The 121896-nt window shown below is 38.4% G+C and overlaps 5 protein-coding genes across 8 annotated transcripts; all 5 read right to left on the bottom strand.

Moving 5' to 3' along the window:
• Positions 1-474: 474 nt before the first annotated feature.
• mpz (myelin protein zero) lies at positions 475-11149 on the bottom strand. Of its 3 annotated transcripts, none has more exons than XM_026925570.3 (6): positions 10959-11149; positions 8533-8696; positions 7651-7864; positions 7209-7338; positions 6863-6911; positions 475-4257 (listed from the first exon to the last, which is right to left on the bottom strand). In XM_026925570.3, exons 1-6 carry the CDS (start codon positions 11002-11004, stop codon positions 4174-4176), a joined length of 687 nt encoding a protein of 228 aa, XP_026781371.1. In that variant the 5' UTR covers positions 11005-11149; the 3' UTR covers positions 475-4173. The 3 variants fall into 3 exon arrangements, with proteins under 3 accessions (XP_026781371.1, XP_026781373.1, XP_026781372.1); XM_026925572.3 differs by having other exon boundaries at positions 475-2601; XM_026925571.3 differs by lacking the exon at positions 475-4257 and adding an exon at positions 4264-4542.
• An 8858-nt stretch (positions 11150-20007) lies between these two features.
• On the bottom strand, positions 20008-50415 carry lig1 (ligase I, DNA, ATP-dependent). The gene is made up of 27 exons (XM_026925529.3): positions 50263-50415; positions 47334-47393; positions 46887-47061; positions 46634-46784; positions 46313-46447; positions 45601-45909; positions 45396-45510; positions 44975-45070; positions 44793-44849; positions 44336-44394; positions 38952-39065; positions 38623-38789; positions 38359-38435; positions 37801-37892; positions 35862-35961; positions 35498-35583; positions 33330-33445; positions 31323-31418; positions 30779-30889; positions 28091-28162; positions 27537-27681; positions 26376-26458; positions 25803-25955; positions 21806-21859; positions 21452-21595; positions 20840-20932; positions 20008-20278 (listed from the first exon to the last, which is right to left on the bottom strand). Exons 1-27 carry the CDS (start codon positions 50277-50279, stop codon positions 20204-20206), a joined length of 2952 nt encoding a protein of 983 aa, XP_026781330.1. The 5' UTR covers positions 50280-50415; the 3' UTR covers positions 20008-20203.
• Positions 50416-60784: 10369 nt separating this feature from the next.
• On the bottom strand, positions 60785-73931 carry LOC113533165 (ETS domain-containing transcription factor ERF-like). 2 transcript variants are annotated; one of them, XM_053227740.1, is made up of 5 exons: positions 72264-73931; positions 67510-67741; positions 67288-67402; positions 67126-67204; positions 60785-62905 (listed from the first exon to the last, which is right to left on the bottom strand). In XM_053227740.1, exons 1-5 carry the CDS (start codon positions 72319-72321, stop codon positions 62844-62846), a joined length of 546 nt encoding a protein of 181 aa, XP_053083715.1. In that variant the 5' UTR covers positions 72322-73931; the 3' UTR covers positions 60785-62843. The 2 variants fall into 2 exon arrangements, with proteins under 2 accessions (XP_053083715.1, XP_053083714.1); XM_053227739.1 differs by lacking the exon at positions 60785-62905 and adding an exon at positions 66262-66942.
• A 2741-nt stretch (positions 73932-76672) lies between these two features.
• Positions 76673-95455, bottom strand: pip4p1a (phosphatidylinositol-4,5-bisphosphate 4-phosphatase 1a). Its single transcript, XM_026925733.3, has 7 exons — positions 95119-95455; positions 86421-86614; positions 85851-85957; positions 84970-85075; positions 82959-83011; positions 79444-79534; positions 76673-79348 (listed from the first exon to the last, which is right to left on the bottom strand). Exons 1-7 carry the CDS (start codon positions 95234-95236, stop codon positions 79205-79207), a joined length of 813 nt encoding a protein of 270 aa, XP_026781534.1. The 5' UTR covers positions 95237-95455; the 3' UTR covers positions 76673-79204.
• A 6868-nt stretch (positions 95456-102323) lies between these two features.
• Positions 102324-111796, bottom strand: dnaaf6 (dynein axonemal assembly factor 6). Its single transcript, XM_026925101.3, has 6 exons — positions 110229-111796; positions 105673-105751; positions 105269-105371; positions 104709-104805; positions 104408-104493; positions 102324-102666 (listed from the first exon to the last, which is right to left on the bottom strand). Exons 1-6 carry the CDS (start codon positions 110319-110321, stop codon positions 102537-102539), a joined length of 588 nt encoding a protein of 195 aa, XP_026780902.1. The 5' UTR covers positions 110322-111796; the 3' UTR covers positions 102324-102536.
• Positions 111797-121896: the final 10100 nt, after the last annotated feature.

Raw genomic sequence — 121896 nt, 5'->3', positions numbered from 1 at the left:
TGAGCTATCAAGCACAATGGCTTTGATTGAGAATGGCAGTATTGCAGGAAAGTTGAAGATTTAGAACTTTATCTGTTTGAACCAGATCATAAAGATGAGGAGGTGAGAGAGTTGGAAAGACTACAGAATAAAGTGCTGCTTTATCTTTACATAGAGATGAAGCAAGGTAATACCTGTTGGCACTTTATCACTGGTAATGATCAGAGGTACCACAGGCAATGATTAACTAAAGTGAAAATAGACCAATGTGTCAAAGAAGAACATTTAAACCAAAAGCATCAACCTATAATTTCATTATAAAATTAATCTTGTTCACCATTGATTGTCACAGACTAATTATAAATATTAATATGAAAGATGTTCAGGGTGAATTTTTCCTTAAATCATATGCAGTGTTTTTGCAGCTATGCACACACATCCCCACTCTCTCTTTCTCTTCCTCCCTCCTTCACACACAGACACACACACATCAGCTACATATGACCTCTGAATTTATTTGTTTCTTAAATGATTGATTTTAACTCAAGCTTTATTTCCTTTTTACAATACATTTCACATAACAATAAACTCTAATAGCCTAGTGAGGTTAACACCAAATTAAACATATAAAGGATTAGAAACTGTAAAATGCATTTGAGGAAAGGGAGAGTTATCAGAAGTCCTCACTAATACATATACAAGTACATGATACATACAACATGGAAATGATTCCATATTTTAATGTAGGTTTAATGGAGGGAAGCAGGTGGCTGTTCCATATCTATTCAGAAATGCATAAAAAGCATCTGACTTTCACTCAAGTGTGCAGCAACCCTACACGTCCTAGTTGCACCTTACAGTTGTCTTACACACTTAACCCCTACTATGTTCCGAATCCAAGCCCATCCATAGCTCACAGTGTGTTTGAGGGACGAAGACTTGGTGGGAGAATCATATCTTGCGATTGTGATGTTCAATGGACTTTGGCTTGACGTTCCACTCCAATGTGAATTCCCCTCAAGTCCTTGTTCCAGATTATAAATATTTTATGCAGGTTATAACATTTTATGCAATCACTAACTTAATGACTTCTTGCCTTGCTGGTTTCCACACCATTACTTCCTATAGCCTAGGATACTAAGACTGTGATAAAAAAAAAAAAAGCCATATGAATCCTACCATGTCAGTCAAAAATGCATATATAAATATCATTAAATACAAATTACATCTCTGTTTCCCACACAGGTCCAGTAAACTATTGCACGGCATGTCATAACTAGCATTAGGTACGTACAAAGACAGAATCCATTTTTGCTTCAATGTTTTGTTCTCTTAACATTTTGACAGGTTATAGACATGTTGCACTAAACATATGCACACAAACATGGGAAAAGAAATTCATCGTTCGCAGTCAGCAGAGAGCTAGGCAACTATATTAGCATTTTGGCTTTGGCATCATCAGAAGGCCAAAGGAGAGTTTTCTTGTTGTGGGCAGGAGGTGGCAGGAATGAACAGAGTATTGTTCAAATCAAGAAGAGCGAGAGATGGATGAAAGACGGTAAAGGAGTGGAAGAATGGAGGTTTTATGAAAGGAACAGTAATGGAAATACAACATGGTAGCTTGAAATGGTGTGCAATGTGTTGAGAGGAAGGGGAAAAAAATAAACACTCACCTCAGGTCAAAGAAGACTGAGTCAGTGAAAAAGAAAATGAAAATGAAATAGAGGAAAGAGGGAGAGAGAGAGTGGGGAGGCAAAAGATTAGGCTGATTCTGTTTGAATTAACATAGTTTTGTCTTTTGTGTTTTATTATACAGTGACTCTGTTGCAGTCCCCACTCTCTCGTGTGTGTGTGTGTGTGTGTGTGTGCGCGTGTGTGCGTGCGCAAGCACGTGCATATTTGTGTGTGTGCACAAACTCTGCTAGCAGTATCAACTTCATTCTGAGGGTTTCAGTCACTACAGTCAGAGCAGCACACACATGCAAACACACACTCCTTCCTAAGTCATGGGTGTAGCAGCTGTACACTGCATGGATTTAAAGTTTGTCCTGCAGATGGATGTTGTACTAGAGCAGTGTTCTTCACTAAATTTCAGAGAAGGGGCAAACCAACCCAAAAAAAAAGAGTCAGGGGGCAACAGTTCAGTTTAAAAGGTGGATAGGTAGAAGTAATCTTGGTCCAGTTTCACTTTATGCATTTTATGTGAGCATGTTACTGAAACACAGCTGACCTCTAGTCTAAAATTGAAGTAGTTCCACCAAGTGGTGAAGTTATATGAAACACAACATGTTGATCATTAAAACACATTTTTATGATATTTTAGAGACTTGTGTCTATGTTGGGGATTTCACTCAGTCTCCGCTAGGTTGCCCTCCAGGGGCCGCTACTAGCCTCGTGCGTACATGGTGAGGAACAGTGCTCTGGAGTATAAATTGTTCTAAAATATCATGACGGGTATGTGAAAGTTTTTGATGGCAGTACTTTTTCTCTGATTCTGATTTCTAGAATTGGATCATGCATCTACGTGTACATTTTCTGCGTGGGTTTGGCCTACGTTCTTTTGTTTAGTCCTTAAGCAATGAATATAAAAAAGGGTAGGCATGGCTACTTTGAAGGACCAGCCTACAGTGAAACAGGAAATGATGCCGTAGCACCAGTGGATCAAGTGTTTATGACATTACGCAATTGATGAGAGAAATCAGAAATAAGTGTTTGAAATGAAGGAAAGAGAAACAGATGAAGAGGACAGGAAAGAGCATAAAAAGAGAGAGGGAGGGGAGAAGAGAAAAAAAGAAGGAACAGTTAAAGCATAGATTCCAGGCAGTCAATAAAGGACAGAAACAGACCTTTTCCCTCAACAAGGTGCTGGTGCTACAAATAATTTAAGGTGATTCAGTGCAAAGAGTGCTGCTTCTCCACCAGTAAAATAGATCTGATTCCAGCACCATAATGAGCAACCTGTTTAAAAAAAATACATGAATGGTGCAGGAAGTTCAAAAGATCATTGGTAAATAACTAGCAAAATCAAATATCCTGACCATGACTCAATCAGTCCATGGAGGAAGCATTGTTTTACTGGCAACTGCAACAAATTAAACTGGAGCTACATTCCTAATGTTAATACTAACAAAAGTTCCTAGCACCATTAAACACATAGAATAAATAGCTAAAATAATTAAAACCTAATCTAATCTAAACCTAATCCAAATCTATCTCTCTATGTAAATATTTGTGCTTTGTAAATATTCTGGATGTGGCTTGGTAAAAGGCATTCTCAAAGCCAATTTTACAAAGTGTAAAATCTTCCACAATCGTAACTAATTTTACACCATTTACTGGGAAACTTCTAAATCTGATTACATTATGGCTTGACTCCAGTGCTAAGTGGCCCATTACATAATAGGTTTTGCTGTTTTTTACAATAGCTCTGACATCAGCACAGTGTCAGTGGAAAAGGGATAAAACAGGAAAAAATCTTTTCCGAGATCAGCAGAAAAAATCGGTCAAAACGGATTTTAAAGGATTTTTTGTGTATGTTTGCATGTATGTGCTTATGTGGGCACACAACGTGGTGTGAGATGGTCATCACACTGCACATTATCCACAGAGAGAGTATGGCCGTGTTAGATAGAGAGATAGCAGAATAATGTTATGTGTCACTGTTCTGCCACACCAGTGAACCAGCGTGTGTGTGTGTGTTTCATAGAAAGAAAGAGTTGTGAGAGCATTTAGCTCTTGCCCTAAATATTTAAAGCAGCACCCTGTAATGTTTATGGTTTTTGATGCCAAATGGGTTTTACTCAATGGGTCATAAAAAATCAGTGGCACAGGGTATGTTCAATGGCTCCTGTGAGTCCTATAATACACTGTGAAACTACACCACAGGTCTGCACTTAAAACTGAATTTACAGATGTGGGACTACTCATCCTCCCAATTCCTCCTCTTTAAGGCCTTTTCTCCTCTACACGCTTCTTGCATCCTTCACTCGCTCAGCCAAGAGTGATTTTGTGTGAGAGCTTGGACAGGGTGGAGAGAAGAGCAGCAGGGCTATGTTTGGGCTTCTCTTCTCCTCCTCCTGTATGCTCTTGTTTAATGAGCTCTAGCTCAATGGTCATAAGAACCCTGTCCTTCCTGTCTTTCCTGCCTTCTCCAGGTGCTTGTTCCTGGAACTCTAGCTCTCTGCTCGCGAAGCCCTATTTCTTTTCTCTGCGCGCCTCTTGCTTCTTCTTCTCAGATGCTGGCGCCTTCTGCTTTGCAGGATCCACCACGACAGAAGCCTGGGGAGAGAGAGGGACCGTGGGGAGGGGAGGATAGAGTCACTATGGCAGGAGTAAGGGAGAAAGAGAGTGAGAAAAAGGAAAGAGCAAGAGAGAGAGCCATAGCGAGAGAGAGAGAGTACAGAAGAGGTGTTTTGTTATATGATGCAAGGTGTGAAGATTAACAGAAGTAGAGAAGGAGAACAAGAAAGCGGCAGAGAGAAAGAGAAGAAGAAAGAGATGGAAAAGGGGAAAACCGAGAACGAGCCATTAGAAGGAGAGGTAAACGGGGGGAACCTTTGGTTTCTGGAAGGGAGGACAAAACAGGAAGCCGTCAGTCAGTCCGACAGAGAGTGGCAGCATGACATCACAGCACCTACACACACACACACCTGAGCCTGACCCTTATGAATGAATAACAAGGCTCAATTTATGTAATAAAGAATTGATATTACATTGATATTAGCATTTATTACATTGATTTTAGCATTTAACATTGATCTTTACACTGTAATGTATAATAACAAAACTGATTATGGCCCTTAGTAAATGAGATTAATTTCATAATACGTCCATAATAGCATTTTTGACTAATACGAAGTTCTAAAGATTTCAAGATTTCTGTTCATAGTCATGCATCTGATTCATAGATGAAAATGAATCATGATTATTATTCTGCAGGTCTTTAAGGGCCATTCTGTTTTAATGCAGACATTATCCTTTACATCTGTAATTTATCCTTTACATTACTTTGATCATATATTGTATATTCTCCCATTCTCCCAAGTCTCTCCCATTCAGTCTCTGAGATTAGTGCATAACTGGTAAGGTGCTTTTTTGGTTTTCACTAGTTCCTTGCAGTAAGTGCTTTAAAGATTTTAAATCTTAAACAAAAATATCATTTCCTGTCTGCAGAACAGAAACCTGTGAGGTTATACTACTCAGTCACCTGACTTTGCAATTGAACTTGAAGAAAGGGCGGATATTGGACTTTAGCAGACAGAGGGAGAGAGAAAAAGAAAGAAGGGAACAAGAAAGAAACAAAGATTGAAGCTGACAGGAGGCAACGCACAAATATATGAGGTGAATGATGACAATAGATAGATAGATAGATAGATAGATAGATAGATAGACATACTGTAAAGACCTGGACTTCTCTTTCAGTCTATTTACTTTGGTTGTCCACAACTACTTCAAATGAGAGGTAGCATGTTGACTGTATATGATTCCTCTGCTTTTAAATCAAGTCATAAAAGACAATAATCTGCATCTTAATGCGCACCTGCAGAGAGGAGAATTACAAAAGGGCAGGAAGAGGAAAGTGGGATGAAAGTGAAAGAATAAATAAAGGGATGAAAGAATGTGTGGAGTGAAAACATGGAGAAGCAGAAATGAGGTGTGCGTGTATGAATATCATGGCATGTTGGACTCCAATTGAATGCCAGCTTGAGACAGTATAAAGTAATTGGAAAATGGTAATAACTGGAAAATTATACTACAGAAGATCTCAGCTATTTAACTGATCTGTCTACAAATATTTAATTTGGCAAAAGTGTTTTAATAGTTAAATCAGCTAAGTTGCATGTAAATCAAAGCCCTCCAATAATGTGACACTAAAGGAATACTCCAGTGTTTTGGAACTGAAAATGAAACTACTTTATCAGAGAAAATAATTTTTGTTTATCTATTACCAATGTAGACAGAGATATTACAAAACAAAAACACAGAATTTGCATTATATGTATAGTCAGGTGGTGAAAAGTCCAACAATAACCTTTAGACCTATAGACTATTATTAGTGAGTTTCAAGTAAGTGTGTATTTTGTTCTTTTCTCAGTACACAAAAAAAATCTTTAAATTCTTGTCTGTGATAATTACACAAATGCTAAAGATGCTAGAGCTTGCAATTAAAAATGACAAACATTCAAATATATTAAAGATAACACTAACAGGGAACTAGTTTTTTTAAAAAAAAACATTGGATCGCAGCTATAAATAAAGATTTGTTTTTGGCATGGTGGTTTTTCTATAGCTGGCATTACATAGAGGAGAACAAACATAGAGGTAGATATTGAACTTTGACCTTGTCCTCTGCCTGCTGTCTCAGCCTTGGGTAGCAGGTAGAGAGCTGAATTTGTTATAGGTAGCAATATAGAATTGTGCCTACTTTCTGCTGTTTCTAGCTTGCCAGTAGCATGCATCATAGTGAAAGACTCTATAGATCCCCTGTTATTATTAAGATACATGCTATTGAATCAATTACTGATAATGATAATGATTGATCAAAACTAGCATTGTTCAATAATTCAATATTTCCCAATTCAGTAATAATATAGACAACTTAAGTAACTTATTAGCCATGACTTCATCTAATTTTTCGTCACCTGACCTGTGTAATATATTCTTATTTGGAGTGTGTACTTAAGAATTTAGGCTTATAGTAAAGTGTGAACTTTCCAATCACAGGTGGAGCAAGTGAGGAGAAGACCAGAAGAGGAGTTCTTTACAGGAGCCAAAGCAGCCAGGGTTATTGGTATCAGAACTGGTGTGTGTAGGCTAGTCTTTTCATGTGTGCTCATGTGTTCGTGTGTGTGTGTGGTGCAGGTAGCAGCAGGTGAACACTTGCCTGTTTTTGCTGGGCTCCCTCTTTCCCTTTGCCTTTCTTGCCATGTTTGCTGAGAAGAAAACATAAACATAGTGTGAGCATTGAACCGTATGTTAAGCTCTTCATTTTAACCACACTAGAAAATGGGGCAGGGGTTCAGGCCTTGGCAAATATTGTGCCATGACTAGGGAAATGATGGGCTTTAGCCTTGTTGAAGGTATGCACCTGAATGTGCGTACTTTTTTTTGAAACCTGTGGGGACTTGGGCATGATCTTAGTGAGGGTTTGTGTGTGTATGTGTGTATGTGTGTCAATGCCAGGCAGAGGTTCAGGATGCGCTTGACGCAGCAGGCACTCCCAGACTGACCTCACACTCAAGCTGAAGACACGTCGGGCCACCAAGAAGCGCATCAGATAGTAGATGGCCACCACCAGGATCAGCAAACCCAAAACCACCCCGATAATCGCACCTGTGATCACGCCGGCCTGAATTGGGACTGAACAGAATGAGGGGAAAAGTGAGAGTGATGTGAAGAAGAGATAGAGGAGAGGATGGAAGAACATTTTTAATGTCAAATGTCATCTGCCATCTATCATTTATATCCTTTATATTATTTTTTTTAATACTATTTCTACTTGTATGTAAGTAAATTCTGGTTTATGTAAATTCTGTTTTTATTCATTTCACTGCATGTCATACTATGTAGAGTTGTGTGTGACCAATAAAATTTGAATTTGAATTTGAATAGTCTGGCTAAATTAACATGATGTTGAGAACAACAGAAAGGGCAATCATAGTGATTTCATACTTTTCTCAAATACCAGAAGTCGTACGCTGGAGGGTCGGCCCACTATGTCTGGAGGGTTCTTGGCATCACAGGTGAAGGTTCCATTGTCAGCAAAGTCCAGATTTCGGATAAGGATAGAGCCATCGCGACGAGCTGGGTTGCCCACAAACTCCAGGCGGTCCCGGAATGGCCCTTTATTGTCCACATAGGGAACTCCATTTGTGTAGTGGAAAATCTGACCAATCATAAAACCAGACATAATCGAGACATAAATAAACATCAGAATTATACTTAATTAATGGGCAGAACCAAGGAGAAATTCACAAGTGACTGATCTATCAACTTAGAACATTAGCATTGTGACTTTTGTGCCATTATTCATCATTATCAGTGCCATCAACAAGCACAAAAATGAACAAGATATCAACAACCATATTTGCCATAATATAGTTATTTGCTAGGCTAATATACTCAGGATCATCATAAGTGCAAAGAAAACCATGCCTAATCTGCACTATCAGTATCAGTACCAATAGTAAATAAACATGCACATGAAATTGTGAGCAGAGTTCCCTCATAAAACGGTGTGGGACTATTACAATAAAGTATAAAGAGGAAAAAAACAGGGGAAAAAAACAGTTTATAACATTTCTAACAATGTTACTAAAAGAACAAGCTATTTTTACCTTCCAAATAATTTTTTATCTCTATTTAAAATTCAGCAAATATACTTGGGTGTAACTCTGTAGTACTTAATATAGAGTTTGTCTGTAATGTGCTTCCATGTAATTAAACTATATGAACTGAAAATCCTTCTGGTTTAAAAAAGCAATTGTGTAAATAACTCATGGAGAAAGTGAGACGAGCACATGTGTATGTGTATACATGTATGTGTGTACGTACAGAGATGCTGTCTTTCGCCCCATCTGGCCTGTAGCTCCATGAGAAGGTGACATCATCAGAAGTCCATCGCCATGAGAAGAAAGAGCAGGAAAGCCGGATATCCGAGCCTACCAAAGCATGCCTCTCCCAGCCAGTATACACCACTATAGCCTCTGACTGGGGAGCTAACACACACACAGAGTATCAACTTAATCACCGCTATAGCACAAATTACATATTGATGTTGAAATGTTCTTTATGGACCACACAGACTAAATATATTTGAAACAAAACAGCCAACTAAAGGATTAAAATTATTCAAGAAATTAATCACTTGTGCACAGACTCAGGTGTGTATAAATCTAGATATGTTCTCTATTATGTCCTGTATTGTGCATTCCAATGTATACAAATTAATTCTTCTATGACTTGTAAGGTTGTTTATAGTTTAATGGAAAGCTTCATGACTAATGTGTGTAACAGTCCTGAGCATTAGGACTTACTCCAGCCTTCATGTGTAGTGGCTGTTTATGTGATTCTGTGTGAATATATATATGTGTGTGTAAAGAGCACTCCTATTCTAATTTAACAATATATCTTTGCCAAATCCTTCTGTTTAATTTTTTTGCTCTCTGTTCCTTCTACCTTGTGCTGTTATCTGGTCAATTTGTGGAAACTTGCAGCACTACACAGTATGACTGTCAGTTTCTTTAACAGCTCTATGAATAGACAGTTCTATAAACATTCTGCCTCTGTAATTTTGGATAAAAGCCTAATAAATAAATGTAAATTTTAAAAAAAAATTTTTTTTTCTGATTTTGATGAAATAGGACAAAGATTAAACAGACCACTAAGCTGAAATTCACCGGAGAAGTCACACAGGCAGAAGAGGTGGAGTATCAATATCGACCCAAAGTCTAGGTAGCTCCTTTGTGCTCTTACACACTAAAAATTCTCAAATGTAATGCAATTATTTAATTGTTTCTGTCATTCTTCCCTTTTAAGATGAACCTGAACAAAGAAAGACTTTAAAAGACATATTTAAAAAATAAAAAGACATATTTTAAAAAAAAGGTAATTTGATCATAATCATCAAAGAAGTTCTGATTTATATATATATATATATATATATATATATATATATATATATATATATATATATATATATATATATATATATATATATATCTTGCTTGGATTACTATGCCCAACTGCACAACTAGTGCCTCAACTATCAACATTGCTATGCACAAGTCCCAGCTAGCCCCTCAACTCCCTCATCCAAAGGATCAATACCCAGAAATGATTTAGTAAATAATGTCACTGTTGGGTTAAAAAACAGTTCACCAAAAGTATCTAGCCAATGACAGTGCTCTGGTCAAAATCTGACCACTGACAAAGGGCTAGAGGACAAGTAACAAAAACTGAACCTGATGAGATATGGTCTGTAACTGTACACCTACAAGGTGTCCCAGCAAGGTTGGTGTGGTGTAAGAACATGGCTAGTAAGGGTACACACCATTTAAAATCCCATTAACACTTTTCCGCCTGAGCACAGCGCATGCCATAGTGGTCCCCTTTCCACTGAGTAGAGGCAACCGAGAAATAAATGGGTCACAGTCATTAGCGGTATATACCTACAAAGTGACCTACATACTAGGTGGACCTGATGAAAGGACCACTTAGTGTAGAGACAAGGTAGATGTAATTCCTATAAACCAGATAGAAAGAATTAAAAAAATAAAATAGAATAATACCTCATGCTATTTATGAGGTATAATTTATTTAATTTCATTTATTTTGTTATTAAAATCTACCTCTTTTCAAAATAGCAGAATATTCCATTTGTAAATGCAAAATATAGACAAATAAAATTAAGTTACATAAAAAAGGCAATTTAATGAAGTAGTTAGTACTGGCCCTTATTTACCAACCAGCAACCACAAAGGTGCCAAGCAGGATTAATGAATACAGTTCAGGCAAAAACCAGTGAGGTGAATTTGTAAATTCAATTAAGAGTGAAATAGGTATACCATAGTTATAACAATGTAATATTTTGCGTGTCTGATAAAATGTTACAAAGAATAAATAAGTATATTAATAATGTACAAATATAATAAAAAATTATTTTTACTGCTTTAGTATAACAGTTAATATCACCCTCATTGAAAATGTGTAAGTGTAATGCGTTCATACAAAAATTGTGATATTAGGTTTTATAGTGATCACACTGAATTATTTAGTGTTCCACCCTGGTTAAAAGTATAAAAAACCTTACTACGCAGTTATATGAAAAATATAACATTACCATAAATATAATTTTTTTTTAAATCATTGCAAAATCATTACATTGGCAGAGATATTGCAAAAACAGGCCATTGCAAAGTAATAATGGAAACTTGCTGCTTAGAAATCCTACCTGTATGGCAATGTAAAGTTTTGTTTACCTGCACTGAACAGCACCACAGATGTGAGCACCAGTAGAGTTAGCATGCTTTCTGTCTGATGTTTCTGCTGGACAGCTTGTGGAAGACCAGAAAGCAGAGGATCAAAGATGAGGAAAGTGGAGGAAAAATGTAGGGATGGAGGGAGTGAGGTTGAGGGGCACCCGGGCAAGTGTGTGCAGACTCAGAGTTTATATCCAACCACACCCCTAAGTCAGGTCCTACCCTAGGACTGCCTTCTTTTTTCAGTTCTGCCTGTCCTCTATCCATCACTTGCTCCCTCTTTCTCCAGCCCTAAGCCACGCCCTAAACTAGTAATACTTTATCTCTGTAATTCTTTATTTTCCATTTCTCTCTCTCTCTCTCTCTCTCTCTCTCTCTCTCTCTCTCTCCAGCTCTCCATTTACTCAAAATGATAATTCAGTAATGTTGCAGAGATATTAAAAAGAAGAACTAAAACTCTTCGCTCGCTTCATTTTCCATTTTCAAAGCTGAAGCTTTAAAAGGCAACTTTAAAGGTTTAATGACTGAGATGGTTTAACATCAGCTCTGTGTGTGTGTGTGAGAGAGAGAGAGAGAGAGAGAGAGAGAGAGAGAGATTATGGTGTAACTGACACATCATTATATCTCTTCTCTTGATGTCATCACCAGCAGACCATGACTCATCTTTAATCCATGGCACTTCTTGCTGCAGATGCTATTATACACCAAAGACTTTTAAATAATGCAATCATGGGGATTCACATATGAAAGATATTAGGTTCTTTTTGGTGTATTGCAAATCCAATACATACAAACACAGGTACAAATATAAAATCTTAGACTTTATAAAGTCTGTCATTATTGCACTGTGACTAAAGTGGTGATCAATAGCAGTAACAGGTTTTCTAAAGTATAAAAAAAAAAAAAAGAATTCTGATGTGATTCAAGGTGTCACAGAGACACAGAAAAACAGAGGGAGAGAGAGAGAGAGAGAGAGAGAGAGAGAGTGGTGCCCTTTCACTAGGACACAAACAAATAATATTAGACAAAGCCTTCTCTTTCATCCCTCCATTTCTTCTCTCTCTCTAGATTCCTCTCCTCTGCTGACGTCTGCCAGTCAAAACAATGCAAGGAGTTAGAGAGAGAGTCCTACTGCCAGTTCTGTCTCTCCAGACAAAGCTTTGCATTCTTTCTTCACTCCTCCTCTTCCAGTAATATGGACAAAACAAAAGGACAGAGAGAGCAGCTAGAAATAGATGGGTTGAGATAAGGACACAAAGACACTGGATTGACGAAAATTATTAGAGAGAATGTGTAACAACAGTGATCTTAACATATTTCAGGACCTTTTAGAAGCACCTTGTGAGGCCCATAACTCATAACCACTTAACTATTTACTTAAAATGTATCCTGCCTTAGGACAAAAAGTGTTGTTTGTTTGTATGTTTGTTACAGGGAGAGGTGCTGGGGTGTGGTCCTGCAAATTAATAAATGTCTGAAAATGCTGTTTTTGTGTTAGAGTGTGAAAAGAAAAAAATAGACTTTTAAAGTGATGGCACATGCTTGGTATGTGATCTCCACAATTCCAAAATGGTGGAACTCATTGAAATGCATAAAGTTTTAAATGATCATAACTGTTCATGTTGTCAAAACATATGAATATGTCTACGTAAAGATCAGTGGTCTGATATTCAATCCACATATCCAGCATGCCAATTTTCTGTCACTTTCATGTTTCATTGTGGACAGGAAACTCTGGGAGATTAACTGAAAATGTTCGTGTTGCCAAAACATACAATGTTTTAATTTATGTGTAATTTATAATCATTACAGTCTATAGTTCAATCAATGATAATTACATTAGAAATGAATCACTATACTAAGGACAACTGTAGACTGTAATGATTTATACCCACTATCCTTTGTCACCCAGAGGAGGATAGATTCTCTTTCAAGTCTGGTCTGCTTCAGGTTTTCCTTGCCACTGTCACCACTGGCTTGCTCATTAGGGCTCTAAATCTACATTGGATTTCTGTAAAGCTGTTTTGTGACAATATCTATTGTTAAAAGCACTAGATGTAAATGTAACCTTCTTCACAAGCATCACAGCAAAAATCCCAGTCACACGTTTAAAAATAATTGTAAAAGGACAATTTAACTGAATTTGAATTTAATCAAATTTAATTGAATTGTCCTTTTACAATAATTGTAAAAGGACAATTTAATTGAATTCCATATTAATTAGTTTGTAAGAAGAGCTATGACTGCTACCTTTAACCATTTATAACTTGCTAATTATTGTTGTTACTGTTTTTAATGTTGTTATTGTTGTTTAATATGATTACAGTTGTTACTGACTCTTGTTCCTTTATACTTGCAGTTCAGGTTGTACTCTAGTTCTGTTCATTTTGTTGTTCAGCCAAGCCAAAATGACAACAATGATATTAAAACAGTTAAACCTAAAAACCAGGGCCAATGCTAAAAATCCTGAGCCTCTGAGAAAAACTGGACCATACTACAACCCACCGGTCTCTGCATTAAGACACAGACGGCCCTGTTTGTCCCTGCCCCAATGAATTACTCAGGACTTCCTCACTTACAGCACACCTGTTAAAACTCCTTACTCATATTTTACTTGATAGAAAGAAAAAAGATCAAAATAAACAAGCAAAAAGGATTCCTTACACAACATTGGTTAGAAGATCAATGAATTCACATCATTCATTTAAAAAAATATATTATGCAACAAAAAAAACTAAAAAAAAAAAAAAAAAAAAAAAAAAAAAAAATTAAAAAATGCAAATCCTCAAAAACATAAAATAATCTATGAAAGCCTAGTAGTGCCTAGGCTATCCATTTTTGTTCTTCCAAGTTGCTCTCTCAGATATTCACACTGATGGTGTGTTAGACTCTGTAGCGCACAGAGCTTTGAGCACTACAGAGTCTAACACACCATCAGTGTGAATATCTGAGAGAAAAACTTGTAACTGAACGAAATCAACATATGCATTCTGAAGTACGAGGCAACTGAATCATACTCCAGCAGCAAATAATCATATAGAGATATAATCTCTCTCTCTCTCTCTCTCTCTCTCTCTCACACACACACACACACTCGTACATTTGTCATGGATGACTTTTTCAGTGAAAATACTGCATTTTGGGGAAGCACTGCTGACCAATTAAAACCCACACCAAACTTGACTAAAGAGCAATGAATGTGCACACATCACACATACAAGCAATACAAGCTCACTTCAAATAAATAAATAGACATCCAAAAACACAATATGACAATACTATCTTGATGCTCACTTCACAACTTTCATACAGTAAATATAAAGAAATACATACAGTAATTGCTAAAACACACAGACACATTTTATAATGTGAGCTTACATTATATATGTATGTATATTTTAATAATATGAGCATGCATATGTGTGTACATTTTACTTAGGAGAATGCATTATTGATTAAGTTGTGATAAGAGAATATACTGTATGTATATTGTATTGTATACATATTTCAAAATGAGCATTTACAGATTTTAAAAACACACAGTACACACTCACACCATCACACCATACACACCACAGCAAGAGATTGTTCCATGAGAGTTATTAGTGTAGTTGAGAATGGCTGACATCATCAAACTGCAAAAAGTCAAATGCCTGTAGTGTGTGTGTGTATAGCGGTGACATTTAACAGGGTCATTTCAGGACAAAGGGGCGATCTGTCTTTCTCTCTCCTCATCCCTCTCATGGCAGGGATGTCACAGGGAGCACGGGATGAGGGATGGAGAGAGGGAGCCAGACGAAGGGATGGGGAGCGAAGGCAAAAGAGGAGAAAAGCTATTGTTCTCGTTTGAAAGGCAACTTATTGTTTTCAGAAAGCCCTGCAGTGGTGTAGGAGTGATAGGAGTGAGGAAAAGAAGAGAGACACAGAGACAGACAGAGACAGGCAACAAACACACTTCAGAAAGAATGTGGAAGTCATTTTTCTTTCTTTCATTTTTGCCTTATGTTTCCTCACACAATATCTGAAATGCTGTAGAAGGGGCATTTTCTCTCTTGAGAGTGTTTGAGTGCTAGATCAGTATTCTGTGGAAATATCATCTCAGACAAAAACACATACTTCAGCTTTCAACCAGTCTGTCATTAAATTCTCAAGAGGAAAAATATTCTTTTGAGCATCCATACACACAATCATGTAAGAAAGAAATGTGTAACACTTCTTTTTCATAAAAGACATGGAGAACTCACATATAATTAAGATCATGTAGACATATATATTAGGCATATGCTGATATTCAATTATACAATATATCAACATTCTACATTTGTGACATTTGGCTGCCTAGTTAGTCAGCATTTTTTGGGTTGAGTCCTATTTTACAGGATATCTGTCCTCTAGGGCAGGGGTTCTCAAACATTTGCAGTCAGAGGCCCCACTGTGAAAATAAATAAATAAATAAATAAATAAATAAATTCAGACCCCTTCGGTGCAGATCTTATTTTATAAACATAATTCAACTGTTCAAAGGCTCATTGATAGAATGTGTACAGAAATATTTTGGCTATTTATTATTGGATCCATTGCAGGTTTTTTTTGGTTGTTGTTGTTAATTTCTGAACTTTACTCTCCCAAATCATTTTAATTTAAGTAGCCATTTGATTTAATTTGACAGTTCTTATATGCATAATAACTTTGATAATGTTGAAAATAAATGGAAACACGTCATTCCATGGAAAACTTAATTACATGCAAATTGCTCTCATTCCTTGCCTTTGGCCTTTCCTTTTTTTTATGTATATACTATATATGTATATATAGCTCTGAACACAAAAGATAAACAAAAAAGTATAGTGCCTACATGCAAAGTGATGATTTATTGTGTTCATTGATTATTTGGGGCTGTTTTGCAGCTAGACTTACAAAATCTGGTTGTCTCTACCAGCTCAATATCATAGAAATGGTTGAAGGAAAACAAAATAAATTGGGGTTTATTTGACCTTCTCTCTGTCTACGGGTTTGAACAGCATCAAGGATTTACAATTTAAATTTAGCCCTAATGAGCAAGCCCAAGGCAACAATGGCAAGGAAAATCTCCCTGAGACAACAAGAACAAGTAGTAACCTTTATTTAACCAGGATAAAAACTCATTGAGATAAAATCTCTTTTACAAGAGTGACCTGGTCAAGAAGGCAGCGAAAGACATAAAAACAATTAACACTAGATGGGAAGAATTATTGGAAAAATAAAAATCAATCAAAAGAAATAGAAAAATCATAGTTGAACAGTCAAGTATCACAAAAGCAATTTCCAGTATGACTGTACTCAAAATTATTTATAGTGCCAGAAAATTCGACCAGCGAAGGGAGCACAGTAGCACAGCTTTAAGTGTTCCTGTAAGTTGTTCCACATTGTAGGGGCATTAAATTTAAAACCTTTTTTCCCCAGCTCAGTTCTAACAGAAACCTTGAGAGGAACCAGACTCAAAAGGGAACCCATCCTCATCTGGATGACACCGGATAGTGGAATTATATAACTGTATACTATAACTGTATACTATAAAGCAGTGCTAAGTGTGTTAAAAGGAGCTTGAGTATGAGCATCATTAGAGTTTTAAGTCTCTTGGGGTGGATGTGGGTATATGCGACAGCATCCAAATCTCCCAGTTAACCAAAACACTCTATGGCCATGAACCTTCCAGATCTGCACCTTTCCCTAAGGTTAAAAAATATATGTTAACAAAAGGTTTGACTAAACAACTTGGTTTTCAGCCTAAACTTAAAGACTAAAACCCAGTGTGGGGGTGTGTGTGTGTTGGGGGGGGGGGTCGTCTTTGCAGTGGTGCAACAAAGAGCCAGAAGCAGGTGTCGCAGATCATAAAAGACCAAATGTACGCTCAGGTACTGTGGCACGTGGCCATTCAGCACTTTATAAGTCGAAAGTAGTATTTTATAATCAACGCAAAACTTTACTGGGAGCCAATGTAATATGGATAAGATAGGGGTCATGTGGTCATATTTTCTGGTTCTGCTGCATTCTGGATTAACTGGAGCTTGTTTATGCACCTACTGGAACATCCAGACAGCAAAGCATTACATTTATCTAGCCTAGAGGTAAATAACTTTTTTCTTTCGAGTAGTTACTGATTTCGGTGCTCATGAGATACAGACAGATGAATGTAAAAAATTTTTTTGAAGATGTGGCTCATGCAGCTTTGCAGAGGGAAGGTGTGTTTAACACCACTCTATGCTGAGAGTGAGGAGTCGATCGTCAGTCGGTTTCATTTGCCCAGTGCAGTTTTAGTTGATCACTCTTCTAGGGCTTTTAGCTACAGGTACATTTCAAAGAGAAATTGGCGATGGTACTGGCATTTTACCAACAAACTACGAGTCAAATAATGACACGCCTTACCTTCATTCATATCGCGCACACTGCAATACACCATATATGGCAATTTGAGGGCATAAGTGTGGCTATGCATAAGCACATCAGTTTAGAATGTGTGGGATTTATTAATGGCCACTGTGTACAGCTGTGTACACACTATATTTACCAATATTCTTGTGCGTCTTGTGCATCTTACATGCGCATTTAGTATTTGTTTTACGTACATTTTGATAAATGAAACCCCAAGTGTCTCTCATCTGGCTTTGCTGAAACATATAACTGTGTGTCATCAGCATAACAGAGGAAGCCAATACCATGTTTATGAATAACTGTACCCATATTAGCATATATGGAGGAGACCAGAGCCTTGAGGGACATCAAACTTTACTATAGTATACATAGAGAAGTCACCAAAAGCTGCACCAAGGTCAAGCAACACAAGCAAGGACACCCTGATCGGAGGCAAGTAGTAAGTCATTTACCACTTTAACCAGTGCTGTGATGAGGCCTAAATCCTGACTGATGGATTTCATAAATGTTATTCCTGTGTATCAGCCATAACATTATGACCACTGACAGGTGAAGTGAATAATATTGATTATCTCGTTACAATAGCACCTGTCAAGGGTTGAGATATATTAGGCAGCAAGTGAACAGTCGCTTCTCGAAGTTGATGTGTTGGAAACAGGAAAAATGGGCAAGTGTAAGGATTAGAGAGACTTTGACAAGGGCCAAATTGTGATGGCTCTTTTCTAGGATCTTAGTGATAAAGGGAAGGTTTAATATTGGCCCATAGTTGAAGATCTGACAGGGGTTGAGGTATGTCTTTTTTTTTAATAACTTGGTTTGATAACTCCAAGTTTAAAAAATTCAGGTACATAGCCAGTGCTATGGGGAGAATTGATTATTTTTAATAGGGGTTCAATAGCTTGTGGTAGTATCCGTTTGAAGAAATGTGTAGGGATCTAGTACACAAGTTGATTTTTCACGAGGAAATAAGTGAAATTAGTTCAGTCTCTTGAAGGGGAGTAAAGCATTATAATTGCTGATCTGATGCCGTTATATTGTAATCTACATGGTCAGTTATAAACTTGCCTAGTTTTAAATTAAGAGTCTGAATTTTGTGCCTACTTTCAATTTTGTCATTGAAAAAAATTCATAAATTCATCACTAATACATACTGATATACTGATAGTGTGTATGATTCTGTGGTTGTCTTGTTTCTAGTTAATTTTGCTACAGTATTTAATAAGAATCTAGGATTGTTTTTGTTATCTTCTATTAGGGTAAAGAGATATGCCGATTTAGCAGTGCTACAACTGAGAAGGCTCTCCTTCTATGTAATTTGGAATACTACCAATTTAGTTTGACACCATTTAAGTTCTAATTTCCGAATGGTCTTTTTAATTTTTTTTTTTCTAATTATTTTTCTTTTTAAGCAGGGTTACTTTATCTAGACTGTAGCAGAACATTGACTCGAAACATTCAATTTCTTGGTCAAGATCTGAGGGGTTGAATGGTGATCCAATGGTGATCCAAGATTACATATAAAACTATGTACAGTGGTGAATGTACATTTGATGCAGTAGCATGGCAAAGCGCATATATTATGACTAAATCAGACTGGGGTAGTGTGACAGTATTTTCTACATTTAATCCAAATTTTATTATAAAATCAAGAGTGTCCACCATTATGAGTGGGTCCTCTTATGTTCTGATTAATCCCTACTGAATCTACATGAAATCTGCAAATTCATTAAGAAACAACTAGGTAGACTTATTTCCATGGCCTTCTGGGTCCTTTGTGTTACTGAGCTCACTAATGCATTCTTTGTTTTTAAGAATGTACCAAATAGTTGATTTTTGCTTTTTCACTGATGGGTTTGTTTTGATTTTTCAGCCTAATGATGCTTCAGTGGCAATAACAGCTCTGTGGACTTTATATTGTTGAAGGCTAACAGCAACAGATTCCAAATGCAAACACCACACTTGAAATCAAATTTAGACCTTTTATCTGTTTACTTGTAAGAGAAATAATGAGGGAATAACACGCCTGTCCAGGGAACAGCTGAGCAACCAATTGTCCAATTAATTTTGGTCGCTTAAAAAGGAGCAACAACATGAAAAGTGCTGTAATTCTAACACCGTTCACCTGATTTGGATGTAAATACCCTCATATTAAAGCAGAAGGTCTGCACCTTGGGCTCATATTTAATTTCAACTCCAATATAATGTGGTATACAGCTAAAATAACCATAACTTTGTTAATGTCCAAATATTTATGGACCTGATTGTAGATGCCCTGTCAAAGCTCTTAACTATGTAAACTCACTTTGCATCCACGCCTTCAGCATGCTAGAAAAATATCCATCTACTGAGAAAACTGCGGGTTTCGGTACACACTGCAGTAGATATTTAGTCTATAAATAAAATGCACCATTTATTCTACTTGTACTTTTCATTTTACCCATCTTATTCTTCACATCTGTCGTAAACATTTCCATATCTTAATAAGATTTAGCTTATTTTATCTTATTAAACCAATTTTTTTTTTTTTTGGTAAAAGAAGAACATTTGCCATGTAGAAACTGCAAAATTTCCCAATAAATCCAAAGCTTTGCCATTTCACAGCTTATGTACATTCTCAAAAGACAACAGAATAAGGGGGAGCAGTTTATAAAAGGTTTATTTCTTTATTTTAAAGACTATGTCCTATGTACAATTCTGATTTGTACTTTCATTTAAAATAATTACAGAAACAAAAAAGTAATCATTAAATGATACAGCCTGCATGAATAGTCTGCCTAAACTTTATACAGCTGCGAATAAATCTGAGACTGCAGGAGCCAATCAGAAGGCAGAGATCAGTAGTAATCCTCTAGATCATCCTTTTCTCCTTGATTCTGAATCTGCTGCTGCTTTCTGTAGAGATCAGCAATCTGAGAGACAGAGAAAGAGAGAGTGCAATACCAACTGATGTGACCCAGCAAACCAATTGGTGGCAATTTTGTTTTGTACACACTGACTGCTACATATAAAGTATATATCAATTGGTATCAGTTATGAAACTGCAAATATAATCTTTATGACTTTATGAATTAATTTAAAGTTGTTTGCAATTTTTTAAGAGTCTGCTGCTCAATACAATTGCAATGTAAACATTAACAAATCAACAGAACCCATCCCCTGTGTTGCCTTTCAAAGAAACGGGGCTGGGGTGGAGCAGAAGCCTGAATTTAAACCAGAATCATAGTATGTACTGCAAAATATTATATATAACGTGACATTTTTTCCTATTCTCAATTGGCTTTACACATTTAGAACCAAGCATTCCAATTCATCCCTCACCACAATGTTCACATGAAAAACAATGCACTATCTGTAGTTTGGCAGTGTCTTAGGGACAGTTTTTAAACCACGTTATGCCGCCCAGTGGGCTCATTACACCAAATAATTCTGTGACTGGAATCCAAATTGTTTTCCAGTGTATTTTCTATTACCTGCGCTCCTGTAGTAGCATCCTCTGGTTTCTTGTCATCTCTGATGCGAAGGAATCGAGGAAAGCGAAGGGAAATCCCTTTGTCTGGGTCCACCTAGTGGACAAAAGAAGTGATTCATGTCGAGTCAATTATTACTAATACTTGTAATACGGAAAGGATACATTGCTAACAATCTGCTTTGCAAAGATGAAATTGGAAACTTGGTTCTCCTCTTTCTAAGTACGATGATCTGGACAAAAGTACAGACTCTTGGAATTAGGAGAGCAAAATATGGACAAAATACCACACTGCAATTGCAATATGCCTTGCAATATTAAAAATACATGGGTGAACTCTATAAATGACAAGGTTAAAGACTGACTTGCATACTATTGAATAAACATTCATGCAGAACATTTAATACTGTGTAGGATGCTCACAAATCCTTTATGCAAATGAGAATGCACATTTGCATACTGTAGCTACTGGGCATAATCAAACAATATATTGTACAGCCTCACTGAATCTTTAAATTCTATACTACTAGAGGCCGAAATGCCCCTGTAAGGAGCAGGTACAGAGTAATTACATGAATATAACTTCTGATACAGTTGGGCCCTAATTGAAACTGACCAATCCCATTGCTGCTTTGTACACCGGAGACAGTGACAGATCAGCACATTTCACTTCCCACACTTGTACAGCATCCAGCCAAACATCTGGCTCTGCAGATTGATCCACTCTGTAGTAGGGGCGGGGCTTAGGAAGGATGTGTTCCTGAGAAATACATTACTTTATAATTTTGTACATTTATTACAAATTAACATCAACTAATTGGAATTAATAATTGATGGGTAGTAGCAAATATGTAAATTTGAGAAATCTATGAACTTCTCTATTGTTATTGCTTTTATTATTAAGAAAATTTTCACATTTATTTACAAGAATACATTTGGTTAAACAGAAATTAAGTGAATACTACTGCACCTTTAAGAAATTGTAATGCTGCTCCAGATCTTCATCTTTGAAGCCTGTTCCTATCTACAAAACCAAAAGTTGTTTAAGATTCTTTAAATTCACACAAACAGCAACAAACAGCTTTATCTGGATAACTTACACTGTAAGCTTAAAATGTAGGTGAAGTTGATTAAAGCACCTGTTTGCCAGCAGACATTAAGGTGCAAAAGAGCTGAGGTTTATGCTCAACAGAATGAAGATTGTTTGTATTTAAGTTTATTGCCATAGCAGCTTCAGTGGCTATTTCATGGCAAATATAGATATTAATCAAACATTCAATAAAATTCAGCTTTTAAAAAATCAAACATTTCTGTGCAACATGACAACTCTCTAAAAGTCCTGATAAAAGGCTTTGTCTCATGTCTTTGAAAAAAGGGAAGACCAGAAAAATATATGTTTAACAGTCAGGGGAGTGTTAAAATATTGACATTTTCAATAAATATCCATGGGTCAGTCTGGTGTGGCCTATACGGCACCTTGTGTACACCACTTGATCATGTCTAGAATTAATTTGTTATTTTGACATTCTTCCATTCTGCTTGCCATTTGACTAATATATAATGGTTGATTAAGGGCTTAAGACCGGAAGGCGGGATTTTGCACTCTCTGGTTATTTCCATCAGGGCTTTGTCTGCAGCAATGTCTGCTTGCTCATTACCAAAAATGTCACTATGTCCCGGAAACAAGCAGAAAACTGTGCTGTATTGTGTCTTCTTAACTGATTTGCTTTAATTAAGCTCTATCTTCAAAGATTCCAGTGCTTGAAGGCAGGATTTTGAATTAGTATACACTATGAAGTTTCATTCTTTTGCATTTTCAATATGTTTCAGGGCAAGAAATCAAGCACAGGCTTCTGCTGTAAAAATGGAACTTTGGCCTGGAATACGAATGCCGTAGTGTTAGTGGCTGTTTACTGCTGCTGCAAATACTTGATTGTTTATTTTTGACCCATCTGTGTATATAGGGTTATAGTAAGGCAAGAGGTGTATTATGTCAAAGACATGCTGTCGATATATATGCAGAAAGGTTTCAGCCCCATATTGTGGATAGAAGTTTGGTTTATAAGCTGGGTTGTGTAGATTTGACTTTATCTTATTCTAGACTCTTATGTCTAGACTCTTTATTAGCAGTCTGTATTGCCACAGAAGAACAGTGCAATCTGCACCCCATTTTGTTTTTGCTAGTATTTTAGTAATGTTCAGTGTGCTTAAGCATCTGTTCCTTAGTGACTTTAAATGAGAGATTCATTTATTACCCCAGAGTAGGCCTAGAAATTTAGCTTCTTTGACCACTTTGACAGGTTCTCTATCAATGAACAGTGCCGGGTCATGAGGCAAAGACTGCAGAAGACAGAAGTGGATACATACAGTTTTGGTTTTAGAGAATCTAAAACCATTTTCAACTGACCATTCATTTACTTGGTTTATACATAATTGCAATTGTCTTTCAATCATAAACACAGTACCAGAAAGGATACTGCCTTGAGATACTCCTTGTTCTTGTGTTTGGCAATTTGACACATATTTGAACTCCAAAACATCTGTTAGACATAAACCTGGAGATAAAAATAGGCAGATTGCCCCTGAACCCCATTTTATGTAAGTCTCTTAGAATCCCTTATTTCCAGGTAGTGTCATATGCTTTTTTCAGGTCAAAGTAAACTGCTACCACATGTTCTTTTTTAATAAAATCATCACAGACATACAACGCCAATTTAATAAGGTGGTCTAGAGTACTTATTCCTCTACCAGTCAGTTAACTGGTGATCAGACTCCAACTTCCAGACAAGCCGTTTATTTACCACCCTCTCCATGGTTTTACACATAGAACTTGTCAAAGCTACTGGATGGTAGTTGTTGGGGTCACTGTGTTCCTTGCCTGGTTTGGGTGTAGGTATGATTGCTGCTTCTTGCCAGGAAGGTGGAATATTACCTGACTTCCAGACATCATTAAAATTTTCCAGGAGGACAGATAAGATGTTGTGTGGTAAGTCCTTTAGAAATTGATAATGAACTTTGTCCAGTCCAACTGCAGGATCATGACAGCTCTGTAAGGATTTTAAAGAGTTCTTCCATAGAGAAAGGTTGGTTGTATAGTTCTATATTTTTTGGTGCAAAAGTTTAAATCACCTGAATTCTCTGAATTTTCAGATGATAGTTTTCTACTGAAGAATTCCTTTTGAAGGTTTTTTTTTACTAATGTTTGCTATTTCATGTTTTTGAGTTAATAGGTGTTTTTACTTGTAATCTGCCTGTTACCTTCTATTCTTCAGATCACATTCCATATTTTCTTTGTTGATGTACTTACTGTCAGACCTGATACCTGTTTCCTTGCCTCATTTATATATCTTCATGCCTGTGCTTGGCTTACAGTGCCTTGCAAAAGTATTCACCCCCTTTGCCTTTGTCCTATTTTGTTGCATTACAACCTGGAATTTAAATGGATTGATTTTCAAATGATTTACATTTGATTTACACAACATGCTTACAATTTCTGAGATGCAAAATATTTTTGTTGTGAAGCAAACAAAAAATAAGACCAAAAAACAGAAAACTTGAGTGTGCATAACTATTAACTCTCTCAAAGTTAATACTTTGTAGAGCCACCTTTTGCAGCAATTACAGCTGCAAGTCTCTTTGGGTATGTCTGTATGAGCTTAGCACATCTAGCCACTGGGATTTTTGCCCATTCTTCCAGGCAAAACTGCTCCAACTCCTTTAAGTTGGATGAGTTCCGCTGGTGTACAGCAGTCTTTAAGTCAGACCACAGATTCTCTATTGGATTGAGATCTGGGCATTGACTGGGCCATCCCAACACATTTAAATGTTTCTCCCTAAACCATTTGAGTGCTGCTTTAGCAGTGTGTTTAGGGTAATTGTCCTGCTGGAAGGTGAACTTCCTTCCCAGTCACATCTCTTGGGCAGCCTGAAACAGGTTTTCTTCAAGAATTGCCCTGTATTTAGCACCATCCATCACTCCTTCAATTCTGACCAGTTTCCCAGTACCTGCTGATTAAAAACACCCCCACAGCATGATACTGCCACCACCAGGCTTCACTGTGGGGATGGTGTTCTGAGGGTGATGAGAGGTGTTGGGTTCGCGCCAGACATAGCATTTTCTTTTATGGCCAAAAAGTTAAATTTTAGTCTCATCTGACCACAGTACCTTCTTCCAGCCGTTTGGGGAGTCTCCCACGTGTCTTTTGGCAAACTCAAGACATTCTTTCTTGTTTTTTTCTTTAAGCAAGGGCTTTCTTCTGGCCACTCTTCCATAAAGCCCAGCTCTGTGGAGTGTATGGCTAATAGTGGTCCTATGGACAGACACTCCAGTCTTTGCTGTGAAGCTCTCCAGCTCCTTCAGTGTTATTGTTGGTCTTTTGGATGCTTTTCGAATTCATGCCCTCCTTGCTCGGTCTGTGAGTTTTGGTGGGCGGCCCTCTCTTGGCAACTTTACTGTGGTGCCATATTCCTTCCACTTTGCTATGGTGGATTTAATGGTGCTTCGTGGGATATTCAAAGTTTTGGATATTTTTTTTTGTAACCTAACTCTGATTTATACTTCTCCAAAATTTTGGCCCTGACCTGTTTGGAGAGCTCCTTGGTCTTCATCATGCTGCTTGCTTGATGCTGCAAGCAGCACGATGGGGAAACAGAATGAAGATGACATATACCAGATTTACTAATTTGGTTCTAATTTGTTACAAATGCACCTGAAAACTAGACTAGTATAACCAGATTGAGTTGCCTGATAATTGTACTAGCCCATGTTAACTGGAAAGGGAAGATATACTGAGATTTTGAAACTATGATCAGTGATCCAAGTCGTATTTTCTGTTAAATATTTCAAAATACACTGTAAATACATTTGGTAAATAAAACTGGTTCAACAAATTCATCATCCAGTATGCTAGCTGGCCAAAATGCAGTTATGTGGAACACAGACGTGCCCATATAAAGAGTTTGCCTACCTTACAGACAGCCTGAAACTCCTCATTCTCTTCATCATAGCAACCAAGCAGGAAACCCCCATAGCTACCGGCTCTCTTGCCCTTCCCTAGATATGCACCAATCACACACAGATCCACTGTATCCCCCACACCTTCCAAATAGTCCTTCTTCAGCTGTATAGAAAAGTAGTGAAAAGAGAACAAAGGAGAAAACAAGAAAGATGAAGGAAAAGTTAGACATTAGGTGACTAATGTGTGGTAGCCTGGGAAAACCCTTAAAATAGTGCACATATAATGATTTCCAATAATCTATTGAGGATGTTTGAAGTTATAAAATAAACAATATTACTATTAAACATGGAATGCCTATCAGTAGCAGACTTTAGACTAGCCTCATAGCCTGAGGGCTTAATAAAGGCTGCTATAAAGATATACATTCAGGCTCATTAATATTTGGACATTGACAAAGCTATTGTTTTAGCTGCCTACCACAGTATATTTACTGGAGTTGAAATTAAATAAAGTATATTATTTTAAAGTGCAGATTTTCCCTGGCCCCCACACGTCAAGAGGGTAAGTGTGCATCAGAAATACCTTAAGCCAGTTATGAGAGCGTTTGGCAATTTCGTAAGTGGCATCTTTCTCCAGGGTCTTCACCATCAAGCCTTCGCAAGAGTCTGTTCATAAAATTAATCAATGTCAGAATTTACAACACTTCAGCTCTAGAGTCAAAGATGCCTGTAGGATCTGGAGCAAACTCATTTCATAATGCATAAAAATCAGCATGATATTTTTAAGTAAAGACAATATATGTATATTGTTTAAATGTTATGGCAATACTGGACTCTGTGATACTGATTAGGTTGGTATATGCAAAGAAAAAAAAAAAAAAAAAAAACAGGGGAATGTCTGAAAGTCCACCAGATCCTGTGGGATTTGTTATACATCACATTGTGTGTTTTTTATTACCCACTGATAAGACAATGGGAATTAGCCATTGCTTCATCTCTACCTAAAGGGACAGGTGCAGCAGGCCTTGCATCCTCTAGCCTGCCCAGCTCTCTCACTTCTGTATACTCTGGCTTCCAAAGATTTAACTTTCATGCTAAAACCACAGTCCTTGATCAACACCATTGTGCTTATCATCTTACAAAGGACTATCTAGGCGAGTTGGTTGCCCCCATCACACAGCTGCGTTATATTTACATTTACATTTTACATTTACAGCATTCGGCAGATGCGCTTATCCAGAGTGACTTACAATTATCTCATTTATACAACTGAGCAGTTGAGGATTAAGGGCCTTGCTCAAGGGCCCAACAGTGGCAGCTTGATGATGCTGGGATTTGAACTCTCAACCTTCCGATCAGAATTCCAACGTCTTAACCACTGAGAGAAAGTAAAATGGTGAGTGAGAAAATAAGCTCTTGTTCTTGTTTTCAGGAGCTAACAGGAAAATTTGAAGATGTTTACTTAGGTTGAAATTTCTTCTCCTATGAAAATCCACTGTAACTGTGCTAGCAATATCCCATGATGTCAGAGCAGCATAACCTCTAATTTCTCACAAGTATAGCAAACACCAAATAAATTAGAAAAAATATTTTAATATAAATGTTTAATTTGTTTTCATATCTGATGAAATTTTCTTTAGTTATGTTGTGAATGTGGACTCACTAGAAGTTTAAAATATAGTAAGATTCAATATAGTAAGATTTTTTTTTTTTCTATTCACTATAACCCTTACCACAAACGTACCTCGTATGGACTGCTCCAGGAACTCTGCTATAGTTTCAGTGTTATTAGAGTCGAGAGAACGAGCGAAGACAAACTCTCCCTCCTTCTCCATGAAACTCTTCCTTAACAAAGCTCGACGCTTGCTCAATGGCTCCCGTACTAGAGACTGAAGAAAGAAAAAGAAAAAAAAAAAGACTGTAAACATTAGAACGTGAAAAATATGTATTCAATTATTATGGACATAAAATGTACAAGTCTATGTACAAGTCTATGTATATCTAAGCCCAAGCTTATACAAAAAGAGGAGGAGCCACACCTGATGGTCTATTGGAGGCCAAGATCAACTGATTAAACAGATGGAATCAGGTGTGGCTCCTGATTGGAATGAAAATCTGTAACCACACCTACACTTTGCAGATATGATTGGACATCCCTGGTATAGAGTATTAACCTTTTGTATAGAACACCCCCCCCCCCCCCCCCCCCAACAGCAATGGGTCAACATATACTTTTCTAGGTTCTATTTAATTATGCACAGTAAGTACTGAGCATGTTTCTCACACTCACATTCTTACCTCTCCATTTAAGTACAGCAGGTCGAAGGCATACACACAAACCTGCACCTTAATCTCAGATGCATCCACATCCTGAAACAAAGACATGAATATATTAAAACAAAAATCTGCCCTCCCCCACACCATCTGTCAAACTTTCCAAGAGGTGAAAAAGACATGCTCTCACCTCTTCCATACCTATCTGGCCATTTCGTCTCTCATTTATACTTTCAGCTTTGTTTAATAATTCAAGCTCTCAACCTTTCTGCTCTCCATCAATTAAGTGAATTTAGTCAATAAGGATGAATGATTTCAGCCCTTAATTAACAACTAAAAACTGCTATTTTTTTCTAGAATTAAACCAAGGTATTTCTGCACTACTCCCCAAATTAACACAACAAACAGTGTGATTAAGATGATGGTGGAAAGTATAGTATAAATGAGACAACAAATGAGACTATGATAGAAAGTGAGGTACATGATATCATTTACTTATGCTGATACTGTTTCCACTGTGGATGAGCAAACTACAAAGGCGACTGATATACTGGCCATAAAATACTGCTTGTTTGCCTTCATTTCATAAAACAACATAGTTGCAGTTTGTGCCTTAAAAATCAGTTATATAGATTTGCTGGATTTTACACAATGAACACGGCACAGGCTATTTTCAAAACAGCTATTTTCAAAATATGCAAAGGCAAGATTGGCTCGTTGAGGAAACAACAACTTTGTTTAACCTCCAAAAAAGCACCCCAAAGAGCATGATAAAAACCAGATAAAACAGGGAGCGCACGTGAACAGCACTGCGGCCAGAAACTGCAATGAACAACAAATGCATTTGACAAAGCATTTCTTATGAGGAAAAAAATAAGCACTGGAAACACATTGCTGATGGCATGATGTTTCACCTGGCCAAGGTTATAATACCCATCCAAACAGTTGAAAATGAGGGTTTGATTTTCATTGATTTCATTTCATTTTTTTTTTAACTTAACATTTTATTAAATACAGTGTCCATTCTTGATTGTTTTCAGTTTAGAATTTGTTGTTTGAAAAGGTACTAAGTGGTCCCTTTTATTCTTATTCTTTAACATTGTTTCCTTTGAGCTATATTTTCATCAATAGGGAAAACAGTTTGGTTGCTCTGTTCAGTAACAACATGAAAAAATTGTCATGAAATCGTGGCTCATAATCCATCTTGAAAAATTGGAATATTATATATTTTTTTTTTGCCAGATCACTCACGGTAACAACCAAGCACTTTGAAAGCTGTCTGTTTTAGCAGGGCTCCAGACTAATATTAAGAACCATCCCAGAACCATCCTGAAACTTTGTGTCAGTCATCCCCTACTGAAAACTGACCATTCAAAATATTAAATTTCTTTCATTTACAATACTGTTAGTTTTATTTCTTGATTTAATGTCTTATACTGCTATAACATAAGCAATCAGCTGCTTAATTATGACAAAATAAGCATGAGCACTGACAAGAACATCACAACTACATAGACAGCAATAAGTATATAATATTATCTAAAAAAAACTTTTCTGTACATCCAACACAATTACGCTCAAAAAAGGGAGTAGAGCGATAAAGAAAGAAATCTAGACAGCAAATTACTTGAATATGCTACAGTAAAAGCACTCCACTTTAGCATGTGTATGGTCAGCACATACACTTTCTCATCTGATACTTTCTTTGACTACTTTTTTTTAAACGTCTGTCATGCAGATTAATATGCAACTAATGATATGAATAAGCATTACTAGCTTACTCATGGAAGACATAACCGACAGAAGAGCACTTTCCATCACCAGCTAATTTAACAGATGCTTAGCTAATTTAGATATCTAATTAAGCCACAGTGTCACTCAACACATGCTGGTGTGATTAACCAGAGTAGTTTAAAAATCTACATAGTTTAACATTAATAGTGTATTTTTGTTCACATTTCTTAAGTCGTCATCATTTTTCTTTTCGACTGCCGCATCACTGATAGTAAATGGTTGGCACAGTTTTTCCACTCAGCTTACTGTTGCCATGGGAATTGGACATGTGAATCTCCACAGCTGACTAACAAGGTGAGCCACCATCCACAGCTTAGGAGTAGTCACTTTTTTGCAGCAATCATTTAAAAAAAAAAAAAAAAAAAAAAAAAAAAAAAAAAAAAAAAAAAAAAAAAAAAAAGTCCCACCTTCCGTCATTCACCTGCTACTTTATATATCTTACAGGAGTTTAGCGTAAATGCACACAACATTATCTTTCTGAAAGCATCCCAAAACAGATCTTACATTGTCCTGTACCTTGGGACGATGGCATGGTATTATTCTGAAGCCTTGGTTTTAATTAAGATGTAGACACTAGAAAATTTTATATTCTAGCCACCCGACCCAATATCCTATACCGTATTCACATCCAGCTTGACAAATGAAGCCTACGGTTTTGGAAATGCAATCTAAAAACAATTACTGAAAGATCTCTGTACTGAAAGATTTAATTTTAAAAGTCTAAGTCTTTAGGTTAGATAATATGAGTCACCTGAATTGATTTTAGGTCTAAATGTATAAGGCAATATCAATATAGAAACTTTATTGGTGTAAAGACTGGCCTTTGTACATGGTCCAGCTGCCAGGCTTTTAAAATGTACATAAATTTCAACGTCTTATTATAAATCATTTACAGGTAAAGAATCACCACTGTCTCACCTTCCTTTTGCGTGTGGTAAGAACTTGAAAGGGCTGAATCTGCTTTTTCTCTCTGTCCCATGCAACCGCCTCTGAGTCCAACACACAGCTAAGCACAGATTCCTTCTTTATCTGAGTAGTAAACATAAAAGCCAGTACATATACTTCAATTATGAGAGTGTATAGACTCACTGATAAGGTCTAGGCAAGATGCTCCTATATTTCTGTGCAAGTGTGTATGTGAGACAGACTGATGGGGTGAAGAGGAGGAGAGGGGGAGAGATGGAGGTGGAAAAACACCATACAAGAACAAAAGAAAGAGAAAAGAACAAGGGAGCTACAGAGAGATACAGAGGACAGCACATCAGATAGAATTCAGCACATAGGGGGTTGAATGCGTGCAGACTCACTGATCAGGGCACAAGCAGGACTGTGAGAGCTACTGCTATTATGTGTGAGAGAGGTGAACAGAGAACACAAGGTCCTTGTCTGCATTGAAGACTAAAACTTGTGGGCTCTAGAAATTTATTGCTTTAACAGTTGTGTGCATACGTGGCTGTGAGACCTGTGGGATCCGTGAAATGATGTCAGGGTATTTGCTGGTGTTGTCCTCTTGGTTTCGGCTGAAGATACGAACCTCACCACTCTCAAGAATGTGAATCTATCCAACAGAAGCCAAATACAATCAATTTAATGAAATGTAATTTAGTATATCTTACTTAAAAGCATACACATAGCAATGAGCACAACAGTCAAAGAGAACTCTGTCTCACAGTAGGGGAACAAATCCAACCATATGCATAGGTATTTCCATTTCATTTTTTAATGGAAATTAAAAAATGTTCTTTCCAAAAAAGACAAATCTGCAAGCCCCAGTAAAACACACAGTCTGGGCAGCAATGAAAAACAACAGTCAGTTTCCATTGTATATACTAACTGCTTATTTTAAATGTTTATTGACAAAACATACATTTAGGTCCATAAGTATTTGGACAGTGACACAATTTTCATAATTTTGCCTCTGTACAGCACCACAATGGATTTGAAATGAGGCAATCAAGATGTGATTAAAGCTGAAGGTTTACATTTTAATTCAAGGGGTTTAACAAAAATACTGCATTAACCATTTAGGAATTACAGCCTTTTTTTTCCCTTTTCTTTTTACAGAGTCCCTCCATTTTCACAGGCTCAAAAGTAATTGGACTGATAAGAAGTTCCATAGCCAGGTGTGCCTGTTTCCTCATTATTTCATGACAAATTAAGGAGATAAAAGGTCTGGAGTTGATTCCAAGCATTGAATTTGCATTTGGTAGAGGTAACTCAATATTTTGTAGCTGGAACTCTCAGAGGTCCAAAGAGGTGTCGATGCAATTGAAGGAGGCCATCATTAGGCTGAAAAAACAAAACAGACCTATCAGAAAGATAGCAGAAACTTTGGAAGTTTGGTTTGGTACATTGCTAAAAAGGAGGAATGCACTGGTGAGCTCAACACCACCAAAAGGCCTGGAAGACCAGGGAAGACAACTAAAGTAGATGAATGCAGAATTCTTTCCTTGTTGAAGAAAAACCCCTTCACAACATCTAGCCAAGTCAAGAACACTGGAGGAGGTAGGCGTATCATTGTCAAAGTCTACAGTCAAGAGACACTTCATGAATGTAAATACAGACAGTTTACCTCAAGATGCAAACCGCTGGTAACACTCAAGAACACAAAGGCCAGATTAGACTTTGCTAAAACACATCTATTTATTAAAAAAAAAAAAAAAAAAAAACTGACCAGTTCTGATGCAAGATTAACTTGTACCAGAATGATAGGAAGTACAGTACAGATGGATAACAACTAAAAACATACCGTGAAAGCAACCCAAGGGCATTTTAGAAATAAAATGTTCTTGAATGTCTGATGACCTCAGCCCAATTGAGCATGCTTTTCACTTACTGAAGACACAGCTGAAGGCAGAAAGACCCACAAACAAGCTGCAGGCGAAGCTGAAGGCAGCTGCAGTAAAGGCCTGGCAAAGCATCTCAAGGGAGGAAACTCAGCATTGGGTGATGTCCATGGGTTCCAGATTTGAATGATTGAATGAATCAAGAATGAAAAATAATCCTAATATTTATTATGTTCGTTTGTCCAATTACTTTTGAGCCTGTGAAAATGTATCTGTAAATCTGCAAAAACCAAGTGTAATTCTCAAACTGTTAATGCAATATTTTTTGTTAAACCCCTTGAATTAAAGCTGAAAGTCTTCACTTCAATCACATCTTGATTGCTTCATTTCAAATCCATTATGGTCGTGTATAGAGGCAAAATTACGAAAATTCTGTCACTGTCCAAATACTTATGGACCTGACTGTAGCTGCCCTTAGACCTGCCTTGTAAAAAGTTTTTATCACTCTTATTTGTCATTTTTTTCTCAGTTGTAATGTGGTAATTGCTCATATGCTGCATATGTGATGGACTGCAATTAGGCTGAAAAAACACTACAGAAATCTTTAAAATTTTCCTTATGGTTAAATTCAAAATTTGTATTAAAATGTACAGTGAAATCTCACTATATACAAGCACACACACCTGTGCTCTCTCTCCATCATACTTGTATTCGCAGGTGAAAGCAGCCTCATCAAACCTTTTCATCACCTCCCCTACTCCCTTAGTTGGGTGGGCCAGCATGGGGCGCAGTGGCACACCTAGAAAACACACACACTACTTAGTCAGGTGTGTGGCTGTCTGGGAAAATCCATCGGATGTCACAGTGGCTGAATTCTGGCAAACAGATGAAAAATCATGTATTTCACCAAAAAGTATGTGGAAGTGCTTTTATCTATTTATTTTTAATTATTTATTTCTAGGCTTTCTGCAAGCATCATTTTGAGTAAGGAGGCAGTTTAACAAATGCTGCAGTAAAAACACTCAGTCTGCCCAATGGTGTCTAAAGCCTTGCTAATTGTGTGTGATTTCTCACACATTTTGACAGTTTTTGACCATAGCGAAAGAACACATGACACCAGTTAAATTTATAATCAGATACCAGCTGTCAAAATTTCCATGACGCACCTGTGCAATTACATCACCATCAAAACAAAGAACAGCACTTATGCAGTGTACAGAAGACAGTGGGCAAAATTTTAAAACATTTAAATGACCTGAAAAACATTAGGAAAATTTAGAACATTTATTTCGGCACTAATGCAAGAGCAGAAAGTTAAAAGTTGCAAGAAGAGTAATGAAGATCCTATTTAAATGCCATGAGTATGATAAGATTATTCTGTTGTGGATGATGCTGATGATCAAAGTGATTACACATTTCCCCATCCTAAACTTATAATCTTTCATAAAGGGTAAATGTTATTTTTCTAATCTCCAAGTAGATTTGCTTGCAAATTTAGAGGTACGAGGGGCTTGTGACAGCCTGATAATGTCTCAGGATAACACTGAAACAGGTTACAATAATTCCTGCTGAGACAATGTACAGTCTTAAGGACTCTTAAAATCATTTATGTTGTAAATGTTTCTAATACTATTCAAATATTGTATTTTTTTATATAAAATAAACAATATTATGCAACGAATAAAACATGATGAGGCATGCTGTTCTATGAAAATAATCCACACCCATGTCTTTTTTTTAATTAGCAATATGTCATGCTTTATAACCATTTACACAACAGTTCCGGTCCACTAATCTGAATGGATGAGCAGAGGTCTAAGAGTGCTTATATTTAGTATAACTGCACTGGGATGTTTCACTATTTGTATCACTCTGCTTATCTGTGTTTGCCATAAAAATTCCACTTCCTACTTTGAAAAGGTTACTACAGTAGTGTTAATGAAATCATCAGCGGTCATGGCAAACAATACGTTTCAGGAATATAATTTTTGACTTAAAATATGAAAGCTTGTCAGATGAAGATTAAAAAAAAAAGAAGGGATGCCAGTTTCAGCAGAATCACCTTTAACAGGAATGTACAAATCAATGTGAGCTAGCTAGCAAGCTAGCCGAAGATTATAGACTTCAACAGGACTGTGGTATTACACATGGAATAACATAATATACAAATTTTGTTTGCCTTTTTTATATAACAATAAAGAATATTATAATTAGTAAACTGACTCAGCATTCTCCAGTTTCCTCCCACCCCCCAAAACATGCCAGTAGGTGGATTGGCTAATTGCCCTTAAAAGCTAATAGGTGGATTGGCTGATTGCCCCCTAAAAGCTAAATTGCCCTTGCATATGAACGGGTGTGTGCTTCCATGGTGCCCTGCAGAGGACTGGCATGCCATTGAGGGTGTGTCCCTGCCTCGTGCCCAGTGTTCCTGGGATAGGCTCCAGATCCACTGCAACCCTGACCAGGATAAAGCATTTACCAAAGATGGATGGATGGATGAATGAATGAATGCTGTATTTGCAAGGTTTCTGAATAGCCTGTCAGTCTGTAGGCTATAAATAAAGGCTTGTATAAAGACAGACAGATAGTTTTCATTATCATATTATCATTTGTTATCATTTGTTACATATTAAATGCAAAAGAATTTAATGAAGTAGATTTTCTTTTAGACATTCTGTGCTTTTGATGGAGTTAGAAGCATTAAATACAATTTTCTCCCCTTTTTCACTTTTGGGGATAACTGGAGCATGAAATTCATGCCACCTCCAATGTAGACACACCCACATACAAATAAGGCAGAAAGAGCACATTAATTATTAACAGCAGTGCAGCATTAGACAGGGTTGATTACCTGGAGTAAGTTTGCAGTGATTAGGCAGTTCATCTATGCCCAACCTCAACATGACAGGGATGATGACATCATAATTTGGCATTTCACTAGATAGAACACAACAAAAGCTGGTAAATGATCATGCAAGGTAGACAATGGGTTTTAGACTTAAACTGTTTATTACAATGCCTCTATGCTAGGTTTGTGCTAAATTAACATATATTAAATTTGTGCAGTCACAATTATACTGTATAACAACAACCAAAACTCTAAGGCAATCAAAAGCAATGTTACAGAATTGTTTGTCAAACCTTTAAATACTCATTTAAAAATACATCTTGCATTTTTTGTGTTTGACAAAAACAGTGAGAGAATGTTTGTGTACCAGTAAGTCTGCTTAAGGATGAGTCCTTTTTCCTCAAGCCATGCTCTCCTGCTGTCTGCACTCATCCCCTTTCCTGCATCAATCACAGCTGGCGGGAATTCTGGACATACACAGAGATGGGTAGGTATACACACAAATACACTCACCGTCCACTTTATTTTGAACACATGTACACCTGCATATTCATACAGTTTTTTTAATCAGCCAATCATGTAGCAGCAGATCAATGCAAAAAAAATCATGCAGCTACAGGCCAAGAGCTTCAGTTAATGTTCACATCAAACATCAGAAAGAAGAAGATCTTTGGGTGGAAATGTCAAGAACAAGAATCTGAGGCTATCATGGGCACAGACTCACCTAAACTGGACAGCTGAAGATTAGAAAGAAAAAAAAATCCCCCTGGTCTTTTTCCAGTCTTCAGCTGCCCAGTTTCGGTAGACAGTCTGGTCATTCTCCTCGGAGCTCTCTCATCAACAAGGTGTTTCAGCCTGGAGACCCGCTGCTCACAGGATGTTTTTTGCACCATTCTGTGTAAACTCTAGAGACTGTTGTGTGTGAAAATCCCAGGAGTTCAGCAGTTTCTGAAATACTCAAACCAGCTCATCTGGTACCAACAACCATGCAACATTTAAAGTCACAGAAATCACACTTTTCCCCCATTCTGATGTTTGGTATGAACAACTGTTAACTGAAGCTCTTGACCTGTATCTGCATGAATCCACTGAGCTGCTGCTTATTAGATAATTAGAATCCACTGAGATTGGCTTATTAGATAATTGCATAAATGAGCAGGTGTACAGGTGTTCCCATTAAAGTGGATGGTGAGGGTAAATACAAACTACAAACACTTACAATCAGGTCAACAAATTAAGGTTTGACAAAGTTAAGGTTTTTAAGCTGACTACCACTGTATACTGGGGTTGAAATTAAATAATGAATACGAACTCAAAGTGCAGACTTTCAGTGTTAATTTGAAGGTATTTGCATCCAAATTGGAGGAACAGTACAGGAGTTACAGCACTTCTTATATGAGGTCCCGCCCTTTTTAAGGGACAGTTGGCTGCTTAGCTTTCGTTATTCCCTCCTTATCTGACTTACATGTTAGCAGATAAAAGGTCTAGAGTTGATTTCATGTATGGCATTTACATTTGGAATATGTTGCTGTTAACTCAATATGAAGTCCGAAGAGCTGTCGCTGCAAGCCTTCATTAGACTTAAGAATCCAAACAAAACCATTAGCAAAAACATTAGGTGTGGCCAAATCAACTATTTGCTACATTCTTCAAAAGAAAGAATGCACTGGTAAGGAACACCAACAGGCCTGGAAGACCAGAAAAAAACAATGAATGAATGACAAGAATTCTTTCCCTGGTGAAGAAAAACCCATTCACAACAGTTGGCCATACAAAGAACACCCTCCAAAAGGTAGCCATTTCTGTGTTAAAGTCAACAATTCAGAGAAGACTTCACCAAAGTAAATATTGAGGGTTTTCCACAAGATCTAAACCATTGATAAGCCTCAAAAGACAGGAAGACCAGATTAGAGTTTGCCAAAAACATTTTTTTAAAAAGCCTGTATAATTCTGGAACAACATCGATTGGACAGATGACACAAAGCTCAACATATACCAGAATGACAGGAAAAAAAAGGGGTGTGGAGAAGGAAAGGAACTGATCATCATCCGGAGCATACCACCATCGTATGACATGGACATATATGGCTGCCAATGGAACCAGTTGAATTCTGAAGTGTATAGGACTAACTTATCTGCTCAGATTCAACCAAATGCTATAAAACTTTTTGGATGGTGCTTCACAGTGCAGATGGACAATGACCCGAAGGATACTTTGAAGGCAACCCAAGACTTCTGATGGCAAAGAAGAAGTAGATTGCTCTACAAAGGCCAAGTCAAGTTTGTTAATTCTCTGTAATATTTACCTTGACCTGGTGGACTCAGACATACTGCTTGACTCAGAGCTGCTAAAACACTCTGCTCAGCCAATCCAATCCTCAGTTTGCCTGCCAGTGACCTGTCAACCAAACCCAAGCACTTAGTCACAATATATACGGGTTTACCAATGTACTAAGTATATAGTTAATGTCACTGATATGTTGAAAGTAGTCATCAAGCCTTTAACAAAAATTGTGTCTAATATTTTAGAAACCCCAGCAACACCTCTGTGCCTGATTACTCGTACCAAGCACACACATTTAGTGTGACATTACCATGTCAGTTACAATGCTATGCTGATTGGTCCACAAGCAAAATTTCTGGTAATAAAATGACCAACGTAAATATGTGTAAATATAAGGATGTATATCTGAATATAAATATAAGGATGTATATCTGTATATTTAATAAACGTGTACAGTGTAAGCAATACAGCCTTACATATTGGCATGCAAAGTATGGTTGGACTGTCAAAGCCTAGTGGCATATATTATTTTAATAATTATAAAGATGTTACACATATAAAGTTCAAAGGCGTCACTGACCTCACAATGTATCTGGCCTCAGAGAAACGACAAGCCACAAACAGACCCTTAATGATGTCAATTTTCTTATTCATTGCCTGCAGAAAGAGGACAAGAGGATGGAATTAGAAGATAAATAAGAGCAGGGATGGTCAGAAAAAAACACATGGCAATGGTTCCCAAACTTTTTCAGTCGAGCCCTACCCCTGCAATTCCTTCACATCTCACTAGGAAGTCGTGCCAGACACTTGGAATACCTTTGCTCTAATTCATGACTGTACTCACAGAGTTTCCGCTCATATTGCCAATCTCCTTCAGTTTGCTGAACACGCCCACTGCACTCAGATTCGCTGGTGCAAACATCATTCTCTGGTTGCTACGGGAACTCTCCGCTACCAATCCCAGGTCACCTTTTTCCTGGGCCTCTGTCTTGATTTTGTCCAGTTGACGCCCTTGGCAACAACATTAAACAAGATCTGGAGTGAAATTCAGTTGGTGCAGTTAAAAAATAAAAAATAACCAAAAAAAGGCTGAAAGAACAATTAGCTGGTCAAAATAGCAATGCTTTTTATCTTTTATCTAAGATGTCTTTGATGTCTGTTCCGTCTGCTCACCAGTCGCCTGGGCAACAGCTTTCATCAGTACTGTTTCCCCTACACCTAGCTCTAGCCCCTGGTAGGCGGGGCCAAGCTGATTCAGACACAGGTACACACAGCACAAGAGGTCATCTGCAAACAAATGAAACACAAATATCAGGGAGACATTCCACAATGCAGGCTAATAAAATCTAAGCTCATTTGAAACAGCCTCACTTAAACTAGCCAGACAGGTGATTCCCTGCTCAATGTACTCATTAACAAACTGCCACAATCTGTTCCCACTGATTCAAGTCTATTGAAATCCAGCAAATGCGAGATGTAAGCAGCCTCCAGTTGGTTGGAGAAACAACAAAATGTTAAAGACCACGCAGAAAGGGCGACTTATCTCCCTTGGTGAGAGAGAACTGCTCATTAAAAAGAAATCATTATTTAAGCCATTTGATCATTAATAAAGCTGTAGAAGCTGTCTGGCAGAATGTAAAAGAGAACATTTATAGATGTTTAAATTTGTTACAGACAAATACTAATAATAGCTAATTAAAGCTATGTAATCATAATCATATACAAAATCCTTGGGGTTTTTTGCCATAGATATATAATCCTTTTTAAGTAGGCTATGTAGGTAGGTACACATCAGACGAAAATTACAGTGGCTATAAAAAGTCTACACACTCCTTTTTCTACATACTCCTTTTTTAAAATTGCAGGTTTTTGTGATGTAAAAAATGAAAGTAAGATAAATCGTGTAAGTTCTTTTTCCATGTTTAATGTTCATTGACCAACAAAAGTCAAGTAAAAAACAAATAGAAACATTTTAGGAAAAGGAAAAAAAACAAAACAAAACAAAAAAAAAACAAAAAAACAACAACTACTTAACAATAACCTGGTTGCATAAGTGTGCACACCCCTTAATACTTTGTTAAAGGACTTTTCGTTTATAATACAGCACTCAGGTTTTTTTTTTTTTTTTTTGCATAAGAGGCTTCCAACTCAGCACATCTTGATTTGGCAATTTGATTCCACTCTTCCTGTGGGGATCTCCTATGCACAGGCCTCTTTAAGTCATCCCAAAGGTTTCTGAAAGGATTTAGATCTGGGCTCTGACTGGGGCATTCCAAAATGTTGACTTTCTTCTTCTTAAGTCATTCCTTTGTTGATTTGTGTTTTGAGATGTTATTGTGCTGGAAGGTGAAATTTTCATCTTCAGCTGTCTAACAGATGCCTGCTAGTTTTCTGGCAGCCTCCCTGACAAGATTTCAACTTTTGTAATTTTCATCTTGTCCTTATGTCAATTTTGGTGGGACATCCTGTTCTTAGTCATTTTAATGTGATGTCCAATTTTCCCCATTTGTTGATAACGGTCTTCATAGTGTTCCATGGTATATCTAATGTTTTGAAAATTCTTTTGTATCACTCTCCTGATCAATTCCTTTCGACAATGAGATCGTGTACGTCTTTTATAAGCTCTTTACAGAACATGGCTTCAGCAGTCAGATGAAACCAAAATGATGTCCAAAAAAAAAAAAAAAAAAAAAAAAAACACTTTCACAACCAGGTTATTGTATGTGGTTTTCTTATTCCTTTTTCCCCCTAAAACATTACTATTTGTTTTTCACTGGATACTGTATCACACTGATTGTAAAAGATCCGACATGATTTATCTTGGTTTCATTTCTTTTTTTTTTAACCGTCAAAAGAACCTGTAATTTTCATAGTAGTGTGTAGTTTTATATCCACAGTATTTGTAATTAAACCAAATTAAGATGGTATTATCTAACAAATATTCAATAATTCCACTGATATGGATTTTGAAGAATCATGAGTGGAGTGAAACACACATTGGTCAATGTTTTTATTTAAAAAAAAAAAAAAAAAAAAAAAAAAAACACAATGCAAACCTACTTGAATACTTATGTGCAGAAAGATTGCAGAAACCATTTGCATATTTTAGCAACCAAAAAAAAGCTGCAGTTAAAGTAACTAAGTACACTTGAGTGCAAGGCAAACCTCCCCATATTCACCGTTTTCCTGCCACTACACTAAAGAAATGCAGTAATGGAGAAGCAGCACACAGTCAGATAGTTTGAGACATAGTTCTGGCCTTAGTGTGCCAAGTAGTAGTGTAGCCATCTGTGCGGGATACATCTATAGTGCTCACATAAGGGAAATGTTTTAGTAAAATAGTAGCACACAGTTACAAGAAAAAGTCTGTGAACCCTTACTCATAAAATGTTGTCTGATATTCATCTGTCACAATTATAAACTAACACAATTTAACTAAACTAATAACACAGTAGTGTACTACTTTGTCCAGAACTAATAATGTTAGCGTAGTAGGATCATTTGGCAGCATCGAGTGTATTCTTACAACATATAAAGGTGTCCAGTATAAGGGATAAACTGTCATTATAGTGATTTACCAGGTCCAAGTGGTTAATGGAATTAACAGAATGATTGACTAATTTGTTTAGGTTACCAAGGTTAACATTTTTAATATCATAAAGAGATATGGCAATGTAGTTTAGATTTTGATAGGGAAACAGTGACATCTAACAAGACAAGCTTGTGATCAGAAATGGGAAATTCAATAGCACCATGATTACATGGTATGACACCAGAACAACAAACTAAATCCAAGATGTGACCTTTATTGTGTGTTGGGAACCCAACCATTAAAATCCTTATAAAGTGTGCTGGTAGGGTTATCAAAATGAATATTAAAATCTCTCATTAACATAACACTGGGCACACAAACTTGTTAAAATAGAAGTGAGTTCAGTATGAAACCTAGCAGAGGGCTTGGGTTTATAAATCACTGCTACAATGGTAGAAGTGGGTCCGTTAAGTTGGACAGCCAGAATTTAGACAAAAGGTTCTCATGATGAATGATTGCAAGCCCACCCTCCTTACCAGAAGAGCAGGATTTACAGATGTAAACAAATCCTGGTGGTATTGTTTGGTTTAGGTGAAAAAAGTCATTAGGTCTTTGCCAAATCACATAAAATCAAATGTACATAAAATCAAGTTTTAGGTCTGCAATGAGATCACGAACATGGGGGCCTTATTGCTGAGAGATCAGACATTAAAAAGGGAGAATTTAAGACAATCGGAAACGGCAGATGTAGTTGAGCCGGCCAAGGAAACTAGCACACAGCTGTCTACAGATCTAGCAGCATTTTTAAGTGTAAGGAAAAGTTGACTAAAATGTGCAGATGAAGTTAGTAGTACTCTAATGAAAATTCCGACAGGATCCAAGATGGATGTATTTTGAACACTGGAAGATGTCCTGGTGACAGAGTAAAAGTGGTGGAGGCTCGTAGCGAGACCTTAGTCAGTAGAGCTCTGCTGCTAAGTATGCCAGTCACAGAAAGGCACTGATGGTGGCAAACAACAGAATAATCCCTAATAATGGCTTGAAGATCCACATGGTAAAAATGTCAACCGATATACAGCAATATAGGGGATGCACAGTGAGAGCGGAGAGGATGGAGCCAAGTAACCAGACCGCCTACTTCCGGACTTGAACTTGTAAGTTCCTGGCTCGGTGGCAGGGCCCGTTCACAGCCCTTGAGAGGGTGAACCTTGTCAATTACTGCCTGCAACAGCCAGTTAAGCAAGCAGACACCCAAGTCTATCACATTAATCTGCTTAAAAAGTGGACTGAGCCTGCCCCTGTTGTGTCCTTCCAAAGATCTGTCAGAGCATGCCTTGGTCCACCGAGGAGAAGAGCTCACACCGGCCCAGAGCCAGGAATTGTCGAGCAGGTGGGCCAGTTTGCTGATGTTTTCTCCACCACCCCCGGCTTCACGCATCTGGTCCACCATGACATTAAGTCCCCACCAGGAGTCATGGTCAGACAGCAGCCCTACTGCATCCCAGAGGCCCACCGTAGGGTAATCGAGGAGGAGGTCAGCTGGATGCTCCGAGACGGAATCATTGAGGAGTCCACCAGCCCCTGGTGCAGCCCCATCGTCGTGGTGCCCAAGCCCAACAGGAGCATCCGGCTGTGTAATGACTTCCAGAAGGTGAACCAGGTCTCAGAGTTCGACTGCTACCCCCTCCCTAGGGTCGACGACCTGGTGGAGTGACTGGGGAGGGCCTGATTCATCTTCACCCTTGACCTGACCAAGGGCTATTGGCAGGTAACCCCGAGCCCAGAAGCCAAACCCAAGATGGCCTTTTCCACCTCTGAGGGTCGCTGGCAGTACCAGGTCCTCCCCTTCGGCCTACATGGGGCTCCAGCTACCTTCCAATGATTGACGGATGTCGTCCTGTGGCCCCACCGCCAGAATGCAGCAAAGTAGTGAGGATAATGGCCTTACTAACATGTGTTTCTCTGTTTTCGCCAGAAGCCAAGGTAAGTAGAGAAGGAAAGCCTCTGCCTGCCACCTCCACGCTATCTGAGAGAGCCCGCAGTGCCTAGATTGTTACTAACAAAATACAAATGTGGGGAAATCAATTTTCCCACTTCGTCTATCAAACGCGCCGAGGTCGAAAATGATGTAATTCAGACCGGCAAATTACCGCTTAGGAAGTAATGCAGCATCATATTTCACAAAAACTTGTTCGTCTGACTTTTCAAACTGTACCAATTCCATATATCTTAATTGATATTTGAACCTTTTGCTACAAGCTCAGTCCTCTGCGAAGTGCTGCCTGTTTATCTCTGCATTTTTTTTTTTTCAATCTAAGTGCGTAGTGTTTGAAGGTAGCGTAGGCTGTAGGAGGTGTTTATCAGCCCTTCATATTGGTTTAAACTTTCAAATAGCATTTAAGGGTCTTTTAATAAACATATAGATTATACATACATACATACATACACACACACATATATATATATATATATATATATATATATATATATATATATATATATATATATATATATATATATATATATATATATATATATACATACATACACACAATTTTACACACATTTGTGTGTGTGTATCAATGAATCAAGACAACCCAAATTATTGATGAACTGAAACAGTTTTGTTGGAAGGAATGGTCCAAAATACCTCCTCAATGCTGTGCCAGTCTTCTAAGCAGCTACAGGAAACATCACTTACAAATATAATAATTATTTCTCTAATAATGCTTTTTAGGCATCAAAATACATAATGTCATAACAGATGTACTAGGTTGGCAGCAATTCACTGGACACCATAGCAGGTGGCTATGTTAGGCCAGTGGAACTATATCATATGGCTTGAACTGATCAAGCTAAGCTTCAACAGTAGCTGATTTCTTAAACTGCTATGAACTGCTATGAACTGCTCTTTATTCCTCTCTGCAATGATATTCATCAAACTGCCCATTTGTCAAATGGGAAATGGGGAACAGGAAGTGCAATACACATACATACAACCAGACAATTACACAAGTATACACACCTGGAGAGAGTAGGATAACAGATCGCAGAAAGTTGGACAGAGTCTCAATGTTTCTCAACCTGATGACAAGACACAAACAAAATTTTTAACAAGAATAATCACCATCTGCCTGAAACACACAAACTCATTCATACCCACTGTCCAGGCCCCAAACGCACACCCACACCTTCATACAACTCCTTATACCTACATTCTCATCATTTTTCTATTTCTCTCTAAGATACAAAAAAAAAAAAGGTTCATAATACTGAATAGCTCAGCAGTTAAGGGCCTAGGCCAGTGACTGGACTGAGTGCAAATCCCCCCTTGAGAAAATCCCTTAACCTACAGCTTAATTTAAAGCTGTTATGCAGTAATTGGGTTATATTATTATATTGGGTTATATTTCTGACATTCTGCCTCACTTCTAAGCCACTTCAGATGAAAGCATCTGCCAAACTGTAAATGAAAATCACACCTGCCCGAATCTTCCTCAATCTTCTCAAAGGTTCGCGCAACAGCCAGATATGGAACTCTGCAGAGAGATGGAGAGGGAGGGAGAGAAGAAAAGAAAGAAAGAAAGAAAGAAAGAGCACAATAGATAAAGAGCAACAGATGCAAATCTAAAATACTATACTTTAACTAGTGGATGTGCTTCACCTCTGCCTCTTCCTCCAGCAAGCATCATCAATGGGATGGTAGTGAGCTTTAGAAGGATCATATTGGCTCTGGTTTGCAGGTTCTACATCCTTCTCACTGTCACATAGGAAATATAAAGTTTGTAATCTCATAACACACAGAATAAGACTTCACCACGAGAAAAAAATTCAATATCATGACAAACAAGAATTCAATTCAACATCTTGGCACTGCACACTATTTATCAAATATAGAAATACATTCATAATTAATGTTATTTGGTATCTAGAAATTTACTGTTAATATATAATTAGGGGGAGGATCCTTTGAGTGCCCTTATCACACAGCATTTGCATTATTGTTATTGTTCTTGCTCAGCTCTACATACTACAGGTTATTGTGATTTTTAAATTTTGGCTCTGTATTCTTCCTGTACTCGTACCACTTCTTTTCTTTCTCCTCAGAAGTAGTAGCAGCCGCAGGCTTCTCGCCATCCTTCTTCTCTACATTACTTTTCTCTTCTGATTTTTCCAGCTTCATTGCAGCTTTTCTGGGTGCTTCAGATGATAAAGGAATTGATTTATATCATGAAGACACAAATGCTGCAAATAAACAGATTATAAGAGAAGATCTTAAAAAGAGCTCACCAAAAAAACTGTTGATGGCTTTTTTCTTAGCAGATCCCTCTATCTTCTCCTCTTCTACATCCTTCAATTTCTTCATCACTCTTTCAGGACTGCATTTTTCCTCCTTCGTTACCTTTTTCATTCCTTTATTGTTCCCATTCACTTCATACTTCTCTCCTTCCTGTTCAGTTTCCTTTTCATCACTTTGTTTTTTATTCTCTTTTTCAGCATTAGTCACATTCATGTTTCCCTGATCCTTTGCTTTCAGTAGTTCTTTCTCCACAGTATTTCTGTTATTTTGCTCCACCTCCATAGCCTCTTCATCAATTCCTGTTTTCAAGAAAATAAAGGAGGGAAGCTAAAGATAAAGAGTAGGGGCCTCAATTATAAAGACATGTGCAGAATAATCCTAAATGGGAGTGTACATCCTTAAATTCATCCCCTCTGCAGCCTGTTCATTAACTGCATTCACTGCTCTATTTGGGTTGTGTGTGTTAGGGTCTTGTCCCAAACTCAAACACTACTGGACATGCCATATAGGCTTCTCAATCAGCTATGCTTAGTCAGAAACCACTTCTCAACATAGTTTTGTTTACATGCATATTTGCACAAGTATTTGCCAACTCTCACTCTCTCACATTCTTCCGCAATTGCAAAATCTATGTCCGTAAACACTTGCTTTTTGGAGTTTGACACATAAAAAGCCACAAAGAACGGCTTTGACCAGTCTCACCCATCTTTTCAGGAGATCCTTCTATTCTTGCTCGTTTACTCTCCTGTCCTCCCTCTGTCTCTTTTCCTTCCTCCTCTTTTTCTCGCTCTTCATCACTCCTGCCGTCCAATTTCCTCTTGGGAAACTGTTTACGGGCTAGAAATAAAGAGAGAGAAGAAAAAAAAAAAATCACAAAGTGAAAAGACCAAATATATAAACTGTTGGTAGGTACAATGTGCAGTTGAAGGATAAATGTGCAGACGACTGAAAATTTATGAATAAACAAAAGGACTGATGCACTACACAGACATCTGACTAGTTACAGGGTGGACAAATACTAACCAGTCTTGCGTTTTGGAATGAAGGAGGGTGAAGTGGAATTCGGGGTAACAGGCGTTTCAGGAGTGCCAGAAGCTACCGAAACAGTAGGACTTGTCGGGGTAACAAGGGGCTTTGGTGAGAGTGGACTGGCCGTATCCTTAACAAGGCCAACCTAAGAGAGAGCACTATAATTACATCTTCTTTAAAATTAAACATTGTATTTTGCTACTGTGTATCACACTGTGTGAAATTAAGCATACAAGACAATCTGTACCTTCTCACAGCCTGGTGTGGCTGTTTGTTTTCCATTTTGCTGGAAAGCCTCTTCTTTTACCATCTGCTGCTCTTCATCATCACTGTCTATGATTGCTCGGTTCCGCTTACTTGTCTTCACTGGTGAATCACATTCCTGATCAATATTCTGAGGTTTGAGGGGGCTTTTAACTGACCTGGAGTGAAAGACACAGTAAGGAGTGCTAATGAATGATAAAACCCCATTCAATTACATGCCTATTCAATTACAACAGTTAAGTGTTGACAGTAGCAAATGCAGGACTGCCCACCAGCATGTTACATATAAGCTTAAAAATAAAAAAAAAAAAAAAAACAAAAAAAAAAAACATATCACCCAACCTCGTTGTCAGGTTTCCATAGGGTTATTTGACATTATAGTCCATGTTCTTATCGTTAGCCTTAAATATGTAAAATGGCTTTCACTCACTCAGATTTCCCTTTGGGCATGCCATCCTTCTCCTTACACTTCATTGGCTGAAAGAAGGACCTGTGAAAAAATTTGGGTTAAAATGCAGAGAGCATTATTAAAGTGTGTAATCACTCTGTAAGTCAGTTAGTTGGCCAGCCAACCATATATGTTACTGGTTACGCAATGAAGAAAGTCAGAAGTTGCATGTCAATCCACGTGCAAGGCTGAAGTTGGTTTCTAATTGGGACCTTCTTATTCAATTTCGCTGTTCCAACATAAATCACTGTAGAGACACTGTAGGTAAGATGCTGTGCCTGTGCCTGTACAGGCCACTCAGTCTTTCTTAACCCACGTGCAGTATTAAACTGCAGGGCTTTGGCTAATTCTAGCGATTGCACAAATGTATTTTACCTGCTTTCATTTTTGTTGTTAGGACAAATGGGGAATTTTAACTTAATCTTTTTTCGCTTAACATTAGGGCATAAATTCTACGTCAATACTTCAAATGTTGCGAAAAAATAGTCTGGAAACAATTGTTGTCAAGAAAAATGGCATTCACGCAAAAACAACAACTACAAAAAAAAGTGTCACATGACAGAATTTACTTTTTTGTTGCAATGGGTGCAACATTAGGACCAATTAATTGGCGCAGCATCTCAAACGTGGGTCGTAACATTCTATAATGTTGCAGCCAGAGACTTTCTGTGAAGTGTCTCTCCACCACTACCTCCCGGAACGCCCTACTGCATGGTCTCTCCCAGACCCATGGGCTTCATCACATAAGGAAGTCACTTGGAGACACATCAGATGAGCAACTGCTCCATTCTGACATCGCCTTCCGATATTTCATACAATTGAAATTATTTGTGAAATTAAAAGTAAGCTGGCCAGTTTCAATTAATTGTTTCAATACTCGCTCCATTTTACAAAGATTTGAAGACATGTGGAATGCAAAAGGTAAACAATTTGCAATATACACAATATTATGTGTGGAAAGGGTGCAAGGACAGATTTCTTGTGTGATACACCAAAACTTATGTGACAATTTGTTTAGTTTTGTTTATTAAGAATGATGTCATCACACACATCATTTTATTGGTAAAAGGCCAACTGAATGGAAACAGGTGGGAGACAGCAAATTTCACAAACATTTTTTTAAATGCAATTTCACTTTGTTGATAACAGAAAAGCACAAAAGTGGATGGAAACTTGGCTATTCAGAGGCAACACTGCCCAGCTGTGAGTGCCTGTGAGCTCATGTATACAGAAGAGGATAGATAGCACTTTCCTCTGAGTGTGTCATGCTGCCCGGTGACACAGCATGAGCAACAGTTCGACAAGATGCAGTTGGCTGGCTTCACAAGTCTTAGAAAAAGCATGTGTTAGCCTTCACCCTCCCTGGTTGGTAGGTGTTGTATGATGGGGAGAGCTGAGTGATGGGTGGAAAATGACAAGTGACCAAATGGTGGAAATGAAATTTTAAAAATAAATAAATCCATACATACACAAACTCTGTGTGTCTCTAGCCTGGCCTTGAGAATATTTCTGAGGATTAAGTCTTCTACATCCTCAAAAGTATCCTAATACTTTAAAAATGCCTAATTTTACTATATAAATCATTAAATATCCTCATGTTTTCACTTCATATATTCAAACATTTGTCACTCAATGCCCCTTTTCATTAAAGCTGGTTACAATCAAATCTTGTCATCAGATGAGCACACCAAAACACCAGTTACAATTTTCATCTTTGTCGTATTTGTACAAACTCATATCTATTAGGAATCGGCATAACATTTTAACAACCAGAAGATCAACGTGGCATATCATTAGGGGCAGTGCCAGCTCAGTGGTTAAGGTGTTGGACTACTGATTGGAAGGTCATGAATTCAAATCTCAGCACTGCCAAGCTGCCATTGCTGGGCCACTGAGCAAGGCCCTTAACCCTCAACTGCTCAGTTGAATAAATGAAATAAAATGTAAGTCACCCTGGATAAGGGTGTCTGCCAAATGCTGTAAATGTAAGTAGAGTAATATAAGCTCCTCTTTGTATCTAGCAATCTGGGACCCTCAAGTATATCCTAAATCTGCTCAATTTATGCAGGGCAAGGTTTTCTTAACAAATAGCATATTTTATGTATTTGATTTAATCTCATTCTTTTAATCTGATTATTTAATTCTCCTTACTTTATACAGGCTATTTATTTTTCCTTTTGAATTAAATGTATTGGTTATTCATGAATCTTGAACTATTCAATATAAATTCAATACATTCAAGCACAAACAAGCCTGAACATACTGCACTATAATGGACTAATTTAGATAAGAAAAAAAAAATCAAACAAAATACAAAAGGAATCTTTTAATATCAGATGCCTTTTCATTTGGCTAAATGATTAAGGCCGACAGTGATGTGAACGGTAGTTCATATAGGAAAATTTAACATTTCATGCAATGTATGAGGATACTTTAAAGATTGAAGAATATTTTTGTGCCATGCTGGAGACACATTCTACTATTTTAGGTAGTCTCTTTCTTTCAGAATGTTGTGGGTTTTTGGTGACCCAGTTTGTACTTACAACCAATACAAAAACAGGTAAAATACATTTGTGCAAATGCTCTAACATTTTGAACAAATCTATTCAAGTGAACGCTTTGGTTTGCTTTGATTACTTAACAGGAATAACATACATTAACTGACTTGTTTACCCGATTTACTAGCTTTCTAAGTAGCTAGCTAGATTGTGAGGTCTTTAATGTGTATGTTTTGTGAAGCAAACATACACTATATGAGTAATTAAATGATTAAATTTGCGTAGCGGCTATAAAAGAAACGTAGCTGTTGACAATGGCTCAAAGCTTACTGCTACTCGCGACGTTATATCGAGCGTTCAAACGAAAATACATGTTTACAATTAAGAAAAAAAGAAATATGTAAAACACTTACGATATACTTCGCTGCATGTTTAATGCAAAGTAAAAATCCCTTCAGAATATTAAACTTTCAGTAATTTTTCACTGTAGAATGTCGTCATTCGCGGAAGTAGCTGAATATGCGCGCTCAAAGGCGAACAATTCGGCGCCAAAGTGACGTCACACGCGACTGCGTGCGTACTACAGTGAAGAGTGATGAGCGCCGCCTGCTGGGCTGGGGGAGAAATAGCCACTTCCTCTTTTTGTACTTTTGTTAAAATTGTCCAGTGGCCTTTTATAAAACTTTGCGGAGTGAAAGTATCTGATTTATAAATTCTTGCGTACGCTTTATAAACCACGGTCTTCTTGAACATATGCGCAGGTGAAAAAGCTTCTTCTCCCACCCAGTTAACGCCCACAAATATTCGTAAATAGTCAATGCAAATCACCTCATACATATTTAAATATTGGGTGTCCTATTCATTCGAGAGAAAAGCAAAAAAAGAGTAGCGGTGGTAATTTCGATTCATCCCAGCAACTCGAATCTTTTGATTCCGGTCACCGAAAAGATTCGTTCACTGATCGGTTCATTGACTCTTTCTGTAAGTTACATCATTACAGCAGTAGGTGGCGCCAGTGAGTGTCTTTTTAGATATTATGAATAAGTCATTGTTTCATTCACTCTAGTGCTGCTTCCTTCGTGAACGAGTCAGTGTTTTTGGACCAATCTTTTACGTGAACGAATCATAGTCGTTCACTTCCATGTACTGATATTCTTCGTTCGTCCCGCCCGTGTAAAACACATGACTGTTTAGGCAGCTTTTCAAAGACTGCATTAAAGTGCATACTGTGAAGGAGCATGTCATTGGCTGGACCTATTAAACGAATATGCCCTTTACTTTGAGTCTGAACGAGTACGAAATCAGTACCACTCTCATTCAGACTCAACACGAAGTCTCCTTCAGTAAGAGGTGTATTCTTTCCATACGTCCAACCAATGATATGCTCCTTCACAGCCCGCACTCTAAGCGCATTTGTGAGGTCAGGCACCGATGTTGGACGAGAAGGCCTGGCTCACAGTCTCCGCTCTAATTCATCCTAAAGGTGTTCTATCAGGTTGAGGTCAGGACTCTGTGCAGGCCAGTCAAGTTCCTCCACACCAAACTCACTCATCCATGTCTTTATGGACCTTGCTTTGTGCACTGGTGCGCAGTCATTTTGGAACAGGAAGGGGCCAAACTGTTTCCACAAAGTTGGGAGCATGAAATTGTCCAAAATGTCCTTTCACTGGAACTAAGGGGGCCAAGCCCAACCCCTGAAAAACAACCTCACACCATAATCCCCCCTCCACCAAACTTTACACTTGGCACAGTGCAGTCAGGCAAGTACCGTTCTCCTGGCAACCACCAAACTCAGACTCGTCCATCAGATTGCCAGACAGAGAAGCTGTCTCCACTGCCCTAGAGTCCAGTGGCGGCGTGCTTTACAACACTGCATCCGACGCTTTGCATTGCACTTGGTGATGTAAGGCTTGGATGCAGCTGCTCGGACATGGAAACCCATTCCATGAAGCTCACTACACACTGTTCTTGAGCTAATCTGAAGGCCACACGAAGTTTGGAGGTCTGTAGCTATAGACTCTGCAGAAAGTTGGCGACTTCTGCGCACTGTGCGCCTCAGCATGCACTGACCCTGTGACCTCTGTGATTTTATGTGGCCTACCACTTCGTGGCTGAGTTGCTGTTGTTCCCAATTGTTTCCACTTTGTTATAATACCATTAACAGGTGACCGTGGAATATTTAGTAGTGAGGAAATTTCACGAATGGACTTATTGCACAGGTGGCAACCTATCGCGGTACCATGCTTGAATTCACCGAGCACCTGAGAGCGACACAGTACGTCAAACTCCTGGCCTTGGCCCTGGATTGTCACCGATTAACTAGGCCTGTTCTGAGACAATGTGCTATGCTGCAAGAAATGAGAGCAGCACCTTCCCAAGTGGGATGGACACCGTCCCGCCCTAAAAGGCCAGTCTTGCCTTCAAAGATAGTCCAATTATCTATAAAGCCCACATTGTTTTTGGAATTATAGCATTAACCACCCTGTGTGGCATTTAAAGGTCTCCCAGATGAGGAATTGGAGCTATTCTTGATAGTTTTTCTACGCTGATGAACTTGATTGGATGTTAAACCGAAATGAATGAGCCCATTGGATTGATACAGAGAGTGCAGTCATTGGCTAGATGAGAGAAGAAGAGACCTTAGAGATTTGTAAGTACTTTGAAGGTCTAGATAAAAATCTAAAAGAAATTAAAAGTATGTTTTTTTTAGAAATGTAATTAAGTAAGAGTACAAGTATTCAATTTCAATAACATTCAAGTAAAGTATAAATACCCAAAAATAATACATAACTATAGTAACCAAGTACAGTTACTCAAGTATTTTCCACCCCTGCGCTCTGCCCCGTGATGCCTTTGTCACCAACAATTCTAGTTTTTCTTGTTACTAATTTGTATGCCTTAAATAGCCTTAAAATATACCTTGACCATGTTTGGTCAATGCCAAAATGAAATCGGGTGGTTCATTTATCAACTGCATGTACACATAGTACATTTTTATGCATTGAATGGGATTTATCAAGTTTTGCGTATATGTGAGGATGTGTGTATATATCTGCAAACTTTTTCTACGCTGATGAACTTGATTGGATGTTAAACCGAAATGAATGAGCCCATTGGATTGATACAGAGAGTGCAGTCATTGGCTAGATGAGAGAAGAAGAGACCTTAGAGATTTGTAAGTACTTTGAAGGTCTAAATAAAAATCTAAAAGAAATTAAAAGTATGTTTTTTTTAGAAATGTAATTAAGTAAGAGTACAAGTATTCAATTTCAATAACATTCAAGTAAAGTATAAATACCCAAAAATAATACATAACTATAGTAACCAAGTACAGTTACTCAAGTATTTTCCACCCCTGCGCTCTGCCCCGTGATGCCTTTGTCACCAACAATTCTAGTTTTTCTTGTTACTAATTTGTATGCCTTAAATAGCCTTAAAATATACCTTGACCATGTTTGGTCAATGCCAAAATGAAATCGGGTGGTTCATTTATCAACTGCATGTACACATAGTACATTTTTATGCATTGAATGGGATTTATCAAGTTTTGCGTATATGTGAGGATGTGTGTATATATCTGCAAACTCCTGACCATGCATATACACGAGTAACTAGTGGTAGGAAAGTGTAACAGTAAGTAAACTGATTATGGGGAGCTTCCACTTACTGTCAGTCATATCAGCATAATTGAGAGAGTAATTATTGATTTTGGTGCTCACAAGATACATACACAGATAGACACAGATAGAATGTAAAGTAAAATTATGTAAAAAGAACATTTAAAGATCATTAGGGATTATGTCTTGTTTGAAGATTTGTGGAGGGAATGTTTTTAGATCTGGTCTCCTATCGTGCTCTCCTGTCCAAATTTTCATCAGAAGTGACTTCTGCTAAGACTGCCTTCTACAAAGAAAAGCTGGAATCCTCTCCACAAGATCCTGGCAAGCTCCACAACATCTTTTCTTCATTGCTCAACCCTCCAGCTCCTCCTGCTCCATCCTCTCTGTCTGCTGAAGACTTTGCCACTTTTTTTGGAAAAATCTGCCAGACATTCACTTCTACTCCTGCTCCTACACTACACACTGAGGATTCTCCTTCTCATTCGCTGACACAATTTTCTAAACTAACAACAGAAGAGATCCTGCAAATCATCTTATCCTGCAATCCTACCACCTGCCCATTGGATCCAATCCCTTCCACAATGCTCCAGACCATCTCTCAAGACCTCCTCCCCTTCATCACCACCATCATCAATGGCTCCACAACATCTGGTCATGTACCAACTTCATTCAAAAGAGCAAGAGTTATTCCCATCCTGAAGAAACCCACTCTAGATCCCACTGTCATCAGCAACTACCGACCGGTATCACTTCTCTCTTTTCTTTCTAAAACCCTTGAACGGACTGTCTATAATCAGCTGTCTTGCTATCTCTCACAGAACAACCTCCAAGATCCCAATCAATCTGGCTTCAAACCGGCACACTCCACAGAGACTGCCCTTTTAGCCGTCACTGAGAAGCTACATGCCGCTAAATCAGCCAGACTGTCTTCAGTTCTCATCCTCCTTGACCTTTCAGCAGCGTTTGACACGGTGAACCACAAGACTCTCCTATCCACCCTCATGAGCCTAGGAATTCGTGGTGCAGCACGGCAATGGTTTGCTTCCTACCTGGAAGATGGGTCATATCAGGTGACATGGAGGGGATCCACATCTGCTCCTCACAGACTCTCCACTGGTGTTCCACAAGGCTCAGTACTTGGTCCTCTCCTGTTCTCCCGCTATACTCAATCTCTTGGTGCGGTCATATCCTCACATGGGTTTTCATACCACTGCTATGCAGATGACACTCAACTCATCCTCTCATTCCCTCCCTCAGACTCTCATGTTTCTGCTCGGATATCAGCTTGTCTGGCTGACATCTCATCATGGATGACAACTCATCAGCTGAAACTTAATCCCACCAAAACTGAACTGCTGTTCATCCCAGGTGATTCATCCCCATCTCAGGATCTTGCAATTTCCCTAGACAATTCTCCGATCTCGCCTTCGGTTACCGCACGCAACCTTGGGGTAACCATGGACAATCAACTGTCCTTCTCCTCTCACATTGCTAATCTAACATGCTCATGTCGATTTCTCCTTTATAACATCAGAAGAATTCATCCATTTCTTTCCTCACAGGCCACACAGGTGCTTGTTCAGTCCCTTGTCATTTCAAGACTGGACTACTGCAACTCACTCCTGGCAGGTCTGCCTCTGAGCGCCATTCGTCCTCTGCAACTGATCCAGAATGCAGCTGCACGATTGGTTTTCAACCTTCCTAAATTTTCCCACACCACCCCATTGCTGCGCTCCCTCCACTGGCTTCCTGTAGCTGCCCGCATCAGATTTAAAACACTGATGCTCGACTACAAAGCCAAAAACGGACCAGCACCCACTTATCTCAAAGCACTTATCACACCTCGAGCGCCACCACGCTCCCTCCGATCCTCTAGCACTGCTCGACTGGTCCCACCATCTCTCAGGGTACAAGGAAGGCATGCATCGAGACTCTTCTCTGTTCTGGCACCAAGGTGGTGGAATGAACTTCCCCTAGATGTCCGAACAGCTGAGTCACTGGCAGTCTTCATAAAATACTTAAATTAGCACAAAAAAAATAAAAAAAATTAAAAAATCACCTCCCCAACAGAGTTTTGGACTGATGGTATTCCTAGTTTGTGACCTAGCAAGCCAATATCAGAATGTATTTTTGATAGACTTCAAAGCACTATTGTAAGTCGCTCTGGATAAGGGCGTCTGCCAAATGCCATAAATGTAAATTTATGCTGGAAACTCTGTGCTGAGAGTGAAGAGTGGATCATCAGTTGATTTAATTTGCCAAGTGCAGTTTTTGTTGATCTCTGTTCTAGAGCGTTTAGCTATGGGCATATTTCATATGGAAACTGGAGATGGTACTGGCATTTCCCAACCAGCTACGAGTTGAATAATGAAACGTCTTACCTTCATTCATTCATTCACACTGCAGTACAATACATTTCCAAAACCAGCAGCAGAAAAAGACAGCAAAAATGACCAATTTTCATGCCATCACAGACTTTCTAAATGTAATTGGGGAAATAGAATGTACACGAGTACTCATGAAATATATATTTTTAAATCACATTTATTTATTAATTAGACAAACTACTTGTGAAAGTGCCAAATAATAAACCATTTTTGTTTTGCTCTTCTTGTGCATACAGGTAAGCTCTTACAGGTAAGCTCTCTACGAACAATAAAGTGAAGCTAATTGCTCAAGATGCACTGATACACTGTGTAGTTTTTTTTTTTTTTTTAATAGATTATACTATGTAATACTGTGTCCCAAGCCACAGTGGCAAGTGTCTGTGACATTATTGAAGAAATGGATGTAGTTTGAGGCCTGTATTTACAGAAATGTTTTGGGTGAGATAAATACATTAGCCTTGTGACTTTAGTCCAAACATCAGACGCGTCCTGGCTAACTGAGTACATATGGAGTAAAAGAAAAAAAATGTGGCAAATTAAAATGAAAAACCAGTGGCTTTGTAATGCTAAAGTGATTGGGGTCCACTTTTTTGGCCCTACCCTGGTAACACTGGGTGTGAGGCAGGACAATTCATTCTGGTTGAGACAACAGTCTATCAAAGGTAGTCTGTTTTCATTATTTGTTTTCACCTTGTGGCCTTTACCCCACATGGGTAGCCTATAAAATGTTACTGGTGAGTCACGCTTGTCCTCTTTTCCTTTCTCATCTTGCAGATGTGTTGAGGAAGTCAATTGAAAACCACTAAATAATGACCTATAGTATTCTTCTTGCTAATAAGCCTAATTTTGTTATTGTTAAATCTGCACCATCAAATGAGTGAGCACTGACACACATATTGGGTAATGGTAATTCTAATATTGACTTATTATACTTAACACATTTCACTGTCAACAGATCAAACACATGGTCTATTGTTTGTGTCAGCATATACAAAAGTTAGTTCTGGACCACAAATTTGATTGGACAAGTGGTGTTCCATCAGCGTTGATATTTAGTATAAAAGCCCTGGTACATTTCACTATTTGTATCACTCCGTTTGTCTGTGTTTACTACATAAAATTTCAAATCTAGCAGTAGTTCCTTACATTGAAACAGTTATTACACTGTACTTCTCTACTTCCCCAAGTCTACACTTGTAATTCCCCACTTCCAACCAGTAAAATTCACAGAAAACACCTCCTCAACTTGGAATGTCAGATATACAACTTGGGGTAGTCTTCTCAACTATCAGTTCCTGCCTCATTCTTGAAGTGACATCCCAAAGTACCCCTTCTCTACTTTTAAATTAGTTTATACTATACTATAAAAAAAGTTTATAGTAGTATTGACTTTGGATCAATTAATATACAGAGACAGCACTTGGTTAAATCTATAACATTGCCCATACAAATCACTGTTTTGAGAAGGTAATCATTAACGTTACAGTTATCACTCATATAACTAATGTTAGCTGGCTAGCTTGTTGCTAACACTACTCAATATTGTCCGCTATTTCAGTCCAGAAGTTCACTATAGGAGGACAATGCCAGTATCCACTCATGCCTGTAACTGTAAAAGTACAGTGAATTAGCTTTTTATGAGGTTTAGATGCTCTGACAGAGCAAACATAAGACATGCTTTCTTGGAGGTGTCCATGTTTTTTTCCACTTCACACATCAAGTGTGCCGAGGTGGGAAATGATGTCATTACAACTTGCAAATTATCATGAATGCAGCATCACTATGGGCTGTCAGTCAGTCTGTGCATTGCATGGCAACACGTAACGCTCTATCCAGCTGTGGCTTCTGTGGGAACTATTTTCATTGACTGAGCAAAAATAAACAACATAGTTGGCCATATTGTGTCTGAAACATCGGTTACTCTTTATTAATTTCTTGTTTAAAAAAACTGTTATATAAAAGCAATATCACACTCACAATTGTGCTGTTGTCTGAAAATCAACACAGCTGTGACTACAGCCAAATTACAGCCATGCTGATATTCAATACAACACTTGTTTGTGTGATATTGCTTAAGTGTAACAGATTCTGGAATGCCAGAGTCTGTGTGAACTCCCTTTTCTGGACATTTGGCTGCTGTGTTGACACTCCCAACAAGCCTGGGTTAGCTGACAAGCCAGACAAAGCCTTTGATCACATTATATGCCAGGGTTATTCAATTAAAGTTTGTGAAGGCCCACTTACATAAAATTCCTTCTGTCAATTTGTTACTTGTACAAATAACCTCCAAAATATGTAAAACAAAACAAATAATGGTTTAAGCCATGACTACAGGTCAAAAGTATTATGTGGCTGAGAAAATCCATTTGGACAACTGACGTCTTGTCCAGAATTCTTGTTTGTGTTTGGATGGGCCACACTCTACAGGTCACAGAGAGATCATGGATATTTGTGAACGGGAATGGCTTAAGGAGTTAATAAAAGAAATCTTTCAAATGTCTAACCCACCTACTTAACTGTTAAAGCTAATCTTGAAAATCTTATCTTTGATAATGCATAATTTAAAAGTACTCCACAGCCACAAAGATCTTATTTTAAAGCAAATAATCAGAAGTGAATCTAAATCTAAGCGCAGACAGTTTGTCTATGATGTACAGAACCAATTCTATTCTATCTCCATTTTTTCCCATGTCCAATTTTTTTTGGCTAGTTTCAGGTCTTCTGTTTGGATTTTGAGATGTAAGTCAGCTGGAAATTTTGCTGAAACCTGGCATCCTTGTTTAAGGATATTAGCTCTTCTGTGTGTGCCAGGTTAACAAAAAATGTGCTGCTGTAATTGTAACCACTGTAAACAGTGTAAACAAATTAATATATGTAAACAAATTCATATGTGTGCTTAATAGAACTTAACACTTGTCGTAACACGCTTCTGTGTTACAAGTGTGGAAGCATAAAAAGTAGCATTTCAAAACTTCTGGTCAAATAGTCAACAGTGGCAGCACATAATCACTGCGATGTCCCTAAATACACAAATAATTCAAGCAAACATCTGAACTTAAGCTTCCGCTCATTTCCCACTGATGTGTTTGTGAGCCCGAAATGGCTCCAGGAGAGGGTGATCATTTTAAGATTTTAAGCAGCAGCATGCATCTGTAATGAGCATTTCAAAAAAAGACCATTTAAAATCTATTTTGAATAACACAGAATACAAAGATAGGAAGGCGGCAGATGGGGGCGTTGCTTGATTTCAGCATAGCCCTAGGGCCTGCTGGTGATCGGAAACACACTGTATCCTATACAGTTGAAAAAGGTACATCTAAAGCCACTGCAAACGAGCTGGATGACTGCCTATTACGCTGAGAGTTGACAACATTACTCTTTTCACTAGATAGTAGTCATAATGACTTGTTTCAGATGTGACAACACAGGACCACAGGAGGGCTGAACACAGACACCAGGAGGCAGGAATGTGGGGACCGTGCTCTTTATTTTAAGAAATGGTGTAAGAAGCAGGTGGGGGTGGAGGTGGAGGTGGCTGGTGAAGTGGAGTGAGGTGGGTGTCGTCCCGGAGCTGAGCGTGGCAAGCTGGCAGCAGCAGCGGGAAGGAGAGGGCATGGCGGTCACTCTCAGGAAGGGCTGAGGTTGGCGTGCAGAGGCTGGGGATCTTCTTCTTCGCTGACACCTGCTTCTGTGGAAAAGAGAGTGACAGACATTAGTCGGGTGTGTAGCCTCACCTAATCTGCCTGGAGAGTGGCTGCTGGCTCCTTTTATACCTCTCCGTTGTCTACAGGAGGGTAGATGCAAGCCACCATACTCATTGGCTGCTAGCCAAGTCAAATTTCCTCACTCCACCTCACAGACACTCAGGCTGTCCAAAACAATGGGGGTGCTGAACTGGCGTTGTCTGTTCAGCACCCTGCCGGCAGTCGTGTGAGGGGCACTGGGTTTCTTTTGTGCGTGGGCTGCCATTTCTGCTGACTCATCTGTATGCACCATAAAGGGGAGGTTGAGGTCTGGGTTCCTCAGGACGGGAGAGCATATCAGCGCCTGTTTCAGCTTCTCTCCAGCCAACCCAAGAAGGCATGTACCTGTTTTTTGGTGGTGGGCCATGGGTACTCTCTGACCGCCTCCACTTTCTTCTCATGCAGCATCAGGGGTCCCCTGCCGATGCGATACCCCAGGTACTGTGCCTCCGTGTGTCCCAGGTGGCATTTCTTGGGGTTGGCGGTCAGCCCAGATCTCCGAAGCTCACTTAAGACCTCCCTGAGATGGTGGACGTGGTTGGACCAGGTGGAGGAGTGGATGAATACCTCATCAATGTACGAGGCAGCGTACTGGCGGTGGGGCCATAGGACGATATCCATCAGCCTCTGGAAGGTGGCCGGCACTTCATGTAGGCGGAAAGGGAGGAGCCAGTACTGCCAGTGGCCGCCAGAGGTGGAGAACGCCATCTTTGGTTTGGCCTCCTGGCTCAGGGACACCTGGCAGTACCCCTTAGTCAGAACGAAGATGGAGATGAACCAGGCCCTCCCCAGCCGCTCCATCAGGTCGTCAACCCTAGGAAGAGGGTAGCTGTTTAACTCAGACATCTGGTTGAGCCACCGGAAGTCATTACACAGCTGGAGGCTTCCATCGGGATTGGGCACCACAACGATGGGGCTGAACCAGGGGCTGGTGGACTCCTTGATGATTCTGTCATGAAGCATCCGGCTGACCTCCTCCTCGATTGCCACATGGCAGGCGTCTGGGACACGGTATGGCTGCTCTTGGACCACAACTCCCGGTGGGGTTTTAAATGTCATGGCCAGATGAGTCAGGCCCGGGGTGGAGGCGAAGACATTGGCAAACTGGTCCACAGCTGAGACAATTCCTGGCTCTGGGCCGGCGTGAGTTCCTCTCCTCGGTGGACCCAGGACACAGCAGGTGCAGGTTCAGTCCACTTTTTCAGTTCAGATCACTTTTTCAGCAGGTTTATATGATATAATTGGGTGTCTGCACACTCATCTGGCTGCTGCAGGTGGTAGTTGACTGGGCTCACCTTCTCAAGGACTGTGTACGGCCTTACCAGCAAGCCAGGAATTTACAGGAGGTATTGGGAAGGAGGAGGAGGACCTGGTTTCTGGGCTGGAACTCTCGGGGTTGTGTGGGACAATTGTAGGTCCTCCTCTGTTCTTGCTGGGCAGCCTCCATGTGCTCCCGGACAATGGGCATCACCCAGTCGATCCGTTCTTGCATCTCCTGAACATAATCGATGAGGGAGCAGTAGGGGGAGGGCTGCTCTTCCCATGCCTGCTGGGCCACGTCCAGCAGTCCTCGCGGTCGCTGTCCGAAGAGGAGCTCAAAGGGGGTGAACCCAGTGGATGCCTGGGGGGGTCTCTCAGATGGTGAAGAGGACGTAGGGGAGGCGAAGGTCCCAGTTCCTCCACACCTCATCTACCATCCTCCAGAGCATCCTCTTCAATGTTGTCCTCAGGTGCTTCAGGCCCCCAAGTGTCCCCCCAGTGGGTGTGATTGGGCCAGGTACATGAGGGTCTGGGTTCATCTGAGGGGGACCACCAGCAGCGCTCCGTCTTGTAGTACAGGAGGCCCCCACCTACCAGGAAGTAGGCTGCTGGGAGTTGCTGCTCGGGGATCTGAAGGACTCCCTCGATGACCTGCACCTGGCCCAGGTGACCAGCAGTTCTTTAGTCTGGCATCCTCTTTCTGCTCCCTTCCCTGACAACCTGTAAAAACACAGATATGACAGGGTTAGTGGGGATAGAGGTCTCACCTGCTGAGGTCGCCTCGGCGTCTCCTTCGCCCTGGGCCAAGCAGGACTGCCAAATCTGCAGTTGCATCGCTCTGGTTCTCCTGTGATCTGGGGGCCCTGGCAGCAGAGGATCCTGGCCAGTCTCAACCCAGGAGCAAGGGTACGGGGAGCTCCAGGATAAGGTCCACGAGGAGCGGCCATTGCTTGCGTGGGCCACTAGTAGCTCCCGGATGTCCCCGTGCACACAGGAGACCGTCAAGGAGCCATTGGCTTTGTGAGTGGACAGAAGGGAAGGACGGGCCAAGGCGACAGTGCTCCCTCAGTCTAGGAGGGCTGAGACTAGCCTGCCGTTGACCTCGACAGGGATGGTGGGAAGGCTGGGAGGGATCGCCTTGGGACAGCACAGCTGCCGAGTCAGGGCTATGTCCGCATGGCCAGGTGCGGCAGGGTATGCCCATAGGCATGGACTCGTCCCTGATAGTCCCATGGAGCAATTTTGGCTGGGTCTCCCCTCCCCATGGGAGTGCTGGTCTGGGCGTTTCACTGGCGGAGGCCAGGAAAACACTCGTCGTTTGCGCCTGCCGATCTCCAAGGTGGCCACCGCTTGCTCCAGTGCCTCCAGCATTTCCTGGGGGCTGTGGGCACCCCACACCCCACATTTCCTCTCCTCAGGCAGCATAACCCTCAGTAACCGGTCCATGGCCACCCTCTTAATGAACTCGGTGGCAGAGAGGACTGCCGGCTGTAGCCATCTCTTGGCGATGGGTAGTAGCATGTCCATCTAGCCGTGAGGGGTGGCTTTCGGGTCATAACTCCATCAGTGGAGCTCAGCCGCCACACTGGTTGGGGAGCAGCCACAGCGTAGGAGGATTTCCTTCTTGACCAGGTCATACTGGGCGGCTTCATCAGGGGAAGGCGCATGGTAAGCCAACTGGGCCTCCCCCATTAGGAAAGCAATGAAGGAATTGCTGGGGTCCATCTTGGTACTGGGGTCTGTGTTCATGCCCGCATCCTCCACCACTGTGACAACACGGGACCACAGGAGGGCTGAACGCAGACACCAGGAGGCAGGAGTTTGGGTAATGTGCTCTTTATTTTAAGAATTGGTGTAGGAAGCAGGTGGGGGTGAAGATGAAGGCGGCAGGTGGAGTGAGGTGGGTGTCATCCCGGAGCTGAGCTTGGTGAGCTGTTAGCAGCAGCGGTGTGGCGATGGGACAGAGAGGGCATGGCGGTCATTCTCAGGCAGGGCTGAGTTCGGCGTACAGACGCTGGGGCACCTCTTCCTCACTGACGTCTGCTTCTGGGGGAAAGAGAGAGACAGACATTAGTCGGGTGTGTAATCTGCCTAAAGGGTGGCCGCTGGCTCCTTTTATATCCCTCTGTCATCTACATTAGGATAGATTCGTGCCGCCACACTCATTGGCTGCCAGTCGAGTCGAATTTCCTCGCTCCACCTCGCAGCCACGTGCACTCAGGCTGTCCAAAACAATGGGGGTGCTGAACCGGCGCTGTCCGTTCAGCACACTGCCAGCAGTTGTGTGAGGAGCGCTGGGTTTCTTTTGTGCACGGGCTGCCGGCCTGCCATCACACAGGCTATGTCGTTATTAATGTTATCCTGGCCCACCAAAATCTTTATATGTTAATGCTTTAAACATCATGTTTTCATCAACTTTTCATTTTTTTTTAAAAAAGCCATGTCATCACTTGCTTATAAAACCAGAAAGGGTAAATGAAAAGAAATCTATGAAAGTCTGTTACATTCAGAAAGTCTCTAACACTCCTGTGACAACAAGCTTGGCAGTCCCTGCAGCCCCCTAAATGTGGAGTGAGTCATCTCAAATATAATTATTACACATATATAGCCTGATTATTTTATGTGATAGTTTTCTAATTGGCCACCTAACACGATGGACAGTGTTGCCAACTTAACAACTTTGTCGCTAAATTTGGCATCTTTTTAGACCCCTTTAGTGACTCTATTTCAAAAAAAAGCCTAGCAACAAATCTAGTGACTTTTTTGTGCAGATGTCCTGCACTCTATACGGCTCTTAAGCTCACTTCACAGCTGCTCCTTATACGAGCTGAAAGAGCAGGTTTGCTTGACTTGACCACCAGTGTTTGACAACCTGAGTTGTATTTTGTGAGTCCTATGTCCCCATCGACTAATGCCTGAAAACCACTGTTCCCAACGACCAATCACTGATCACCATTGTTTGTCCACTCACGCACTTTTTGTACCATTTTAAACTCTATTCTAGGCAATACTTTTTTTTACAAGTAATAAAAAGCACCTATTCCCCGAGTACCTCACTACCACTGCTTCATTTTGTCTGCATTCTTGATAGAAATTAAAGAATTCTGTAAATGTGTAAATAGATTTTGTGGTGGTATGACCAAAGATGACAAATTTCTATAAGAAAAAAAGTTATTTTAAAGTTATTTTCTGTTCTGATAAAAGAACAGAAAACTATTCTCTTCAACTTCAGAAAATCTTTTATAATTTATTTATTCTAATTTGTAATTTCATATGCAAATGATCCCGATGAATCAACAAATATGCAAATTAGGCTATGATGTCATCTGGTGATTCCTAGTGACAGTTTGAGCATGCATTACTTTTCCCTGACAAGAGCTGGCAACACTGCATGTGGCTCAGAAGGCAGTTTTTGCTAGTGCTTTTTCTCACTTTGCTAGGTTGAAAGGAGGTGGAGCAAGGCATGAATGACACTAGAAAAATAACAAGCAAGAAAGAGATAACAGCAAAAAAGAAGTAAAGGTAAGCAAAATATTTTAAAACTTCTCTTGTCTATCCCAGCATATAACTTCAGCTGTGTAGTTCTAACACAGAAATATATTGTTATTCAGAATATCACATTTATATACTTTTGTGTGTACCACTATGCACCTAGATCAGTAAATGCATTGCAGTAGTGGCACTGGTACTTGCATTGCAGCAGTGGCATTGGTGGTGGTACTTGTTTTTGAATCATGCATTTCAGTATTTTCATTTGGACGGGAAAAACGCATGTTTTTGAAAATGCTGACGTCACAGCGTGAACCTGCGCATGCCCGTTGCGGGATTGCATGTGTTACGAATGTACTACGACATGGCTACTGACCACACTGTTCCTTTGTGGTCCAACAATTTCTTTTGTGAAGGCACCTGAGTATGAAATGCACTGTACTGCTCCCAAATCCACCACTTTAGTGATACAAACTGCATTGTGGAGATTTTGGATAAGTCCCAAGTGTAACATTAAGCAGTATTTCCACCTTATTGTCTGGCCACACATATGAATCCTTGTGTTTGTCATTTTTTATTTTAGAACCTTTAGCCAACCACCACCCTGAGCAGAAAAAAAGTAGGAAAAAGCAATTCCTGTACATGAATGAGCTTTTTACCACCTTGATGTTTTTCCACATTTCTCTTTTTCTATCATTCAGTAAACATGCTTTTGACATTATTCTTGACATCTTATCAGTCAAGTAACAGCTTATGAGTCAAGTCACTTAACTGTCATGTGCATCGATGTACAATTAAATTCTTATTACTTATTACTAAAAAAAGCAGTGCAGCCATATTAGTGCTACAAATATTATGCAATCACCACCTAAATGACTCACGTATGAGGTGGTCAGAGATATTTAAAAAATGCCTTTTGTGTGGATGAATCAGATGCACTACATGGCCAAAATTATGTAGACACCTAACAATCACACCCATATGTGCTTGGTGAACATCCCATTTCAAAATCATGGGCATTAATTTGGAGTTGGTCCCCCCACTTTGCTGCTATAACAGCCTCCATTCTTCTGAGAAGGCTTTCTTCTAGATTTTGGAGCATGACTGTAAGGATTTGTGCCCATTCAGCCACCAGAGCATTAGTGAGGTTGGGCACTGATGTTGGGCAAGAAGGCCTAGGGCGCAGTCAGCATTCCAATTCATCCTAATGGTGTTCAGTGGGGTTGAGGTCAGGGCTCTGCGCACACCATTCTTGTTCTTCAACCTTGGCACACCATGTCTTTAGGGACCTCAATTTTCGCACAGGGGCATAGTAATGCTGGAACAGGTTTGGGCTAGGCCACTTAGTTCCAGTGAAGGGAAATCTTAATGCCACAGCATGCATAGAAATTCTAGACAATTATGTGCTTTCAAACTTTTGTGGAACAGTTTGGGGATGGCCCACATTCTACATTCTGCATGCTCTATCTACATGCCAGCTGTGTGTAGGCAAAGTTTTTTTTCTCTAATTGGCTCGAAACTTTCTGGGTCTACTCTAAAAATGTATATGCCAACAGTGCCTGTAGCACATAAACTAGTAAAAACTTTCCTGAAAGGTCAACCTCTACACAAAATGATGGCACCACAGTGGGATATGGACTTGGTGCAAAGCAATTTATGCAACTTATGAACCAGGGGAAGACACAGATATAAAATAAAATATAAAATTTCACTTAAGACAGCTTTTTTGCCCTCACAGTGGATTGGTGAATTACATGCATTATTGGTAGGCATCAATCTATCTGCGCTTGTAGATAATAATGTGCCCAGCCCAGCCCTGTTTCCATAAAACATAAAGATAAATGTAATTATCTGATGCCAGACAAACACTGACTGGTTCTTGATTTCCTTCAAAAATCACCTGTGCATAATAGTTTGTTCTAGCTGGGAGCACATTTGTTTTTTATTATTGAAAATGTATTTGTCTGCTCATGTAGATCCTATTCACACACAAAACATACATTGCTCTTAAAAATAATTGTTTCAACTAATGCACAAACTATGAATTAATTAAGAAACAAATAGCATCTACTCAATCAAGAATACTAGAAACAGCACCATGGTAAGTCTCTGGGTGTACTTGCAGAAAATTTTAAGTAAGTTAATCATTAAATAAATTAATAAGTAAGTTGACATATTGTACACTTTAGTGGGATGTTTGCTATTGCTTGAAAACCTCTGTTGCAAGAACAACAACTGGCCTGCAAGCTGTAATGATTCCTGATTGGGGCTTTAAGTATTCGCTCCTCCATCTCCATCTTTCTGTAGTTACATCTTTTTCTCTTGTCCTTCACTTTCATCCACCTGGCTTGGTGCTGTGGTTCTGTTTAAACACCACTCTGCACTACCCTTTGTAGGCCAGCTGGTTAAAGTTTGGCCAAGGTGCAGGGACGAGTTGAATGGCAGCAGACGTATGAGCTCTGATAGGTTCGTTGCTGAAGAGGGCAGGGCAGAAAGGAGAGGAAACTGTCCATGGTTTGGATTGGCCTGGGAAAAGGGGAGGGACTTTGGGAAGCAGTAGGGGAGCAGCAAAGGGTGAGAGACTGATGGTTGAGCTGTTGATAGATATATGTGCACATAAGTGTGAGTAATTTGTAATAGCTGTGCTATTTGTTTGAAGATAAGACTTTTTTTAAACAAAATTGATATAAATAAATAGGACAAAAACATACACACAACACTAGGCATCTTGTTGCATGATACTCTATATAAAGGATCAGGGAAGTGGTTTTCAATACCTCTGTCCACAGGTGGGCTGTAAAGTGATCCCTCAGAAGAAAAATGAGAAAATGGGAGAGAGTTTCCAGACTGAAAGACCTATGAGAAAGAGACACACACACTCTATGCTGCATGCTAGGTTCATTATTCTATATGTATAATATATTTGTTATGACACATACCTGTTGGCAGCTGGGCAGATTGGGATAGTTCACCAAGATCAGTTTACTGAAGTTAAACTTATACGTGAATCGCTTTCCTTTGGTCTTATGGAGAATCCGCTTATTGTAGTAATATCTGTCAATAATAGAAACAGTATGTATATATGTATCAATAATATACAGTGCTTAGATTTCCATTGTTTTTGATTAATTAATACAGGTTTAATGTGTGTGTGCGTGTACCTCAGTGCTCTGCTCAGTTTGTCATAGTTCATATGCGGCTTTCCCTTCCTTTCTCCCCACAGCTTAGCCAGTCGCTCAGGGTCTTGGATTACAAACTCTCCCCATTCACCACTCCATGTGATAACTCCGCCCTCACCCCGCCCTAACAACTCCAACAGGAAATGCCACAGCTGGACTTGCCGAGAACCTGGAGACCAGGCTGGTTTATATGCCCAATCAGGAAACAGCACTGCTGGAAAGAGATACAGTGAATAAATAGTAAATAAAGAGATACAGTGAATTTTAATAACAGAGGGATTAGGTGTGTTCAGTATAATGCAGGCCCTGTCAGATAGATTGACATTTGCCTTGGTACAATGCATGCTGGTCAGAATTTTTTTTGTTTTGCATCTGCACTACTGGTGTACCATGATGACTGTTGCTATCAGCAAAGTGGCTGCAATTTTCAGAGGTAGGCATTGCAGTTGTTCTCCACCAACCGCAAGAGCTTGGAATCAACTCAATGACAATAAAGCTTAGTCCTGATTAGTGGGACACTCCAGCAGCAACCGTGTGTACAAAAAGTAAAAAAAAGATTCATTTCAAGGCAATTGTTAACAGCTAATAAGATTATATGGATGGCTAAATCTTGACCTGTCATTTATTTTTGACCTTTTGTGAATCAAAATATCAAATATTTCATCGCAATATCGCACTGTTCTTTCATCTAATGCAAACTGTTTTTGATGGACAGTATGGCCTATGTGAAAATGTCAATATAAGCCAACAGATGTATGACCAATGGGATCCTATGACAGATTCAAGTAAAGCAGTAACGGATTAAAGGTTATCATTCATTGGACAACAGGATCTTAATGTCATTTTGGGTCCTGCCTGGACGCATGGTCTCACTGAGAATCAATGGGCGCTACACGGGTGGGTTTTGCATAGGGTAAAGTGTCAGTGTTTAATGGACAGTAGGTTCTTCATACAGTTGAAGTCAGAAGTTTACATACACATTAGCCAAATTCATTTAAACTCAGTGTTTCACAATTCCTGGTCTTAGGTCACATAGGATCACTACTTTATTTTAAGAATGTGAAAAGTCAGAATAACAATAGAGAGAAAGATTTATTTCTGCTTTTATTTCTTTCATCACATTTCCAGTGGGTCAGACGTTTACATACACATGGTTAGTATTTGGTAGCATTGCCTTTAAATTGTTTAACTTGGGTCAAACGTTTTGGGTAGCCTTCCACAAGCTTCTTACAATAAGTTGCTGGAATTTTGGCCCATTCCTCCAGACAGAACTGGTTTAACTGTGTCAGGTTTGTAGGCCTCCTTGCTCAGACATGCTTTTTCAGTTCTGCCCACAAATTTTCTATTGGATTGAGGTCAGGGCTTTGTGATGGCCACTCCAATACCTTGACTTTGTTGTCATTATGCCATTTTGCCACAACTTTGGACATATGCTTGAGGTCATTGTCCATTTGGAAGACTCTTGACATCCTGGCTGATGTCTTGAGATGTTGCTTCAATATATCCACATAATTTTCCTTCCTCATGATGCCATCTATTCTGTGAAGTGCACCAGTCCCTCCTGCAGCAAAGCACCCCTACAACATGATGCTGCCACCCCTACGCTTCATGGTTGGGATGGTGTTCTTTGGCTTACAAGCCTCCCCCTTTTTCCTCCAAACATAATAATGGTCATTATGGCCAAACAGTTTAATTTCTCCAAAAAGTAAGATCTTTGTCCCCATGTGCACATGCAAACTGTAGTCTGGCTTTTTTATGGCAGTTTTGGAGCAGTGGCTTCTTGCTTGCTGAGCAGGTTATGTCAATATAGGACTCATTTTACTGTGGATATAGATACTTGTCCAGCTATTTCCTCCAGCATCTTCACAAGGTCCTTTGCTGTTGTTCTGGGATTGATTTGAACTTTTCGCACCAAACTACGTTCATCTCTAGGAGACAAAATTCGTCTCCTTCCTGAGCGGTATGATGGCTGCATGGTCCCCTGGTGTTTATACTTGCGTACTATTGTTTATACAGATGAACATGGGAGAGTCTGAGAATTAAAAAGGAGTGCAGGCCAATGCTCAAGATTGATTTATTTCAGAAAGCATGGAGCAAAACCAGCTCCTTACAGCTCTTTTGGTACAGCAAAGTTGATTGGTTGACTAGTAATGCTGTGACCAAGCGCATGGTTACTAGGAGGAACATAGGTTTTATTGTGAAGGAGTAGGGGGATTCTTCAGGGCATTGGCAATTTCCTGATCTACATCCCAGTAAGAAAACAGGATTCCAGGAGTATTGTCTTCTATGGTTTCAGGGTGAGTATTGTTGCTTAAAGGCAAAAGGGGCATCAGCTTTGGCATTTTTGGATCTGGGTGATAAGAAGTGTTAAGCTGAAGATTTTTAGAAGGACAGGGCCCATTTAGCTTGTCTCAGCTTAAGGCGTTTTGTGGGATTGAGGTTTCTGTGGTCTATGTAAATGATACCATTGCTTTAAGGCAAAGGTGATCACAATTATCTCAGCATAATTCCTTTCAGCAGGTGACAGTTTACATGAAAGGAAAGCTATTGCGTAACATTTTGCTGGAGTTCCCTGATACTGATAAAGAACTCCTCCAGTCCCCAGTCCTTGAAGTGTCTGCTTAAACCATGAACAGGAGTGAATAAAATGAAGCAAATGGTGTCATATTTATACATAGTGATACAGAAAGATACAGGTCAAAAGCTTCAGTTAATGTCCAATGCACACACCAGAATGGGTTAAAATGTTATCTCAGGTGCCAGAAGGGACGGTTGCAGTATTTCAGAAATGGCTGATCTCCTGGGAGTTTAAACGTTGCGAAAAACAAAAACCACCCGGTGAGCGGCAGTTCTGCAGAAAGGAATATCTTGTTAATGAGAGAGGTCACAGGAGAATAGCCAGACTGGTTCAAGCTGACAGAAAGGCTACACTAACATAATCTCAGAAAGCACATTACTTCGAAACTTTAGGTGAAAGGACTACAACAGCAGAAGACCACCAGGTTCCATTCCTGTCAGTCAAGAACAGGAATCTTGGGCTATAGTGGGCACAGGCCAACTGAAACTGGATGGGTCAATATTTGGGGAAGAAAAAAAAAATGACTATCCAGTTTAACAAAAAAAATAGTTTCTTTTGTTGTTTACACATTTTGTAATTATCATTTTTATAAAGGGCGGCAATAATTCTGGACAGCACTGTACAGTGGATGTAAAAGGTCAAAACAACCCTGTTAAAATCGCAGGTTGTGAAAAATAAACTCAAAATAAATCATGTCAGATCTTTTTCCACCTTTCATGTGATATAGCAAGCAACAAAATTCAAGTGAAAAACATATAGAAACATAGAAAGAAAAAGAAAATGGGGGGAAAAAAACTTACAATAGCCTTGTTGCATAAGTGTACATACCCTTTTATAATGTGGCACATGACTGCTCAGAATGAACCAATCACATTCAAACGAAGTAATTATCATACAGCTGTCATCAATGAAGTGATTCTGATTAACCCCAAATAATCATTTAACCCCATAATAGATCATTTGTTTCTGTAGGATTTTCTTGACAACTTCTTGGTTTCATCTGACTGCAGACTACTGGTCTGCAAAGAGCTTACAAGGCCTGTGCAAGATCCAAAACATTAGATCTAAGGAATTTCCAAAACATTAGATGTACCATGGAACACTGTGAAGGCCATCATCAACAAGGGGAGAAAATGGGGCACCACAGTGACATAAAGAACAGGATGTGCCTCCAAAATTGACAAAAGGACAAGATGAAAATTTAACAGGGAGGCTGCCAAGAGCTCTTACCCAAAAAATACGGTGCTGTATTACAAGCAAACGGTGCTTGTAAAAGAATTTTTCATTTTTTTTCCTGAAATGTTTCTACTTGTTTTTCACTTGAATTTTGTTTATTGCGATATCATATTAAAAGTGGAAAAAGATCTGACATGATTAATCTTGGTTTTATTTTTTACATCACAAAAACCTGCAATTTTAACAGAGGTGTGTACACTTATTATAGCCACTGCATATGGCTTGGGTATCAAGTGTTTTGGGTGATACTGGCATTGTGCTTTATGTTTCAAGATCTGTGATGTACTGTATGCTTCACATATTTTTTGGATTAGTGCTGTTACTGCTTATCTGTGCTGTGTTTGTGGCTTGTTGTTGATAATAAATTGTTATTACTAATATTGTTACTTCTTCTACAACCACTACACCACATTTAATGTTAGCAGCATCCTGTCATGAAACATGAGCTAATAATTAATTCCTTATTTACTTCTTCTGGCCCATCAGAGCAGCAGAAACACTAAACTGTCGAAAACTATGACTTCGGTTTGAAAACGGTAACCTAAAATCAAAGTTATTTGCAGTGTGTTTAAGTTTTGCTTCATGAATACCTGCAGTCTAGAGTCTACACAATGCAGATAGTTTAACAGTTAAAAAATAACCACACTGTAAATATAGACCAAATAAAAACAATATTTTATTATACAATATATATGTTATATTCTTATTTATTGGTTGTTTTAGTTCATTGCTTTAATTATCACTGCCCTGTATTCGCACATGCTTCTGCTTTACAACATATTCTGGCAGATCTACTATAAAGATCTACTATATATGCTCTTTAAAGTGGAAAAAAAAAAGAAAGGAAGAAACCTCTGCTGTGTTCTAATTCGCATTCACATCAACGCACCAGTTACATAAACACACACAGACAAGCACTTACTTTGGCTCCAGTACGGTGAAATGAGAGGTCCCATATTTGAACTGCAGCTACAATGCATCTACAAGATGATAAAAAAAATATTAATAGCATACTCCATAGATTAAAACATATTTTGTTTAGATCTCACAGGTCTACTATAAGGTCTACTTCAAGTATACTCTAGGAATCATCTGAGTTGAACTATTAAAATGAACATGCATGCACTAATGACATTCTATTCGTCATCCACTTTTAAGACTTTTGTATTTATAAAATTGTACTTGATTGTAGTAACAGATTAGTGATATATATTTCATCATACATTATTAAAAAATATTATGAATGAGTAATTAGATGCTTAGCCTGTTCCAGTTTTTAAAAACCTACCTAGATATAAACAATAACCTGTTAAACATTCTGCTAATTCAAACCAAGTTTTCATATTTATATAAATTATATTAATTTATGACATAACAGGGGAACAAATATCATATTAAAAAGACATTGTGAAATTAAAGTTGCAGTCCTCCTGTTTTAACAGCATAAATTCAGCAAAATATTTCAGTTTTTCACTGACATTTCCGATTCCAATGTTTCCCAGGAATCCACAGATGTTTAAAATTTCTTGCTCTCTTCCAGACCCCCACACACTTTAATCCCCCCCTAGGTATTCAGTGTTCCTAAATGTTTGGTTAAGCTGGGTTAAAGAAAACAAACAAACACAACAAAAACTCAAAACAAACAAAAAAAATCCTATGTCATTTGTGAAACAAATCAACTGGAAACAGATTTTATTCTTTTCTAAATATTCACAATCCATATTTATTAAATTGTAAAAATTTTGCATGTGAAGAAATCACCAGTCCTATTGGTATGCTAGAAATGGAAAAAATACATAAATAAATTATTAAAAATATTAAACTAAAATAAAAAATATGTGTAATATTTAAATTATTTCCCATGTTCTTACATTTTCTAGTATATCAAATAAAAACTATTACTGGAAGCAAAAAGATAATAATAATAATAATAATAATAATAATAATAATAATAACTTCAAAGGAAATGAAGGACACTGTTCATTATTAAAATGCAGTTTGAGGTATTTGGCAATTAGCTATAAAATTAATAAAGTGGAATGCTAAAGTGTTATTACCTTTTGTGTGGCGCTCACTGGTTCTCATCAACAAGAATAAAACAAGTGATGGGGAGACAGAAGAAAAGACATCTGTCACCCCTCATCTCTCTCTCTCTGACACACACACACACACGCACACACACACACAAAACTCCTCCCCTCTTGTAATCGATTACAGAAAGAATGTAGGAAACTGAGAATAATTTAAATTTATATTTCATTAACTTTGTATTATTAGATTGTAATAGCTTCATCACGTTTTATTATTTGTAAACAATTGTAATTGGAAGATTGCTGCAAAAATATAAAGACTTGGATACACATTTGGAAAATCAAACAATATAGTATACTCTCAACAAAAAAGGTTCTATATAGAACTAAAAAAAGGTTCAGTGATTTTGTAACAATAGTGGAATGCTTTTTTGTGCTGTAAAGAATCATTTAAAAATGTTTGTTAAAGATACATATACAAGAAGTTCCCCACAGAATCTTAATGATGCACAAAGCACATCTTTTTAAATTTGGTTGCTCCAAATGTATTCTCCCTTCAATATCACACTTGTGATATATATATATATATATATATATATATATATATATATATATATATATATATATATATATATATATATATTGCCTAGACTATTTCATAATACAAATATTCACCCTGTGTTACCCAGATTAATATGCAGTCCTAAAAAAAAAATTGTATCACATATTAAGTGTATTTATCCATACACACATACATGTACAGAACTGTAACAGAGAGCAGATTCTGAATAGAAGAAAAGCGACATTCATTGTTCACTGTTCTAGCAATACTGTTGATAGCATGTGGGTTGGCAAGTAACAGTGTAAAAATTAATTCCTGCAAAGTTTGTTTCTGCGTTTTCCGCTAGATCAGAAAGAAGAGGAATATATTATCATATCTCATAGTAAGTACACACACACACAAAAAAGTTGAATTTACAAATCCAAGCATTCCAAACAGTAAGCTGAATGAAAAACTGTAAGCTGCTGAGACAAAGGGGGAAAAACATTTTCAAGTGAAAACATTAGAAGGTTGTTTGTTTATTCTGTAAAAAATGTTCTCGTTAATTGAACAGCAAAATGACTTTTTCATGGAACTTTGAAAGTTACATGCACATATTTGAGGTTTTATAGGCAATACAGGCTGAACTGGCAAACTGAATTGCTTCAGTTTTAAAATGTGTTCAAATTAATCATTTACAATAAAGACATATTTCTTCAACACACAAGTGATAAAACTGTGTAATGAGAAATAAACCCTAACACTGAACAGAAACAGACACCAATGCTATATTTCTTTTCTTGTTTGCTTTTTTTAAGGCATGTTATCACTTCCCCTATACTAAAATGTCTGTCACTAAATATTAAAATCAACAAATAAAGAAAGATAAGCAATTAGTCAAACTGACATTGTTGAGCTACAACCTTGATGTCAGCAGACATTATAGCAGACAGTATTATAGCAAATATTGCAGTCAATTACTGCAGTGATCATGATAGAATATTCTCTGGCAATTATGAGGATAGCTATTTAGCTAACTAAATTTATTTTAAAAACACTCTTAGACTAAAAACATACTAAACTCTGACTTAAACATATCAGCAAATTTGGCTAGAATGCCAGAATATCAGCTAATGCTAGCTAGTTTAGCTAACTTTTAGTTAACGTTACCTCACCTGAATCAGTAATTTGGTGATAAAATGCACTTTCCCATCACACATAAAATAAAGGCTTCATTTTGTTTTTATATGTTAAAATGATATTATCACTATGAATATGCAGCTAAAATTAAACATTTAAGGAAGAACATATAAACCTTAAGCTCTAAAAATATACATAGATCTACAAATGCATATCTGTAAAAAATAAATTGAAGATGGGATTACTACCCATAATATTTAGACAAACATAGGCCATTATAATAATTCCCACAGAGCTATAAAATGCCCTGTGAAAGCCTAAGGGAGGTTTTTGTATCATTTCAAGCACACATTTCACAAAAACACCACCTTTTTCGGGAGTACCCTTCCTTAACTTGCTGTTAACTGTGTGCTCAGTAAAAATAGTGTGAGCTGGTCTCTCTCTATTTCTCTCCCTCTGGAGTGTGATATATGACACCAGAGGCTTTTAATTCCAGTGTAAAAACAAATACATCTCTAGACAGATATTAATAATGCATACCACTAATTGAGTTGAATGCATGCTTTTAGTGATGGTGAGACTATACAGTGACACATGCACACACAGACCACGTTATGGTGTAGAGTGATGACATGCCCAAGTGAAACTCTATAGTGAATGTATCACTTCACTTAAATAATGAGACCTTCTCATAGCAGGAGTAAACTGTCGGTGAGATCAGTCGATTGTTTTGACACTGACTATTCTAAAGCTGCTTAGCCCTCCATCTCATCCACATCTCCCTCATCCCTTAGCAAATCTGTCAATCCCTCTCTTTCTAAGCCTCTCTGCTAATTCCTCTTCATGCTGAGAACAGACAAGTTTTAATAACGAGTACAAGGTCATGCTGCTTGTCTTAAAGACTGAATCCTTTTAGTACTGAAGAGGATGAAGTTGCCGGTGTGTTTGTGCAGGATCAGTGATCCTTTATGGTAAGCGGAAAAAAACTATTTCCATGGTGAGTTTTTGTCAGGGACATACCGCATATAACGCTTATAGAAGGCTTGTGAGTGTTTGTGCACATTTCAGTTGGATATATATATATATATATATATATATATATATATATATATATATATGTGATACCGATCACTCTGTGTGTGTCTATGTATGTATGTATGTATGTTGGAGGTGTGTAAGCATGCTAATAAGTAACAGCTGAGTAAAGCCACTTAAACAGAGCTATAAGGAACGGACACACACACACAGACACACAGACACACACACACACCTCTCCTTCTCCTTTCTCTCTTTACATCTGAGTTACATTCTTTGTCTGTATCTGTTCCCTTTCTTCCATTAATGCTGACTTTTCTCTTTCACCCCCTCCTACTTCTTTCTCTCTGTTATCTCTTGGGCTAAGGGATTTGTGGTTTCTGAAAGCTTTTTGTATGTTTCCCATCTCTCTTACTCTCTTTGTCCGAGGAGAAAATACATCCGCATGAAACAAGAGACAAGTGTGTGTGTGTGTGTGTGTCTGAGAAAAAAAAGTCTACTTGACAAATTTTCCTAAAATCTGATAACTAAATGTCAAAGTAAATTAGTGAATGTGTGTGAATAAAAAAAGCACAGTGACTAAAATGACTGTTTTCTTATTTTTATATTGTTTTCATTAATTGCCTTCATGCCTTGTAACAACTTATCATTTGCAAACAAACTCAGAAAAGCCTCATTCTGGTCTCATTGCTCTTGGCATAAATAAGATTGGTATTAGTATTTAAACCCTTAAAGCATACAGTTTAGGACACTAGGCACCTCTTGGTGTAGGCATGAAACAGAATGACAAATTCATACATTTTAGTGACATTATTTATACCAATACAGGACAATGTTAATATCGTAGATTTTCTAATCACTGTAAACCAGCACACCACTAATCACAAAGTAATATGCATTTCAGCAGCATAAACCCAGAACCCAGTCTTGGAGCACTTCCTCTTTCAGTGACACCACATACTTTTTGTACATGACCTTCAGTAAGCCTTAAACTAAATCACTTCTTGGTGATTTATGCTAACTTTGTTCATCATGTTTTTACAGGAGACATATATTCACCATTTAGAACAGTAGTTTTCACTCCCAGTCTTGCACTTTTGGACCTCATACAATGTATCAGGCAGCAAAGGGTTTAACAATTACCTTATTCTTTGAATTATGTGTGTCAGAACAGAGATATTGCTAATCACAGCACAGAAATCATGCATTTTTCTTTCAAAATCATAGATAAAGACTAACTATTCACAACTGTCCTTTTACTACAGAGATCCTGCAAACCCGCTAGGCTTGAGAGTGAAAAAAATTGAGGGAAAAAATGTGGCCTACCTACACAAAGTACACAAAGGCACTCATGGTGCACTGGTCAAGGGGATATTAAGGAACAGCAAAACATTCTGCAAGGGTTTTTTAATTTAAAAAAAAAAAAAAAAAATTAAGAGGTGCCTAAAGTCCTAAACTGGGCTTTAACACACAGCAGTTAAATACAAAAACATACATGTGATTAGCACATTTCATATGACCACAGCTGTAGCATATTCAAGTTAATGACATTACAAATGTCATGTAATGGTAACTTCAACATCATCCTTCAGATCATAAATAATAAGAGAATTCCTAAAACAGACAATTCAGCTCGGTAGCTTCCATCAGGCAGAGTGGGTGTATAGATTACAATAATTCTTCACATGGTTAGTACATGAACACTAATTTAAAAAAAAAATGCTGTAGTGTTTTCAAGGAACTGTTAGATCCTCTTAGTGCAATGGTGCAGTCATTAAAATAATACCAAATATTCACCCTGAAGAAAGAAAAAGAATAAAAATTACTGCTGTCTACAGAAAAAAACAACAAACTGGGAATGTGAGACTATTCATCCAGGTGTGTAGATATGCCATAAAATTTTCTTAAGCATGTGGAGGTTTTGTACTGTGTGAAAGCAGAGCACAAATAAAACTAAAATGGCGTTATTACAGCACCCCCTTATGGAATTTAGTATGTTGGTGACAAGATTCTGTATTCTATGCATGTGTGCAATTCTTATACAAAATTTATTAACAGTATGACAATCATGCTTACTGACTATATTATGCTGTTAATTGTTTCCCATAGACCTGAAGTGAAAGTGCATCAAAAACAATTGGTGACTGAATTTTTGTACCATGTCTGGAAAGGATGTGAATACAAATTAAAAAGCACCGCAAGACTTTTGCTCTGAATTCTCAATTACTGATTTATTAGGTCCCAAAATGTCATAATATATGGCAATTTTTGATTTAATGCTAACTAATTTAATATAGCAAGATATAGTTATGCCTATTTATAATAACCGATTAGGAATAAGTTTGTGTTTATAAGGTCATATGAACCGAGAATGGATGTGTGTGTGGATGGGTATGTTGAAGCAGAGCCCTATTGTGAAGGACAGACAACAGTCTCTGTCTCCGTCTTTATCTCTCAGGCCTCTTGATGCTTTAGTCTGCAAATGCACTGATATCGACAGCATTCACAAATGCACTTATTCTAACATTTATGATATTACATTACATCAAAACACAACGAATCAGTCAAGACTAAATTCTACTCGACACCTCTGTTGCTCTCGTGTTGAGGCAAATTTCCAGTTATGCAGTCAAACACAGTCCATGGATTATAGGTGTGTGAGGGTAGGTGTCTGTCAGATAGTGTCTCAACTGTGCCAAATAATCTGCTAGACTCCTACCACCATTGATGACACTGTCAGAGTCTTCGATATGAGTACATGTTATGTGCGAGATTAAAATATTCAGGGCCACTGGAATTCGGTGTCAGTATGGTGTCAGTAGGTTTGCACACAGTCATCGGTAAAACCACTGGATCCAATGTTCAGCTCAATAAATATTTACTTAAAACAAACAACTATTTTCAGCCCAATCCTTCAATCTAGTCATCCGTCCACCTCAGCAAGCCATCCTAATATCTTTCTCATTCGTCATTCTTTTACATGGCTTAATGCTTTTTTTCATCACTCACTGTATATCAGCAGTTTTCCCAGACTATTTACCACCAGTCTGACTCTGTCCCCCTACTCTCTCTCCCTGCTACCATTCCTTTCCGCTCTCTCTCTCTCTCTCTCTCTCTCTATGTGAAGTTCTGCAGGGGTTGGCTGACCCGTAGGCAGGTCCAATAGAGTGCTCTGGCTAAGGTCACCACGACCAGTAGCAGCATGGCCACCCAAGCAGCATAGATCCCGCCATACACTTGTGCCTTAGACCATGTCCCCGCCTGCAGGGAAAGTGAATTATTAAAAAGAAGGAATATCAGAGAAGAGGAAAAGCAAAGAGAAGAAGGCCAGAGCATTCATGTCTGTTTACACTCACAATCAATCCAGCAGCTGAGATGCTGAACAGCAAGCACAGGAGGAAACACCATAGACTCCGCCTCCTTGGGTATGTCTGGCCAATTGAAGAACTGCAGCAGGAGAGATTCAGTGTTAAATCAATAAATGTTGGTGGCGATTTCCAGCCAGATATGCTGTAGGTGAGACTAAAAAAAACACATAAAAAGCTAAAGCTTTTCAACAAAACTTGAGTCCTCTAGTGAGCAGATGTGAGGACCCTGATGGGACACACGTGAACGAACAGGAAGCAATATGCCAGTCGATTGGCCTGGTTAATCAGTGACAATCCAGAGCCATGGCCAAGGAGCAGACAAACAGGCTACCCTGACCATCTGCTAGCTGCCTTGAGTCGCCACTCATGTTCCACCATACTGAGACTGTGTCTGTTCCCTGAGCTAAACAAAAATGTAGAAATACTCAGAAAGTTGGTTTTACTAACCTAATTAACATAAAATTAGATCACACTGAATGTGCAGCCCGTACCTTTGATCTGAAGCTAGGACTGCTAAATATTAGATCCCTTATGTCTAAAGCGTAAGTGAAACTATTACTGATCAAGGATTTAATGTACTGTGTCTAAGAAACTTGGATTAGACAAAATGAGTATGCAACATTACATGAAGATAGCCCCATTGGATACAGCTATATACATTGCCCTCATAAAAATGGCACAGGAGCAGGTATTGCCATTATTTATAACAATATACCTGGACATTGTACTGTAATGACTTTAATACTCACATTTGGACTAAATATAGAAAACATAGCTCATAATACCCCATTCTGAAGCCATCTCAGATCATTAACTCTTCTCATTTAAAATGTGTCTTAGTCATACGCACTTTAGCAATGCTACCAAATCAAGCATATAGTCATGGTCAACTACTGTACATAAATTTTTTATTTTTTTTTAATCTCCCAGAGCTGTCTACCTTGATTAGTTCACTGTCTAACCCAACAGAACTTGATCAAGACTGGATGCTTAGTGTAAATATTTTACTACACTCTAGATAATGTAGCCCCACTTAAAAGAAAAATACTAAAATACTAGAAAAAGACTGGCACCCTGGTATAATGAACACACAAGCACCTTAAAAAGACCACTTTAAAGTTAGAATGTAAACGGCATCAAACTAAATTGGTAGTATTCCAAATTGCCTTCTTAGCTATAGAAAGGCTCTTAGCTTTCCTAGACCAGCATCTCTCTCCACCCTAATAGAAGATATCAAAACTAATACTAGATTCTTACTTAATACAGTAGCAAAGTTCAGTAGGAATAAGACCACCACAAAAGCATAGAAACAAATGTATGTAAAATGGATGTAAAAAGTCTACACACCCCTGCAGATTTTTGTGAAGTAAAAAATGAAACTAAGATAAATCATGTCAGAACTTTCCCCACCTTTAATATGAAATTGCAGTATACAAGTAAAGTATACAATGTACACAAATGAAGTGACAATAAAACAATCAGAAACTTGTTTAGGGAAAAAAGAAAAATAAACTTACAATAACCTAGTGGCATAAGTGTGCACACCCTTAAACCAATACTTTGTTGAAACACCTTTTGATTTTATTACACCACTCAGTCTTTTCAACTTAGCAATATTTTCCCACACTTTCATTCTACAGCTGTCAAATTGTGAGGGCATCTACTGTGCACAGCTCACTTCAGGTCACCCCACAGATTTTTAGTTGGATTCAGGTTTGGCCTCTGGCTAGGCCATTCAAAAACACCTTTTAAATCAACAGGTATTTGTAGCTATTCATGATTCCCTCCACCTTGATAAAAGCCCCAGTTTTGGCTGAAGAAAAGCAGCCATGAAGCATGATGCTGCCACCACCATGCATCACCTTGGGTATGGTGATCTCTTGGTAATGTCACTGTGATGCTCCATTTTCTCCAATTGTTGATGTTGGCCTTCACAGTGTTCCATGGTAGGAAATTCTTTACATCTAATGTTTTGGATCTTGTACAGGCTTTGTAAGCTCTTTGCGGACCATGGCTTCGGCAATCAGACAAAACCAAGATGATGTCAAGAAAATCCTACAGAAACAGCTGGTCTTTATTTGAGGTTAATCAGAGTAATTTCATTGATGACAGCTGTATGATAATTACTTTTGAACATGAGATTGAATTTGATTGGTTCATTCTGAACACAGCCAGATCCCCAATTACAAAACGGTGTGCACACTTATGGAACCAGGTTATTGTAACTTTTTTATTGTGTAAAGGACATTAGACAGTGAATGCTGAGTAGCTTCCTCCTACTTAATTCTGACAAATCAGAAATACGTCTACTAGGACCACAGGTAGGTAGAAGTCAGCTTTGTGATTATGTAGTTACTGATATGCAGCAGTGAAAGACTTTGGTGTGATTATTCACTCCAGTCTCTCATTTGAAGATCATGTACATAATATTACTAGGATAGCTATTTTCATCTCAGAAATACTGCCAAGATAAGAAATTTAATGTCACTACATGATGCAGAAAAACTTCATCAAAAAAACTAGTTAATTTGCTACCTCTAGTTTGGACTATTGTGATGGCTTTCTGTCTGGATGCTCCCATAGGTACATAAACAAGCTTCAGTCAGTTCAGAATGCAGCAGACAGAGTACTCACTAGAACTAGAAAATTTGACCACATCGCCCCTATCTAATCCACATTGCATTGGCTAATGATTAAAAAAAATATTACTAATGACAAAAAAAAAAATGCAACTTGGGCAAACTCTTGGTCTTTTATGAACAACCATATCTGCTTCAGTTAAAAATGTGCAGGCTCTTTGTTGGTACCTAGAATAATTGAGAATACAGTAGGTGGCAGAGCTTTTTCATACAAAGCCCCACATTTACGGATTAGCGTTCCAATTATGGATTCAGACACAGTCTCGACTCAAAACCTAAGCTGAAAACCTATTTGTTTAGTCAAGCCTTTTGTTAATAGCTTCTCTTTTAGATAAACGTGCACATCTGGAGGGTTCATGGGCATAGAGTGCTCTGGTAAACTGAGACGTTTGGGTCTCAGTTGGATAGTCTAATGACTGCACTTGCTAAAAACAGTCTATGCTTCAGAAGTCATCTCATTCATTATACAGTCCATAACTTGGACAATCCATAACGTAACTACTATAGACTTAAAGCTAAATGAAATAAAATGACCTTGATGCTCATACTGAAAATCTTTTCAACAAATTTAGCACCATTTGACTCTATAGCGTACAGTTGTAGAAGAGTAACGCTTTATAATCTCACTATCCAGTGTCACCCAGAAGAGGCTGGGTTCCCTTTTGAGTCTGGTTCCTGCCAAGGTTTCTTCCTCATGTCTTCTCAGAGGTTTTTCCTTGCCACGGCCGCCTTTGGTTTGCTCATTAGGGATAAATCTAAATCTAAATGCGGACATCTGTAAAGCTGCTTTGTGACAATGTCCATTGTTAAATGCGCTATATAAATAAAATTGAACTGAATCGAATTGAATAACTGGACACTCACACTTTTCTGCAGTGGGGACATCGGGCCAGTGTCCTGTCAGTAAACTCTGTCCACTGCAAAGTTAAGACAACAATAACTGTTATTATTGAACATGATGATGATGGTAAAAAGGAATGTACAGCTGTAGCACAATACAAAAAAAATTATGGGGATGACAATGATATTGTTGAAGGTTTATAATAATAAAACAAATGGTGAATATCACTGTTGCTGATAATTAAGAGCATCAACCACACCATAATTTACTGAATTACACAGTGACAAATAGCTGAAAAAAAGGCATACTGTTATTTACATCACCTACACTGTGTGTTTATTGGGAGTCTTTTAGCAGAAACAGAAGGAAATGTGTGTGATCCTGCAGGATTAAACTGGCCATTACAATGAACCACAGCTGTTTAAAGCCTCACACTTTATATTATTATATATAAAAATATATATTAATATATTATAATACAATATCATTATTGTAGTTTTCTATAAATAAAATCCATTATACAATAATGCAGTCATATTGCTGTGCATGAAGCAAACATGAAATGCAGGTAGAAAAACTTGCTTGTGTTTATTTATACTAGCTGTTCAGTGCAAGAGTTTATCAGAGAAATTTTTATTAAAGACACCAGTCTGAGAAAATACCAGCATGAATATGTTTTAAACTGAGATTTTTACAGAGCATTTTTCATCAATTTCTGTGGTGAGCAGCTTTAGGGTTTTTAACAGACTACTCTTTCAGAAAGCAGTATCAGAGCACAGTTAGTGGGAGGACTACTCGGTAGCATGTATCTGCATACCATGTTTACCTCTGATCCCCTTCTCTAAATCATGACACAAAGATGCAAATACACGAGCTCCTGATCATGTAGTACATTGCGTTTTTGCCCTGAAAAGTCAGCACATCATTGGCCAATGTTTCAGCTATGATCTGCTGTGTTCTCTCCTCACAAAAACATTATTTGAGTCTGGATAACGTAATTATGACTGCATGTTATGCTAGCATGAAGTTTATATGGTGACTTCATACTGGATTTATTTTCTCAATGCATAGAGTTGAGATGCTGCCGCAGACGGCAACCTCAGTGTGTTGCTCCTACCTGTTATGCTTTTTTGTTAATGTGGGCTATGGCATGGAAAACTCAGTAACTTGGAACAAGGAACACGTACTGATGCTCAATTTGGCCTTGCCAAATACAGGCTGGAGAAAGAGATCAAAGCAGCAAAGAAAAATACTCAGACAAGCTTAGAAGCCACACTGTTTCCAACAACCCAACGTCAGTCTGGAAAGGCCTCCAGGAGATTACAACTACAAAAAAAGAACTCTCCTTCTCCTGATTGACTGTCAGCTCACCAACAACCTGAATGCGTTCTATTATAAAGTTGGAAATGCAATGGAAACTCTCGTGCCCTCCTCCACAACCCTGTCTCTCGCGCCTTTCCCCCTTCTCATTTCACTATCAACGAGCAGGATGTCTTCAGGCTCTTCAAGAGACAAAAGGTAAGAAAAGGTCCAAGCCCAGATCTAGTCTCACTCTCAATCATTGGCACTCTGCTCTGTTCCCAAATGCTTCAACACTTCTACCATCATCCCAGTCCTCAAAAATTCAAATTACAGGACTGAATGACTACAGGCCAGTCACCCTGCTCCACTTGCTACAGCATCTTGACAGTCCAGGGACCTATGCAAGAGAGCAGTTTGTGGATTTCATCTCTGCTTTTAAAACCCTAGTGCCAGAGCTCCTTCAGATCAAACTGTTCCAGCTATTTGTGCCAGATTGCATCTGCTGGTGGATCAGGGATTTCCTGGCAAATAAGAGACAGCAGATGCAGCTAGGAAAACACATATCGGACACCTGGATCCTCAGTATGGGAATACCACAAGGCTGTGTGCTCTCTCCCCTTCTTTTCTTTATTTTTGATTTACTGTCTGTGATGACGAATGTAGTGGCTGCTATAATGGTGTTGCCACAATATTATGTGATACAAATTATGATACTGTTAATGAGGATAGTACCAAGAACGTGTTGCTACAGTGGCCACATGACACTCGGGCCCCAGAAGGCTGAGGGTCTGGACTAGCTGGCCCGGGGTGTACTGGTCCCAAATTAATGATCCTCTTACTGCAACACACATAGACACATAAAATATGTATTAAAAACTGTCCAGTAAAAATACGTTCATTAATTTTGTTATGCTGTTTTACATTATTTAGCATTTTCCCATAATTCTCATATACATTCACCATCAATTTTATTGAGAACACTTGTACACCTGCTCATTCATGTGATTATCCAATCATGTGGCAGCAGTGCAATGCATTAAAACGGGCACATACAGGTCATGAGCTTCAGTTAATGTTCAAATCAAATATTAGAAGGGGGAAAAATGTGATCTCAGTAACTTTGACCATGGCATGGTTGTTGGTACAACAGACTGGCTTGAGTGTTTCAGAAACTGCTGATCTCCTGGGATTTTCACACACAACAGTCTCTAGTGCAGATGCATTTAAAACTTTCCACATAAAGCCCACTTCCCAGTTTTTTTCAGAAGTTAAGATGCCAGTATTTGGGGGGGGGAGAGAGCCCTCCCTAAGTTCAGAGCAGTTAAAGAACATTTAAAGAACATTTAAAATATTCTTCTGTAGTTTTAGTCTACAGTCTAAGAACTGTAGGCTGTGTTTGATATAACAGGGTCACTAAAATTCCAATGTAGAAATTCAAATTAAAATGTCCCTCCCTTCTGTTTTTTTAAATCACACACTAAAAAACAAATACATGACAAGTAAATACAGAACAATTACATGATTTGTTAGAAGAAGAGGAAAAGGAAAAATCTCTTAACATTCGTAGGCATGCTTTAACTGTTGTCTGAAATGGGATTTTGTCACTGTCTCACCAGTAAGGGCGTGGACAGGCGATGCGCTGAGACGTGACCTTGCAGATGAGCAGACAGTTACAGGGACAGCGCACATACTTCTTCCCAGCTGGAGCATTCTTTATGGGCTGGGGGGGGGGTAAGAGTGAAGGGCAAAAAAGAAAAAAAAAAAAAAGATGAAGTATTAGGAAGACTGTGTGAGAGAAAGAGAGGGAATAGACTTAATTTCAGTAGCAGTTGATATTCAAAAAATGAAGTCCAACTGCTACTTATTTCACCCCATCCTGCTCATTGGAATAGAAAGTAAACAGCACATTGTTGCTTTGGGTAGTATGAACAGCACCAATGACTGAGACTACTATCTTTTAATTACACAATTTCTTCCAGTGCGTGTGCATATAATATTGCACATTGTGTGACGCAGTATGAGCAAACCATCAGGAATTAAAAAAAAAAATAAAAAATTCTGTTAGCTCAACCAGACACCATTAGTTCCTATTGGCACCAATCTTCAGCAGGTCCCAAAGACCATATAACTAGGACCTTTAGTACTGCATTGGTATGAGCTTTTATGCGGTTTCATGGACTTACTGTCGCTTCGTTGCACACACCACACTTGACTACGTGCTGGTGGATCTTGCCCTCAACACTGATAAGAGACTGACACACGCGGCAGCTAATCACAGGGGCACTGCCACTCTCAGGTGATGTCAGGGGTGAGTAGGGTGGAGGATCCTCGCCCAAAAGCACAGAGGGCTGAGATGGGCTTGGAAATGGCGGGAAACCTGAGGGACAGAGATTTGACTTAACATTTCTTCATTTCATCACTATGGTGTAAAGACTATTGTAACATTAGAAGCAAAATGTATTGTTACACAAGATATTAATAATAAAAAAAAATCCACACATAAAAAAAAAAATTAGAAAAGACAGTAAACCTATCTTACATACATAACATCTGTTTGTGTGCTATACCTTTAATTTGTCAATTTGTAAATTGCTGAAGTGAAAAAAAAAAATTTTAAATCATTAATCAAAATTAGTTAAGTCCATACTTGCTCTGAAAAAGTAGATTCCTCTTTATCTCAAATCAAGTAAGAGCATACAAGGGTTTAAAAAATGCTTCTCCTAAGCAGCCTATTTTAAAGACATCCAGAGATAAACATGCGCGCACACGCAAACACATAGGCACACACACCTTTAAAACAGCACTTCCCGGCTGATTCAATCCAAGTATAAAGAAATCAGCACAATGATTTTGAAGTTTACAGCAGTTTGAGCCCCTACTCGGTGGTGGAGAATGTAGGATTCAAAATCACCTCTAGTACCTAATAGTAGAATCGAATATTATATATATATATATTATTTATATATACATATTATTTATATATATACACATATACACACACACACACATACAGTCAGGTCCGGAAGTATTTGGACAATGACGGAGTTTTTGTGATTTTGCCTTTATAGGTATTTTATTTCAAATCCATTGTGGTGGTGTATAAAGGCAAAATCACAAAAGCTCCGTCATTGTCCAAATACTTCCGGACCTGACTGTGTGTGTGTGTGTGTGTGTGTGTGTGTGTGTGTGTGTGTATGTATGTATGTATGTAATTACACATATATATATATATATATATATATATATATATATATATATATATATATATATATATATATTTATATATATATTACATACATACACACACACACACACACACAGTGAATATATACAAAGTCTACACATCCCTTTTAAAATGGCATGAGGAAAAAATAATGTGACAGAAAAAATAAATACAAGCAAGATAAATCGATAATTACAACATATAAAAATTAAGTGAAAAACAATCAAACATTTTATGGCACACCCTTTTATATTGGGGACGTGACTGTGTTCAGAATGAACCAATCACATTCAATCTCATGTTCAAAAGTAATTATCATACAGCTGTCATCAATGAAATTATTCTTAACCCTTTGGGGGGGGGGTTTTCTTGACATCTTCTTGGTTTTGTCTGACTGCTGAGGCTATAGTCCGCAAAAAGCTTACAAAACATAAACAGTATCTCACTTGTCGAAAGATATCGATCAAAAGAGGGGTATAAAAGAATTTCCAAATCATTAGATGTACCACGGAACACCATGAAGGCCATCATCAACAAATGGAGAAAATGGGGCACCACAGGTCTTCCCCCCCATTACCAAGAACAGGAGGTCCTTCCAAAATTTACAAAAGGACAAGAGAATAACTTACCAGGGAGGCTGCCTGAAGACCTATGGCAACATTAAAGGAGATGCAGGAATATCTGACAAGTACTGATTACTCTCTGCATGTGACAACAATCTCTTGTATTCTTCACATGTTTGGGCTATGGGGTAGGGTGGCTAGATGGAGCCCTTGTTACGGTCTGAAGAGACCAATTCCAAAAGGTAAAATAATAATTCCATAATTCCAAAAAGTATGTTTGGCGCAAAAACAAAGCACACCACTAAAAAGAATGCCATACCCACAGTGAAGCATGGCGGTGGCAGCATCATGCTTTAGGGCTGCTTTTCTTCAGCCAGAACTGGGGCTTTTATCAAGGTGGAGGGAATCATGAATAGCTACAAATACCAGTCGATTTTAATGCAAAGCCTTCAGGTGTCTGCTAGTAAGCTGAAGATGAAAAGGAATTTCCCCTTTTAGCACAACAATGACCCAGAGCATATATCCAAGTCAACAAAGGAATGGCTTAACCAAAAGATGATCAATGTTTTTGAAAGGCCTAGCCAGAGCCCAGACCTGAATCCAAATAAAAATCTGTGGGGTGACCTGAAGCAGGTTGTGCACAGGAGATGCCAACATTCAGAAACCATGTGGGGGAAAATAAGTATGCCGTATAATTCAGTAACATGTAGAACCACCTTTAGCAACAGTAACTTGAAGTAAACTTTTTCTGAGTTAATCAGTCTCTCAACATCATTTTGGAGAAATTTTGTCCCACACCTCTTTATAACATTGCTTCAGTTCATTGATGGCATTGTTTGAGGGCATTCATGTATGCACAGCTCTCAAGATCCCACCACAGCATCTCAATGGGGTTGAGGTCTGGACTTTGACTTGGCCATTCCAACACCTTCAATTATTTTTTTCTTCTTTAGCCATTCAGATATTGATTTGCTGGTGTGCTTGGGATCATTGTCCTGTTACATGAGCCAATTTCAGCCCAGCTTAAGCTGCTGGACAGATGGCCTCACATTTGTCTCAAGAATATTTGGGTATAAAGCAGAGTTCATCGTTTTATCAATGACTGCAAACTTCCCAGGTCCTGTGGCTGCAAAACAAGCCCAAATCATCATTCCTCCACCACCATGCTTGACAGTTGGCATGAGATGTATATGGTGATACGCTGTGTTTGGTTTTTGCAAACATGGTGCTGTGCATGATGACCAAATCTCCACCTTGGTCTCATCAGTCCAAAGGATGGTGCTCCAGAATGTTGTGTTCAGATGAAATTTTGCAAACCTAAGTCAGGCTGCAATATTCTTTTGCAAAGAAGAAGCTTTTTCCTAGCCATCCTTCTGAAAAAGCCATACTTGTTCAGTCTTTTTCTGGTTGTGCTGTCATGACCATACACATTTAATGCGCTTACAGAGGCCTGTAGGTCACATGATGTAGCTCTTGGTTTTTTGTTTTTTTTTCTTTATATTTCTGAGCATTAAACAGTCTGACCTTGGAAAGAATTTGCTGGGACGCCCACTCCAGGGAAGACTGGCAATTGTCTTGAAGGTTCTCCATTTGTAAACCATCCTTCTCACAACCCTGAAGTGTGAATTTCAAATTGTTTGGAGATGGCCTTGTAACCATTCCAGATTGATCAGCAGCAACAATTGCTTCTCTGAGGTCATGGCTGATGTCCTTTCTTCTTGGCTTGATGTAGAAACACAACTGAGTGCTCCAGAACACCAAACTGCCAAAAGTTCTGATATCAAAGAGGTAGTCACACTTCTTGATGATTAACTAATCTTGTGCATTTCATTAGTAACACCTGGCTGTTAATTGCTCACTTAATGATTTGTGGAAATAGGATTGGTGTTCTTATTTTTTCCCGCCTGGTTGGGAAATGTTTTGGGACATATTGAAATCTGTTGTGTGTGTGTTTTTTTTTTTTTTTTTTTTTTTGTCGTCTAGGTTATTTGTTTATAGAAGTTAGAGAGGACCACACAACTGTTATTTAGGCCCTGAAAAAACACACTTTTTAAAATAAAAAGTTATGCACAATCAGGTCAGTATCAATATTTGGCTGTCTACTACGATATATTGGAGTTGAAATTAGGGACCAAATTAATCAGACAAACTAACAATAATAAATCAAATTGTCATTTTTAATAATTGGTTACAAATCCTTTGTAGTCAATGACTGCTTGAAGTCTGGAACCCATAGGCATCATTAGATGCTGACAGCTAAATAGCATATATACAGTGAATATACCGTATACATAATATATACACTGCCTGGCCAAAAAAAAAAAGTCGCACAATCTAATATTTTGTTGCACTGCATTTAGCTTTGACTACGGCATGCATTTGTCCTGGAATTGTTTCAACAACCTTATGCAACTTCACAACATTTATTTCCATCCAGAGTTGCATTAATTTTTGGCTGAGATCTTGCATTGAGGACAGGAGAGTCTAACCACTCCGTAAATTCTTCTCCAGTACATCCCAAAGACTTTCAATGGGGTTAAGGTCAGGACTCTGTGGTGGCCAATTCATGTGAAAATGATTCTTCATGCTCCCTGAACGACTCTTTCACAAGTTAAGCCTGATGAATCTTAGCATTTTCATCCTGGAATATGCCTGTGCCATCAGGGAAGAAAAAGTCCATTGACAGGATAACCTGGTCATTCAGTACATTCAGGTGCTCAGCTGACTTCATTTTATTGCCGCACAATGAGGCTGAGCCTAGACCTGACGCAACCAGTTGACGCAACCCCAGATCATAACACCTGCCTCCAGAGGTTTGTACAGTAGGCACTATACATGACGGGTGAATCACGTCATGCATTTCCCTTCTTACCCTGACATACCCATTGCTTTGGAATAGGGTAAATCTGATTTTATCAGACCACATGACCTTTTTCCATTGCTCCACAGTCCAGTCTTTATGCTACCTAGCAAACTGAACTCATTTTTCCGATTAGCCTCACTAACAAATGGCTTTCTTGTGGCCACACAGCTGTTTAGTCTCAATCCTGTAAGTTCTCATCACATTGTGTGTGTGGAAATGCTCTTACTTTCACTATTAAACATAGCCGTGAGTTCTCCTGTCGATTTTTTTCGATGTGACATCACCAAGCGTTTTAAAGATGTCCGATCACGATCATTCAAGATTTTTTTCCGACTACATTTCTGCTGTAAAGTTGGCGGTTCACAACTACCTTTCCAGGCTTTAATAATGCACTGGACATTTCATAACCCAGTTCCAGTGATTTCAGCAATCTCTTTAGTTGTTTTCTTTGCTTGATGCAGGCCAACAATTTTCCTCTTCAGTAACATCTTTTCCACGACCATGGGATACGTAATCTGCCATGGTTGTTTAAGAAATGAGAAGCTACACACTGCATCAGTTAAGGTTAAATGAATTGTTGCCAGCTGAAACATATTAATCACTGCAGTAATGATCCAATCATAGGCTCTTAAGTTATTTGCTTATTTAAACCCAAACAGCGACCTTTTTTTGGCCAGGCAGTGTATAATGAATATAAAACATCTACATGCCCCGTTAAAACGGCAGGGTTTTGTGATGTAAAAAATTAAACCAAGATAAATCAAGTCATGTCTTTTTCCTCCTTTAATGTGACAACCAACAAAAGTCAAGTGAAGAAACTTTTTTTTTTTTTTTTTTTATACACCCTTTTATAATGAGGGATGTGTCTTTGTTCATGTTCAAAAGTAATTATCATACACCTGTCATCAATGATGTGATTCTGATTAATCCCAAATAAAGATCAGCTGTTCTGTAGGATTTTCTTGATCTTCTTGGTTTCAACTGACTGCTGCTGGATACAAATAGATTTATTTGTAGATTGTTCACACATTCCTGAAAATTCCAGTAAAATATTTGCATCCTACTCTTGCTCCTGTGTGTAAATTTACGCATAAGAATACTAACTAATGTAAGCCTGAACTGATCAGCTTCAAATCGTATCATTTACGTGGATTTCTCCACTTTTATATATGAATTAAGCTGTCAAGTTTAAATAGATTATCTAGCTATTTCAATCACACGCACAAATTTCAGAATGAAAATTAAGAAACCCAGTTGTGCCATATGAATGGCATTAACTATGGAAATAATAAATATGAAAAGAATAAAGAAAACAAGCCAACACAAAACCATAAATTAAGATGAATAAGACCAGTCATTCAAAAGAAGAATGCCATTCAAGAATGCTTAAATGGACTAGCTGGCCAAGTGTGAAAAATGTATTTACTCTATTTACTCCTTACATTAGTTTGGAATATACTATTAATAGATAGTTTGCAATCACTGTCACTCATCCATTTTAGAACCTAAACAATGTTCATAGTGCCAACGGCAATGCCACAAGTCATTACTGAAAATGACAGAATTTTTACAACCTTGCAGGATAAAGGATAATGATTTACTGTAACGCAATCTCTGCCGATAAGTGACCGATCTGGTATGTCTTAAGCGGCAATGTGCTGTATACTCCCCAGTGTGCTGCATGCCAATATCAGACTTCCTGTGCCCTCCTGCTTTTCCAGCATCGCGGAGGACGCATTAGGGTGCGAGGGATTTCTGACCAGCAGTCGACAAGATGCTTTCAATTTAAAAAAAAAAAAAAAAAAAAAAAGAAGAAGAAGAAGGAGGGAAAAAAGAAAACCGTTTCATTGTGGGATGTGCTTGATCACCTGGGTACCACAGACACCCAGATACATGATTTTATGCATTGCACTGCTACCACACGATTGGCTGATTAGATAATTGCAGGAATAAGTACGTGTACAAGTGCTCCTAATAAAGTGCTCCATGAGAGTATATATTTTCTCTGTTTTCATGTCAAACCATTTTCTGTTCTCCTCAATTAATTTACAAGAAATTCACCTTTTCTGTAATTTGGCCTTAATATATGTTTATTAGCATATACGTTGCTCAAATTAACTTCCACTTCTTCTCATCCACCTTAGTTTCAGCATTCTGATGGACTGAGTCTGTTTGAAAGTTTTTGTATAAGAATTCTGGTTAACCATTTCCGGTTATTTCAGCCAACTAGCTTGTATTTGTCACAGCATCTATCGAGACGGTCATTGAACGTCCTATAGTGAACATTAATAGTTATGGATTTGTGGAAAAATGGTATTGTTTGTGCAGTCAGGGGTTACTATAGCACAAACGAAACTTTTGTTAAGCCCTATTCAGCTTGGATTAGTTTATCAGGAGGACGTCAGTAATACATTTTAGATAAAATACATTTTTATCTCCGCAGTGATAAAAATCTCACATCCAGATGACCACAGGCTGACCACACAAAATGACCATAGGAGCAGTGAGTTTCTAGCAGGCTGTGTTTTCTACAGACCCATATCGTTGTGTCACGTGATCATATGTTCACACTCCATTCACAACATGGTGTCCAAGCAGTCAGAGAGACACTGGAGTAGAGAAGAGACTCTGGCTCTTATTTCACTTTGGGATGAACCAAAGTTCCAGCAACAACTTGATAATACAATAAAACAATAATCACATAGTATAGGAGAAGCATCCATTTTTCGTTTTGTGACTCAGAAAGTGTTTAAAATCTGTGGGAGGGTCACTGATGTGTGCTACAAGAATAAATACGTCATGGAGCAGCAGTCGAATGTCTTTTTTTTCCCTAATGTGATGTGACATCTGCATAGAAAATCATGGACATGTGCATCCAGATAGGATTGAAATTATCAGACAACCACTGAGTTTGGCAAAAAAGAGGAGGTAATTCTGCCTTTCTCAGAGGAAGAGAAAAACACTGACATCTGATGGAAAAACACCAAAATCTGACAATCCTGACAGAAATAAAGTTACAGAAGAGCACCTGTAAAATAGGAAATTACCCCAGGACCCACTTAAATTTAACCCATCCAGATAGGGCTGGAGAGCAGGTGTGTTTTGACCATAAACCGTGCACCAGAGCTGAACATGCATGTGACGCACAGTACAATCTCCATCTGCCTCCTAAAAATGAAGAAACACTTCTTCTTTGGTTAATAGCTTTGAATCTAAAGAAATCACCACAGTGACCATACGTTTGCTCTTTTCACTTCAGTATTTAAGTATCAAAGTACTGTGAGTTATTGCAGTTAATGAACAATTTTTATTAAGGAAACTTGAGTGACAAGACATGGTCATGTCGTCTCCCACATACTTCTCCAGACATAAATAAATAAATAAATAAATAAATAACAGCAGTAACTCGCATTATTTTTTGTTACTTTACTACATTTAAAGACAAGTGCGGAATTGAACAGAAAGTCTCTCACAGAAGGAGGAAATACGCGCTATTACTTCCGTGTTGTGGGCGTCGCCAAATGCAAATCAGCTGTGCCGTGTTAATTCTGGGGAAATGTTTAGCCCCGTTTGCGCAAACATTTTCACACAACTTTACTGAAACACTAAATGAGGCCCACTGTTTGTAAACGTCACCCACTATTGAATAGAAAATGCGTCCTATTTGTATCTTTAAACGTGCGAATTACTGGAATCTTGGCAAACGTAAAAAAAAAAAACCCTCTAACTGCGGTGACTCGTATCGCTCTATTATACAGCCGAGAGCTTACAACCGAGAACTCCGTGTGCAACTGAGGAATTTCTATAGCTAATGCTGGTACCGTTTAACGCACTGATGACTGTAGAACAAAAAGATTACTATTATGAGCATACTTTTATTGTACTAAACTGTTTAATTCAATAGACATTAGACAGACACCCATCTAATCGCTGCACACCGGATGCGGAAGTAGCTAGCCTCCTAAGCAATTAGCCAAAATCATCCGAGCAACCGGCATGCTCACAAATAAACATACCTTCCGCTGTGCGGTGCAAGAAACGCCGCAGTTGCACACGCAGCCAACCGCTAATTACTTCAAAACAACACGAAAACTAACAATATAATACACAAAAAGAATCTGATTACAGGTCTACTTCTCTTTACACAGCCCCTAGCCCAGGCCTATCTATGACAGCACCGCTAGAGGCATTGGCTCTGTGGGAATACCACTAGGTTAACTATCAACACTCACTCTGCGGTTTGTTCGGTTGTGAAAACGGACTTGGTCCAGGAGAAACGCCGCCGATTCCGCTGCCGCCAGCTCCATCGCCGAGATCTGAGAGTAACGGTGAGCGCTCGCCGTCCGCCATGGCGAGAGCGAGGCACGGAGAAACGGAGCGCACACTGCCAAGCCACCGAGGAGCGCAGCTGGACGCGCTTTCGTCACATGGTTACAGGCCGGCTACCGTGGCAACGTAAGCGCATGCGCATTTTTCTGCTGCGAGCTCATCTTCGAAACGCCGGATGTGAGAATCTTTTGAACTGAACGGAATAAACTTCTGTTAAAATCTGTTTAAAAGATAAATCAGTAATCGACCTAGTAACGTAGGGGTGGTTCTTAAGGGAGAGTTAATATGGGGATGTCCCCCTTAATATGTGCTCGGTCCCTCACGTCCAGGCAGGCACCACTTTTAATGAAAAAATTCGTCACACATTCACTCTAACAGCAATTAAACGGGAATATATTAAGGCTCCATTCCCATGTGTACGCATAGTTTTTTGGCCTCCCGTCCACATGAAAACTGCGTTTTGAGAACGCCGTTTTCACTCTTTTTGTGTGAACTGGAAAAACACCCTTTATAAACGCTAATGTGCCGTTTATCCTGCGCACGTTTGTCATGGCTGCTGATTAGGTTCCTACTTAGTGGTCTCTAGTTTTTTTTTTTGTTTTTTTTTTAACTTTGATAATGTGTCTGCAGTAAATTAGGCTTTTTTAATTTATTACACTCTCGTGCTGAAGCGCCACAATATGATACGCGCTATACTGCTCCTGAATTCAATTCAATTTTACTTGTATAGCGCTTTTAACAATGAACATTGTCTCAAAGCAGCTTTACAGAACATAAGAAACAAAAAACAAGCAAACAGTCCTAGACGTTAGGCAAAATTATCCCTAGTGAGCAAGCCTGAGGCGACTGTGGCAAGGAAAAACTCCCTTATATGATATGAGGAAGAAACCTTGAGAGGAACCAGACTCAAAAGGGAACCCATCCTCATTTGGGTGAAACTGGAGAGTGTGATATGAACAATGTCCTTTCTGCATTTATGTATAGTCATGTAGAATTTTATGTATATATTAATTTGGAGGTTGTTGTCTTCCTCAAAGTCCACATAGGGTTAGCTGCGTTGCTTTGAATACCCAAGTCCTGACGAGGCAGAAACCAGCTGGAGCAGGTCCATCTCTGGATGCCTCAGGATCCTCGTAGGGTTGGCCTAGTCTACTGGAGCTGGCACAATCTCTATGTGCCTCGGGGATGGGTAGAAGAAGGGAAACAAGTGGAAAGGAATTAGCGTAGCTGCTTTTCATAATATTAGCAAGCACTAGATCATAATGTGCAATTAATCAGATGTACTGAAGTACAAGGTTATGGTGTGTGTTAAGTGTATGCCTGGCTAAAGATATATGTCTTCAATCTACGTTTGAACTGGGAGACTGTCTGAGCCCCGAACACTGTCAGGAAGGCTATTCCAAAGTTTAGGAGCTAAATACGAAAACGCTCTTCCCCCTTTTGTAGACTTTGATATTCTGGAAACTACCAGAAGTTCGGAGTTCTGAGATCTTAATTCACAACTCCAGCGCTACAAAACGTTAGATACAAATAGATGGAGACATATTCACAGCTATAGAGAGTAAATACTATCTCCACCTGATTGACTGGCGTGCTTAGGTGAGTGAGGTCAAATCGTTTTTGCGTTTTAATATGTACGGAGATCTTTTCAAAAATGCCGTCGGTGTGGGCAGGTCAGCCGATAAGTGGAATTTTGGGGACGCTCACGTGCAATCACGAGAAAACCTGCGACACCGCTGCAGGGGCAGGTCTAGGAATTTATTATAATTTTTTTTTTTCATGGGAGGCCAAAGCTAACTAGAATTTGAGTTTATCAGCTACGTCCTCTCTCCGCTGGCATTGTATTCTCGTATATTTTCAGCTAAGCCACCCTGTTAGTGTCTATTCACCCCGCCCCCTTGGTCCTCCCATTACAAAAAAAAAAAAAAAAAAAAAAATCCTACACCTGCTGCTTCTTCTTCTTCTTCTTCTTCTTTGAAGTTTAACGGCAGCTTGCATCCAAGAGCGTTGCATTACCGCCATCTTCTGGATTGTTCTCCTGCGATGTTACTCCAGTTTATTTCCTCCAGCTTGTTTTCCGAGATCATATTCTCCTCATCAAACCCGTACTAATTAAGAAATTACATATATTTTTCTTGCCTTGTCTAATCACACCACTTTGCAGAATATCTTTTATACCTGCCCCTGCCAACCCATCTCTTCCTAATTCTTCCATCATATTTCTCCTCTGTTCTTCATATCTTCTGCAACTTAAAAGTACATGTTCTATGGTTTCTAATGTCTGACAATACTCACAAAAACCTGTAGGATGCTTCCCTATAATGTGTAATGTACTATTTAACTTACTGTGTCCTATTCTTAATCTCGTCATCACTATTTCTTCTCTCCTAGCCCCTCCCCAGCTCCTCACTGTACCAACTTTATTTTGAATGGCATACAAATGTCTTCCTTTAGCTTCCCTGTCCCACTGACATTGCCATTTTCTCACGGCTTCTTTCCAAACTATACTTTTCCCTTCAGATTTTGACATCTTTATATTTACTTCAATATTCTCTTTTTAATTGCTTGTTTGGCTAATTTATCCACTCTCATTGCCCAGAATGCCTATATGAGCTGGGGTCCAGATCAGTTGAATCTCATTACATTTTTCCTTTACTCTTGTATATGTTGCCAGTATTGCATATAACAGGTCCTGATGGCTATTGGACATACCTGTCCTGAGGCTGCACAGCGCTGACAATGATCACTTCCAATTAAAACTTTTACTTATTTTGTCCTCCTTTCTAATCCATTCTAATGCCATCATGATAGGATATAACTGAACTGTATACACATTCAAATCATTCGTGGTTCATTTGCTTTCCTCACCTCCTTGATTAACTACAAAAATTGCTGATCCAGTCCTTCCTTTTTCAGGATCTGTATAAATCTGAATATAATCTCTGTTTTTATCATCCACATATCTGTAGAATTCAGCTACAAGGTCTGCACTATTGTTTATTGTTTTGATTTGATGTAATTCAAAATCAACTTCCACGGTTTCAATCTTCCAGACTGGAAAGTCGGGCCATACAACAGTTGGGCAGAACTCTTTTCCGCTCACTCCCAAATCTCTAGCTGCCTCATCTCCTATCCATCCAAAACTAAACTTATGCACCCTTTCCTTTTCCCAGCTAGCTTGCAACACTCTCTTAGTATGATGACCATCTCTATGTCCCTTTAGATTAATCCAATAATTTACCAGCAATTGTTTACGCCGAATGTCCAGTGGCATTTCTCCCGCTTCCACTTGTAGTGCACATACTGGCGATGTTTTTACTGCTCCTAAGCATAGTCTCAATGCTTTAGCCTGTATTATATCAATTCAATTCAATTCAATTTTATTTGTATAGCGCTTTTAACAATGGACATTGTCACAAAGCAGCTTTACAGATATAAATGGATCCACAAAAATATATTGTAAATATTTGAATTTATCACCGTGAATTTATCCCTAGGGTTAGTCTCGCAAGTACAGATTTGGCTGCTGATCCATACACCACACTCCCATAATCTATCCTTGACCTTATTAAACTTAGATATATATATTTCAGTGATTGATAATCCGCTCCCCATTCTAACCCTGATAAACATCTCATTGTATTTATTACTTTTTACATTTATCCTCCACATTCCTTATATGTTCTACCCATGTCAACCTTGGATCAAAATGTACTCCTAGAAAGCAAAATTTATTAACTCTCTCCAATTTACTTCCATATAGTTTTAAATTAAAGCCTTCATTGATCTTCCTCCTTGTAAAAAACATTACTTTAGTTTTTTCAGCAGAAAATTTAAAACCCCATTTTATTCCCCATTTCTCGACCTGCTGTATACCATCTTGCACTTTCTTAACTATATGTTCTACATTTCTTCCTCTTTTCCATATTACTCCATCATCCGCAAACAGGGATCTTCCCATGTCCGCTGGTACATTTACAGATATGTCATTTATCATTACTGAGAATAATGTGGGACTTATTACACTCCCCTGGGGTGTTCCATTCTCTGCTACATGCTTGCTTGACAAATCTGCTCCTATTTTAACCTGTATTGTTCTTCCTTTCAAGAAATCCTTAACCCAGTTAAAAATTCTTTTAGAACTCCCATTCTATACAACTTAATCATCAACCCCTCTCTCCATAGCATGTCATATGCTTTTTCAACATCAAAAAATACCGCTACTACCGTCTCTTTATTTATTTGAGCTTTTCTTATTTCATCTTCCAAACATACAACGGCATCCATAGTACCCCTTCCTCTCCTAAATCCACTTTGGCATTCAGTCACCATACCTTGCTTTTCCATAATATACATCAATCTCTCATTTACCATTCTTTCCATTAGCTTACAGATATGAGAAGTCAGGACAATGAGTCTATAACTTGTTGGCTTACTAGCATATTTCCCAGGTTTTCTTATTGGAACAATAACTGCTTCCTTCCAGCTGTTTGGCACTCTTCCTTCTTCCCACACTTTAGTGTATAGCATCAATAACTTCCTCTTCCCCTCCTCACTTAACTGCTTCAATATGCTATAACATACTTCATCTTTCCCTGGTGCAGTCTTCCCAGTTTTTGCCCCTCTTCCCTTCTTCAGATAAATTATTTGAACTGTGTACATTAACAAATGTATTTACCAACATTTCAGCCTTTTCCTTATTTGTCACTGCGATCTCGTTACTATTACACAAAACCGGGTAATTCCAATCTCTCCTCTCCCCACCTATCTTTTTTATTCATCGTCCACACTTCTCCTACCTGAGTTGTATTCCCAGTTGAGCTGCAGTAATTCCTCCAATACATTCTTTTTGCTTGTCTTACTGTTTTCCTTACTATTGCTTATGCATATTTATACTGAATCATATGCATGAAATTATGCATTCTTTTCATTACTTTAAATGCTTTAATTCGGTTTCTAACTGCTTTTTTACATTCATCATCCCACCATGGCACTTCTTTTCTCTTTATATTACCTTGACTTTTTGGAATAGATTCTAATGCTGCTATTATTATACCCTTATATTTATTTTATTTATTTTAGTCTTATTTTATTTTCCAGAATTTCTATATCACAATTATATTCAATCTGACTCAGGTATTTGTCACTTTCCTTCTGGAATTTTTCCCAATCAGCCTTCTCAAATACCCATCTTCCCCCTCTTCCTTCAGTGATTTCAGATACATTTATGTTGATTTTACACAGTACTGGATAGTGATCACTTCCTACTGTTCCTTCTTTATACACACTCCAACTACATATTGCTGCCATACTACTGGACACCAATGTAAGATCAAGTGCAGACTCCCTTCCAGTATTAACCTCTATCCTTGTTTTAGTTCCATCACTTAGACATACTAAGTTTTTCTCCTCTAATAGCTCCTCTATCACTTGCCCATTAATATCCACTTTTTCACCTCCCCATAATGTATTATGCGCATTGAAGTCCCCACACCATACAATATTACTGCTATCTTGTCCCTCTATTTCCTCAAGCTGGCTTAATTGCAGTCTTCTACATGGATTATAATAATTTATGACTACAAATTTCTTCCCCACACCCCATACTTTCACTACTACATAATACACCCTATGTGGGAGCCCCTGTTTCACAAATGTAACACAACCCCCTCCACCACCATTTACCCTATCTTGTCTTATTGCTACATACCCATATATAACAAAATCCAGATTAGGCTTTAGCCAGGATTCCTGAACACATACTATGTCTGCCTTTTCTCTCCTACTTGCAATAAACTGCTTAAAATCTTGTCCATTTGCAATCAGGCTTCTTGCATTCCATTGAAGGATTAACATTACTAAAATTATTAACCCACACATGTTGTCTCTTGACTCATCTGTACACTTGGTTCATCCCTCACCTCTTCCCATTTCAAACCTGCCATACCTAGATGATGTATTGCTGCTTTTACAATAATCTGAATTTTTTCCGTTTTAGATCTGATTTCAGCTGTAGCATTTATCACTCCTGCTATAAATGTCACCAATTTCTTCTTCTCCTCCCACGGTTCCTTCTGCTCTTGTTGAACTTCTATTGTCCCCCTATTCATATATTCCCTCTTCTGACTTTCACTTCTTTTTTCATCACTTCACATCCCCAAAATGCGACACTGTGATTCCCTCCACAACTGCAACACTTTGGCCTCACTTCTTCCCCACACTTTCCATAATCATGATCCCCACTGCACCTGGCACACTTTCTTTTTCCTTTACATACCTTAGCCACATGTCCAAAATCTTGGCATTTATAGCATCTCATTGGCTTAGGAATGTATTCCCTTATACTATATCTCATGAATCCATAATATACCTCTTTTTGCACATCCTTTGACTCAAACTCAACCGAAACAGATTCTGTTTCTATTTTTTCAATTCCCCTTGTCATTCTTATGACACTTTTAACTGAACTGTTTCGTACCCTCATGTTCTCCACTAGTTCTTTCATATTTACAGTAAGCGGAATTCCATATATCACTCTCTTACTACCACCCATTCTTCTCTCTCCCACTCTTATAACTTTGTCTACTTTAATTTTTCCAATGCACCTCATTTTCTTTGCCTTTTCCATCTGCCCCTCGTTATTACATCCTATAAGTAGATTTCCATCTCCCAATATTCTTGCATATTTCACTTCTCTTACTTGCCCTCTTATTATTTTTGTTAACTTAAGTGGATCCATTCTCTTAACTCCCCCCCTCTCCTTCAAATCGTACCACTACATTAAACAGTCTTGCTTTAAGACCCTCTCCTTCATCATCTCTTCCTTCACTTTCCATTCCAGTTGAGCTAGCCCCATTTTTTTTCTTTCTCTTACGACTTGTCCCTTTCTTAACTCGCTTCTCCCTCCCTACTTCCTCCCAATCACTTTCTCTCCTCTCATCACTACCATTCCCCTCTTGCTCACTATATTCCATACCATCCACACTCCTCCCCGCCATTTTGTTAAAGTTGATAGGATGTAGCTGACGAAGAAGCAGTGGGGCAACACCGCTACCGGACCTATACAGCTGTTGATTGCAATTTCAAAGAAACATTCAAATTCACTATGTTTAAAAACATAGTAATTGCAAATTTTATTTAAAATGTTAAGAGGGTTTATGGTACAAGCCCAAAACAGTTGATTGTGGCTCGAAATACTTGGAAACAATCCATAGCTTGATGTTCCTTGAAATGTTTCTGTTCTATGAAGTCTTCCTTTTCCAGCCACTGATGACAGTTCTTTTTCTTCAGAGGCAGCCCATGAGTTCTTCATTCCTTCTCTTCAGGTGAGGTTGATGGAGTCCATAGGTCTGTTCGTGGGCAGTGTGATTTCCAGTTCATATCTCTCTGTAATGAATCGGGCTGTGCCTTCCTTACTGTGCACTGAGTGGGGCAGATGCAGGCCTAGCTTGCTGTAGACAGAAGACACAGATTGTGCTTTATATGGAAACTATGCTGCAGTTTTTACTACTACAGTTTTAGTTGTTACACCCTGGATTCCTCTACACACATCCATCCATCCATACATACATACACCCCAAAACAAACAACAACTGAAAGAGGCTGAGGTAAAAGCCTGGAAAAGCATCACAAAAGAAGAAAGCAACAATTTGGTGATGTCGGTGAGTCGCAGGATCAATGCAGTTATTGCAAGCACTGGATATGCAACCAAATATTAAATGTTATTTACTTTAATTTACTTCATGACTTATCTGTTCTTATACTTTTGCTCGCCTAAAAATTGTGTGGTCTGATACAAAACTTTAAATGTTTTATGTTGTTTAACACATCTAGATGTAAATACCAGGAAATAAAAGCTGAAATCCTAAACTCTCATCTCATATCTTTTGATATGAGATCTTTTTCATATCTCCATCTTTTGATCTCAAACCCAAATGTCTTTGGTGTATTGCACAAACAAATGAATTGGCCATGCTGTTCCAATAGTTTCGGAGGGGAATGTATACAAGTGAGTCAGTGTTAGGACAACTTTTCTTGGGACTTTTGACACAACCAAGCTATTGTACACATTAAATTATGCGTAACTGCCTGCATGGAACAAAAGCACACACTGGCACTTTATTGGAGGGACTGTGGATGGAGGATGTGAGGTTTGACTAGACTCTTAAGTCTGGTGGAAGTGGTTAGGTTGATTGATTGGCTGATTAAAATGTTTTTAACACTGCTGTAAATAAATATTGTTGTATAAATAAGGCTATTCCAAACTGAATTGTTGGCACATAAGAAAAGGAGAAAATAGCATAAGAAAGAAAAAGAGAAAAAGAGCTGGAAATAAGAGTTGAGATCATGATTCTCACTCACAGTTGTAACTAACAATATCTGTATTTATTTTTTTTATTATGGATGCAATATTTACCAGATATTTGTGAATGTTCACTTGTCTGCATTTTGAATTACTGATCTCCTGCCACATTTATACTGCAGTAGCGTAAATCCTGAGCAAAAATTTGCTATTTAGTATAAAATCATATTATCATATTAGTGTGGCAAGCACACAATGTGCCCTCCCAAAATTAAAAGGAAATAAGCAATATTAATGGCTGATAAAATAATTAGTCATTGTTTTTGTTCTTATTCCATTAGCAACTCATAAGCCTTTTGTGGCTTAAAAGTGGTCTTGATAGACGTGCTCTATGTCCATGACTAGCAAGCATATGAGTGAGACAGTGTGTGCAGTCCCCATTAATTCATTTAATACATTTAGACATCATTTGTTGGGGAAATTGGGAATTGAATATTCAGTTCATAATATTAAGCATTTGTTTAGGGCAAATTTGTTCCATGTGGGCATTTAAGTCATTTTAAAATTCCCCCACAACTTTCTGATATAGTTTCTCTCATTGTCTTCTGTAGACACATCACACCTCAAGTCTGTACATGAGATCATGTGGTACAGCACTTGTCACAGCAATTAAGGGGGGGATAGTGGAGCTCTGCTTTATGTAATGGTTGCCTGCGTGCAAATGCTATGGAATCTATGCTTTACTTGAGCTGATTTGCATTGAGAAATCCTGCTGAAATCTGAAACCTAATTTTTTTTTAGAACATACAGAATTGAAAATATAAGCCTGTGTTTATTTACTTCATGTCTTTTTCTTTCTATGTAGTATATATGAATACTCAGAATCTTACTATTTTGGAGTTCTTAGGTCAACAAATCTCTCCTTCACATCCAGCACAAGATCAGAAGCCTTAGTTTCCGGTAGCTTTACCCTCACCTGCAGGAGACAGAGATTGAGTTAGTGAGATGTTAAAAGTAAAATAAAAAAGGCTAATTTAAAATTAATTTAAGTGAGTCTTGAATTCAATCATTCTAGTGCAGGTGTATGTATAGATGCAGTATTAAAATGTTGCAGGATAGTGTTGTCAATACGTGTAAGGCTTAAGATGTTGGTAGGTTGTGATTATTATAATTGTGATAAACAGAACATACTAGCATGCTCTCACAGCACATGGAGGATGGATCCTTTCGGCTCATGCCCAGAAACAAGTCCTCAGTACCCACACTCTGCTTCAGGATAATCTCATACCTACACACACATACTCTCATAATCACCCTTTCAGAAGCACAGTGCTCTCATACATTCAGTTATATGATACACGATTGTATCCTATGAGATCTGCTGGTCCTTTTCTGCTTATATACTACAATACACACACACTTGTTATGTAAGCATTAGACTTCTACAATATATGCAACCAATCTGACCTGGCCAATAACCACCTAAGAGGAAACCTGAATAGTTCTTTGGATTCTTTCTAACTTTCCAAATTGGTTCTTCTTAGAACTATTTCTGAAAAGGAAACTCTGTTGTAGGGTTCTATACAGAATTTTTTTCAGTGATCCCCAGGAAGACAATCCAAAGATCACTTTAGGTTACTAGATGAAGCCTTTTTTCCTAAGATTGCAGATTGGGCTTGCACTGTTGCATGTGTCTCTCCAAGACTGGAGCTCTAAACAGCAATTTACTCGACTACACACTACATACTCACTCAGGCTGAGGACGTGGATCTGCAAGGTCATCAAAGTGTGTCCCTCCAGTCACCTCCTCTACATCCCAGATGTCTTTGGTGTTCTTCACATAGGCACTATTGACTTTCAATTTCAATATGTGCATAGGTGGGAGAGGGAGAGAAAGACAGAAAGATTAAATTAATGAAATAAACCTTTATTGTCTTTTATGAACACTATTCCCAAGGGTTCCCATATTGGCCTTAGCAGATTGGCAGAGTCAAATAAATTATAAATTATAAATTCAAAGATCTGACAATATGCAAATACAAATATATCAGTGTTCATGTCAAACACTCTAAGTTGTCTTACGTTACACTGAATCAGAACTCCACTGATCTTAATACATCCTCCCTCTATACTAATGATAGAAAATAGAGCTCACCTGCATTCTTGTCTTGCCTAGAAGTAGAAGAACAAGCACCAATGTGCCCAGGACCCATGTTTGCCATCAGATTTACATTCTATATAGATAAAGAAAAATGATTTTCCACATTAGCAATTTCAAACACTTTTTTTTTTTTTAATTTATGATTTTAATTTAGATCCTCAGTGGTGCAAGGGGGTGCACAGTCAGGGACAATTCATAATGGTCCTGATTAAAGAATGCTGACTTTTGGTCAGGTTTCTACCATAATCCAACTTAACTGAACCAGATTCAAATGAGAACCATCCTCTTCTGGGTGACACCGGATAGTGAGATTATAAATCATTACAGTATAGTGGTGTAGACGAGTGAAGGCAAACAATTCTAAGTCTGTTGAAAGCATCTTCTGTACACTGGGGGAAAAAATCCTGCCATAAGAACAGGAATGTCTTTATGATTCCAACAGCAGGTTTAGAAGGTACAGTAAGCAGGTAAGATTATGCACTGAAGAAGGTGAGACTTGGGCATAAAATGTTGGGAATTAAAAATCTTTAGGGCCATGTGGGAGTGTCTGCAGCAGCAAAATTTGAATCACAAGTGCAGAAGCTCCAAGCAGAGGAAGAGCACTGGGATGAATCCCGGCAGGACTAGAGGGCGAAAAGACCCAGATCAGATGAAGTTTATCGGGATCTGGCACTGGCATCACATCAGATTATGACACATTTCTATTTTGAAATAGTGCGGCTCTCGTGTTTCTGATAGCAATTGTTTACATTCGTCAGTACAATGAGACTATGTCTTGTCCTTCAGGTTTCTCTTTTAATTCCTATATTTATTTATTTACTTATTTACATTCACTGTCCACTTTAATAGGAACACCTGTACACCTGCTCATTTATGTAGTTATCTAATAAGCCAATCATGTGGCAGAAGAGCAATGCACAAAACATGCAGAAACATGTTAACATAAAAACATGCAGATACAGGTCAAGAGCTTCAGTTAATGTTCACATGAAACATCAGAGTGGAGAAAAAGTGTGATCTCTATGACTTGAACTGTGGCGTGGTTGTTGGTGCCGGATGGGCTGGTTTGAGTATTTCAGAAACTGCTGATCTCCTGGGATTTTCACACACAACAGTTTACACAGAATGTGAAAAAACAAAAAACATCCTGTGTGCTGAGGGTCTGCAGGCTGAAACACCTTGTTGATGAGAGAGATCAGAAAATGACCAGACTGGTTTGAGCTGCCATGGTAACTCAAATAAGCGCTCTTTACAACTGTTGAGAGCAGAAAAGCATCTCAGAACACACAACACATCAAACTTTGAGGTGGCTGGGCTACAACATCAGAACACATCAGGTTTCCACTCCTGTCAGCCAAGAACAAGAATCTGAGGCTATCATGGGCACAGGCTCACTGAAACTGGACAACTGAAGACTGAAAAAAGATCAGTGATTTTTTTTCCTAATCTTTAACTGTCCAGTTTGGGTGAGGCTGTGCCAATGATAGCCTCAGATTCCTGTTCTTGGTTGACAGGAGTGGAAATCAATATGGTCTTCTGCCATTGTAGTCCATCCACCTCAAGGTTCAATGTTTTGTGCATGCTGAGATGCTTTTCTGCTCACTATGGTTGTAAAGAGTGATTATATGAGTCTCCTTCCTGGCAGCTCGAACCAATCTGGCCATTTAAATCTGACCTCTCTGATCAACAAGGTGTTTCCACCCACAGAATTGTCTCTCATTCAATGGTTTTTGTTTTTTCTCAAGATTCTGTGTAAACACTAGAGAATGTTGTGTGTGAAAATCCCAGGAATTCAGAAGTTTCTGAAATACCAGCCCATCTTGTACCAATTTCCATGTTTCCCATTCTGATTTTTGATGTGAACATTAACTAAAACTCTTGACCTGTATTTGCATGATTTTATGCATTGTGCTGCTGTCACAGCTGATTAGCTGATTGGACAATTGCATAAATTAGGAGGTGTATAGGTATTCTTATTAAAGTGAATGGTGAGTGTATATGAGTTATATATAAAAGTCATTTTATTACTTTATTCACTGAAAAAAAATTGCATATAGAATTTACGCAAAAAGGGGGGGGGGGTTACTCCATGTTTTATTGAGTAAGGTTTAACCTATTTTAGTAAGTAATATCTGCAATGCACATGTGGTAATGCCAACCATATATTTTTTTAGTTCATCACTACATTTTACCCCTTTACTTATTGAAGAGGTACTTTTGACATTTGAGTTTTTGTTGTTCTTTTGGCTGCTCCCGTTAGGGGTCACCACAGTGGATCACTGGTCCGCATATATTTGATTTGGCACAGTTTTTACGCTGGATGCCCTGCCTCCCTAATTTTATCCAGACTTGGGACCGGCACTGGAAGTGCACTGTCTTGAGCAACCCCAGTGGCTGGGGTCGGTTCCCTGGCTGGGAATTGAACCCAGACCAAGGCGTAAATAATCAACTTAAAATGATGTTTGGAGTTTTACATGAAACAGGCAAGTCTTGAGCACAAGTTCAATTCAATTTTATTTGTATAGCGCTTTTAACAATGTACATTGTCACAAAGAAATATATAAATTCTAGAAATAAGTTTTAAATTTATAAAATTATCTGTATTGAGTGAGGTAGAGGTGACGGCAAGGAAAAACTCCCTGAGACGAAATGAGGAAGAAACCTTGAGAAGAACCAGACTCAGAAGGGAACCCATCCTCATCTGGGTGACACCTGATAATGCAATTATAAATAATTTCCCTTCTATACCTGTATACTATATAGTCAAAAAGTGCAATCTTGTAACCAGGAACTTATGAGCAACTTATGAATATGAGCATCTGAGTTATTTCTGAATTCATTATAGTTTCAACTTAAAGTCTATTTTATTGAAGTTTTCAACTGTTTAATGATGGAGACTTGAGTGCAAAACTGTTTGTAGCAGTTGCAGTCCTAAGCCATCGTTATGGTTTTTAAGTGGTGTCCTCCACAGTAATCTCACTGATCTTTAGGCTGTCCATGGATCCATAGATAGATAGATAGATAGATAGATAGATACATAGATAGATAGATAGATAGATAGATAGATAGAGTGTTACTAGTAAATAGATTAGTATCTGTTACAGGCACACTGACAGAGTGAGAGGGAGAGAAGAGGGGCTTCAGGCCGTGTGTACACAGGTGTGTGCGAGTTTGACAGATGGAGTTTGAAATCTTGAACATTCTGGGCCAGGCTCTGAACATTCCATCAATGTAAATGTATAGGAGCTTTTGGGATATTTGATCATCCGCTACAGGAAAACTGTAAGTCTGATCAGTTAGAACACACTAAGTCAGAACAAGCTGAAGGTCTGTGGCGAGTTTGGTGCATGTAGCTTGAAAGCTCTCGGAGGAGTAGCGTTTAGAAATTTTGGGTCTCAAAATAATAATAATAACTAGATATGTACATTTTCTGAAGAAAATGTGAGTGGTGCTTGCCGTGGCAAAACTCGGCACCGGAGCCATCCATGACATTGTGATGCAGAGTTATGTGCAATGCAAAATCCCTATGTTATCTCTATGGGGTACAACGTATACCCCACTGCGGGGCATGTTCTCGCACAGCCTGCCAGCCTCTTCGAATGTGGCGATTGTCATGTCTCCGAGCTACGAGTCGTCAAAGTCGGTCGCAATGTTAAGTCAATGGGACTTTTTCGGCCGATTGTTGTCCGATTGTGCGACCACCGTCCGCCTGATCGCTTATAAAAGTCATAGCACACCTCTGCTCAATAATCCCCACGATTTGACACCTCATTCACTGGTCTGCAACAAACGGTGCGGGACGAGTTATGCGCCGAAGTTTTGTCCAGAATAATAATAATAATAATAATAATAATAATAATAATAATAATAATAATAATAAAAAATAAGTATGCAAGATTACAGTTGTGATGCTTTGCTTCGCAAGCAACACTAATAATAATAATAATAATAATAATAATAATAATAATCTTATATAGCAGAACAGTAACTTGGCTTTGTCACCGGCTTTTTTCATTGGTCTGTCCGCCGTAACGAGTGGATCGCTTGATTTTCATTGTGAATTACTCTTGAACAGGTAAATCTAGTAGTAAAACACTGCATGGAGTTCATTTACGCGTTAGTCCAGCAATAAATTAATAAAATAAATAAAACACCGCTCATTTTCTGTACATACCTGTCAACCCTCCCCTCCCGGGATTCTCCCGTATTTTACCATTCTATCCCGCTATCATCCCGTTTAAATATTTTCCCGTATTTCTCCCGTATTTTTAATCTTTCTATAAAAAAAAAAAATCCGACTGGGTGTAATTGATATGTTTGCTACATTCACCTCCGGTAAAGCAGGTGACAGTATACAGAACAATAGCTGTAACATCTACAGAACTCACTCAAACGGCACCCGCCAATAAAACAAGTAGAAGAAGAATAGCGGTCGAAGAAGAAGAACAGCATGGAGGAACGTGAGAGAGATGGCGTTGGAGTATCCCAATGTTGACAGGTATGTTTCTGTACTGTTAGCAGCAAAATTTTAAAAATGTTAGCTAGTTTACCTTGCAGTCTTCTGCGTCGCTTTCTTCATCGGCTGGTAGAGAGAGCAAGTCGGACAGAGCCTGAAGATTTCGGAGAGATGACAACTCCACCATTTTATTTCTATTACCTTTATGTAATTAGATGTATGGACTGTAAAAGTCTCAGAGGCTACAGACAGAGGCTGAGCTGTCTGTAGAACTGTTTACCGTTTCCAAGGAGATTAACTGTTGCCAGGGGTAACTACGTGCAGTGTCGCCAGATTGGGCGGATTCCTTTTGATCACGGAGGACCCGGAAAAAAATGCATTGGGAAGATGATTAAATTTGAGCTAGAGGCTCCAAGATGGCGGCATGTTCAGATAACTTTTAGTAGCTCTGCTGACAAAAAATATTATAACTCCCGTAAACTGTCTGCTTTCAACTCTTTACCTTACACATCCGCTGTGTGTTTTATTAAGGATGTAACTGTGGAATAAATATGTCAAAAAGTGTTGAAAAACGTAAAGAACGGGTGAAAAGTCTGATGGACGTATCTGTAGATATACACTTCCTGCTGTTACTGATCCCGGTTTTGGAAATACTCTGGATACTCTTTGCTCAACTCATCTTCCCGACACCCCAACTAAACCTGCTTCTAAGAAAGGGAAAATGGAAACTCTGGAAGATTCAATTCAATTCAATTCAATTCAATTCAGTTTTATTTGTATAGCGCTTTTAACAATGGACATTGTCACAAAGCAGCTTTACAGAAATAAATGGATTCACAAAAATATATTGTAAATATTTCAATTTATCACTGTGAATTTATCCCTAATGAGCAATCCAGTGGCGACGGTGGCAAGGAAAAAATCCCCGAGATGATATGAGGAAGAAACCTTGAGAGGAACCAGGCTCAAAAGGGAACCCATCCTCATCTGGGTGCAACGGATAGTACGATTATAAATAAAACCCTTCTATTGTGTACTATATGGACAAATAGTGCAATTGTGCAACCAATAAATTCATCACAGTTTTTGCAAGAAGTCCGGCTGGTTAAAATCTATCCACTGTCCACTGATGGAGTCCTGAGTACGAAGCTGCTCGTGGCAACTGCAGCCCCAAAGCCACTACAGCAATCGCAGTCCCAAGCCATTACAGTACAGCTCCCCATATGTGATCCCCAAGCCATCTCCACAGCCCCCAGGTGGTGCCATCCCCAGCAATCCAAACAGTTCTTCAGGCAGTCCATATGGGGCCACCCCCAGCAGCAGCGAGCGAACTCACCCGATGAGAACTCCAACCAGAAGTAGGGCATCAGGATGGGTCAGGCAGCGAGGAGGAGCAGAAGGGGTCAGGATCACTGGCATCACTGGCATCTCAGAAGTAGCGTGAGAGTGAGGGAGAGAGAGAGATGGAGAGAAAGGAAGAGATTGTTAGGTAAGCTTTTGTCCTCTAATGGTTAAGCACGATGTACTTTGCATGCAGAGTGCAAGCAGGGACTCCGGCAAGACTAGCTATGACAGCATAACTAAAAGGGAGAGCCAGACGCTAACACAGACATGAGGGCACCCTGGGACATAAGGCAGCCAGCCACTCCACCGTCGACAAACCTGAGTGAACGTGTGAGAGTGGGGGAGCAACAGCATCCAAACATCCCAGTTCACCACAACACTCTATGCCTGTGAAACTCTCCAGACCTGCCCCTGTACCTAAGAAAACTATTCACAAAAGGCTTGACTAAACAAATATGTTTTCAGCCTAGACTTAAACACTGAGACTGTGTCTGCGCCCCAAACACTAAGTGGAAGGCTGTTCCATAACTGTGGGGCTTTGTAAGAGAAAGCTCTACCCCCAGCTGTAGCCCGCATTATTCGAGGTACCAACAAATAGCCTGCACCTTTTGATCTGAGTAGGCGTGACAGATCATAAAAGACCAAAAGTTCGCTCAGGTACTGTGGCGCGAGACCATTTAGTGCTTTATAGGTCAATAGTAGTATTTTATAATCAATACGAAATTTGATTGGGAGCCAATGCAGTGTGGATAAGATAGGGGTGATGTGGTCATATCTTCTGATTCTAGTAAGGACTCTTGCTGCTGCATTCTGGACTAACTGGAGCTTGTTTATGCATCTACTGGAACATCCAGACAGTAAGGCATTACAATTATCCAACCTAGAGGTAACAAAAGCATGAACTAATTTTTCTGCATCGTGTAGTGACAATATATTTCTTATTTTAGCAATATTTCTGAGATGAAAGAAAGTGATCCTAATGATATTATCTACATGAGCTTCAAAAGAAAGACTAGAGTCGATAATCACACCAAGGTCTTTTACTGCTGCACATGATGAAACAGAAAGGCCATCCAGAGTTATTATGTAATCAGAAAGCTTACTTCTAACTGCATGTGGTCCTAGTACAAATACTTCTGTCTTGTCAGAATTAAGTAAGAGAAAGTTAATAAGCATCCAGTTTCTAATGTCTTTTACACATTCCTCAACTTTATTAAGCTGGTGTCTGTCATCTGGCTTTGCTGAAACATACAACTGTGTGTCATCAGCGTAACAGTGGAAGCTAATACCATGCTTACGGATAATTTTGCCCAGAGGTAGCATATATAGAGAAAAGAGCAGTGGGCCTAAAACAGAGCTTTGTGGGACACCAAACTTTACCTTAGCATGAAAAGAGAAGTCACCATTTACGTCTACAACCTGATAACGATCAGTCAAATAAGACCTGAGCCAGGAAAGGGCTGTTCCCTTAATGCCTACTACATTTTCTAGTCTATCGAGGAGAATAGCATGATCAATGGTATCAAAAGCTGCACTAAGGTCAAGCAGCACCAGCAAGGAGACACAACCCTGATCAGAGGCCAGTAGTAAGTCATTTACAACTCTTACCAGTGCTGTCTCTGTGCTATGATGAGGCCTAAATCCTGACTGATACATTTCATGAATGTTATTCCTATGTAAGTATGAGCATAGCTGCTGTGCTACAACCTTTTCTAGGACCTTGGAAATAAAGGGGAGGTTTGATATTGGTCTATAGTTAGACAGCTGACAGGGGTCAAGGTCAGGTTTTTTAATCAGGGGCTTGATAACTGCTAATTTAAAAGATTTAGGTACATAGCCAATGCTAAGAGAAGAATTGATTATCTTTAAAAGAGGTTTGATTGTTTCAGGAATTATCTGTTTGAGGAAACAAGTAGGTAAAGGATCTAGCATACAGGTTGATGATTTTGATGATGAAATTAGTGAAATTAGTTCAGTCTCTTCAAGGGGAGTAAAGCGTTGTAGTTGTTTATCTAATATTATCATATTATCATCTACAGGGTTAGTTATAGAACTGTCCAGTTTTAAATTAATAGTCTGAATTTCTAGCCTGATATTTTCAATTTTACCATTGAAAAAATTCATGAAGTCATCGCTGCTATATAATGATTGTGTGCGTGTTTCTATTGTGGTCTTATTCCTAGTTAATTTTGCTACAGTATTAAAAAGGAATCTAGGATTATTTCTGTTATCTTCAATTAGGGTGGAGAGATACATTGATCTAGCAGCACTAAGAGCTTTCTTATAGCTCAAAAGGCTCTCCTTCCATGCTATTTGAAATACTACCAAGTTAGTTTGACGCCATTTACGTTCTAGTTTTCGAGTGGTCTGTTTTAAAGTTCATGTGTGATCGCTATACCAGGGTGCTAGCTTTTTCTCCCTAATTATTTTTCTTTTTAGTGGAGCTACCTTATCTAGCGAGTTGCAGAACATTGATTCTAAACATTCAGTTGCCTGGTAAAGTTTTTCGGGATCAGACGGTGATCCAATCATGGTTGATAAATCTGGGAGATTACTGATAAAACTCTGTGCAGTTGTTGACGTGAACGTACGTTTGACATGGTGACGTGGCAAGGTGCATATACTATGATTAATACACATTTTAAATGAGATAAGGTAATGATCTGAGATAGCTTCAGACTGTGGACATGAGACTATATTTTCTATATTTAATCCGAATGTTAGTATTAAATCAAGAGTGTGACCACCACTATGAGTGGGTCCTATTACATTCTGATTAACCCCTACAGAATCAGGAATGGACACAACTGCTGTTCTTAGAGGGTCATCTGGATTATCAAAATGAATATTAAAGTCTCCAACAATTAATGCTTTGTCTAAAGAAACAACCAGGTTAGAGATGAAATCCGCAAATTCACACAGGAATTCCGAATATGGCCCTGGGGGTCTGTAAATAATAATTACTGGAATCACCTGGGTAGACTTATTTTTAGTGGCTACGTATGTTATGTTAGTATAAAGAACTTCAAATGCGTTGAATTTATGACTAGGTTTTTGTGTGACGGCTAGATTATCATTATAAATGACTGCGACGCCTCCTCCTCTGCCAGTTAGACGGGGCTGATGTATGTAACTGTACCCGGGAGGACTAGCTTCATTTAATGCTACAAACTCGTTTGGTTTAATCCACGTTTCTGTTAAACACAGTACATCAAAGATGTGGTCGCGATGTTATCATCCATTTCATCACTGATCAACGAGCGCTCTGATTCTCTCGAGAAGTTGATCAGTAACAATGCTATGAAAATTGAGGGCCTGAAAAAGACTTTGGACTTCACAGTCAAAGATGTGAAAGTGAAAGTTGACCACCTAGCTTCTCGGTTGCAACTCGGGAAGCAGCGAATTGAGACGTGTGAAACTCGTCTAGCTGAGCTGGAGAGATACTCGAGGCGCTGGAATCTTCGGCTGAGAGAGGTTCCAGAAAAAGAAAAAGAGAACATCAGGGATGAAGTCATCTGCATACGTGAGCAAACATATCCTGAAGGGAAGGGCAAATTTTCATATGCTATAGACTCAGTTCACAGATTGGGGAAAAAGCAAACTCGTGCTATCATAGTACAGTTTACTTCGTGCATTATCAGGGATGCTGTGTGGAAGGCAGCAAAGTCTTTGGCTTATCTGAAGGACAACGGGATACGGTTTATGGAAGACTCCACCGGACAGAGAAAGACGAAAGAAGTTGTGGCCTATGGTAGAAGAAGCACGTGCAGCTGGAAAAGCTGCTTACTACGTGGGTGCATGTGCCTTCGTTAATGGTATTGAGATTCGTCTGCTAAGTCAGACTTTCTTTTACAAACATAACTCCTTTTCGCGGACCAGGTTATCGTCGACGAACTTTACGAATTCTACAAACTAAGTTTTCGATTACCAGCTACGATCACATCTATGGATGATGCTTCTGTATTGTTACGGCTCATGTTTTTGTTAATGTACTTTCTTTCGGCAACCAGTTGTCATGCCTTGACGGTAAGATTTTCTCTCAGTATGTTCAGCTGAGCTACGTTTCTCAGGTTTATACTCACTACTTGTTGTGCTCTTTTTGCACTTACTGTAACTTTTTGTTCATTAACTTGTTCAATATATCTATTTCTGTTATTTCTCTAAATGCCAGGGGTTTGAGAGATTCTGTGAAGCGTAAAGCTCTTTTTCTTTTAGGGAAGAAATACAATACTGGTTTCTGTTTCTTTCAAGAGTCTCACTCAACTGCAAATGACTAACTTCTGGAAATCACAGTGGGGAGGTGATGCATGGTTTTCTCATGGATCTGAACATTCGGCAGGTGTTTTAACACTAAAGAATAAGTTTGCTGGTGATGTTTTACATCATTATTGTGACCCTCACGGGCATTTTATTTATTTTTTTGGTTCTTTACACTAATAATATTTTCTTTTTTTTTTATCAACATATATGGTTACAATTCTTCAAATGAAAACAGGGTTCTGTTTGAGGTGACTGAAGACAAAATTGTCTTTTGGCTAAAAAAATATCCGTCTGGTATAATTTGTATGGGAGGAGACTTTAATATTGCTCCAGATAATATGCTAGATCGTATGCCACCAACGAAAGCTTCATATAATTTGCTATTAAAAACCTTAATGGAGAAATATGACTTAATAGACATCTGGAGGCAAAAATATCCAAATAAAAAAACATATACTTGGTGTAATACTGATTTCTCCAGGCAATCAAGAATAGATTTTTGGCTTACATCTAGAAATGTTGATTTACACAATATTTCTGTTGACGTATTTCCAACCCCTCTTACTGACCACAAAGCAATTTCTCTCAATATGCAGATATCCACTTATTATAGTCCAGCAAAATCATCTTATTGGAAACTTAATAATTCTTTACTGAAAATCGAATCAGTAAAAATAGAGATTACATCCCTCATTAAATATTTTTTTAAAAAGGCTAATACAGAAAAATTATATTGCACTAATTGGGAACTTTTTAAATTTGAGGCCTCTAAATATTTAAGACATGTTGGCAGTCATCTTGCTAAAGTTCATAAAGAACAGGAAGATAAAATTATATTTGGAATTACCTCACTCCTAAACAAAGGGTCTAATAACTTTTCAAATATAGATAAAATAAATATGGCAGAATTACAAAGCAACACCTATAAGAAAAAGGCTGAAGGAGCCTTTATAAGGTCTAGGAAAAGATGGTTGGAGGAAGGTGAACAGAATACCTCCTACTTCTTTAGACTAGAAAAAATCAAGCTACATTAAATACTATTCATCAGTTAAAAATTAATGATAAAATATCAAAGGACCATAAAGAGATTTCAGAGTTTTGCTCTACCTTTTACCTTAAACTATATGTGTCACAATATGATGCTAAAGCCTCAAATGATTTCTTAAATTCAGTGGGAGAGATTAAAAAAATAAATAATTTAGATAAAGCTGTGTGTGACCAACCTATTAGTTTAGAAGAAATTACCAATTCAATTCATAACTTAAAAAATAATAACTCTCCCGGAATTGACGGTCTAACCTCAGAATTTTATAAGTTATTTGCTGAACAGCTAGCCTCTTTTCTTCTTTTAGTTTTTTGTGAAAGTTTATCTAAGTCCAACCTCCCATCTACCATGACTCAGGGGTTAATTACCCTTATTCCTAAGCCTAAAAAAGATCTGACTATTATTGATAATTGGCGGCCAATTAGTCTCTTGAATAATGATTATAAATTAATTGCCTCTATATTTGCTAAAAGAATTAAGGATGTATTAGAATATATTAGAGATGAAACTCAATCAGGCTTTATGAAAAACAGGCACATTTCGAATAATATACGGTTGGTTTTAGATATATTAGATTATTCATATTTAATTGATGAAAATTTTTTATTTTATTCTTAGATTTTCATTAAAGCTTTTGACACTGTGGAACATAATTTTTTATTTTCTTCTTTAAAGGGTTTTGGGTTTTGTGAGTTCTTTTGTGTAGCAGTTGAAACCCTATATAATAATGCAAATTGCTCAATCAAACTCAAACATGGAACTACCACTAGATTTGATTTAAAAAGAGGTATTAGGCAGGGTTGTCTTATTTCTCCGTATCTTTTCCTGCTTGTAACCCAGTTATTATCTGTGCATGTTAAAAAAAAAAGTATTCTTAAGGGTGTCTCAATTGCAAATAGAGAAATTATTATAAGTCAGTTAGCTGATGATACGACCCTTTTTTTGAAAAATAGTGACCAAATTCCAATTGCAGTTAATGTTATTAATAAGTTTTCTAGTGCCTCTGGCCTCTATCTCAATATTAGTAAATGTGAACTAATGGCTGTTAAAGACTGATTTAACATATATTAGTAACATTCCTGTAAAAGATAGTGTTACGTACTTAGGAATCATTATTGTTAAAGACCAGTTGAAAAGATGTTCTCTCAATTTTAACCCCATAATTGATAAAACTAAAAGAAAATTCAACTTCTGGCTTCAAAGAGATCTCTCCCTAAAGGGAAGAGTTCTCCTTATGAAGGCTGAAGGTATAGCCTGACTGACATATTCCTCCTTATCTTTGTATCCTGATAACCATACTAGTAAAAATATTGATATAACGCTATTTGATTTCCTATGGAAAAATCGAACACACTATGTTAAAAAGACTGTGACTATGAATACATATGAGAATGGTGGCCTTAATTTCTTAGATTTCACCACTATGAACCACACCTTTAAGATTAATTGGATTAAGCATCACTTAAAAAACCCACTTCTGTCTGGAATTTTATTCCTCATTATGTTTCTTCAAATATTGGTGGTCTTAATTTTGTTTTGATGTGTAATTATAATATAGATAAAATTCCAGCTAAGTTATCTGCCTTCCACAAACAAGTGCTCCTATCTTGGTCATTAATATATAAGCATAATTTTTCTCCACATCGTTATTTCATCTGGAATAATAGAAACATTCTTTACAAACATAAATCTCTTTTTCTTAAGAACTGGTTGGCCAACGATATTAAATTGCTTAGTCAGTTATATAATAAAGAAGGTACACTCTTTTCTTATGATGAATTCCTTCCTTATTATAAAATGCCAGTTACTCAAAAAGAATTTGCAATCGTTATTGGTTCAATCCCTTCAGGTACTCACATGCTATTTAAAGCTATTGATATAGGCCATTCTCCCGATTCAGTGTCTTTTGATGTTAGTAAATCTTATGTTGGTAAAATTTGTTTTTCATTAAATCCCAAAAATAATAATAGAGTTATCCGTACTCTTTTCCAAAGAGAAATTGTTACTGTACCTTATGTTTTGTCTTATTGGGTCTCTTTATTGAATGGAAAATTGATTTGCTGGAGAAAAGTGTGGGTGTTACCACAGAAATATAATCTTAGAAATAAGACTAAAGAAGTTTTTTATAAGCTCATTCATAGATTTTATCCAGCAAATCATTTACAAAAATTTAAAAAAGGAATAAATGTAAATTGTATTTTTTGTAATGAATATGAGGAAACTGCCTTGCACTTATTTTGGCACTGTACATACTCCGTTACACTATGGTGTAAGGTCCAAAAATTTATTAGCAAAAATATTCAGTGTTTAAGACCTTTTTCACTCCTGTGGGAAAATGTACTCTTTGGCTTTACTGACTATCCTGATCAAGAAGAACAGTACTTTTACTTAATTAATTTATTTATTCTATTGACCAAATTTCACATTAATAAGTGTAAATTTACCAATAAAAAACCCAATTTTATGGTTTTGTTGACTGAAATATGTATATATATTGACAGTATCAGAGACTCTTTGAATAAGAAAGCTGTAAGAACTTTGAAAGTTTGTGAATTTTACAATATATTTATTGATTTTATATATACATACACGTGTATGTATCTATATCTTGTATTTTTGTTTTGAAGTTTTATACTTTCCTCCCCCTGGCAACTGTTTTGTTTGTTGTAATATGTAATATGTAATATTTCTTTGTCTTTTCTTATTTTTAATGTTGTTGTCTTGATAACATATTGTATGTTATTGTTCCTTGAATAAAAAAAAAAGATTAAATTTGAGCTGGCGTTTTGACACAACTGCATTTTTTTTTTTTTTTTACTACAAACATCTTATTTTATTAATTCTTCCATAAAATAGAAATTTACAATAAAATATCACAGATATAATATGTAATGTTGATGTTTCAACGATATAGATCAGTTTAGACAATAAGGTTCAGGGAGTCATGTCCAGTCAGATTACAAGCTTGCGTGGCAGGTTTTGAATTCAGGTGGAGTCGTTAAGCAACATCATTTCAGCGTAGCTGCAAATTTATTTTATCACCATGATAAAGTGGGCTAAATATAGAAAGTCCTACCGAAAAGAATGGGAGAGCGACCCATCTCTGAAAACATTGCACCTGTGGTAGGAGATGAGTCAAAGGAATTTTGCATGTATTGTCCATCAGAAATCAGAGCACAGTTATATGATTTAAAAGAACATGCTAACACACACACAAACACACACACACAAATAAATAAATTAAATAAAAAATTTCAAAAATTTAAAAAAATCGTGCTGTGCACCACGCGTTAAAGCTTTTGCTGTACCAACGGGGCAGCTGTGCAATGTTCAATCAAAGACGACAAAAGCGCCATGAAATTAGAATTGCTGCCTACGTTGCTTACCACACTTCAATTAATGCGGTGGACAATTTTGCAAGATGAGATGGGAACATTCAAAATGCAAAGTGCCCGGTTGTCATCAAATCTCTCCTCCCGCCACACTTCAGAGAAGAACTGGTGGAGGATATCGGTGAGTCTCCCTATTCCCTGTATGTGTGTGAAACACCACTCAAAAAAACACAAGATCATCAGTACATATTTTGGACTTGTGGAGACAGATGCTGATGCTAAAGGCATATCAGACACCATAGTTGCCTTTCTATTCCAGATCAGCCTGCAGATCAAAAACATGATGGGCATTGCCACAGATGGTGCAAGTGTAATGGTTGGAAAACAACAATCGCTTTTGACCCAACTCAGACAAATGCAGCCAATCCTACAGCTTATTCAGTGTGTTTGCCATTCACTTGACATTGTTGCAAATAAAGCAATGCAGCTTCTTCCCAGCATCGTTGAATATATGGTTAGAGAAACCGGCAATTGAGAGCAAGGAGCAAGGAGACAGTATGACTGCAGGAATATATATGAAGACTATTAGTAACGTGGGCTGCCCACTGAAATTAATAACTCCAAGCTGTACCTGTTGGCTTGTGATGGCAGACTGCATTGACCATATTGTGGAACAAAAAGACACTCTCACACTGCACTTTAACATGGCTTCATGTACAGAACACTGCTGTACTGCACGGTTTTGAAAGGAGATGTATAACAAAAAACCAATATCCTCTACATGCACTTTCTCCAACCTGTTCTGATGGAAATCAAAGCTGTGAATAAATGATTTCAGTTGGAACGAGGAGACACTCTAGGTGTGTTGAGAGACCTGGATAGACTGTACATGGCAACTGTAAGACGCTTTATCAAACCGAGCATAGGTAGATAGATAGATAGATAGATAGATAGATAGATAGATAGATACGAAGCCAATACTTGTAGAGTAGATTAGATAGCTAAACAGACAGACAGACAGAAAGATAGATAGACAGACAGACAGACAGGTTGGCAGTACTTATCCAGATGAGTAGATAGATAGATAGATAGATAGATAGGGTGCCAATACTTGCAGAGTTGATGAGATAGATAGATAGATAGATAGATAGATAGATAGATAGAAATGGTGCCAAAACTTGGAGAGTTGAACTAATGGATATATAGTTGCAATACATGTAGAGATGATAAGATAGATAGATGTATGGGTTGCCAATATGTGCAGAGTTGATAGATAGACAGGTAGATAGGGTATCAATACTTGTGGAGTTGATTAGATAGATAGATACATAGATAGATACATAGATAGATACATAGATAGATTGATTGATTGATAGGGTGCCAATAGTTGGAGAGATGAACTAATGGATATATAGTTGCATTACGTGTAGAGATGATAGAGAGATAGATATATGGGGTGCCAATACTCGTAGAGTTGATAGATGGACAGGTAGATAGGGTATCAATACTTGTAGAGTTGAGTAGATAGACAGACAGATAGATAGATAGATAGATCTGAACTCGGTCACTGCTTCAAAAGATCTCTGGGATAAAGTTGTAGACAGGCACAAGTCAGGAGATGGATACAAAAAAATTTCAAAGGCGTTATCAATCCCTAGAAGCACAGTGAAGTCTATTATTAAGAAGTGGAAGGTGTTTGGTACAACTGAGACCCTCCCTGGATCAGGACGTTGCTCCTAACTGAATGGAAGAGCAAGGAGGAAACCGGTCAAGAGGCCTAC

The sequence above is a fragment of the Pangasianodon hypophthalmus genome, chromosome 21 (genome assembly GCF_027358585.1).
Source record: "Pangasianodon hypophthalmus isolate fPanHyp1 chromosome 21, fPanHyp1.pri, whole genome shotgun sequence".
Lineage (NCBI taxonomy): Eukaryota > Metazoa > Chordata > Actinopteri > Siluriformes > Pangasiidae > Pangasianodon > Pangasianodon hypophthalmus.
Note: the sequence above shows the minus strand (reverse complement) of the source record. Positions and strands in the feature narration are given on the sequence as shown.

What these genes read in the sequence shown, in the direction of transcription:
- lig1 (XM_026925529.3), bottom strand. An exon ending in GAGGCCAGATACATTGTGAG is followed by an intron (nt 37,893 to 38,358) that starts GTCAGTGACGCC and finishes TTTGGTTGACAG; the next exon opens with GTCACTGGCAGGCAAACTGA. An exon ending in ATGCTACTACAGGAGCGCAG is followed by an intron (nt 20,279 to 20,839) that starts GTAATAGAAAAT and finishes TCTGTCTCTCAG; the next exon opens with ATTGCTGATCTCTACAGAAA.
- LOC113533165 (XM_053227739.1), bottom strand. Translation starts at nt 72,321, where the DNA reads ATGCATTGTAGCTGCAGTTCAAATATGGGACCTCTCATTTCACCGTAC. An exon ending in ATCTGCCCAGCTGCCAACAG is followed by an intron (nt 67,205 to 67,287) that starts GTATGTGTCATA and finishes TCTTTCTCATAG; the next exon opens with GTCTTTCAGTCTGGAAACTC. An exon ending in CAGCCCACCTGTGGACAGAG is followed by an intron (nt 66,943 to 67,125) that starts GTATTGAAAACC and finishes ATCTATCAACAG; the next exon opens with CTCAACCATCAGTCTCTCAC.
- pip4p1a (XM_026925733.3), bottom strand. Translation starts at nt 95,236, where the DNA reads ATGGCGGACGGCGAGCGCTCACCGTTACTCTCAGATCTCGGCGATGGA. An exon ending in ACAACCGAACAAACCGCAGA is followed by an intron (nt 86,615 to 95,118) that starts GTGAGTGTTGAT and finishes TCTGTCCCTCAG; the next exon opens with GTTTCCCGCCATTTCCAAGC. An exon ending in GCCTGTCCACGCCCTTACTG is followed by an intron (nt 85,076 to 85,850) that starts GTGAGACAGTGA and finishes TGTGTGTTGCAG; the next exon opens with TAAGAGGATCATTAATTTGG.
- mpz (XM_026925570.3), bottom strand. Translation starts at nt 11,004, where the DNA reads ATGCTAACTCTACTGGTGCTCACATCTGTGGTGCTGTTCAGTGCAG. An exon ending in GTCTTCAGCTTGAGTGTGAG is followed by an intron (nt 6,912 to 7,208) that starts GTCAGTCTGGGA and finishes TTTTCTTCTCAG; the next exon opens with CAAACATGGCAAGAAAGGCA. An exon ending in AGGGAGCCCAGCAAAAACAG is followed by an intron (nt 4,258 to 6,862) that starts GCAAGTGTTCAC and finishes CTCTCTCCCCAG; the next exon opens with GCTTCTGTCGTGGTGGATCC.
- dnaaf6 (XM_026925101.3), bottom strand. Translation starts at nt 110,321, where the DNA reads ATGGTGGAGTTGTCATCTCTCCGAAATCTTCAGGCTCTGTCCGACTTG. An exon ending in GCGACGCAGAAGACTGCAAG is followed by an intron (nt 105,752 to 110,228) that starts GTAAACTAGCTA and finishes TTATCTATATAG; the next exon opens with AATGTAAATCTGATGGCAAA. An exon ending in TAGGCAAGACAAGAATGCAG is followed by an intron (nt 105,372 to 105,672) that starts GTGAGCTCTATT and finishes TGAAATTGAAAG; the next exon opens with TCAATAGTGCCTATGTGAAG.